At 43.1% G+C, this 144,179-nt stretch overlaps 1 protein-coding gene and 1 long non-coding RNA gene across 2 annotated transcripts; one reads left to right on the forward strand and one right to left on the reverse strand.

Moving 5' to 3' along the window:
- The first annotated feature begins 9,417 nt into the window (after positions 1–9,417).
- Positions 9,418–70,049, forward strand: SLC6A1 (solute carrier family 6 member 1). The gene is made up of 15 exons (XM_061472924.1): positions 9,418–9,508; positions 50,172–50,596; positions 51,306–51,437; positions 52,824–52,924; positions 54,545–54,654; positions 54,764–54,896; positions 56,030–56,164; positions 56,282–56,385; positions 56,677–56,801; positions 58,996–59,108; positions 61,161–61,292; positions 61,856–61,958; positions 63,198–63,298; positions 65,285–65,452; positions 67,592–70,049. Exons 2-15 carry the CDS (start codon positions 50,362–50,364, stop codon positions 67,694–67,696), a joined length of 1,797 nt encoding a protein of 598 aa, XP_061328908.1. The 5' UTR covers positions 9,418–9,508; positions 50,172–50,361; the 3' UTR covers positions 67,697–70,049.
- On the reverse strand, positions 59,798–72,688 carry LOC133279335 (uncharacterized). Its single transcript, XR_009746846.1, has 3 exons — positions 71,818–72,688; positions 70,729–70,862; positions 59,798–60,209 (listed from the first exon to the last, which is right to left on the reverse strand). It is a non-coding gene; the product is annotated as an uncharacterized LOC133279335 (long non-coding RNA).
- Positions 72,689–144,179: the final 71,491 nt, after the last annotated feature.

Raw genomic sequence — 144,179 nt, forward strand, 5'->3', positions numbered from 1 at the left:
TGGTTTTTTTTTTCAACGTATGAAATTAGTCTTTAATAACTTTATATAGACCTGAATCAACCAGCAAAATGTGGGACACTGTGCTAATAGGAACATACAGTCACTATCAGCAGTAGAACCTAAGTCAAAACAGGAATACATAATACCCGCTTATTCTCCCAGTGAAAATCAATTCTCTTGTAGCTTCTTAATTGCTTTTCCCCTCTCCTTCCTGTTCTGCCAGCTAAAATTGATTTTAGAACTGCTTTTGCAAGGGGTCTCCCATTTATCAGGCACCCTTGGCCAATGGAAAACAACATTAGTAGAACACTCAGGCTGTTCATAAACTGTTTTTCTGGTGGGATACAAATATTAGGTTTGGGGTTAGAGTTAGGTCCCAAAATAAACTCAAATTTCATTATGGAGGACTTGAATGTCATTGCAAGGATACAGCTTTGAGAACTTCAGAAGAGGACAAAAAATACTTGAGCACATTTTTGCCAAATGATAGTGTCTCACCCTCTCCCCAGGAAGTTAATCAGAGTGTAATCAGAATACATTTCCAGCTGCTGAAGTTCACTTCCTCCCTTAGAGATTTTCCTCACATAAACTGAACCCCAGATTCAGAGCCATATTAACTGGACAGCTGTTCTCATAAGCTGCAATGAAGTCGCAGCATCTGCTTTTACCTCTGTTGTGTGTTCCGCAGTCCTGCTTGATGGGACTTCCTTATACAGAGATCACACATATTGGAGAGAGAAAAAACCAACAGAAATTCCTGTAGCTAATATTGACTACAAATCAAGCAGAAATTTCTGAAGGGACAGTGGAATACGTACAGCCCTCACTTACTCTGAATTGTTACTTGTGCTGTGGTACTGCTATCCTGGGATCAATGGAGTTTACCAATCCCAATCATGGGTTAAGATAGTTTCATAGGTAAAGCAACAGCTGTCTGCACAAGGAAAGCAAAATAAGGAATTCATTCCTTGTATCCCTTTGGTAGGCAGTTGTTGGCCATTTCCAGGAAAGCGGGGCTTCCTCATGCATAATAGTTGCTTGGGAAGACAAATGCCTTAATTCTGAATGTCTTTCACTCCTCCTCCTTCTCCCTCCCTTTTGCTTTTATTGCTGAGCATGATGCTGTATGTTCTGAAATATCCCTTGGGTCAGTTGGAGTCCTGGCTGTGTCCTCTCCCAGCTTCTTCTGCACCCGCAGTGCACTTGCTGGCAGGGTAAGAACAGCAATGTGAGAAACAGAAAAGGCTTGATGCTGTGTAAAAGCTGTTCACCAATAACAAAAATCTCCCTGTGTTATCAAAACTGGTTTGGTCACAAATCCAGAAACCAGCATCATACAAGGTACTATGAAGAACATTATCTCAGCCAAAACCAGTACCGTAGGAAATGAACAATTACAGCTGCAAGGAAAATAGAGGGCAGGCAGCATGTTATTATCCAGGATGGAACATGTCCAGAACACCGGGGCTTAATGTTCTCACTCTTGTAAAAGGAACAACAAAACCCACTTGCAGCACAGCAGCTAGGCTCTCTGGTTTTGCTTTATCTGAAGCACAGCACCTCCCATGGCACTGTTCCCAGCATTCCAGCAGCCATAGGCTGGTATTGCTCCTAGGGAATTGGTCCCCATTGCCTTTTATGTTTATTGCCTTAAGTATGAAGACTGAAGAAAGCCAAATCAATTGAGAGACAAAACCAAAACCCTGGAGGTAATTTAAAGGGCCATGCTGTCATACCACAGAGCACCACTGGAATAGCTGGCTGCTGGGAATCCAGATTCTGCAGATGACTTTCAAAGTTATTTGAACATCCTGTTGGAGGGGAAAGCACACAGAGAGAGAGTAATACAAAGAAGCATCAAAATAGTGAACATACTGCACTATTGAGCTAGAACTAATTGATTTGCCCAACTATCCTGAACAGGCATTACAAACACAGCGCTGAATGTAGTCCCAGCACCAGAAGAAAATGCCAAATATTGGTAGGCTCCTCAAATGGCACACTAAAATCACAGTGAGATTTTAATATCTGTATGTTTGAACTGATGTTAATGCCTAACAGATGGATGAGGGTATCCCAACCCCAGAAATAGCATCCTAAATTACCAGAAGAAGATGGCAGATTTTGTTCTGATAATTCAAATTTAAAGCTGGAATTAAATTACTGACAGTTTAAATTTCTTTCAAAACAGATATATTTTTATGTTTGTTTTATAACTGCAAATCTTTTTATCATTCATATGAATGTCTAGTATTGCTTTCAATGTTACTCAGTTCTTCACCTCAGCAAGTTCTCACAGCACAGCATATGTGTTCTTTGGAGAAAAAAAAATTGCCCTTTCACAGATTTGAAGACTCCTTTTTCAAAGTTCCTCTTAAACCCTTCTGACATGAGTGACTAAGTTGGTAGCCTGTTAGGACATAAGTGGGGGATGACATTACCTTGAAGCAGTCTGTCTTTGAAGAGAAAGATTGAAGTTTTGTTCTGCTGACTAACACAGATCTCAACAGAGACTCCATTTCTTGTTCTGCTTTCAGCTATCTTGCACTTTCTGGAACATTCCCTCTGAGCTGGTAACACAAAAGTTTCATCTCACTTCTCTTATTCACATGACTCCACCAAACAGTGCCACAGTCCCTTGAATGTAGTCCTTAGAAAATGTTCTTGGCTCAGAAAATCAGGTCCTATGCTTAGACATGTACTTGGTGATGCTCCCCTTCTTTCAGCAAACTAATCTGAAATGGAAACCCTTACATTTAAGATTTTGCATTACCTGCCTTACTGTATCGTAATAAAAGATTGAGAGGAGAACGTGTTTTCTTTTCTATAGTGAACTTCTTTAGGTGTGAAATCTGAAGGCAGATTTCACTACCAGCTACTAGTCATGCATTGGACAAGTAATACCTTTATCTTCAAGGTACACTGTAAACTGAGGGCTTGGGTATACACAAGTGTTACAAGAACAAGAAATTTACTTTCACAGGGAACAACATACTTCTTGACAGAGGAAAGTGTTGCTACTTGCATCCTTCAAACCTGTTCAAGAGCATGTGAAGAATGGATCCTGTGCTTAGAGAGTCACCCTTCCAGGGTTTAATTCCCATCTGTATGAGCAAGAAATCAAACCTCATCCATACCAAGCAATCTTTACACATGTGGAGCTTAAGGTCCTGCTCAGCAAGTCACACTGCCTCAACGCAGCAACATACCAGGGGCAGACACAGGAGAAACCTGCTGATGAGATTTAGTTAAGTGGTATAAAAGAACTCACTTAATGGACTTAGTGCATTTCTAAGCTCATTTCCCACAGACAAGATCCAGTTACCATCAAGAGTGCAATGATCAATGAGTTGAGTACAAAGTCCTTCAGATTTCTAAAGTTCTCACAGTCTGAAGCAATAAGTTCTGAAAGATTTTTCTTTTTAAAGAGAAGGAAAAGAACTATTTGCTAAAGACTGGAATGGTGCGTACAAGGCCAATTCCTGGCACAAGTGCCCTGCAATCAGAAAACTATGTATTTCAAGCAATGTGTATTACGTGTACTACGTGAACCATATATTTCAAGTTTTGTGTGCCTCTATGGAGAAGACAGCTGGAAGGTCTCATGAATTCCTTTGTGCTGTTCACTGATAAGAAACAGTTGAAAGGTGAAAAACCCCTCTGAGGAACTGCTCTCTTCCCCCCAGGACACAGAGAAATGAGTTCACCCTGTGCTCCATCACATCCATAGTCTGTGAACCAGCTTCTCTTCCTAGGATTTGTGCTGTTGCAGCACAGTGGTGCTGGGGCCATGTGAAATATCGCCATGTAGCAAGGCTCTGCGAGAGAACATGTTTCTGTGTGAGAAGATGTCTTCCTAGACAGCAAGGTGCTGTTCTTTCCAGAAAAGCACCCAAACACACTGCTCTAGGATGAGGTAAAAATATAGCTAGTCCAAAATCAATTTAACATGGTTTGCAGTATGAAAATAATTGCATTTAAACCCCAATCTCTCTCACTAACATCAATCAACTGCATATTTGAGTTAATGCTCCAATCCCTGTTGGTTTGAAGCACAGTGTGTTGAAGGAGAAAATTCTGAAAACTTTTTTGGAGAAGAGGAAGTGTTGGCACTGCCACCATCTTTACAGCTATTGTCCCTGTTGAAACTGGCTTTTGCTACTTCCTCAGCCATACAAGACCCTCTATAGTCTCTTTTCTCCTTTAGTTGAATGCTGTGATGAGAGGCTCAAATCTTTTGTCTCTGCTATACTTAGTATCTGTCCTTGTATGCAATAGTCTTCTTTCTCTTCCAGATGTTATCAAAATCCAATAACTGCTCTTGAGAGCCAAGACAGATGTAAGCTATTTTTTAAATGACAATTCAAGCCAACTTTCTTTGAGATGTAAAAATATAACAAAATGTTATGAATGCCTTTTAATGCTATAGAAATGTAAAAATAAGTGCTGTGATAATCATTAGATTATTTATCATCATCTGTCAAGGCCAAATCCTAGCTCTAATAGCAATCACCATGGCTAGGCTCCAATGTAATTATTATCAGGGACCTGCTCCAAAGACAATTGTGAAAGTCAATAAGAAACTTTTTCCCAGTGAGTTCAGGGTACTTTGGATCAGGCTCCAAACTGTCTAAGCTTGCAGAAGCTGCTTTTGGTCCTCCCAAAGCCAACACTCACAACACAGAGGTTGCTGTTGGTGGAGATACTTCAAGACAGCAATCTCCACAGTGGAAGTTTAGCCAACCAGCTTTAAAAAATAGCGAAGTCAATTCCTTATTACCTCTGGTTGATATATCCCTTACTGCCACCTTAACAGCTGAGGTGGTGATGGTCAGTCTCAGTACTGTTTGTGCTTGAGGATCCTTCAAATGGGCAGTGACCATTAGTTGCCTATACTGACTTGGCAGGTCAGAAATGCATTGCAGCTGAGGAAGCAACTTACTGAAAAATGTCAGAAAGACCTTTTCTTTTCCCAGCTTTATGCTTGAAGGGGTAAGGAGCTTACATTAAAATGTAACAGCTAAATACTTCCAAACTACACCAAATCTGCCAATGCAATGTAAAATTTTCATTGCTGTTTGACCCCATGAAAAGGGAGATATGGATAGTTTTAGTAGTGACACACATTCCTGCTGGTTTTAATCAACAGATAATTAATAGCAAATTATAATCATAATAGCATATTTCATCCCAAAGGCTCCAAGAGCTCTTGATAAAAAGTTGGCCAAATGCTGTGTTTAATTATACTCATGCAATCGAGTTCAAATGAGGGTGGATATCCTTTAACCTTTGCAGTGCGGCCGCTTCCAAGAAGGAACATAGCACCTGCTCATCAGAACACAGTGCTCTGTGCACTAAAAAAAGGGAGGGCAAGAAGAAAGGACTCTGAAAAAGCTAACTGAATCACTGGGGAATGCTTAGTAAGTATTACTCAGATAGAGACCCGGTGAGGGAAATGTTAGCCTGTCCTAGTCTGTACTTAGCTAGTACACAGAGAATGTTATGGGATCTTGCACTAAAAATGCTACCCAGAACCTTAAGATTCCACTGATCTATTTCCAACACTCCATACAAGCACCCTTCTGCTCAGTACTGACACACTGTACAGCATCTGTGTGGTGACATTTATTATCTGAGTCCTGGCTAGACATAACCTTGCTGAGCTTCTGAGATCTGATGACTTATAACCACAAGGGTAATGACCAAAAACCTTGACAGCTTAGGAAATTCTTGGCAGCAAAGGCTAATTGCTACTGCACGGTATGGTGCTTGAGTGTGGTACATTGCTCAGCACGTGATCTTTATTGGCTGTGAGTTAATTCCTACCTGGTATCAACCATTAAAAGCTGCAGTATCACAAGAACAAAAAGCAAAGAGAAACCCCAAACAAAACCACCAAAACCCAACCAACATCGACCACAGGGCTGTATTTTCCTTTTGACAAAAAAGCAGCTACCTTTTGGAAAGATTACACTCTGGAATAGTTTAAGAAGTTGACAAATCTAGTGATGATAGCCTTTATATCGTGTGATCTAGAATAGCATTAAAAATACAGCAGTGTAGCTTGTAAGATTTATTAGTATTAAAACTGGTGCAAACACAGTGACAGCAATAATTCTTAAACCTGCCAGAGTACTAAGAGTACTAAGAGTACAGAATACTAAGTTGCTTTGTACTTATCAGTGCAACTGTCTTCTTCCTTCAGGCCTGCAAGTAACAGCTTCCAGTTAACACTCCTTTTCAGTTTCCTCAACTGAACTATCACATTTAGGGTTTCAACACTCAAACCCCTAAGATCACCCTTCTTAGATTGCTAAGACAGTGCCTCCGTAGCATTTGTTCCCTGCACATTGTCAGACTCTCCAGATCAGTCAAGTTACACTAAATTCCTGGAAGTGACAGCTCAGTCCCATTGACAAGCTTGTCTCACATAGGAATCTCAGGTCTTTTCACAGACCCAATTAAGCAGTGGGTCTGCTCCAAACTTACACCCTATCTTTCTGCCAGAGATGCCTGCGTTAGCAATACACCCTCAGGGGAGTCAGCGCACAGTGACACCCCAAGAGAGGCAGGTCTGTGCATCCAGGAACCATACATTCAACAGATTCCCCTAAATATGTGCTTCTGAGTCATCAGCTTGCCAACACAGCAGGCAAAGCCTAGCACATTTATAAATAATCACAGGGGAAACTCGGGAAACCGTAGTTTTCCTCCCCTACAAGAGTTTTTTTGAACAGGAGCTCCCTTTTCTTAGATGTTTTTAAGGAATTCAGCAGCATACAACAGCATTACAAATCAGATACTCAGAAAGTTCAGTGAACAGGAAGGAACCTTCACATGTAGGTACCACGAGTAGTGTAAGTGTCAAGAGCACCACAAGCTTGTGCTGCTTGTGCTGAAAACCATGCTGTATTGTCCTTGCTTTCAGCCTGCAGTTAGTTTGGACATGTTCACCTGCCTTGTAAGCCAGTATAACGCAGCCCTCCCAAGCCTTTGAGTTATGATGGAAGAGCAACAGATCTTTTTCAAGTCAATGAACTGTAGTGTGACATCCAATTTTAAACAGACCTTTCCACTGTACCATGTCACAGCTCTCCTAGCAGTTAAACCTCAAATAGTTAGAGATTATGACACTGCCTCCAAAATAAATCACACACTTCCTTTCACGGGATACAGTCAGGAAAAAGCTGTAGGTGGGAAGACTGGGAAGGAAGGCAGAAGGAAGGCAATATGGGCTGGCATTTTGGTTCTGTGATACTACAGCACCAATTCACAAGAACGTATCATTTAGGTTGGAAAAGACCCTTAAGATCAATTCCAGCTGTTAACCCAGCGCTGCCAAGTCCAGCACTAAACCATGTCCCTAACTGCCACACCTGTACATCTTTTAAATACCTCCACCACTGCCCTCGACAGCCTGTTCCTGTGCTTGACAATGCTTCAGTGAAGAAGTTGCTCCTAATCTCCAGTCCTTACCCCCCTGGACACAATTTGAGGCCGTTTCCTCTTGTACCACTTGTAACTTGGGAGAAGAGACTGACCCCACCTTGCTACAACCTCCTTTCAGGTGGTTGTAGAGTGAGAAGGTGTCCCTTGAGCCTCCTTAGCGCTCCAGTTTAAGATGCATCCTCAAGTGAAGTGAACATTCAGTAATACTTTGAGAGCAGGTCTAAACAACCGAATATATCCTGTATTTTAAAAATGTCAAGCCAATCCAAACCAATACTTGGCAGAAACACAAGGACAATAGGACTATGATGAAGACAAGGGCTAATCAGGAGCTAATCAGTAGCAAAATCTATAATCCTGAAATAACAGTAGAGGTGCCAAAGCAGTAGTCATTCATTGCCACTGTATGAACAAGACAGGATATCATTAGCTATCACCTTTTCAAGCCACATGGGCAAAGAAAAATCTTGATTATTATGGTGTATTACAGGACAATCCAGTTATCTGTCTCAGCATAAATACTCCTTGTAATTAATGGGCAACAGAGTTAATCTCTGTTAACATATTTTCTACATGAAAACTCACAAGCAAGTCATTGACGATTTTGAGCAATCTGGCAATCCCTGCACAACTAGCTGGGTTTCAAAATGGTACTTAGCCAATTTCATGAGATGTATGCTATCTGCATGTCCTGGTAATAAGTTTCATGTTTGCATTTCTGTTGTTGTATGATTATCATGCATTAAACACTAGTTCACATGTCATCCTTAAGTTCACATACAGCAATGCAGACTTTGAGAAGATGATAGAGAAACATTTGGGGTGGGTTCACAATTAACTGATGGGGTGAATACCAAAAAACCTCAGCAGACCTTCGTGGGAGGAAAAGGAGGAGGCTGGTCTCCACTCAACAAATGCATGGCAGTGCAGTGGATGTTGCTGGTTTTGTTACCAATTTTGTGTATCATAAGAGATATTGGTAGAGATGTGAGTGCTTCTTCATCTAAGCAACCAAGGCTGTGTTTTAATGCAGTGAAACATACAGGTCAAGACAAGGGGTTGATTCTTCGACTGCAGTGATGGCTACTTTAATCCACAAGAGAAACCAGCTTACCTTGGAAAACCCTCAAGAAGGAGTTGCTTTGGTTCAGACCTCTGGCCAGCTGTCACTGCCATTCACTCACTCCATCGCATCACTTGGATAGTCGAAGGCACCGCTGTGTTTTCTTCTACCTGTTCGTGTTCCTTGGTGCCTGGGACGTGGCTGTAATTGTGAGGCACTGTGTGACCTGCTCTGTTGTTGCTCCAGTGTGCCACCACAGCAGTGAGCTAACCCCGGCTGGGAAGGTGTCTCCTGGAGAGCCGTGGCCAGGGGTTTCTGACTGCAAACCTTACACTGAGAAAACACCAGATCCCAAAGGATCCTGGAAATGGGGCGATTCTGGCCGTTTCTGACATGCGGACATTTTGAGGGAGTTTGGGAATGTATCTGTGTCCCAGCGCTTTCAAAACACAGATCTAACCGCCCTGCTTGAAGCCATGTCCCACTTGGAAACACACACTGCCAGAAACCCGTGATCCTCCCCAGCAGCTCTCAGGCTCGCCGTTCTTAACTTCTTTGTTCCACTTTTGACAGCTTGGGCCTCAAGGCAACCAGCGGCCACCGAACCGCGGCTCAACGAAGCGGATCTCCGGCACGGGCCCGGCCTTCCCGACCCGCGCACCTCTTCGCAGCAGGGCCCGGGACTAGAGGCAAGGGGCTAAACCGGTGAGCCCGGACCCGCGGCCAACCGAGCCGAGCCGAGGCGAGCCGGGCCCCAGCTGCCGGGGCCGGGCCGTCTCCTCAGGGGCGGGCTGTGGGCGGGGCGCGGCGGGGCGGGCCGCGGCCGCTGCTGCGTGGGGAGGGCGCGGCGGAGCGGCGGGCGCCGAGCTTTAAATGAACATTACTATCGGCCGGGGCGGGCAGCGCCGGTGCAGTGGGACGGGTCGGTGCGCGGCGGCGGTGTCTCCTCTCCTGCCTCCCGTCCTCTTGCCTCCCGTTCCTCCGCCGCGGCAGCAGGTAGGGTGCGCGCGTTTGAGCGCCAGCTTCGCTCCGTGCCCGCTCCGCGGCACCCTGAGGCGAGGCGAACCGAGCCGGCGGGGGGGATCCCGCGGAGCCCCGCGGGCGGGCTGCTGCCGGTGAGACCGCGGCACCACGGCCGCCCTCGGGGGAAGGAGGTTGAGGCGCCGTCTCCTCGGAGGGCGGTGAAGCCCTGTGGGGAGAGGAGAGGGGACGTGAGGTGAAGTGAGGCGAGGCGAGGCGGCCCCGCGGAGCCGCTGAGGTAAACGGCCCGGGAAACGGCCTGTTGCGGGCGGTGCCGGCGCCGGGCTCAGCTCCCGGAGCCCTGAGGGGTGCTGAGCTCCCCCCTGCCCGTGAGGCTCGGGTCGGCGGGCAACGGAAGGGAAGGCAGAGCCGCGGCGTGCCGGCGGAGCCCGCCTGCAGCGGCGTCCTTCAGCGCCCTGCATTGCCCTCAGCGGAGGTGTTTCGATTCATTGGAAATCTCACCCAGCCCCGTTCTAATAAAAGTTATGTCCAGGAGATGGAGTGTTTCGTTTCCTTTCGTTTGATGCTAAAATGTGTTGCTGTACTCTGAGCTGGTAGCGGAGCACGGGTTTGAAAACCCCAAGTGCCAAGCTAGTGCTGTTTGTAGGAGATTGAGAACGGATTTAAAGACTTAGTTATGATTTCGGTTCACGTTTTATCTTTGCTTTAGAACTCGTCTAAACGGTGTTTTCAGCAGAGGGGAGTGAACTTCGAAGGAAATCAGGTCAGGCATAGATTGCGGGCATCAAACCCTTTTCAGGTCCCAGAAATAGCCTCAAAAGTAGCGTGACCAATTCTCTTTCCACGCACAAAGCTCTTTATTTTGTATTTTCTTTGGAATTTCTCACAGATCCCGGAGCATCTCGGCTGGATGTTTTCAGCTTATTGAAATAAACCTGCTTTCTAAGCTCTGCTTTTCACACAATTATGTTGGAGCTCCTTAACTGTACGAGGTCTTAGTTTCTGATGGAGATTGTAGTTCTTAAAATAACCAAGTCTGTTTAGCACAAGCTTTTTCTGTTGGCATGTTTAGGGTTTAGTTCTAGGAGAAGGTGAAAAGGAAGATGGGAACGCGGGTATTGGCTGTTATGGGGTAAAAATTACACCTGAATGTTAATTAAAAAGGCAGAAAATGCTGTATTTCTAATATTCTGCCCTTGAAATGGTGGGGTTCTTAAGTTCTGGTATGTCTTACAAATTCTTGAAACAAGAATTGACAAATATTTCTCTTGCAGTAAGTGGGTCAGGTGATAACATCTTCCACTGGATCTCTTACTTATGTATTGGACAGCTTCAGTTGCTAAGTAGCTATGAATTTCTAATCCCAAAGTAAATGATGTCATAATGACATCATCGTGTCCTTTCACTTGATTGATTCTCATAAGAGAACAGTAATGAGATTTGATATACATGTCCCATCTCTTTAATATTCTTCCTCTGCTTCAGGGGATTTCCTGACCTGCCTGGCAAATTCCAGTGAATCACATTGAGCTCTAGTAAAAAGACATTCCTTTTGGAGATGAGGTGGAACATTAAAGGGGCAGTGGCTGATCCTGGCCTCTCCAAAATCTGAGGAATTTAGCACCTTATGTTTTAAATGTGGAGATCTAGATATGAAGGGCAGTGATTTAACACCTGGAGTTACTGAATTTGCCTGGAGGTGCAAAAATGACTTGAATTTCAAAGACACTTCAGCACTGTTGAGGATCAAGCCACTTAATGTGTGTGAATCTAAATACTTTAGGTGGGGCGGGGGACCAGAGAAAACATATGCTGATGCCTTCCTTCAGTTGCCAGAATAAATTTTAATCCTAATATTAGATGGATGAAATTTTATCAGGAGTTGCCACGTTAATACTGTGGTAAGCATTGATAGCTCGGTATGTCATTACTTACTTTTTTTCTAGTAGCATAATTTAACTAGTGGTAAGCTTGAAGCATTTTAATATCAACACTGGCATCATAGGGAACTCCTCTAATTTTTTAGAGTTTATAGAATGTATAAGAAAACAACGTTTTTTGTTTCTTCTGAGGTAGAAGGCACAAATGATGTCATTTGGTGATGGTCAGCATGAGCTGCTAGATTTTACAGTTTATTTTGTATTATATGTGTTCATATAGCATGGGTAAAAAAAAATGGAGGCAGTTGTTTTCATGATAAATAGCTGTTCTGTGATCATGACTCACTTCATACCCCGTGAGTTGAAATATTCTAGGGTAGGGCTGTGTGTGTTTTAGGTGCCTAAATCTTACTGTTTCATATGCATGTGAAAAAGGGAGAAATTGAGGCAATTGTCATATCTGCTTTATTGAACACATAGTTTTGTGTGGTAAAGTTGAAAGCCAAGTCTAGTAGCATTCGGAGGCTGCATACACCAATCTCACTTGAGCCATGAGTATCATGGGCTCCTAAAGCGTGTTTCAAAAGTAAAGGATTTGTTGGGGTGGAGGAGTTGGTGGGTAATGCATTTACTGAAGATACTGACTGCTGATGTGATGCTTCTATTACTGATAAAGTACTGCAGCATTGATGGCACTATTAGGTGTAACAGAATACTAATTGAACAGGGAACAAGTAGGAAGGTGGTGGGGAAAGATGTTTTTAACTGTGTATTTGAATCTGTTCATGGTGTAAGTGCATTAAGTGCAATTGAAGCCACAGATGCATAAAGGAAAATTGTAAATAATCTGCAAGAATTCTGCACTCATTATGCTACATGCAGTGACAAATTTCCACAAGCTTTAGATGCTTTCTGGGATGACTCAACTACGAACGAGTGATTTGGAAAAAAAATATTATCTCTGAAGAGAATCCTTGGTGACAATTTCTTTTCAAGTTATCTTAGGATTTGCTGCTTACCATGATTTCTTCTAACTCATGCTTGCTTTGGATGTTGGAAACGAAAAATGAATTTGGACTTGGGGTTATATCTGTGCCTTTCAACTGCACGTTAGACGGTCATCTGTGATATTTGCATGGTTGTGCTTTTAATATGGTGACACATTTGGTTACATAAAATGCTGAAAGCAGTGCACCTCAGAGCCTGTCTGAATGCTTGTGATGGAAGGTTGATGCTGCAGTCCTGACCTCTTTGAACAGGCGACTTGGCCAAGTGGAGGAAGGTTGCAAATGCTTTCACAGTCATGACAGATCTTGCTTAAAAAGCAGCAGACAAGGCAATGAAGTCTTTGTTGTACAAACAGCAATAAGAAATGTAGCCTTGAGATTTTTGTTATTTACCTCAAGACTAAGCAGCATTCATATCCTGGGTGAATTATCTGATATCTGGCTTAAAGCCCCCACAATTGACTGGCTTCATTGCTTTTAGTGACAGATATTTTGTGCCCCTGTTTCCAGAACCATGTCCTTTGATTGTAGGAGGATAAACCAGTGTTTCAGCCCCAGCTTCTGCTTTTATCACAAGCTTTGTGTGAGAATAGAATGACATACCAAGTGGATTATTAGAGCTTTTTTCTCTTTTTTTTTTTTTTTTTTTCCTTTTATAAGGGCAACACCAGCAGCTGGATATCTGCAATGTGTTCCATTCAGTCAGATTGGAAGGTAACCTGATAGGTAGATTGATCTACATCTGGATCTTCTTTGCTATTTGCAGAATGCAGAGAGGGTTTCGTCCCTGAGGTACTAGGAAGTAACATCATTAAAAAATACTATTTGTATATGTACTCTCCTTCCCATCACACAGGCATTTGAAGAAGGGAAGTCACACAGTGTAACGTGAACAACAAACTGCTACTCTCCAAAAAACCCTTTATTGGTTTCCTAATTTTTGCATTAAAGTGTTTTGCAACAATTTTAGTTGTTCAAGATCTGGGCAACATGCAAGCTTGTGCACACAGGAGGTGCTGACCATGTCCACAATAGAGTTGATGTAATCTGCAAACCAAGGACTAAATGCTGCTGCCATTCACACAAGCGTTGCTGGAACAATGTCAGCTTGAGAGGTCCTGCCTTGGCTTTCCCCCAGGGAAACAGACCCCGGACATTCACATTAACGTTCCGATGTTTCCACGTTGCTGCTCTAGTCGGACTTTAATGTGCATAAAATGCCACTCTTGATGATAATTCTGCTTTTTATTGTGTTAATGACAGTTCAGTGACGGACAAACTCCATGGGATACAGGGAAACCACATGCTGTAACAGGCACAAGTCCTTTGACTTCAGCTGTGATTGATGCAGGGCAGTAAGTTATCACATTGGTGTCTCACAAGTCCTCTGTTTGTCTGCTCTGTAGGAATTCCGGTGTGCTACTATTGTTTCTTTTTAAAATAAAAGAACAAATCACCAGCAAAAAAAACAATGAGAAGAAAGAAAACGACTAGAAGAAATAATATCAAATTCAGATGTGGGCCTTTCACACCAGTAGCTAGCACTCTGTTAGGTATTAAAAGGCTTTCTATTTCAGACTTAAATCAAGCATATTTTCGTATTGATTATTCAAAAATCACTTTTCCCTCAAAATCATTTATGAAAGACTTCATCATCCCAAAATAGAAGTTATTTAAGAATAATTGTGTGATTTTCTTTCTTTATTTTTTATTTTTTTTAACCTGGAAAAATTTAGATTTTATTCCAGTTTTGATCTTTGTTTTAAAAGCTGTGATATGTTTCTAGCAAGCTTATTGCCGATTTTAGTCTGAAGCAGTCCTGGAATGATCTCTGTGCAAATTGAACCTTTTCTGTGTAAAATAACAATTATTTCAAAGTTTAATTAGAATGATGTTATAATGAAAAGTGCACAGTGAAAAATCAGTACTTAGGAATGCAGCTGGTATCAACTGCTTATTGAACAATGCCTGCACAGCTGAGATTCATTCCATAACCTTACAAAATTGTGTAACAAAACTGAAATCTAGGTAGAAAATAAGAAAAAGTCCTGTCGGTGGTGAATGAATACATCACAACATTTTCTTGTGAAAACTATCTGCTTTCAGTTATGGATTAATGTATTCCTTTTAATACAAACCCAAAATGCCGAAGGAAATTGTCCCAGTCTGAGCTTGAATTCTGCTTGTGCAAGAAATTCTGCATTTTGTTTTTCCCTCCCTCTGAAGTAAAATGTATAAAACTAAGCCCAAGATGCAAACTGTTTTCCCAGAGAAGTTTGCTCAGTGTTTTCATCACTTCAAGCAGTGTGTGTTGGAGGGGAGTGGGACAGTGGAATGTACCTTGTGACATTCCCTTGCAGGTAGCTCCCTCAGCTCTTCACCAGGCTGAGCCCTAGAGCTAGTTAATTTGGTGTTCTGTGCTACAGCTCAGGGGAGCACAGTTGCTTGTTGGTTATTCTTTTGTTGTTTGGCTGAAATGGATTGGAGACTCAGTCTGACAACTGACACAGCGCTCAGAGATTTTTCTCCATTGAGGTGATACTGCTGTTTAACGTACCTCTTCATTTCAGACTGCATCAGCTATTTCCCCACTCTAAGACTTTTCCCTGTGAAGCTGAGATGAAATGAGGCAGCTGTTTGAAAAACAAGTGTTACAGGGATAAAACATGGCCTCCAGTTGTGGATACAACAAGGGGGGCACTGTTTAGTATTCTTCTCTTCCTCAGTTGTTTTTAAAGGCTAATGAAAGCCCAAGGAGACACTCAGACAGTCACACGAGCACAAATCCCTATTATTGCTCTGATGATGAGCCTTGATGCTGGAAATTTTGCATGCTGCATCTTTGTTGCCTTCTGTAAATAGCAGGAAGGGATAGATAAAATGACACAGATGCTTTAATTATGATTTGATTACAGAGCAACCCGAGGAGTCTATTCTGAGGAATATGCAATTACAGAAAATTCTGAGGACTATCTAACCTTCTGAAATTAAAATTAACTGGGATTATTTGCACGGGGTTTTAACATTTCTGAAAGAATATCACTCCTCAAGGATCTTGCTGCTTTTGTGTGACAAATCCTCTCTAGCATAGCAGATGGGTTTCAGGGTAACACAATGTCACCTTCTGCAGCTGCATCTACTGGTTTGCTTCACCTAGCAGTCCTGTTTTAGCGTCCTTTGCTGGTCACGTAGAGGAGCATGATACAGGACCTGCATTTGAACTGGACATAAGCAGCTATCCCTGGGTCGAAGGACAGAAAAGGGGAAGAGCAGTTTAAGCATTCCTGGATCATCCCTCTGTATCTTCTCTGCAAAACCAGAGCTTTTCAGTATCACAAGCGTGAATATTAGAGGTGCAAACTTGTTATGCAGGTTCCAAAGGGAAGATGTAGATGGAAAATTTCATTCCTCTTCCTCTCGCAAGTTGTTTAATAGCAGAAAGCTGTATGATTAAGTATGTTAAGCTTCTTTGTGGGCTTAAGTAGTAAAAATTACTTGAATTTAATTCCATTGATTTCACTAGCTGTCAAACACGAGCAGAATTCAAAATCTGTCCTAGAGCTGAATAGCAGCATGTCTTCAGCCTCAGATGTAAAGACACTTGTATCTTACAGAAGCTGTGTTCTGAGATGGTAATCATGCTTTATTCCCTGTCCTGGAGTGAGTTGACCTGTTTGGACAGGCAGTCAGCCTGGAGACTGATCCCAGGCACAGAGTCGATGCAACAGTGGGTTGCAGCAGCAAGTGAGGGCACGGGCAGGTCAGGAGGCTTCCAGGGGACAAACAGTACCACGGACCCCTGGTGATGCAGGAGCTGTGAGCATGTAATGCTCTATTTGCCTTTCCTCAATGTGTAGCACATTCATTTACCAGTAGTAGAAGGGGTGTTTTTTTTTAAATCTCTTTTCTGTAGAACCTAGTATTTGAATCTGTATCACCTAGGCTTGAAAATCATACTCCAAGTGTAATGTTGGTTACTCTTTCCTGCACCACTGCTCTCCAACTTGAAAGAACAAGACCTGCTGGGACTCTCCTGGGTGCTAGTGTGGGATGCAGTGCTTGCTCTAGGACTGGAGTGTGGTGGCAATGGAAGGGGGAAAAGGCTCCTCTGGCAGTGAGCTTTCTGAGCCCTGTGGTTTCAGCTGTTCACAGGGGCTCTGTGAAACTGGCTTTGTTGATCTGGATGCTCTGTGAATGGACAGGGGCTTGTGAGAATGGCACCAACTGCTTTCCCTCATCTCCCCAACAGATCTATTCTGAAGACTGACCTTGCTTTTGACCTTGCCTGCCTTCAACAGCAACGGGTACACCTGACCTGATGCTGAATGAGGTGACCTGATGGTGTTCAAGCCACTTGAAGAATCACTGCTCTTTCTGAACAGGTGCTTAGCACAGTGAAGCTTAGGTGTAGCTAAAGATCAACTGGATGCAGCAGCCTGTCAGTCTCCTCTGTCAGTCGTAAGGGCATTTTCTAGTGTAGGGCCTTCTTTCTTTATTCTAGCGTTTCTTTTTAAGAGCCTTCAAACCCTCCAACTTCAAAGCATTTCTGTTCCTACTGACCCATGTGTACTGCACAGGGATAAAACCTCTAGCTAGCAACTTAGGGATGATTTGTCAAGGGTCGCTTTAATAAATTAGGTTATTTATTTTCTGCCTGAAATTCCCTGGTTGGTGACCAAGAGAAACTTTGTATTAAGCCGTGCAAAGCATAATGAAGTTGCTGTAATGCTTTGATGTGGAAATGCTTAAATGCTAGGGGAAAAAAAAGTGGTGATATTGATAGAAAAAGCTTACTTAATGTATCTGGGGACAATTTATATAAACAAAGTATAGATTATTCTATGAAGATTATAGGTTTTGATAATCACCCTTTAAAGTTTAAATATCAGGCATGATAAAAAGATCACAATCAAATCATCTTCTTGAACAGTTCTGCAGATAGTTACAAACTCAGTCCTTTTAAGAGATCAAGATATATTTGGTATTAGCGATGGAGGAATCGATACTGCAATAAATGTACAGTAAGATTTTTTGTTTCCTCATAGCTAATACAAAGTCATTCTTCATCAGCAAACTGGGTGAGGTGACTGTTAACTGTGCTGGAGTGCAAATGCTGCGGTGAATGTGCACTATGTTCGTCTCCCTTAATGAAGGCAGTTATATAAGAGTCACTTCCCCTTAGCTGATTGACTTGTATTTCCCATGCCACCTTTTGCTTTCCATGATGCTTATAGAGGAGCAAAACCCAGTTTGCTGTATTTTCTCCTCTTCTTGTGTCTGTTCTTGAGGCTTATTAGCACAAAGTAGCTCTGAGCCATGGCTTGGACACCAGAGATTCTGAAAGCCTCAAATAGCTGTAATAATGGAGTTGGATGAAGGATGCTGGTTGCCATGGGAACAGTGCATGTGCCACACAAGATAATGTAACTGCTGTAGTGCAGAGATCTGTGCTGCATATTGATTGCAAGAGTTCTTGAATTCCTCATAAACTTTGTTCTTTGTGCTGTGTGTTTCACTTCACAAGCGAGAGAAGCTTATCAGCTGGGCTAAATCCAGAGGGATTTTGTTAGTGTGAGAGGAGTTGACTTTTGCATAGGAGGGGAGAAGAAGGGGTCAGAGCTGCTTGAGAGTGTTGTTAGGTTCACAGCCTTTCCCTATTGAGCTGCCAGTGTCCTAACTGTTGTGTTAATGTGAGTTAAAAAGTATTGGAACTGAGGCATTATGGGTGAGTGCCCTGAGTTAAGAGTGACAATTGAAGGAAGGCCTTAGGAAAAAGAAATTTCATCTTTATAATGTTTCGTATGGTGGCTTGTCACCTGGCTGGCTGCACAGTACCACATTTCCACAGTGTACCTCTTCATGGCTGTTGTTGGTATGTCACTGAAAAGTTCATTTTTGTACCAGCTTGGTGGGGATGAACTTAATCAATGGCATAACTGTGCAAAATATTGCAATTAAGGAATATCACAGTCACTGATAGGGAAGAGGATGGGTGCAGCATTGGCCATTTCACCAGGCTTGGACAAGATGAAACACGCAGGTCTTAATCTGGGGAGAATTCTGCCTGAGCAGGACCACGGGGTTCTGTTTTTCAGAGGGGTTGTGCTCCTTTTTCCTTTAAATATATGAAAATCACACTTTTGAGAATGGCAACATCTGCCAGGTTAGCATGGCACTAGTGGGCTCCTGCAGTTGTCTGCAATCTTGCATAAAAATTAATGGAGCAGGACTGGTTTTGCTATAATTTGCAGCCAGATTTTTCTGTGTCCTGGAATAATAGCAGAGAAATTCTAGTTATTGTCCCAGTAGCCCAGATCCTCACCAGCATAAACCAGCAAAGGTTTATCAGTGGTCTACTTGGAGAAGCACTGCTTCATTGCAGGTGAGCCCTGGCTTGTGATTTCAAGAGATGCTCATACTCTGCTTTAGGATCTCTTCACTGTGAGAAGTTTGTCAGAACACAACATTCTGGCAACTATTAAAAGTCCCACACCTCAACAGCAAAACAACCCCATGCTGTTGACACCTAAGACTTACTGCAAGGTATCTGGCTGGAAAACTTCTGCTAAAGAAGATATTGTGGAATTACTGATCTTGCAAGCTTTTTGGAGATTGTGTATGTTGTTTCATACCTACCTCATGCTGTCTGAATTTCTGGGTGTTGTCTAAATCTCCCTTTAAAGTATCAGAACTTTAGGAACTGTTAGTGAGGTTTTCTGTGTCTGCTCTAAGAAAATACTTATCTTGAGGAAGAGGTGTTATTGGTCAAAAATGCATCAGAGGACATAGAAATGCGAGGCTGTTGCGCCCTCTGGGCGTTATTTGCAGGGTTATGTGACTGTTCATTGGTGTGGGTTATCTCAAATGTGGTGCTCAGATATCCATTCCGTTTATTCTTGACTACTATTTCCTGTTTCTGGTCTTAGATCCTGCCACCGCATCCCAGCTGAGTACCTGGGTTTATTGCCAATTCAAAAACCAGGATCAGCTTCTCTGGGGTTCTGGGTTTGGGGTTTTTTTGTACAGCCAGGACAAACTGCGACATCATCTGGGGTGCCTGTTTAGAGCCAAGATGCCTGCTTTGTCATGCATAGAGTGTTTCCTTTTAGACCACCTAAACGTAATAAGGGACTAGTGGCACTACACTCTGATATGCTTAAAGCCATTAGTATGTCATTTCTTTTGTAACCCTTTAACATTTTCTGGGATTGTGTAATAATTCTTGTGGGAAACCCTTAGTCTTTTTAAATACAAAATATATGTTGAATTTAGTAAATGAACTAAACTTGGCATTAGGCATTGCCTTGAATATTAGTGAGACTCCCAGCTGAGTGAAACCTGATGCCAGTGTGCTGTCAGTTATCCACCAGTTTGGCTACGCCCTTCCCCTGAACCCAGTTTGAGCAGTGCTTCTTGTGCCCTATGGTCCTTTCGTGTATGGCTGTTGTGTCAGTGGGACCTTCTGCCGGGTGTCCATGGCCCAAGTTAGGCTCGCATGTGCCTGCCTATGTATACACATAAATACAGTACGTCACAATGTGTGCTTGTGAATGTATATTTAAAGTGTGTGTGTATACTCCTCAGTTCTTATGTTTTCCTACTGTCAGTTATGCTCCTGCTCTCTTTTGATGCTGTTCGAGATGACTGCTTGGGTTAGGAAGTGCTTCGGTTTCGGACAAAGTGAACAGTCTGGAGTTAAATGTCAATTGTAACTTTGATTTTGGTCTACGTAATGCACCCAGCCGGAAATGGCTTGTCACCATCACAAGGTGGTCATCTGGTACTCGGTGGGCATGTAGCTGTGGCGCAGTTGTGGATTGTCACTTGTCTATCTGGTACTATCACAGTTTTGAAGAAATACTTAGGTTCTAACTATGGGCACATGTATGAATGTCTCAATGCAGCAGGCTGGCTTGAAGTGCTCAGGAATGTGCTGACTCTGTAGTGCTATGATGTTGATGTTTGTAGGTGTGTTGCATGGCACCCAGGGATCGTCAATGTCAAAACGGTGCTAAATTCAATAAAGGCAGGGACTGAGTTTATAGGGTGGTGTCTTTTCAACTTAGGCTTTTTCTGGACAAGGTAGAGTTTAAGGGGCTGGATAATGGACACAGGTGAAAGCCAGGGAAGCTGGTGCTGTCATTCTGCAGAGAGTCATCCAGATTACCAAACGTATTGACTTTCACCTTATTCTTTAGGTGAACTTTCCTAGCTGAGCTCTACTGAATCCGAAAGCTGCTGCTGATTGCTAAGGTCTTGTGTAGCATCTAGTGCACAGCTACCTTGTTTACTGTACTAAAGCTGTAGGAATCAAGTGATTATGAAGTAATGATTAACACCCTGTTGCTGAATAGATTTTAGGAGTGCAGGTCTGATAGGAAATGCAGCTGCTGCCCTCTCCCCTATCCTGCTAAAACCCCCTAAGCCTACAAAAACTCTGGCACGTAAGACGGTTGCTGCATTGAATGTACTAACATTCCAATCAGCAGCATGTGTAGTTGAGAAGGGAGCAAGAATGAATATTTCTGAAGAAAACAGCAGGAAAGGGAACCAAATGCTTACCTTGGAAAGGTCGGTGACTTGAATGGATCAAAAGCAGTTTTTGCTAGTTGTGAAGCAGGCCCTGGGTCCCTTGAGGAGCAGAGGAAGGGTTTTGCTGGTTTTTCTGAACACAACCAAATAGAGATTGTCTGTGTTTTATGGTTCAGAACTCCCTTTTCAAGTGCTTGTAGCAGCCTTTTAGCCTTCGTGAGGAAGCAGCACTGTCTGACAGTGCATAGATACATGTGGTAGCATCTCATCTTTGTGGCTGGCTGCAGAAGGAGATTGATGGTTCTACTTCACAGCAACACTCGGAGGACACAGAGGAAGATTGTTTTCTCACATTTGCATTCAGCTACTCCAAGTATATCAATTTCCACCAAGCATAAGGATGATTTTGATTTTTCACAACAAGAGTTTCCAAGGAGGTGCTAGATTGACAAAAGTGGTTGCCAAGGGTCTCCAAGGGACTTGGCAGATTTACAACATACTACTAGTGGAGTCTCAATGGAAATTGGGTTTGATATAAATGATAAAGAATTGGAGGTGCTCAAGGATGATGTTCAAAAGCAATTTAGAGAGGCTATGGACCATTTTGATTTGTTTCAGTGTAATACCTCCTATGAAAGAGAGCTGAACTGTGACTGGCAGAATTTATTATAGCTTTTTACTGGTTTATATTGAAAATTGAGCTGCAGGATTATATTTCATTTCTGTCTTTATGCAAATGGCAAAAAAAATGAGTAGTTTATGGAGGTAAAATCTTCAGGGTGGGGGAAGGTTTTAACAAAGAATTTCTTTTACTTTAAAAGAGTATGTATATCTTAGCCCAAGCAGTTTAGTAATGGACAAATATGGTTTAGGAAATGCTTAGATGGACCTTTGAGAAAATTCACAGATTTCCTGGATAATTCTTTTAAAGTCTATTTAAAACCCCACACACTATTATTTGCAGATCACATCTGTGCCAGTACTGACAGTACAAGAAAGGAAACCCTGTTTAGTTTGTTCTTTTCTTCTTTATGCAAGAACTTGCTGCCTTGTCTTCTGAGTAACACAAAAGCTATTTTATTTGAGGAACGCGTGTTTTCTGGGTGAATCCTGTAAGATATTGGATTTTCTTCCAGTATGTTTTCTTTTTACCACTAATTTTGAAGTTGTAAGACATTGTAACAGAACTGCATTGCAAGGACAGAGCTGCTTACACTCGGATTTGCTTCTGGGAGTCAAAGAAAAGAGCTGCTGAGAGGTGCCTAAGATAAGGCAGCTGAATGTGTGTGTGTCCGTGTACCTGTTAAGTAAAAGCCATGGGTGCAGTGGCTGCAGATGAATTGTTTACATTTATGGATGTACTGATGTTAGAGGCGAGCTGGAGGGGCAGGGGGATAACTTCCCTTAAAGGTTATATAGATGTTGTCTTGAAATGTTGTTCAGGCTCCCTCAAAAGCTATTGCAGCTTTTCACCGCAGCATATTGTGGGGATTAATCACATCCACATATTTACAGTCCAGATAAGCTGCCTCCTTGCTCCATGCAGGCAATCTAAAAATCACACTGATGATGGCTAATGCTGATAACCATATCAGAAAGCAAACAAAGAAGTGTACAGACTTATGGGCAGGTTTCCTGGGGATAACAAAGGTGTACAGCCTGAGGACAGCTAAGCTGGCAGCAAATGCCCTCCTGTTGTTGGAGCACAGAAAGAGGAAAAATAGCTGTAATTGCACAAAGGTACATACACCACTTGTACTTCCCTTGTGGGTAGAAAGACATGGAAATAACGCTACAAAGGAATGGTGACGGTGAAAAGAGTTTAGCATTATCTTTGGGTGTCCTGTTTGGAAAGCAGCTTCCTGCCTGCTTGGCTGCGCCTAGGAGACTTTGGCACCGGTGGCAGAAGTGGTGCTGAAATGATTCCTGCTTGGTGCTGCAGGAGTGGTTGCTCCTGCATGGACCCTTTAGTATTAAGGAATGGCCAAGGAACATAACTGTGGGCATTTCTTTTATTTTGGGTTTGTTTTTTTTTCTCCTTCCTGCACCATTTTATCTACCTTGGTCTGTTACTTTTTAGCTAGATGATAACAAACAGGTCTGCCCTGAGTAATCAGCTTTGCCCAGCAGGGATGGGATTTGGAACCGGGCCCCTTGATGTGAGGTCTGGGAGAAGAGCTTGCAGCTGAAGAGCTTTGAATAGCAGCAGGTAACAACCGCAAATTGCAATACCTCAGGCTCCTCACTTGCTTCTGGATCAGGAGTGTAAGCAGGCAGAAAACTGAGGGATGCTGTATCCATTTTAAGGGGTGAGGGGCAAACAAAAAAGCCCTGAGAATTGTTTTATAACTAACATAGGGTTAGGCAGAGGAGCACAAGTGATTATTACACTTCATATCCAGCATGTGTATCAGCCTGTCTTGTGACTGAAAGCAAAATATATGTGTCTCTGAAGAGTTTTATTCATTGATGCTGTATTCATGCTCTTCAGGAGAGAATGGCTGGTGTAAAAAGGTTTAAATGGGTACTATACATTCCACTATACTTATATGATCAATGATTATGCTAAGATGGTTTCTGTGTAAAACACATTGTGAGCCTATCTGTAGATTCACTACCTTCACTTGACTTTTCTACTGGGCTGGGCTGATCACACTCCTTTGTGTGTTATTTCTTAAGAGCATTTGCTGTGTTTGTGTGTGCAGTAATTGTGTAGCTGTTTATCTTCTGCCAGTGTTTGTAACGTGATTTATTCTGTGGTCCTAGCTATGAATGTTAGCTGTACAGAAGTTTTTCCTCCGGATGTTCCTGCCTTAAAGGTGGTTCATGGCTGCTAGAAATGAGTGTTGGTGTACCAGCAGGAAGCTCTTGTAGTGGAAGTTGGGGAGCTGGAAGCGCAAATAAGAAACCCCAGGGATCTTTGCAGAAAGCTCTATCTCCACTGACCTTGGTGCACTTACAGTAGTGGACAGTGCAGTTCTGTGTGTTTAGACAAGGTTGTGAGGAGCTTAAAATGTTGACTGGATGACAGCACGGCTGCTGTGATATATTGTGGGGGAGAATCCTTACTTTCACCAGGAAAGTGGAATCCGCTATTGTTCTGTATGGCTGGTGAGTATCACCAAAGAATGCTGCTTCCATTTATTGGTTTTATCAGATTCAGTCCCAGCTACCTCATGTCACTACTGCTTCCACAGATTTACAGTGCTAAAAAAGCAAAGTGAAATAATCTTCATTCGATTTAAAACAAGGCTCTCTTTCATTTGAATAACCATGACTGCTTCCTTACAATTGGAAGTGAAATTCCATCAGTGGCTGGATGTGTAGAGGAATCTGAAAAGCATAGTATGCTATAGAATGAGTTTTGTTTGAGGGTGTCTAACTGTCTTGCAAGTAAATGTCTCCAACATCATGGTTTATTTCTAAGGAACTCTATTTAGCAGGCGCAAGAGTTATCTCTGCCATGTAGCAGTCAGGATTCACAGCTTTCTTGAAAGATCTACTACTACAGGAATAAAGACTTCCTTTGTTTACAGGAGAAGGAGGGAAAGCACCCTCCAGGCTGTTGTTTATAGCTGCTGACATGTGATAGAACACCAAGATGCCTTTGCTTGCTGAATCTCAGATTGGCATCTTTACAGGGAGGGGGAATCTTCAAGGGTGGCTTAAAGCTGACACTTTGTCATCTTGCAGTGATAAGCCCTAAAAAGAGCTGTTGTATGCACTGGAGTATGTTTTGCATAATAAAAATTGAATACTGGAAGAGTTAGAAACAGTAGTTTATATTCAGCAGCTGAATTATGCAAGGTATGGAGTGCTGTCATGTGTGGAACGCTCTCCGTTAATGGAAATTTCTTTGCTAATAAAAGGCTTCAAGATTTGGTCCAATGGATCTTAAAAATGGTAATGCTATTTGTGGATGTGATTGGCAGATGTAGATGAGAGCAGGAAGGGGGTTACATCTTTCCTTTCCTAGTCTATGCCAGCCATTAGACCAAAACATAATTAAATGTAGTATTTCAGAGCCAAAGTAGACATTAATCAGTCAGGGTGCTTTTTCCTCTTCCTTAGAAGTCTAAGACAGACAGACACCTTAATCCCACTGAAATGTACACATATGGCTTTTTGGCTCCTTTGGAAAGATTCAGCCACCTTATTTAATATAATCCAGTGGTGATCTTTTATCAATACTCTCTTAATGACATATAAAATCTTTGGCATAAATATTTGACATTCCGATTGCAATTATTGTGAATGAATTGGAAATGTCACATATTGCTTAAAATTAAGGCTACTATAGGGTTGGGTGTTTTTCCCTATCAGTTGCAAGAAGTAGACAAGTTTTACTCTCTTCTGTCTTTTAATTTTACCACTTGGTACCGAGTTGTATGAAGTGCTTCCATAGCAAAAGAGAAACCAGCTTTCCTCAGTTTCCCCTCATCTCTTGCTGAGGTAAGTGATGACTTGCTGATGGCCTTTTTCTGACCAAACCTGAAAAAACAGCCTATAAGCATATGCAAAGTAGCACTGGCCATTCTTAATTGTGACAAGCAAGGAAAAATTTTGCTACCTTAATCAATGTACCAGCCTTGCCCTGAATGTGGTTACCCCATAAGGTTATTAAGAGTTTGATACATGTGCTGGTGTCTTCTTTTTCAGAGGTAGCAGTGTAAAAGGTTGTATGGCTTGAAGATAGAAATGATGAAAGTCTAAAACTGGTGGTTTCTTCATGTAGTCCATCCTCACCTGGTTAGAGTCACTTCAGTGAATATTTACACAAGTAGGAAATGATATTTGGAGTTTATTTGCTCTATTAAAGAAAAAAGAGGCAGGAGAGTTTATTCTGCCTTCCTTGATGGAAAGCTTTATCCATAGCAGCTGATGGGCCTGAAACATCTTGTTCTTCCCCCAGGATCTCTGAGCTGTGAGATGTGGTGAGCATCAGAAAAACTCATGGTACACACACTTAGAAAAATTATAATCCCAGAATGATTTGGCCTGGAAGGGAAGCTCGTCCACTTCCCACCCCCTGCCATGGGCAGGGACACCTTCTACTAGACCAGGCTGCTCCAAGTTCTGTCCAGCCTGGCCTTGACTGGAAAGAACATCTGGAGATCGCCAGGTCCACGCATGTGCGGTGGGTGAGCTGGTTTTATTTGTCTGTGTTTGAATGGCTTGTAGAAAGGGTCTTAAGGAATGAAGCAATCCTATGCATGTCACTCAAGTTGCTCACTTTCTCTGCTGCTTCAAAGCTAATCACTGAAACCAAATTATGATAGCTATAGGGAGATGAATATTTTTCTTCTTATTGCCATAGCTTCATGGCATCATGTGCTGTTTGTTTGTTAAAATTGGCTGGATTTTGCCAAATGCCCTTTCCCTTCAAAGCAGCATGAGCTCCCTGTGGAAGCTGAGGATATTCACTGCTTAACAGAATCAGGCCCCCATCTGCATAGTCCCTCTACTCTGACAGTGTATTTGGAGCCAGTCCACTCTGACTGCTTTAGATTGGCTTGGAGCTAAATCACAGAAGGGAACACTTCTCTCTGCCTGGGCTGGGCAGATAAGAATTCCTATTTGTCTGGGAAGAAATCTGAGTTGTTTTGCCTCTTATTATTTTATTGCATTCAGAGGGGGTATACAGTTGACTTCTGTGCATCATTCTTTAAGCAGGAAATGGGGACTCTTAATACTTGGAAGAGATGGCTTCAGAGGAGCCAGGGTATGTTGCTTGTGTTCAGTGTTGTGCACTACAGAAAGATCTCTGTGGAGAGATGATGTGAGGAATCACTTATTGTCTGAATAGGCAGAAACAGATATGATCTTATTTTTTCTTTAGGAAAATGAATGCATTTTAGAAAGGAGGTGATCAGTAAAGAATAAAGAAATGGGTGAGGATATAAACTGTAGCTTTATTATTTCAATCCAGGTTTTATTGTACTGGGCCCTGTGAAAAATAGAAGCATTTGCTCTGTGTGTGTGTTGGTATGAACAGGTGCAGCAATTGCTTTTGAAATGAGTCCAAGCAAGTAACATTAAGTCCTCATTTTACACCTCACTGAATGCTGTGCAAAGAGCAGAACTTCCCAGCAGCATAAGCAGATAAATTTCCATTGATAGCTTTGGCACTGAGCCTATTCACTTAAATCAGTGATGTAGTATCTGTTCATGCCTCAGTAAACAAAACCTATTATATTATATAGGTCAGGATTTGTTTTGGGATGGTTCTCAGTCTTTTGAATGCTCTCCCTTCCAAGATTAATGCTGTATTCCCCAAAAGTGCTCGTATTTCTTCAGCCTCCCTTTTCTGAGGCTAGGCTTTTGGGACTGTCTTCCTTCAGTTGAGGCTTTTGAGGCCTATCTAAAGGGAACAGTATTTTACCTCCAAACTTCTGGAGTTTCAGTCATACTCTTGGTATAAGGGAAAAGGCTCCCAAATGGATGGATGAACCCGAGAGACAGCGTTAGCTCCTTCACAAATACTGTGACTCTGTAGGACCACAGTGTTCCCAGCTTGAAATCTAGGCACAAGGTGGCTAGGGGAACCTTCCTAAAGCCAAATGCTGCTATAGTGAAATGCAGGCAGCTTTGCTTCTGTCTCTGTAGATGAGCAAGACCTGCTGGAAATTGTCCTTTCATTGGTAAATAGGAAAGTAATTTAAAAAACCATCAACACTGAGCTGTAGTTGTTCATTGTTGATGGGGTAGACTGGTGCTTTGGTCACAAATTCATAACTTCCTATTATCAATGAAGAGCTGCCTTGGGGTTCTCTGTGACAGGTAAGGAGATCCTCTCCTGCTGTCTACTTCTTCCTGTCCTTCTCTTGCTGTGCAGGTACCAGGGACAGTGGAGCTAGTGGAAGGGATTTATCTGCTGTATTTTCTATGCCTGTAACTGTCATGTAGGAACCCTGCAACGAGGGGGGGGCTGCTGCTCAGCTCTTGTACTGGGCTCAGCATTTCCTTTCCAAAACCTTGGTACACAAGATCATCTCTTGCATCATTTCATTTTTAAAATGACTTAAAAGTTCATCTTTTAAAAATTTCTATAGTTTTCCTAGTCACAGAAACCAGAAAAATTACATGCCTACTTAAGGGTTCTCACTTAATTGCTTGCAGAGCCTTGAACCAGTTGTTAAGCTGGAACCATCTCCTCCCTTGCAGGTCTTCCCTGGAGCCATGGCTCTGCTGTCATGAATGCTTTTCTTCCTTGTGTAACCACAGCCTAGATAGAAACCTGAGAGAAGAAGCGGAGGTATATTTGACTTCCTGATGAGCAACAGAATGGTCAATTTGCACACCCAAGAAAAGAAACAATACACAACAGCCCCCAGCTGACATTATTTTCAGCTATACCGTGTAAATAATATAGCTCTGAAGAGAAAAAACTCTGGGGGTGTGCTGGGCCATACTTGTCTAAGTACACAGCACAGTCAGACAGCTAATAACAAATAGGAAATAAAATATATCACAGGTTAGAGGTGTCACAATGTCCCCATCTTAAGAGACACACAATGGAGATGGTAGACATCCAGCCTACATCTCCTGACATTCAGGCTTATTGGCCGGAGCAGCTTTGCCTTGTGTATGCCCTGACTCAGCTATGTTAAACTTCTTGGGTGTCATCTTAATTTGAAACACATGCTTAGATCTTTCTAATTTAAACCAAATATTATTGATTTTTAGTTAAAGAAAAAAATGTGCAGAACTAGATTTAGAGAGTAAATACATAATTCTTGTCATATATTGGTAGAAGTTGTGAAAAAATACCATATTTTGCCTGTGCCATCACTGCTGTATATATTTAATAAAAAGTAATACTCTACTGTAGAAAGCTGTGTTCTCTTAGAGCTTGAAAAGGCAGCAGCTATTTGCTTCCCATTTGGTAGGTGACATTCCCAGCTAGATGGCCTAGAAAATTGCTTTCAGAAGTTAGAAGCATTATTTCAGGAGGGCTATTGAACATCCAGCACTCTCCTTGCAATAAATTGCCAAGTATGTGGCAATAGGTGACACTGTGACAAGTGTTCAGCCTGGGGGGTGGTGACAAGTGATGAGCTATTAATGAGCACCTTTTCCTTTTCAGATCCCGTGTGAGCCACCACTGCAGAATTCCCTTGCTTGGGGCTTGCTTGGAAATGGATAAACTGAGCAAGGGTTCCATTGGCGTATGATAAACATGGTACCTCATAATCCTGCTGTCATTGTTTTTCTGCTTTTAAAGAAGTGCTTTTCATAGCATGTTGGACTCCTTTCCAAACTGGTTTTAGTTAATGGACCCTGAGACATAACTCAAAGATAGGAAGATGTTTCTGTCATCTGGGGGCTTTTCATAGCAGTTTCTATGTGTGTTGGTTTCTTTAGTTTTTACTTTTTCCTGGAGGAAGCTGTTTTGCAATTGGCTTTTGCAAAGAATTTTTGTTTTACTTTTGCTCTTAAATATGACAATAAAAACAGTGCAAAGGGAAATGATGCCAAAATCATTATTCCAAAATACATCGAACTTTTGCTTCCCGTTGGATCTGTTTGTTGGAAGCAGGTAGTTGGCACTACTAGCCATGTGGTTCTGAGACTTTCTTTTTAGCTGAGGGCTGGAAACTTTTCAATGGGAGGTAACTGAATGCTACCAAGTGCTGCTGTAGGCTGAAGAAAATGAGCTTTAATGTGCCATTGGTATTCTCTGGGGTTCTAACCAGCAGTTTAAAGAGAGAGTGTCTGCAGAGATTTACTCCTGGGACTTCTATTGAGTCCAGCTATTGTTGTGATGGGTTTCTGGGAGCTGAGAAAGAGCATAAAAATACCTGCAGAGCAGACAACATGAAAAATGAGGCTTATCATTAGGGTGCTCATTGTTAAGTTTGTTCTGTGATTTAATAGCTTCCTGGAACCTGGAATACGCTACCAGTCACATCTGGGTTAGAATTCATCAGCTGTTTGCTAGAAAAGAGCTACAGATAGTCAGAATGCAATTACCAAAGGTGAAATTTTGCCAAGACTCTGCATTTACTTTGCAAAAAGTGCCAAGGCATCTTTCACAGTCACAAATTGTGACACTTACCTTTTGGATGGGACACAAGGATAGGCTTACCATGAAGAATATGGTTGCAGAAATAATTTGCTTGGCATATAAATAGCATCTACATGTGATAGTATTCCTCAAGAGAGGAGAGAGGCAGACAGTTGAGCTGCCAAGAATACAGATAAATTGTATCTGAAAAGAAAAAGTATTGGTTACTGGTGGATGTAAGTAATTGGTGCCATATGTTGTTCCAAGCTTCCCTCTTCAACTGAGCAGTCATGTATTACAGTGTAGATAACTGAAACTGCTTCAGACTCATCTATGAGTTATTTTTGCATGCTCAGTGATAGCCTGGAGTTCTCTGGGACTGTGAAGACCTTTGTCCAAAAACTTGGTTGTTCCTTTTCTCAGATAGTCACTGCCACTGGTTCCAAGCTAGAGAAATAATAGACAAAGACCAGCTCCACTTGTGAGGCTGTTGAGCACCATGAAGCAAGGAATAATCCGGATGTTGATATCAAATACTATACACTATTTAGCAGGTGGTCACTGAAAAAGAAGATTTGTGACAGAAAAATTTGTTTCCTTCAAGTCTACAGGAATGTATTCTGCTCCATGAAGTGTGAAAGGGGCTAAGGGCCAGAAATAAGGAATGCTAGAAGCAGCACAGGAGTCTGTGAAGTGCATAGGGATGGACTGTCAAGCTATGCTGTAAAGAGCAGTTCTTTTCCAGAAAGTTTAGTCAAGAATAAAATGCTTTTTACCAGTAGGTAAGAAATGATCAAACCTGAATGAATATTTAGATTTTTATATGTAAATTTGACCCCTGCCTTTCTGAAGGCCAATGGAACAGGACTTTGCAAGCCCTGGAAGGCACATTAGCAGTGAACAAATCTGAATGACATTTCAAACACTACCTACAGTAATTCATTCTTCTCTTGTATCCCATCTATCATGGTTCTGTTTATCTAGCTGATTTGCTGGACTCTTGTCATATGAGAGTGTATTTATTCCCTTCAAAGACTTATTTTGCTTAGTTTAAGATTTCCGATTTGGATGAGTGAAGGAATATTGCTGCAGTGTAATTCTCTACTAAGAGATAAGCTTCCAACATCTCAACGTGCTCCGCTGGAGCAGCGAGAGTGGTACTGAGGACCTCATGTACAAACCTTGTTCTTGATCCTGTGCCTTATCATTAAAAGCCAAAAATCATCTGTCTTCAGGGTTTGAAAACTGATTTTTATCTGCTGTGTCGTGATAGATGATCTTTGCTAATTCTAGCACCTCTATACCTCCAATCCTGTTAAAATATCATTCTTCTTTGATCATTGCACATTAACTCCTCTATTACTTTTGTTCCTTTTGTTGTTGTCCTGTCACTGCTTCTAGTACATTTTCCCCACTTGGCATCCTAAAATGAGCATGTTCTCAGGCTTCACGAGGGGGTGACATGCTCCCTCCAGCCTAGGAAGAGCACAGCCAGTGTGAAAGCTGTCTGGTGATGAGTAGTTGTTTCTGTTGCATTTTCTACTAGCGTACTCAGATGCTGCTCATCTTTGTGTTGAGATCTTCCAGCAAGAACCAGACACAAGCTAGCACCTTCTGAACAAAACCAATAGGTGAATAACTGCATGCAGGCACTGGAAATTCAGAAACTAAGGGGTTTCCTACACCACAAACACTAGCTCTTATTACTACTCATAGTAGCCATCTCTGGTTGCTGCCATGGTTATCCTATCCAAACACGGAAAGGATATCTGTATGGATATATATACTCTGCATCTTTGTATTGCTTTTGCTCCCTTTTCCCCATCACTTCAGGATTCCCAAACAGCAAGGGTGGTGAAGAATTGCAATCCCAGCTGTCCCAAGGAGGAGGTCATCTCCTACTGTGATGTGTTTCGAAAGTATGAACTGGAAGAAGGGAAGAATGGGATCTGTCTTTTAGACATGCTTGTTCTTAGACTTTTTTCAGTGATGGTCAGCATGGAGAAGAGAAGGCTCAGGAGTGACCCTTATAACAGCCTTCCAATATCTAAAGGGGGCCTACAAGAAATCTGGAGAAGGACTTCTGACAAGGGCATGTAGTTGATAGGACAAGGGGGAATGGCTTTAGCCTACCAGAGCGGAGATTGAGATGAGATCTTTGGCAAAAGCTGTTCTCTGTGAGGGTGCTGAGGCGCTGGCACAGGGTGCCCAGAGAAGCTGTGGCTGCCCCATCCCTGGCAGTGTTCAAGGCCAGGTTGGACACAGGGGCTTGGAGCAAGCTGCTCTAGTGGAAGGTGTCCCTGCCCATGGAGCTGGACGAGCTTTAAGGTCCCTTCTGGCCCAAACCAACCTGTGATTCTGTGTTGGGTGTTCATGTTGTGGTGGTTTGGGGGGGATTTTTGCTGCCTCTCCCTCCCCCAGTACTGCACGCTGTTGAAACATGTCTGCCTGGGGGAGCCTTTTCATGCTGAGCATCAGTGCTATTGTCGCTGAACTGCTTTATGTTGTGGCAACTGCCATGGTTTCTGTTGGGGTTGGCGTCTGTAATCTCTGTCAGGTCAAGCTTGTAAATGGAAACTGCCTTGGTGTGTTCAAAGCATGTCTGGCAGGAGCCTTTCCATCTTAAATAATGGCCATTTGCCATGATAAAGTCTGAAGATGGTGAGTTTTGGGGGACTGAGGGAAGGAGGTGTGTGTGCACACATTTGTTTTCTCCTTCGCTGCTGCTTCAGAGCACTATGCTCCCTAGCTGGGAGATATAATGGTGTATGAATTGCTATTTAATCAGGGATGCTAATTAAGTCTTAGCTTTTTAAAGCTTTCATGGGAGAGCTCTATATGATTTGCAGTGGCTGGAATTGCGATTGCAGGCAATTAAGCTGCTTTTTGCTTGGCATGGACCTGAAAATGAGCTTTTCTGAGGGATATTTGGGACTTGGAGAGATCCTGACACCTTCAACATCTTTCTTGGTCTGAAGAAAGAAATTGTTGGTTTGAAAAGGAAATAATCTAAAGGAGTGAAACAGTGAAGAAATAAATTCTATTCAGGTTTTAAGTAGCCTTTCTGTTGTGTGTATAATTATAGTAGTGCATCCACTTTTATGACACAATTAAAACAATGTAAAGCTCATTCTTAACAGAAATCTTACCCAGTTCTCCAGCATTGCTTTTCTAGTTTTATAATGCAGTTGAGAACCTCAGGTTCTTAGTTGTGGCTAACTGCTGTCTTACCGGATGCGAGAAAGTGTTCCTACTTGCAGGTCTTCACAACACTTTTCAATCAAGTGGGTCAGATTTAATGCAATGAATTGTCTTAAATGAGAAAATTTTCCGGTGACTGGTCCAAAGAATGGTAAGAGCTATGAGCTAAAGTGGAAGAAAATGTGTAGACTACTTGTAAGGCTTATGTAATGCAGACAAAACCAAACCAGGAATGAAATACTGCAACAAATAGCATGCAAGTCTGATTAGTAATTAAGCATAAGATGTGCTTTTTAGGTTTTGGGGTTTTTAATCCCCCAAGCATATCTTGGTAGTTTATCAATGATGCTTTGTGGTGGTCACCATAATCTTTGGTTCTCTAGGAGCCATGTCAGTAGTCATGTCAGAGCCTTGCATCCAACAGTCTGCTGTTTCTGCATGGCACAAGGGACAGAAAGGAGAAGAAAAATATTTTTCCTATTTCTTTATCTGAATTCTTCTCTTAAGAATAAAGCAGTTCAGGGAGATTTCAGACACTTGACAAGGGCAAGAGCACAAGATAGACTTAAGAGGTTTTAGATAAAAAGCATGGTATATAATCATAGCCTGTGAGACAGGGGAGTTTTTACTTTGTTTTCAGCAGTCATGTTTTCCTTTCCTATCCCTCCCTCGCTCCTGTGACAGTCACTTCTCAGCAGGGCAGGAGCTGGTTGGTGTGGAAATGGGAACATGAGGAGATAAACAATCTGTGAATAAGCTCAATAATGTCGTAAGGAGCAACATCAGATCTCACTGTGTAAAAGACAAATAGTTGGTCTTACCTACTCCATAGACATGGGCTGGGAAGCTGCCTTTTCCTTTGGCTCAGTGTATTACTATAGTGCTCTGTACTATTTTTCAGCTATGTACCACTCAACTGTGTCACTAAAATATGCTGAACTAAAATATGCACTGTGGTGATAAACTGACAAATATTAATTGAGGGCAACAGAAGCCATATACTGCAGTGATGCAAATAGTGTGGAAATTACCAATGCCAACATAGTCAAGCAAATAAACCTAACTCAGCACATTAGCTTGGGTACTAGAAATGCTACAGTGGGTAAGTTGATGAGCTTATTCAACTGGGCTGCATATAGTAGCTGAGCTAGCTTTTTCAGAGCTGTTTTAACTGGTTTGGTGCTGGGCCGCATTGCTTAGCGTAGCTTGTACTGATTTATATGACACATGGAATCTTTGTCACTAGCTGATTTTTCCTTGTCTGTGCTTAAACACAGTGAAGAAGTCTGAAGTGGTACCATCCTGGCTTCAGTTTACCTGAACTACTTTCAAAGAGCTACATAAAAAATGTTAGAAATGCAGGAATTATGATTGTAAGAGTTGATAAGAAATGGAGGCTCTTTCTGCTTTGCATTTGAAACCTGGAGCTGGGATTAGCTGACTTTGTCCTTCAGGATTCTTCCAGCTTTCTTCTATGCAAAGCTTTTACTACATCCCAGTTTGAGTCTTGGCTGGCTCCTATCCCACCCTTCCTGCAGCTAAACTCCATGGGAGCAGAGGGAAGTCATTTATGGCAGAGGCAGTCAGACTGCAGATGCTAAAAGCTCCCCAAGAGTCTGAATACCCGATTGCTACTAAAATGCTAATTCAAATATATGGGAATTGGCAAGACAAATCTTTTGGATACTTTGGATACTGCAAATTACACTCTGATTTTGAGAGAGGAAAAGGACAGCATTATGTAAGCTATTCTTTTTTAGCTCATGGTCAATAAAATTAGTGACCTTTGAAAACTTGGACATTGTCTGTCACAGACTGCCATTCTGATCCATGTATGGGAAGAGGCTGCACTTTGAAATGTTTACAGCCACCCAACCATCTGGTCCTCTAGATCCTGAGAACCTGGGTTTTGAATGATGTGAAATCTTCTGTGCTATAGAGCGAGACACAGCCTTCAGGAAGAGGGCTGGGTTCCAATGCAGCTTAAGCTGTTGTTGTTAGATGGTTGTGACCACTTCACCTTGCCGAGTCTCAGTTTGTATCTACTGTAAAATAGACAAATGATGCTATATTGATTTTTTTTTTAAATGTTTAAAAGTCTATAAATTTAACCTTCTCACAGGAAGGAATTATTGCTGGTGGGAGATCTCAGAGGCATCATGCAAGACCAGTATCTCCCTGCTTTGTTCCAGTGTGAATACATGTCTTTCTAAGATCTGCTCCACATGTTTACCTGGAAGTCTGCTCCTGTTTTGAAGGGCTGTCTGGGCAGCACTAAGATCCTAATGGAAGTAGAATGCATTTATCTTGAGGAGCCCCTGCAGTACGATTAAGTGAAACCTTTGAAGGGAAAAGCATGAAGCAGAACGTGTACTATGGTGTGGCAGTGGAGGCATTGGTGCTCATCCAGCCTCAATACTATTGGGAGACTGGAAACCTGCTGATGAATAACATTGCTAATCTATTATCCATAAGCAGCTGAGAATGCAGATTTTCTTGATTGGCAAGAAAATATAACTGTCCTAATTCTCAAGCTGTTTTCTCAAAGAAGTTGGGAGTATTCTTGCATCTGTGATCGCCTGAGGACAGTCTCCTCACATCTCCAATTGAGAGGTTCTAGCACAATAATCTCACTTGGACAAAATAGCGGTCATTTGTAAACACTTGAATGCCAGAACTGTGCTCTGCAGTGTATATATGTATGGATTTCTCCAGTGAAGGTCATCTCTGCCAGCTTGGAGCAGAGCTTGGGGAGAGACATATTTTGCATGTGGTTAAGTGTAGGATTTCCAGATGTGCTTTGGGATCACATCTGAAAAGGAATTCTTGCTGATATCAATTACAGATCCAACCCAAAGCAATGTTAAAATACAGAATAGAATACTGCAGAACTGTTGCTGTCGGTTCACAATGGGTTTTTTCCTTTGTTGCCCTTACAAACACACCTCATCCACATGTGTGTTTATCTTTGGCAGAACTCAGGGGGCTTGAGTAATTTTAGAGCATTAAAAACTGGGGTTTCTTGAGTGAATCTGAAGCAGACTCAACTGATGGAGAAGTAGAAGCCCTGTTACTCTTCCTGTAGTAAGGGGGGTTGAGTGACTGCTGCCTTAAAACAAAAGTTAGGCTCCAGCTGGAGGTCTTGGAGCAGTCCAGTGATGGGAGGAGGTTTGAGCTGTCCTTTTCTTACTGTTTAATTTCATTAATAATAGAGCTATTGTCCAGGAAGAGACTCAACTCTTGAACCAGAAATATGTGCAGGCTTTAAGTGCTTCAGTTGAAAGGTGCTTTTATTTACCCTGAGAATGTATCAATCAACATAGCTTGTGTTTCAGATACTCTAATGTTGGTTTTAGACATGCTGACAGTCATTACTTTGCAAATGATGGTTGAGTTAGCAAATTAGATTCCTTCACCCTTAGCAAGTGCGACAAACCTTGCAATTGGAAGGCTGTAAAAGTCTGATGGGGGGAAAAAAGCAGTTTCCAAAAAGGGGAGAGGAAACCATAGCAAATTATTTGCTGCAGCAAATAAGGCTTTGTCTGACCTAAGTAAATGAATATAATGTTTTGGATTTTTTTTCCTAGATGGTCCAATGGAACTAAAGTGGTATCAGTACAGATGTCCAAAGCCCTGAGTGTGGATCTGCAGAATTGTTTTGTGATGTGCTATTGCTGAGGTCAGGCAGATGAAAATGAAGCTGTCAGTCTTGCAGAACAGTGCAGGCTCATCCATTGTGAGAGCAAAGCAAGCCACGTGTGCACTCCTACCTGATATGGAAACACATTTTCCCTTTTTAACTTCTTCCTGATGATCTGTGTATCTTTAGAAAAGAGCGAGCTTAACCTAATCCTCTCCAGGGAAAAATCAGCAAAATCGTATGTCCTGTGTAGAATATCCTTACTCAGGTGGCTTACTATTCAAACAAATGGAGGGAGGGTGGAGATAACCCTCTCCTTCACCTCCTTGAGAAAGGTGCTTGCCTCCTGAGACTTATGCTTGGACATTACACTGAAGAATATGTTCTTGAGATCAGGGAAAATTGTGTTTTGTAGTGGCTGATACTGAATTGCTGCCTGTGACCGAGCAGCCGTCCTCTCAGAGCATTAATGGTTGGTGGGTTCAAAGCGAAGGTATAACACTTTCTTTTTGACAAGGCCTCACAAATTACTAACAAGGTTTCACAAGCACCTTTGAGCTGTCTCTCAGAACAGCCCATTTGCCTGGCCCTTGTGAACATGAAACCTGCACTTCACTTACCCGTGTGGTGTATTTGATTTGGGGTTGCAGGTTTCTCTACTTGCTTGTCTGGACTCCTGATCAGCTTAATTATCCCAGTTTGGTACTGGGCCACTGTGGCACCAGCATCACTGGCAGAGGTATTCTGGAACTGGCAAGCACTAGTCCTGGGGCATAGGTAAAGTGGGGAAAATTGTCCTAGATCCTGTGGTTTTCAGGTTGCAGTATTAGCCTTTGGCTGTCTTGTGTTCTCCATAATGCACTGATGTTCACCAGATAGTGTCTTATTCTACCGTTTAATAACGGTGGTGGGCTTTGATTCATGACAGAAGCCAACATTTGGTGTTATCTGGCTTCATGACCCTATCAGCTGGCTTTCAGTGATGAGTGATGTTGCTGTTGGTACATAGATACCTGCTGGTAAGTTTACTGTAAATAAAATAATATTTAAAAAACAAGCTCAAACCAAACACCACAAATCAATTCCTTCATGGGGTAGAAAACTCTTAGCCTGTGTTTATAATGTAGTAAGTAAAGAGCATATTTTGTCTTATATTTAAAATCACAGAACCATAGAATGGTTTGGGTTGGAAGGGACCTTAAAGCTCATCCAGTTCCAACCCCTGCCACGGGCAGGGACACCTTCCACTAGAGCAGCTTGCTTCAAGTTCCATCCAACCTGGCCTTGAACACTGCCAGGGATGGGGCAGCCACAGCTTCTCTGGGCACCCTGTGCCAGCGCCTCAGCACCCTCACAGGGAAGAGCTTCTGCCTAAGAGCTCATCTCAATCTGCCCTCTTTCAGTTTAAAGCTACCTATTCTTAACAGCAAGAACAGCTATTAGTGGGTGTGCAGGGGATGTCTAAGGAGATTGTCCAATCTGTGTCTTTTTTAATCAAAGCAGCAGAGCTCTGAAGCGTTTTAGTAGCTCAAAAGCTAAAGCCATTAAAATGAAAATGATAGCGATTGTTTTACAATGCACATCTGCCATACCAGAAACCTTTGTACTACATTTCAATGTATTTGGAATAATCATAGAATCATGGAATCAGTTAAGTTGGAAAAGAACTTTAAGATCAGCAAATCCAACCTTTACTCCAGGACTGCCAATCCTATGCTAAAAGCTGTTTAGAATCATTACTATAGTTAGAAGGTAAAAAAACCTATAGTCTTATAAATAAACTGCCCCACCATACAGATGGGACTGCCCTAGACAGAGGGCTCACTCAAGCAAGTGATCCCAAGTTCTCTCAGCCTGATGTGCCAGCAAGATGTTCCAGAGCCATATGTGAATAGGAGCTGCATCCAGACCTCAAGCTTGGTACCTTGGCATGTCCAAATACAAGCCTCATTGTCATGTGTAGACTTGCTACCATGAGTGTAGGGAGAATATAAGAGAAGGTTTGCATCTCCTAAAGGATATTTAGTTATAGAAAGTTGAGGCTCAGGCACTGCTGACTTGCTGTGAAAAGAACTATGTCTTAGATCCATAGCTGCAAAATCCACAAAATGTGTTTGTGTGGCATTCAGAGTGATGCCAGTGTTTTAGAGCAGGATCTGACCCCACTGCTTGTCTTGAGACAGGCTTTCAATGGAGGCTTAAAATCATTTGGGACAGGAGTGAAACCTCACTGCATTGATATTGTAATGCAGTTGAGCTGTCAGTTAAACCCAGAAAGACTGGATTTATGTATTGTACACTTGCAAAATTCTCCCATTTATCACAAGCTTTTTTCTCCTTTTCCTTTTTAAGTGAAATGAAAGCAAATTGTTCCATTTATCTCCTACCTTCAGACTGAGTTTCCTGACTATTTGTCCTTATCACTTCAAGCCAGAAAGTTTTACAGATTTGCTTGGCACCTCAATATTGCAGCTTCAAAATCATGATTTGGCAGGAGGGGGGGAGATCGTTTCCATTTAAACAGCTTTTAGTTCAAAATTAAATCCCATTTAAACTTACAGGTTTGGATTGAAGTTTAAGGATCAAAGAAAATAGAACAGAAAGAAAACGTGGCTTCAGCCTGGAGCTGTATCTGAAAAGGGTAACCTTAGATTCAGGGTTTTCTTTCTCCCTTCTGCACCCTCTTCCAAAAGAGTATGTTTCTTCTAGTTTCTCCTGCAGGAATCTTAACTGCATTAACATGTGCATGTGCCGGCAGTCTTTTCTTCTTTGGTTTGGTTTGCAGAGTATGATAACTGCATGTAAGAATCCCGAATGTAAAGTCTTTTCTTATTCAGAAAATAGGGCTATTTAAGCCATGATCTAAACTACAGAGGCAGCACCCAAATCAGATCATTTGGAATTAGCAGTGTTGGAAGCTGCTATTGTCAGTCAACAGGCTTGTAAACTAGGAAAGAGAGCATCTGCCATAGCTGCCCCCTCTCTGCTGGGCTTGCGAGAGTTGAGGCCAGTCTTACGTACGGCTGCTAAAATCAGTTAAGAGGCTTTGTGGGAGTTGGGGTGAGGAATGAGCTGCCATGAAGTGATACAACTGAAGGAAACTTGACTTGCATGAAGACGGCATACCCAGCTTCTAAGAATGGGGACCACCAGCTCTCCATTTGTCCACGTGTATTTCTAGCCCTGAATCTGATGCATGGAGCTTTGGTGGGTACTCTCTGATGGGTGGTTCTCTAAGCTTTAGGCAATGTCTCACTCTAGATGTCATCAAAAGAGACTTGCCTAGGAACAGAAAATCTGATCTCAGGTATGCTAAAATGGCATCCTGTAAAGCCTTGGCCATGGCACTTCTAGGCAGTGTTTTCAGATTTAAGATGAATCCATATATCCCCAAGTTTAGGAGCTGGACATGACAAAAGGAGTACATTAAACTAAGGGAAACATCCAGCACAAAAATACTGTATTTTTGTTGCCCAAACTGTTGATGTTTTTAAGCCCCATCTTGTGAAACTTTGTCTTTTAAGTTTTTTTCATTTTCATTTCACAGAAACAGTTCTTTTTCCAGTCCTTTTGCCTTCATAATGAAGCATGAAATTGAAGCCTTCTTATTTTGAAGGCTAATAAAAAGAACTGTAACCACTGTGTGAGTTTTATTTCTCCACCTTCCTCCCCCCAGCCTGGTGAAGATACACCTTTTCCACCTCTGAGAGTTAACAATGGCCTTTTCACATTAGAAATCCATTGTAAGAAGGTTATCTGATCTAAATTTGTCTGGATTGCATACTGGGAATTACTTGGGAAACTATAGATTGAGAAACACTGTTCAGTTAGTGATGTTCTGCGTGTTTGGATTGGATGCTGTAAATGTTGGCTTTGAAAGCTTGGTTGGGGCACGCATCTTGCACCACCGTAGCACTTCCTTTGCTGCAGTGCACCAGGAGTCACCCACAGTCTGTTCTTCCATTAACTGTAGGAAACTTCAGGCTGGAATGATGATCTTTCTGATGTGTTCTGGCATGTGGAGCAACATGTTTCTAGCTGCTCTTGCCCAAAACGGTAACACTTAACCCAACAACAGAATAAATAAAATTACACAATGACAGATGGGAGATGCTTGCACATCTCAACCAAACAAACTCCCAGGGGCCTCCATCAGCCCATGCAGAGGGAAGGCAAAGTGTTTTGTCATGTTTTCACATCGTGTTTTCACCAAAGGAACTATGTAGGTCTTCAGGGACACTGAATTAGGCAGTGTGGCTGTTTTCATGGGCTCCTGACAGCATTAGCATTTGTAACCCCAAATGTGATGCCTGCCCCAGGTCTCAGTGAGATGAGTGCTGCTGTGCTTTAGTCCAGTTCACACTGAGACACCCTCCCAGCAGTACTGCAGGAACACATCCTCCATCTCTTTTCCCTAGTAGAAGGCTACCTGCAAGCTAATGTGGCTATAGCATGTCAGGGTATGCTCTTCTTTGAGAAGAGATCCAACATGGAATTTGCCAGATTGGTGAAAATTAAATAACAAACACTACTTCCAGTTACTTACACTGAGATTTTCTTGTCATTTCTCTTGCATAGAGGGAGACTGATCTTTGCTGGTGCTTTAATGTGCCTTTATTTGCCTTTACCAGGCAAACAGTCTTTCATACCTAATCGTTTGTACATCCTGGAAATAAAAATATTAGATCAGTGTAACAGTATTATTGTTGAAGGTTAGGGGATGTCACTGGCACTCAGAAACTCTGCTCTGAGTTCTGTGCCAGCCTACTGTTTGGGCAAATTGCTTTGCCTTTCTGTTGTACTTGCTGCTCCCTTTTTTTCTGTGCTGGCTTCCTGCGTTGGTGTGTCTCCAAGCTCTCCTCTTTGTGCGACTCCCTGAGCCAGCAGAAGCTCAATGCCTCTAGGGCAGGAAGTCAGAACTGCCCAACTCCTGCCCACATCAGCTCAGCGGAACTGCTCTGGCCAAGGCAGAAACTATTGGGGCAGCTGTATCACAAAGACTGAATAAGGGAGCAAAATGGGGGCCAGTGGGGAAGCAATGGATGAGCAGGCTGCTTACTGTGCTAATCTGCTCCCAGGGAAAGGAGAGAGGAATGGCTGGGGGAAAGGGACATGTAAGGCAAGCAAATCATGCGATTGGGAGTACCTGTAAGTCAGAACCATGACTGACTTTTGCAGTTCAGAACAGGGCAGTAAATCCGTGCTCCACTAAACTTGTATTTGGCTTGTTTCTGTGGCCAAGAGGGAGCTGGTATGTTGGGCTATTTCCTGGGTGTTAGCAAGGGGATACTGGAACCTGCCTGAGCATCAACCAGGATGCTGATTGTCACCAGTCTTGACCTTTTTTGAACCTCTCCGTATTCCCTCGCAGTGACATTTTCCACATTGAAAACCAGTGTGGGCACTGAGGGAAGGCCTTTGGGTTTGCACAACTCAGATACTTATTAATATCAATTCAGGCTAAAGAATGATACCAACTAATGTGAAGAACAATGGGCAAACCCATTTTATACAGCAGTAACTTTTAGATTATTACCCTGCTCTATAAAACTCCAGATGGATGGCAATACAACCAGTAGACAAGAGTCCAAACAGGTATGAGAATGCTGTCCTTAGTTAGACAGCTTCTCTAGAGCAAGTCCTTCTGAATATCTAAGGGTGGTGAAGCTAGAAGCAACTGTGTGGTTGCAGTAGTTAGTAATTATTGTATCTTGCGGTAGCCGGTGTAGAATCTAATATCAGAAACTGTGACAAAGACCTTATTGCAAAGAACAACTATGGAAACAACAAAGAAAACCCCACTCAGTAAGGTAGGAATAATCAAAGCATCTAAGCAAACAGGTACCCCACACTGTAAGAGCTACTTGGTTCTGTTGTAAATTGCTAGAAATCCATTCGAAGATTGGTCCAGATTTATCTTGATGTGTAAATATGGAGTAGTAGGGGAAGGTCGTGCTGAGCAATAGCATACTCAGTGGATAACTACCCACACCCTTGTTAAAGGGGTTGATAGGGAAGTAATGATGTTAATCACTATAAAAGCCTTGTAAGAGACAGTTGTTCAGGCTTGATGTAATACCATGATGAGTGGAAAAAGCTTCCTTCTCCTTGATCTCCATGCTCAATTGTCTCTTTTAAATCAAAATGCTACAGGCTCCAGATGGGAGAAATCATTACAGACCTATAAGAAAACGTTGCAATATTTGAAAGAGGCTTCAGCAGACTCCCAGGACTGTCAGGATAATTTTGCACTTGTGATGCAAGCGTGTTTTGCTGTATCTTCACCCTGATGTTGACAAGGAGAACAGAATTCAGTGTCTTTCAAAGTAACCTTGCTACAGGCTATATGGCCAGCACTTCCATGCTTTTGCGACTCCTGTCTCTTGTTTGTTTCTCTTTTTTATATTGTAGGCTGTATTTTTTCTGGGGAACTACAGGATCTCCTGTAATTGCAAAGCATTATAAATGCAAAGTAAAAACCTTTGCTAGTAAGTTCTTGAAAAAGAAATATGAAACATCTGTGGAACGTTAAGTGCTAAATATTTCTTTTAGGATCTGACTATAACGTCCTGATAGTAACACTAAGAGAAAAGCTCTTTCTGTAGGTTAGACCTTTGTGTCTTTTACATGAAGAGTGAATTTCACAGCAGGAGAGCTCTGCGCACTACAGAAGATGAATGTGAGTCTCATTGATGGACTTAGGGAGTAAACACTTGTGGTTTGGGCTCAAAATGATGCATGTATTTCAGCAGGGATCTTGGTACACCACAGAGACCTGAGCAGTCCTGGTGGCGGTTTTGGCTTTTGGTTTTCATCTTTGTTTCTGATGTGCTGAATTATTCTTGCAAATGGCAACTGGAAAATGGAAAAGTTGCTAGTTTGCTTTATTGGTGGTGGTCTGAATATGACCACAGTTATACACACCATCCTTAGCACTGCTTTGGATTCTTGCTACATTTCTGCATCCCATGAGAGACAGGTGAGTGCTGTAGAAATGCCAGAAGCATACAGAGCAAACATTATTTAGGAAACTATTTCTTTCCTTCATATGCAGGCTCTACTGCACAGCTAGGGAGAGAATCTGCTCCTTTAGGGAAGCTAGAACTGGGAGCGAGCAGATGAGTTCTCATGTCATGTCTTAGAGCCTGAAGGAAAGCTGTTGGATTGAAAGGGGCCTGGGGGTGTTAGTAAACAGCCAGCTCAATATAAGCCACCAGTGTGCCCGGGTGGCCAGCAGCATCCTAGCCTGTGTCAGCACCAGTGTGGCAGCAGGGCCAGGGCAGTGACTGTCCTCCTGCACCGGGCACTGGTGAGGCTGCACCTTGAATCCTATGTTCAGTTCTGGGCCCCTCAATGCAAAAGAGACATTGAGGTGCTGGAGAAGGGCCAGAAAAGAGCAATGGAGCTGGTGCAGGGCCTTGAGCACAAGTGTGATGGGGAACGGCTGAGGGACCTGGGGGGGGGTTAGTCCAGAGAAATGGGGGCTCAGTGGTTTCTTTCTTGGAGAAGCTGATGCTCAAAATGCACCAGTTCCCTCCTGCCTGACGCACACTCACTTGGCCCAGGGCTCACCTCGTGCACACTTCTCCTCTCCTCCCCACAGAATTAATTGCATCAGGACTCAGCTCCTCAGTAGCACCACACAGTTCAGCCATGTATCAGCCCTCTGCTATGGTAGGCTGAGTCTCCAGCTGCTGCCAAGGTGCAATTGGATTTGTTTCATCTCATTTTCTAGCATGCCCTTGGCCCTGGCCCCTGAGGCCCAGGAATCGTCTTGGTTTCTCCAGCTGCCTGGCAAAAATGCTTTCAGAGTGTTTGGAGACCAAGCTAGGAGGAAAATGTCCCCCTGAGCCCAGGAAGGATGTGGTTTCCTCTGTGGTTTGAGACCTTCTCAATGGGAGAAGTTAGTTACCAAGGTCAGAAGAGCTGGCAATAGATGAACGTGAGGTCACCTCTTCCAGTCTCGCATACTGAGCCAGATACTCCTTTGTGTCCTAATTCTGTTGTTCTTTGGGCCACCAGTTTACACCAGGGGTCTGGGCTTGGGTGGGAGTATGTTCTCCATACCAATGCAGCGTGTGTTTCAAATATGGAATATTTGCTGGACAGAGCATGGTTCTGCCACCCTGCTGTGCAGAGGATGTTTAAACATGATCAGGTGTGAAACTGGCAGAGAGATGGGGCATGTCTGTTCAGATATGCTAAATAAAGCAATGAATGTCTTAAACATGAGCATGCAGAAGAAGTGGGCAGAGGTACAGGCTATAATTCTTATTGGACTGGCAAAACATAGAATCATAGAATCATGTAATGGTTTGGGTTGGAAAAGACCTTAAGATCATCCAGTTCCAAGCTCCTGACATGGACAGAGGTACCTCACACTAGACCATGTCACCCAATGCTCTGTCCAACCTGAACACTGCCAGGGATGGAGCATTTACCACATTTTGGGCAAACATGTCCAAGGTGGTCTGATGCCTCCTGTCTGGTATGTGCCTTCTATCACGGATTTGAGCTCTTCATATTTATAGTGTGCCCTGTGTGGAGAGAGGCAAAGATGACTTAGAACTGGTTTTGTGTGTCCTTGTTGGGTTTCTGACCTGTAAAGAGTTAAGAGTGGGCTTCCTCTACTACTCAAAACATGATGACTGCTTTCCCCTGATAAATATTGGCTTGGCCAATATTGTTATTGGCAGTTTTTCCTGCAGCATGGAACCATCCTTCAAGTCTACCCTTGACTTCCCTGTTGGGTCCCTTTGGGCAGGACTTTGGGAAAAGCTGTGTCCAGGGATCTTCCTTTGAGGTTCTGATGTCTTTTATGTCAGAGCAGCTGGATTAAAAGAGCTGTGCCAGAAGAGACAATGTTTTCTCAGGTGTTAATTCTGCAGTTCCCAGGACTCGTTTCATACATGCTGACAGCTGGGAACTTTGTGGGATACTGTCTTAAAGGGGCCTTTGAACCCAGCCCACTGGGATTCTCAGAGGTGGGAACCAGATGCAGACGTTTCAGGCATCCACAAATTCCATAACCAAGGGGAGTGTTCTGCTTTTCTCAATACCAGCAGGTCACTTATGCAGACCTGTTAGAAATCCATTTACACAGCCCGCTGCAGGCACCCCAGGCTGGAGACTTCAGCTGCTGCTTTTCCTTCTGCTGCCTGTTACTTAGGTGATCATGAACAGAGATGTTTCTAAAGCTATAGTACATTGACAGATTTACCTGCTGTGTCCTGCCACAAGCAAGAGCACTTGTGAAAGATGATAGTAATATTGCTGTTCACTTTCATTTTATGCAGCCCTTTCTAAACTCTTCAAATCCACTTTTATGCAGACCAGGAGAGAGAAAACTGCTTTTATTAATGAAGTGGCACTCTCTTTGTTCCAGTTTCCCTGGTTGTGCGTATTACCTTGGCTGCTATGTGTGCTTGGCTCTCTGTTGCCATTCTTCTCTAATGTGGTGGTGATGCGGGACAACCAGATGGTATCCAAACCCCTGTTTTAGAGGGCTTTCTCCTCTTGGTTGAGCAACCCTAGTAACTGAAGTCAAGGAAGCTCTATTGTGCACTGAGGAATGTGGTGGGAAGCTGCTGTGCCCTTCCTAGCACACTCTGTGTTGGCATGAGGGAACCGAGGGAGCAAAGACCGACTTATTTAAAAGATCTCTCCATCTTCCTCCCACAAAGCAATAACATTGCATAGCGAGTGTCATACCTGCTCTGCCGGCCGACAGCTCCTATGGGTATTTCATTGTGCCCAAACCAATCCACAGAGCTTACATAAGTGTCTTTCTGTCCTATTCCATGTCAGAGGAATTTCAAATTGAAATCCCAGTGCTGTGGGATATTGCCTGATCCGATTAGAGAGGCAAGTATCGTTACTGCTGTAGCACCAGTGCTTCTAGACTGTTGTACCTAAGTCATAGTTTCTGACATATTATTGTGTGTGAAGGGTATGGATATGAGGTTAGAGGCTATATTTATTGCTGTAATTTTGTATTATTATTAGTTACTAGGTTTGGGGAAAACGCTGTTTCATAGCATGGAAAAAACCTGACTTTCAAGCCTATGGAAGGAAAGCATGTTTTCATTTTGCAACGTTGATTTGCTGTATCACCATGTATGCACAAATGTCCATGCATTGACATCACTGCCAGTAAAATCTCCAGCGTGGTCTCCAAATGGAATAATGGCATCAGCTGTGGTAGGGCAAAGCCAGTCCCCTCCTCCATCCACTCAAAACCAGCCTTTGGGCTTGCTACAGCCCGAGGTTGTTCAGAGCAGAGTGTGTGCAGGGGGGTGTTTGCCAAGGGCTGTGCTGGACGACAGTTAAGCACGTCTCCACATGGGATTGTTTAAACTACTGTATTCAATCTCTTTTTAACATTAAAAGCACCAGACTGCCTGCCAGCCCCCAGACATAGCCATGTGTGCGCTTGCTGGGGTGTCTGGTGAAGCATCAGCCTTACATTTGGCTTTGCAATAGCCTTTAAACAGGTCTGGGAGTCTTTTCCCAGGAGGACTCACAAAATCCCAGGTTCTTTGCTTTATTCATGAAGGTTTCCTAACTTCCTCTGGTTTGTCTTTGTTGTGGACTCTTAACACTGCTCTAAAAGACCCGCTTTGTTCCATAGAGGCTTTAGCGCTCACTGGAAGCTCCCTGAGCCCGCAGGGCTGGAACAAAGAGGGCAGGCTTCATGCCCAGAGCCTGTGTGGAGGTGGGAGGGGGTGAATCCATGTGCCCATTGGCTTGGTTGTTCCATTCTGAGATTCAGCATAGACCGTCTTCTGGAGCGGAGAGGATGCATTTCTCCCTCATTATGACCCAGACAAGACATAGACATACATATATACATCTCTATGTAGTTTTAGTTTATTTGGGGGTTTTTAATGTTGTTTTTGAGTTTCTTTTTCCGCTCATCCTCATCACAGCCTCTTCCAGTACTTGGAAGCTCCTGCTGATGCTAAAGCACAGCCCAAATGTAAACTGCAACAACAACAAACTAACCTAGTACAGGACCTGTTTGTAAAAGTCCTAGAACAGGGATGATTCTTTCCGCACACGGCCGGTGTTGGCCAAAGGAGCCATTTCAGTTCTGTCTCTTCATCAGGAGGTGGTGCTGGCCAGCTGCACATCCCTCAGCGCTCCCTGCCAGCTCTGCACCAGCCGCTCACAAACGTCTCCATGGGAGGGCAGCGTTTCCACGGGGTCTCAGCCCAGCCTCAAACAGGAGCCCTGTTTTGCTAGCACGGTCACCAGTACCTCCTCAGCCATAGGGAAATGCCTTACCCGAGCTGCTCCAGCTTCTGATTGCAGACAGAAATGAGGTTTATGGGCAAAAACAAATTGGACAGGTTTGCATCGAAATATGGAAAACTCAGTGCACGGCTTTAAAAGGGGAGGTACCTGGAACAGAAGGACTTGTGAGGATGTGAAAGTACATAGAGGGAGTCCCCTTCTCTGAGTCCTGGAAGTGGAACAGAGAGGAAGGTTACAGGCATGATCCTTGTTCCTCTCCTCACCCCAGCATACCTACTGCTGGCTCTTGTTCAGCTTCCAACTGAAAACTTTTCATGCTGGATGTGGCCTTATAATGAGCATTCTAGTCATGAAGCGATCTGAAATGAGAAGTTAAAGAAAAGCACTGTTTATAACGGAGTCTTTACGTGGTTATGGGTGCCGGCTTTTTGTTTCTTTTATCATAATTTACAACTAGAAGGGACTGGTTTATAACCTCAATGTCCCTTTACACAAATCTGTAACTGAAATTGTCCTTTACATAACCTCATGGCCAGCGTTGCCCCATTGCTGTAAGGTGGCAGGCACTTCATTTGTTGTAGTCTCTGGCGACTGGCTTGTGGTAAAAGGAGTTATGAAGTGGAACTAGACAATAAATGGATCATGAATGGGCATACAGTAGACATGCAATAGACACCAGCTCGTTGTGGGGCTCCAGCTGAAGCAGAACTGTGGGAGTTTGCAGGAGTCACATGCACTTCAGAGTTGACTGAAACATAGAACCATAGAATCATAGAACAGTTTGGGTTGGAAAGGACCTTAAGATCATCCAGTTCCAAACCCCTGCCATGGGCAGGGACACCTCACACTAAACCATGGCACCCAAGGCTCTGCCCAACCCTTGAACACTGCCAGGGATGGAGCATTCACAACCTCCCTGGGCAACACATTCCAGTGCCTCACCACCCTTACAGTAAAGAACTTCTTCCTTATATCCAATCTAAACTTCCCCTGTTTAAGTTTTAACCCGTTACCCCTTGTCCTGTCACTACAGTCCTTAATGAAGAGTCCCTCCCCAGCATCCCTATAGGCCCCCTTCAGATACTGGAAGGCAGCTATGAGGTCTATCCCAGGTTATTTTTCATAATGCATATTTGCTTCCTGGAATTTTCCTTCCTTTCTTTAGATTTTGAATATTTATATAGTACCAACAATGGTTTTTAAAAGGTGCAAGAATGCAACCCACAGTAGGATACAGAAATGAGGAGGGAACTTTGCAGCCTGTCATCTTACAGTGTTATAATATAAGCTTAATGAAATATTTGTCTTATATTTAATATATAATTATAACCTCGTAAAACTTAACATCATCACCCAGGATTAAATCCTGTTGCTTGATCTGCTTTATTAATTCCTTTAGAAGTCTCTAGAGTGAGGTGTTTTAGATAAATGCACGCTGTTTGTAACATTTTAAATTCACTGTAAGAGGTAGCAAGTGCTATTTCTTGGTAGCCACAACTTCTTGTCAATAAAGGAACTTTACAATCACGGGAATTCACTTTTATGTTTCTAAATGCAGAATGATTAAATGGAATAGTTACATTGCCCAAGTTCTGGGCTGTTATATTTAAACTGTATACTGGGCTATTAGATAGAAACCTCTATACTGACTTATCTCACACTTACATATATTTATATATATAAAAAATCTGGGCTCTATGTAGAGAGATGCATTTTAGAATTATTTTTTTCTGTAGACACATAAGAGATCTGTCAGGGAAAAGACACAGCTTCCCAGAATGGTTTGGGTTAGTAGGGAGGTTAAAGTTCATTCAGTTCCAACCCCCTGCCATAGGCAGGGCCACCTTCCACTAGAGCAGCTTGCTCCAAGCCCCATTCAACCTGGCCTTGAACACTGCCAGGGATGGGGCAGCCACAGCTTCCCTGGGCACCAGTGAATAACTGTGGGTTGGAGATTGTTTTGGGCGGCTGTGTTAGTTCTACTCTGCTTTCCTATGGAACCAGTAAGAAAAATTCAAAGGGCAGAGCCAAGCTCTTTGATGATGCCCCAGCAATGCAGAGCTCTGTGGGCAGCGAGGTCCCCGGTCACTGTCAGTTTTTAAATTGGCTCAGGTCCTGCTGAAGGGTTCTGAATTCTGTGGCTTGTGTTTTCCAGGTGGGGCCGGCAGCGGGTGCAGGACTGCAGAGTAGCTCTCAAGCCATCCAGACCGCTGTGGGGCTCGAGGGCACCGTGCTGTCCCTGCCCTCTGGGGTGACTGCCAGCCGCAAAGCTGCTGTCCACGTGGACTGGGGCCGAAGTCTCTCGCCCGGCTGCTGCCAGAGCCTCGCCAGCCAAACCCAGAGACATGGCGACAAACGGGACCAAAGTGGCAGATGGACAGATCTCCACGGAAGTCGATGCTTCCATCACCAATGACAAGCCTAAAACCTTGGTAGTAAAAGTGCAGAAGAAGAAGACGGATCTTCCAGACCGAGACACTTGGAAAGGAAAATTTGACTTTCTTATGTCCTGTGTAGGTTATGCCATTGGCTTAGGGAACGTGTGGCGGTTTCCATACCTTTGTGGCAAGAATGGTGGAGGTATGTTTGCTGATTTGTTCTTACAACCTCTGATATATTTGTGCATTAGAATTCACCGTAAGATTTACCAGCAAAACAGAATTTGGGTTTAATAGCTTTTTCAGCTCTATAGGTGGGGTTTGGGTTGGGTTTCTTTGTTTTACACTTGCCCGGGAAGGTTGGAGCCATTTTGGAGTGTGATGCTCTGCTTTGAGGTCTGCTCTAGAGTGTACTCTAAATTGTAGTTGGCAGGTGCTCTTCAAAGACCATAAAGGATTAAAGCAGAACTAAAGCACATTGCCCTCTAACCCTTCAGAGCCCTCTCTTTTGGATTAAGTTCTTGAGAGGATTGCATACGGCTTGTCATACTGACTCTGAGCTCACTATGAAAAGCTAACTCCAGCTGGAAAGCAGCCAGTTCTTCTTAAAGCCTTTATGCTATCTGCATGCTCCTGAGATAGATGAAGGCAACAAAATACTCAGCCTTTGGGATTTTAACTTCTTACTTAAACAGAAAATATTTACATGATAGGAGATGCATTTTTCCCCTTATTTTCACCTTTTGGGATACTGGTTCAGAAATGTACACATGCTTTCCACTAACTCTTGGAAAGTTACACTTAAGAGTAAAGAAAAAGTGGGTTTCTTTTCACATATGATAGGGATAGAAACAGTGGAAACAGTTGTGTTTTTCTCCACTGGAACAGACCTTTTCTTTGTTTCTTTTTAGGTGCATTCCTGATTCCCTATTTCCTTACTTTAATTTTTGCTGGAGTGCCACTGTTTCTTTTGGAGTGTTCCCTTGGTCAGTATACATCCATAGGAGGCCTTGGAGTGTGGAAGCTTGCTCCCATGTTCAAAGGTACAGTGGGATCTGGGTAACTTCCTGTTTTCAAGTTGCAGAAGTTGCACAAAGCGACAGGGCAAGGATGTTACTTTAGCCTGTCGCAGCTCTACTTACACCATAATTTCCTACAGAAAACCCTAATTTTCTGAGGTGTAACTGACCGTTTGGAACCGTGTTAGGGTATTGTTCATTCCCCATTACAAATAGCAAAAATTAGGTGCTAGAAACTCAACAAACTTATTTTTGACCTTCAAAAACTTGTATTCCTGTATTTTTTTGTTAGAAGCATATAAAGACTGTTCAAAGTAGCATTTAAATCTAGTAATCATTGTCTGAGCAGGTAGAGAACTCTGTTCACAGCAATTGGGTAAACACTGGCTTTGTTTGAGGTCACCAAGGTTTGTATCTCCTATTCTTTATTGAAATTCAAAAGGCAGACACTTCAAAGATGGCAATTTCATGCTGAATTGCTTAAGACTTTATACTTAGAATTTTAGCTAGACTAAGGTTTCTCATTGCTGGAACTTCAAGGTTTTAATCTAGGTTCTGCACAGTCTTGCAAACCTCCCAGACTCTGCTTTTCACCCTCTAATCCCAAATCCTTTGACACCGAAGAGTTCCTGAGCTGACTCCTGGACCAGTGGAGGAGCAAGTTACACACTGAGTTACAAATGACTCCACATTCTGTGACTGGTAGTTAGCATAGCATGAGCTAAGTCTGTTTAGGGTGGATTTTGTTCTAGAAAACTTATTATTGGGAAAACCCAGAGAAATAAAAGGGTTTCTGTAGATAACTGCTCGAGTGACTGCTGTTGGCAGGTGGCACAATGCAAAGTATAGCCTTTGCTTTGCATTATGCTGATTGATTTGAGCACTTCCTCCTGCAAAGTGTCATGTGGCACCTGTCACCAGCTTGAATATTTACAATGCCCCTGAAGTCTCCACATGGAGTAGAAGACCAGGCATTCTCATTGTGGAACCCTGATGTTTCTTTAGTCTGAGATGGCATAATAGCATTAGAGTAAGCATCAAGCCCCTTGATCAGTGTAGTAAATGGCTGCTGGTCTTATCACACACACTCAGTTTGCCTGCATCTGCCAGAAGTTTCTGGGCACTGCTCTTTGAGGGGATAAGGTTGTTAACTTGGGTGGTGGTTCAGTCATCCATAAGTTTAATCTTAGTGTCCAGTGTGTTGCAGTGAACAGTCACAGCTGCTGCTGTTGCTGAGGTTTTACAGGCACTTTTTACTTCCACAGTTTTAACTCAGCCTCTACAGAATGTGATAAATAGTATCTGCCCCATGTGTTGTATTTGTCCTTCTGAACTGCAGCTCTTCGGTTGACCCTTGGACAGACATTACTAAAAGCTGCCTTTTCTTGTTCCTTTTTGTTTTCTTTACAGGTGTGGGACTAGCTGCTGCAGTCCTTTCCTTTTGGCTAAATATTTACTACATTGTGATTATTTCGTGGGCCATATACTACCTGTATAATTCCTTCACCACTGTAAGTGTGTGTGGTGGACGGGGTTGGAATTGCTTGTTGAATGTAAAGCAAGGTCATGTATAGATAGCTGATCAGTCTGTCTCACTGTGAAGGTGTGACATTAATACAACACCCATAGAAACCAGTAGGATAAGGCATTTTTTTGCTAAAATAAATAGAAAATTATGAGAAAAACATTATTTTCCAAGAAGGTCAGTGGAGAAATGTAATAAAAGGTTGTTTTGGAGCCACAGGCTTCTCTTTCTTACCCATTTATTTGAAATTTCTCGTCTTGGTCTTCAGAGCCACAGATCTTTCTTTTAGTTTCCCTTTTAGTTTCATTTCTGCCCTGCAATGACAAGCAGGCCTGCTTGCTTCTCTGCTTTCCTGCCAGGCTGCAACTCCCTGTGCTGGCAGCACTGACAATGGTGCTAGTACCCCTTTGCCTTTGAGGCTACAGGCCAGTCATTCCCCTGAGAGATATTCTAGTGCATAACTGGTTTAGTTTTGTCTTCAATAGCAGCCATACAAATGTCAGCTCTTTAGGAATTAGTATCACTGTGATCTGTGTTAATAGTGGAGGGCTTTATTTAAAAAGCCACGTGGAAGAGCTAATTTCATTAGCTCTGAACTTCCATTCATTGCTGTTATTTTTGCCTTTTTTTTAACCTTATTTTTAGCTGCCTTTTCTTTTCCCTTCAAGGATGATTCATCAGCTGAGTTGGACTCATATGATTTGGGGGTTTGGCCATCTGAGGAAGCATTCTTGGTTAAACCTCAATAATTAATGCATTATTGTTCAATTGTTGTCTTTTCTACCAGTTTTGTGCATGCTTGCGTGCTCCTGGCTTTAAAGAATTGTCTCTTGACCAGATTTGCATTAATTACTGCCTGGGAGTGACACAGCCATTTCTTTTTTGTTCAGCATCAGATTTGTTATCCATATGAAAGGTCAGGCCTAGTCTGGCAGGGGTGTGCTGGCTCATGTCAGATGAATATTGACTTCTAATTCCCTTAAAGCCTCTTATCCTTGTATTTAAAATATGCAGTACCCTGATACAACATCTTCTGTGAGAGGAGTTTCCAAGATTAGCCATCAGAAGAATACCTATGTTGTATCTAAATGAAATGAGATTCATTCTAATGGCTATCATGTGGAAGCAGGTTCTACTTCTCAGAGCTGCTGAAAGATATTGTAATGGACACATGTAGAAAATAAGCTTACATTTTTCTGATTGTCACCTAGCCTAGCAGGGAAATGGAAATCTCTGATCAAGAGCTATCACCCTTTATCACTTCTAGTGCAAGAAGAGGTAACAGGACCTCCAGGAGGTCCTTTCTGTTGCCCTTGTTTCTTGCCATGCACTCAATGTACTCCCATGTGCTCAGAGGTGTATCGAACATGTGGGCTGATATATTAAAGAGAGGAAGAGAAATTTCCACATCTGATTCACCCAGCTGATACCATGTTCAGTAACTTCAGTGACAGACATGCCCCCCAGGGAGATCAGTGCACTGCAGACCTCAAAGTGTGTTAGCTCCCCACTCAAACTCTCATTTCTAGGAAAGAGAAACCTGAGGTAATGCTTACTTAAGAAGTGTTTGAATCTTCAGGCTTTTCTCTCTCCCTTTCTTGAACAGACTCTTCCTTGGAAACACTGTGAGAACCCCTGGAACACTGACCGCTGCTTCTCCAACTACACCTTAGCAAATACCACCAATATGACAAGTGCCGTGGTGGAGTTCTGGGAGTAAGCTGACAGTTTTTCCCTCTATCATTCCCGCACACATGTGAGGACGAGCGTGCTGTCTATCTTTTGAATTAGTTGTCAAATACACCATTCTGTTGGCTTGTTCTAGACGCAACATGCACCAAATGACGGATGGATTGGAAAAGCCAGGACAAATCCGATGGCCACTAGCAATTACTCTAGCAATTGCCTGGATTCTAGTGTATTTTTGTATCTGGAAGGGGGTAGGCTGGACTGGAAAGGTAAGCTTAAGAACTACTGTAAATGCCTTTCAATTAAGAATGCCCATTTTACTCATAGTCTGAATATTCTTGAGGTAAGAGGCACTGGGACAGTTTTGCTGGAACAACTTTGAAGTGTTTAATTTCTGTTTTGAACTGATACAGCACCATGGTTTTGGAAAGCTGGCTCCTCTGTAGCTAGGTCTGGCCACAGTCTTAGATCTTGCTCACTTACAGACTGCCGGGCTGTGCCAGGTATAGAATTGCTTGAACATATGCCTCCTTGTTCCCGGGATGGATATTCCAGCTAGTCTGGATAGCAGTGGAGTATTTTGGCTTTAGTGAGAAGCATGCATTTACTGCACAGCTCTTGCTGGACTCAGATACATAAGTGCTGAAGCTGCATTGCATATAAGAGCTACTCCCTTCCTTTTCTTATGCTGATGGAGAGCTGTAGATGGTCCTTGCCACAGGCGTACTTGCATGCTGTGCTTCTTGGAGTTTGGCTGGCTTCTGAGTGCAAAATAGATTCTACTAATGAATTAAAGGAAATTATGTTGCTGACAAATCCTTCCCTAGGAATGAAAGGGCAACAACATCTGCCGTTGGCACATGCTCTTCCCTCTCCCCAAAGTGGCAAGGAAATGACAAGCTGCAGCCATGTTTCAGTGGAGTCTGACCTCGGAGTGTCTTTTTTGTAGGGCTTTGGAAAAGGGAAGAGAGTAGGACCCTGTTTGTCATAACACAGATGAGGAGTGCATGTGAAAAACACAAAAGCAGCTGCCTGAGAGGTGGAGAAATACATTAACGGACGTTGTTCTACAAGCAGGGTACTGGTGGCTTTTGGGAGCTCCCCTTGCTGACTCCAAAGCATGAAAAGCAAGAGCCCCTTATGCAAAAATCCCTTTGTCCCCTCTGTTCCACCTTCAGGGAAGTCAGCAACAGCCACTTGCTTTATAGCCATGGTGTTAGGGAACGCTGCAGTAGGCACTCCCCTTTCCACACCAAGCCTTCCCACTGAGAAATGCTTCATTTGAGAAGTCAGCCTCAGTTGCTGCTATGATACTTTTAGGGAGCAAATATTTCCTGAAGTGTGGACGAGCACAGATCATTCTTCCTTCCACACTTACAATGCCTTTGTTTCTTCCCATCAGGTGGTATATTTCTCTGCTACTTATCCCTATGTTATGCTGCTTATCTTGTTCTTCCGTGGTGTAACACTGCCTGGAGCAAAGGAAGGCATTTTATTCTACATAACTCCTAACTTCAGTAAGCTTTCAGACTCTGAGGTAAATATTGCACCTGTGGTTACAGAAGTTTCACTGCTCCCTGTCCCCCTTGCAGACATCTGACCTGCTCCTCAGGTGCAGGAACAGACTTTTAACACCACTGTTTCCTGCAATCAGGTTTGGCTGGATGCTGCCACACAGATTTTCTTCTCCTACGGTTTGGGTCTTGGCTCACTGATTGCCCTTGGAAGCTACAACCCTTTCCACAACAACGTTTACAGGTAAGCAGATGACTGCACTTATTACCATGGCACCTTCCTGTGTCAGCTGGAGCTGGATCCTGTCTTTCTGTGACCTGTATCATTGAAATAAAGTGTAGGCTCAGATCTGAATATTAAATATTACCTCTAACTAGGAATGGGATGTATAACCACTGTTGCACTAAAGGGAGAGACAGTATGAAATGGAACCCAAACAGAAATCCTAAAAGCATGAAATCTTTTCACAGGAATATACTGATGAATGGTAGCACTGCTTTACCTGCTGCTTAAAGCACCTTACCTTTGTTGCAGGGACTCCATCATAGTGTGCTGCATAAACTCATGCACAAGCATGTTTGCTGGCTTTGTCATCTTCTCCATTGTTGGATTCATGGCTAATGTCACAAAGAGGCCTATTGCAGATGTTGCAGCATCAGGTATCCAATGTATTCTTCTACAAGTTGTTTGGTGGCATCAGTTGGTTTTGGTTTGTCTGTTGTATCCAACTGCTTCATGTGATGGTTCAAAACCCCTCCCTAGAAACACTCCTCAGCTCCCTGTCGGTTCAGTCACCCTGACTGCAGTAAGAGAGAGCATCGTTTCCAGGCACCACCAGCAGTCACTTCACACTGAGCAGAGCTCTGCCTGCCTGCCTCCTGCTCTCAAAGCTTTGGTGTGGAGGGTGTTTCAGCCAGAAACTCATCCGGGCTGCACAATGAACACTAATGACTGCTACTTACAGGCATGCATTCACAAGAGGTGGCAGCACTGTTTGTGACTTCCGTACCCAGCTCAACATCAGGGTGACCCTCATGCTACTGGAATTCTTAAAAGCAAACTGAAAGGAGGAATGATGGTCAGGAGGGTTTTGGAGCCTGTATTTTGAAATTCATTTAGGGTTTTAAATTCCTTTTACTGTTTCTTGTGGTTGAGCCCTTGGAGGTGGATCCATTTCTCACCTCCTCACACTTACAGCTATCATCAGATTTAATGGGACTTTTACTGTGAAGTCATTTTGCTCAGGGCAGTAAGATGTCCATGCAGGAATTCTGCTATTCTTTGCAGTTCCTTGTCTTTCTTGCAGATGAAAAAGCTTAAAGGAGGAGAGCAGATGGCTGCCCTAACCCAGCTGGTGTACCAGATACTCACTTAGCAATTTTGGCCACAGGGAGGGATCTGATAACTGGAAGCTTGGTTGGAAGTCACTGGTGGACAAAACATGCCTTACTATACCAGCAAACACTTCCCCTTGGTGAGGTATTTCCTTTGTTAGAAAAGGAGAGAATCAGAGACCTAAAAATAATCTTCAGTAAAGGACAAATAAAAGACAGCAGAAGAAACAATTTGGATGGCACACACTGTTGTCAAAAACTGCTCTGGCAAGTTAGTGGTGTGTGAAATAAGCCTCCTGGATATCTGACACAGATAGAACTATAACGACTACACCTGCAAACACAACAATATTTTTATATCCTATGAAGCTCCTAAATACTTTGGAAGGTACCAGAGGTAACAGAGATGCACATAACCTCCTGTGGCCATGAATTGCAAAGGATGTTTGGAAACCTGAAACTTTTCATTAAGGCTTCTATTTCTCCGTGTAAGCTCAGAAACTGATGCTTCATTTTTGCACCACGAGAAGTTGCATTGTGATCTTTTACACAGCTTTGTAAGACAACAGTATTATTAAAAGCTGCAGCTGCATTTTGGTGGAATGTGTAACAGAGTCAGGTTAAGAACACATTTATCTCATGTTGATTTTGCTCTCACCACTGCCACTGGAAGGCATTCCAATCATAGGTGCGAGTGCTTCAAAATCTGCATTGCATTTGCTTTGACAGTTGAGGTGTGTAAGGCCAACCCTTCACTGGTCTGAGAGCTCTGTATGTCCAACCAGTACTCACAGGCAAACCAGCCTCTAATGAAAGGAATGGGATGCCCCTTCGGTGAGGCATGCTGATTCTCCTTCTGTGATAAGTTTGCTACAGGTTTCCCTCTTAACCTGAAATCAGATGGCTTCCAGCTATGCTGTGACAGCAAAAACAGCTCCTTCTTTCTCAATAAGGATTTCTGTTCTTCCAACACCACGCCCCCAACAGCGCCTAGTAAAAACACAAATGACAAGGTTTGCCTGGTCACAGCTGGGTAGTTGATTCAAATGTGTATTTTAAGGTAATTAATGGAACAGCAAATGGGAATGCTATAAATGCTGGTAGTCTTCTCCATTTCTGAGCTATCTTTGTTTCTCTTCTGAGCTACTTGGTGCCAAGCAGTAGTTTACAGCTCTCAGTTACTGCTTGAGGCAGAAGGCTGATCAGTACCTGAAGATGTATTCCTACAGGATAACATTCCTTGCCTTTGCTATACAAAAGTTGTCTCTCAGAAGCAGTTTCTGAACGCATCAAGTCTTTTGGTTGGTGGGTTTGGGTTTTTTGTTTGTTTTGGATGGTTCATTTTAAAAGCAAGATGCATGCACTGACTTCTTGGTCAGTGAACACTGATGAAGCTGAAATCCTTGATCAGATGATGCATTCATGGCTGAGTCATTCAAATACGCCAAAACATTGACAGAGCACATCATCACACTGCTGGTCAGTCACACTGACATCTCCTCTCCTGTTTCTCCCCCAGGCCCTGGACTGGCATTTCTGGCTTATCCAGAAGCAGTGACGCAGTTACCCATTTCTCCTCTGTGGGCAATACTGTTCTTCTCCATGTTGCTCATGCTCGGGATTGACAGTCAGGTAAAACTGGTGTAATAACTGTTAACAGAGACACATTTTCTGCAGCTGCATGGTACAAGGTTGGTGCCTGTCTGCATTCTGCACTGCCAGCTCTAAGTGGTGCACGATGGTTTCAGGAATCATCACATAAATGATAGGAGGTATTAAGGAGAGGAGAGACTAAGTGGTTCCAGGAGCCTGGCATAGTGAAAGCCTGATACTGAGACACTTCTGCTCTTTCATGAACTGTTGGAAGCCTATACAAAATGTGCAACAGATTTCTTCTTTGAACTCTTCCCTGTTCAGTCACAGTATTAAGAATACCTTTGCAATGTTCATCAGTGTAGGAGACACTGGGAGAAGCTTGACAAGATTTAGATGCCACAAAGGCGACTTCAGAACTTACCACATGGAGCAAAAGGATGCAGCACACGTTTCATTTTAAGCGTACGAACATCAGGAGCAAATTCAGGGGGCATTAGGCTCATTACTGAGGACATTGTGCATCTTAGTGTGCTCTGAAATCACTTTCTGGGGTAAGGATCAAGAGTTCCTTGGCCCAGGCCTTACCTGAGTTCTAGATGGTATCTGACAACTGAAGATGAGTGGGAGGGCACAACCTAGATGTTTTGCAAATCCAGATAAGCCATTGTTCAGAGTCACTGTTTAGATTAACTGGAACAAAGAAATAATTCAGTCATGCAATCATATAAAAAAGAAACACTGCAAAATGAACAAAAACATCACACAGCGCAAGAAAAAGCACTTTACACACTCAAATGGACTATGTCCAACAAAACCTTCGTTAATCAGCAATACTTTCAACCCAGAGAGCAGCTGTATTGTGAGCACCAGGAAAGCACTCTGTCTTATCTTGCACAGTGTTCTTGGAGGGCTCTGTCAGGGAAGTCCCTTCTGCTGCTGCAGGGTTTGGTGATCTGTGTATGACCCATCACAGGCAGAAGTGTTCAAGTCATCTAGAGCTACCGCTATCAAACCACAGCACCTCACAGTTGTTGGCACAACCCTCACAGCACAGGAAGGAACAGGGGCCTGGCTGGAATTCCTTAGCTTTCAGTAGAGAAAATCCATAATTTTCTATAAATCCACACTGACTTCAGCCTGTGAACCGAAATACACAAAGACCAAGAGGGCATTTCATCCTGCACCATGAAAGGGAGCTGAACATTTGTTTTCTGTTCCTTTGTTTTTCAATAAGCTTTGGGCTTGACATTCAAACCTATTGCTTGAGCTGGGGGGGAAACTACTGTGAAATTAATTGGGTCAAAAATATTCTTGAAAGACCTTGTCTCTAGGCAACTAACAGCTGAGCAAGTCTGATACTATTAAAGAGAATCTCTATCTCCAGGCTGTCATGCTTGCTTCATTTCTGTCTGTCAGTGAAACATTTCATACACTGTCATTTACAGCAACTGTAACTATTGGTTAAGTTCTGATTGCACTGCTGGAAATGAATAGAACTTCACCTACATCTGGTTTTCATCATTTCAGCCATCATAATGGTAACATTCATTTTGAATAGATACATGCAGAAAAGACCTGCAGCGTGGCCACGCTCTGTGTGTGCAGGTGCCCGTCCTCAGCAAAAATCCTCTCTGGGGAATACAAAAATATCTGATTTATTACATATGAGGATCAATCTTGTGTCTTCAGGCTTCACTCACTAATCTGATTACACTGTTCCTGTCTATTGCCTTTCATGTATGTGAGTAAATCACAGGAAGGAGAAGAGCAAGTCTGCAAAGGACCTAGGGGTCAAATCTCCAACTGTAGGTCTATCGTCTTCTACCCCAACAACAAGCACTTTATGTTCATAAAGATCGTGCTGTAGTTCACAGTTAGGAATTCTGAGTATTTTTCTGTCTGGAAATCTAACTGGAGATCTCTGTAGACAGAAACAAAGATACTCAAAATCACCGCTCCCACTGCAGTGAATTTTCATTTATCATTTCATGGCTGCAGCCTGATGCCAGTGATGGAAGCTCCTCCCCTAAATGTAACCCTGCTGCTGCAGTGCATTGCATTGTATTTTATTTGTGACTTTTCTTGCAGTTCTGCACTGTGGAAGGATTCATAACAGCTTTGGTGGATGAGTTCCCAAAGTTACTGCGGAATCGGAGAGAAATCTTCATTGCTCTTGTGTGCATTGTTTCCTATCTGATAGGGCTGTCCAACATCACTCAGGTATGTTCTGTAGTAGAAGGTTATCTTACCTCCAATGGACAGCATCCGTTTTATTTCTCCCATCCCCTGCTCCAACCAGGAATCATGTAAATAGTTAAAGTGGCAGAGATCTATCAATCATCAACACTATCTAAAGTCTTCAGGCAGTAACTTTGAAGTGTGAAACGCCCGAAGTCCATGGTTGCAGTTTGTCCTACTTCATGGTTCAGGTGCCAAGAAAATACACATCTCTCCAGTGTGCCTTCCAGCGCACGAAAGGGTTGCCAGGGATATTCTCCAATGCTGCCTCCCATCTACTGGACTGCAAACTATTTTGAGAGAAATAATTGAATTATTGAACAAAAATGAGTAAAGTGAAATTAAAGCAGTTAACTGAATCCTAGCAGTACTCTAATGTTTGTCAGTATTGAACTCAAGTGTCACAAGCTTTCAACATGTTCACTTTCATATACACTAATATGTCCCTAACCTATTTGCCACTGGTAGTCTGTAGCTTGCATTTTAATCTGTCTTGAAACTGGAGCTCTTGCTACTTATTTTAACACTTCCTTCTTATGCTTTAGGGTGGAATCTACGTGTTTAAGCTTTTTGACTACTACTCTGCCAGTGGAATGAGTCTCTTGTTCCTTGTATTCTTTGAGTGCATCTCAATATCCTGGTGCTATGGTAAACAATGTTTTTACTTTTTCCCATAATTTTTGCACCTCATAAGGATAATTCATCTATTGATTTGTTCCTGTGTGTGTGTTGCCACGCTGAGGGGGGAACTGAGGGTGCCCTTGTTTCATATGCATGTAATTCCACTCAAAGTTGCCTTGTGGAAGGTCCTTCTGCCTCTTTAAAACACCCCATGTATAAGCCTAGAAGTCATCAGATACTAAGTTTTCCAGGAATACTAAAGAGGTGACATCTCTCTCTTTTTTTCCTGTCCCCCTTCCCTGGAAAGCCTGGACATCCTGAGGTGTTAGCTACTGCTGTTCTTGACATAGTGACTTGGGTCTTTTGAGCTCTGTAATGTTCAGCTACCAGAAATGACTCAGTCACTCTAGGACCTTGTAGTGAGAACCAAGCTCCTTCATCACTTGTGTCTTCATAATTGCCCTAAAATATCCAGAAGTCTGGACTGGCAAGCTCTGGGTGAAAAGAGTGATGAATAATGTATCACATTCTTGCCAGAGTATTTGTGCATTTGACCTTAGTTCTGTGTTAGCTCATCCAAGGACCCACTCCATGATTACTAAGGCACTTCAGTTTATACAACAAAACTGATTCAGAGCTAGATAAGTGAAGTCCTTCTGCTTAAGAGGCTAGAACAGCATTTTTTAGCTCAGAGATACCACATGTGAATCCAGCAAATACGAATGGAAAAATACACCAGCTAAATAATGAAGAAATCAAAGCTAAAAATAAACCCATTATTTATTTTTAGAAGATGCTGGAGTGCTGGTAGGTAACAGCAGCAGCAGAAGGGCCACTCCGATTTCATACACAGCTCTGGTGTGTGTACAGCCACACAGGGGAAAGCTGCTTAACACAAGGATGGGTTTGGTTTATTTTTAGCTGAATTGGTACAATATCATTCTAAATCTCTTGTTCTAAGAAGACTTAGAGTTGAAAAGAAACAAGTGTGTTTGCTACATCTGACCTTCAGACGTACAGACTTCCTCATGGGAAGAAGTTTCCTGGTCACTGATTACAGTGTGCTGGAATGAGAGTAAATGATTCTCAGTGCTTTTGAGCTGCACTTTTCTTTCCCATTCAGACTGGTGAAAAATAAGGTTGGGGTCTGTACAGAGCTTCCAGATACACCTCATCATTTATGAGAGGGTCTCTCAAAACCACTGAGACGTCAACTGCCCCAGTTACCTGACATGTTTCTTTACTGTTTCTTATCTCTCTATTTAGGTGTTAACAGATTTTATGACAACATTCAAGAGATGGTGGGATACAGACCCTGCATCTGGTGGAAACTCTGCTGGTCATTTTTCACTCCTATCATTGTGGCAGTAAGGAAACAACTTTTATTATATGATTCAAAGGATGTGAATAAGGTGGCCTGAGTACTACAGTGCGGTCATTTCCATCCCCACAGGTTCAGATTAGCTCTGACCTCATTCCCTTTTGAAGGATTTGAGCAATTCCACTGAAGGCAATAGGCAAAACCCAGTGTCACTAAAGGAAACCTGTGCCTTAAGGCAAGAAGCCTGTGCAATTGCAAGGCTTGTATTAGTCCCCTGGAAATGGTAACGAGTCAAGAGTTTGATTGGTAGAGATAGAAGAATGTAAGAAACAAACATGGCCCATTTCTTGTATTCTTAGACAAAATTTAGCAATCTCTCTGAAGTCTGAATTTTCCATCTGTACAAAAATGCCCACACTTTGTAAACTGGATTCCTCCACAGGCACCATTGTGGTAACAGACTGGGGTTATGCACTGATGTTCTTCTCTCATGGGATTCAGCTCAAACAACGTTGCTACCGGGTTTTCTGGCAAACCTTGCAAGGATTTTGTGCACTGGAAACCACAGTACAGGCTCTTCCCGGCTCCAGCCTTTGTCCAGTGAAGCCCGTACAGTACATTTTGAAATAATCAGTTTACTACATATAATTTTAATGCCATACTGAAAACCTGTAATCAAGTAGACACTATTGCCCATGACACACTGACATTTCTCTGGTAGCCCCATGTAATAGCCATAGAAAAGCAAACAAAGATCACTGAAGAGCGGCACAGAAATGAGTTTATACAGAGGGCTCCTTGATTCATCTCTACCCAGGTGAAGGCAGCTTTCATGTTTCTGAAAACTAGCATTCAGGAAGGCAAAACCCTGCGTTCTGTTGATTTTAGATGATTTTTTATTTTATTTTATCAAAGGTGGCTGGGCAGAACAGTAGGCAGATGACCAACACTGTGTGTAAAAACTTACCACATCTCTTCTGCCTTTTAAAGTCTTCAGCAGAATTTGTTGTCCACAGTAGTGATATGCCAGTAAAATCTGCCTCTCTGCATTCTCCTCTATGGGAATGGGTTCTGCACAGTGCCTGAACCTGGGATCTCCTCTTTCTCTGGTTCAGCTCAGCAGGTTTCCCTGACAGAACGGGCCAGGACAGGAGCCTTGCTTGGGAACTTACAGTTACAAATACCGTGTTTGCAGGTGAAACCAACACAAACACAACCCACGGGTGCTGCTCAGTGGTGCAGTGTACATGGGTGTGCAGTGTTATTCCCCGGGACCCCATCTTTCCCAATAGCCCCCTTCCCTCTGATTTTGTGCAGGTGATCTGAAGACTCTACTAGTACCAGTGGATTCCCCCTACCAGCGTACCTGGATAATCTGAGATGCAGGTTATGTATGTGAAAATAGAGTTGTTAACTTAAAACATGAAGATTAATTCTGTTAAGAAGCTTCTTGGGAAACTGTCTCCTTGTTGCTGAACAATTCACAGTGGTTTTTGAGTTTCACAGGCTAGGATCTGTTACACAGACAAACCTGCAACCACTTACTGAACCGCAGGTTCCATTCTGACTGCCCTTGTTTTCCAGCATGAGTTTGTTCAGAGGATCTGAGCATTATCAAAGCCTCTGGGCCAAGCCCTTCTAGGTGTTGATATTAGAGATGTTAATGCAGAGCCAGGCTTGAAAGAGCCTCCAGGAGTGCATTGCTGGCCAGTACAGTAGAGCTGTACTGATACCATTATTCCAATAAGAAAGTTATTTGAAATGGACAAACAGTTCCATTCCGTGTACACATTCCCAGACCCAAGGTTAACTGAGCAGGGAAGTGGTCAGTGCAGAGGACTGACGTTTGCCTATTTTCTGCAACCTCCACTTGGAAGAGTGACCTGCAGGCCCCATCTACAAGGCAATGCCCAGCGACCATCACCAGGGATCAGAGGATCCTTGCCTCGATGGAAAAGTCAATCCAGACAAACTCTTGAACAGAACACTCTGGAAATCTCATGCAAATCTTCTTTTCCACTGTATTTTGCAGGGAGTCTTCCTCTTCAGTGCTGTCCAAATGACTCCACTCACAATGGGAAGTTACGTTTTCCCAAAATGGGGCCAAGGGGTTGGCTGGTTCATGGCTTTGTCTTCCATGGTGCTGATCCCTGGCTATATGGCATACATGTTTCTAACCCTGAAAGGCTCCTTAAAACAGGTAAGTCTCTCTTTTTCCTGACTGCATGATTTCACCTGTGAGACCTGTGCACACTGATCAGAGGTTGCTGGGCAGGTCTTTTCTACTGTCTGTTTGCTGTGGCCTCATTTGCTTAACCCAGTTAATTTACATTGAGCTGAAAAACATAAAACCAAGGACCAAACAGACCAAAGGCAAGGCAGTGTCTGTACCATCTGTTGTTAAGCACAACTCGTAGCATCAAGTGTCCTTACCTCTGGGATTTGAGAGTTCCAGATGCTTTACAACCCATCTCCTTACACTCAGAAACCAAAGCAGCATTTTACCAAGTACGTAAATTTGTCCTTACTAATACAAGCCACGTTGTCATGTGTCAAGGCAGGTGATGCTCTAAGGAACTGGAATCAAGCTGAAAACTGGACTAAACCCACATAACTCACAGTTCCATGAGTCTGCTCACAGTGATCCTATTTAGCATCCCTCTGCAATGTGTTGCAAGTTACACCTGGTTTAAATTACACTCCCTGCCTTGCTCTGCTGCAACTCAGAGGAAGTACATGTAAAATCTCGGGAGCGTATTTTATGACTATCTGACCTTCCCTTTAGTCTTTATTTGAGGGATTTCTGTGAACAGTTTCTTCTGAAGAGCATTAGAGACCTTCTTCCCATGGCACTGTGCTTTAAGCCTCTCCCAGGTTCCTTATCCCATCTGTTAAAAGGAGATGATACTTCCCACGTAAGAGATGCTTAAATCTGTTTTAGAGTCCTTGGAGAAATGCTGCTCAAGGAATGGGAGCTGGTCACGAAGTTATTGACCCCGCACACTGCCCAGTAACCGCTTGGTTTTCTTTAAGCTGGGTGCATCCTCAGTTTTCCCTCTCAGCCAATAATCTCTCTGTAAGGGGCCCTTTTCCAGCACAAGGGTTGAAACACGCATCCCTGTCTTCTGTGGTTGGGGGAACCAAAGATTGTCAGAATGAATCTGTCACAGTCTCTGGAACATTCTAAAGTCAGCTGACAGAGCCCTCTTTGCAAGGGGGCAGGTGATCCTAAGCAGAACTGACGAGCAATGCTCAGACCTTGAGCCAAATATTTGTCTTCAGCAGATTTTAAAAGACTCGGTGTCTTTTTCTTTCCCCTGCTTGTCCCTAGCCCCTGCACTTTGAGCAGCTTTCCTTTAGTTCGATGGAAACGTTTACCTGCAAACAGAGAATTGTTGCTCTAATATACAGCAGCTTCTGGGGTAGAGTTGTGCAAGACCACAGTAAAAATTCCTCATCTCAGTCTTGCTGTGGGTTAAGGTCTCACTTGTGAAGCATTGACAAATGATCATTAGATAATAGAAGGAACCTACAACATGATGATTAAAACTGGGCTCTAGATACAAGTGTAAGCTGGGCAGGTACTCTTCCTGAGTGGAGAACACAAAAGGACTAGGAAAGACGGAACCGAAGTACAGCAATCTGAACTGCAAGTCTACTTCACTTGTATCCTTGGAGGCAGTAACTCCCAGAACCTGCTGCCAACATTCTCCAGTCCCCTCTGCTCCCTGGGGCAGTCACCATCACGTCTGCAATCCGGCTTTGAGTCCCTGCTGCAGCCTCTGTGCTGTGCCTGCGGCTTGCTGCGGTCCCTCCTCTGCCCCACATGGCCTCTCCTTGATTCTGTTCCCCAGGCATGCTCAGCTGGGAATGCCAGGGGCATAGACTGCTTTGCAGGTGGTCTCCAAACTCACTGTCATGTCCAGAACATAGCTAACACTGGCTCTAGTACCTGTGGCTCACTGCATTTTTGGTCCCTTGGGAGAGACAGGTGTTTCATTTTCATAGAATCACAGAATCACAGAATGGTTTGGGTTGGAAAGGACCTTAAGATCATCCAGTTCCAAACCCCTGCCATGGGCAGGGACACCTCACACTAAACCATGTCACCCAAGGCTCTGTCCAACCTGGCCTTGAACACCGCCAGGGATGGAGCATTTACCACTTCTCTGGGCAGCCTGTTCTAGCATCTCACCACCCTCACAGTAATGAACTTCTTCCTTATATCTAACCTGAAATTAGTTCTAATTCCTGGGCAGAAGTGGTTCGGGTTGCCTTTAAAAATCGGCCACCCAAACCCCTTGGATTTTTGCCTGCCTCACATTTATTGTTCTTTCAGCGCATCCAAGTGATGATTCAGCCAAGTGAAGACATCACTCACCCTGAAAATGGGCCAGACCAGGCCCAGCAGGGCAACTCTGCAAACAAAGAAGCCTACATCTAAACGTCTCTATCATCGAAGCACCAAGACAACTCCAGAAAAACAAAAAATATGGTTGAATATGACCACAAATTCATGTCCGAGAATATAATTACCTACCTCTAGTGGCAAAAAAAAAAAAAAAAAGAAAAAAAAAGGAAAAAAAAAGACAAAAGGTCATCTCCACCACAAGGGAATAGCCATGGGCATGATCCACCACTGCGCGAGCTCACACGTCGAGTGTTCTGTGTTCTCTGGCAACCCATAGACTGTTAATGTTTTTATCCTTTCACAATAATAGTTGCATATCTTGGAATTTGTAAATTGATGTGCCAAGACCTTTTTAATCTACCTTTTAGCAGGACTATTTGAAGTTTCGTGCTGCTGATTTTTAGTAGTTTATCACTATTTCTTACCACTCAATCCCAAGACTGTTATTTCTGACTTTACAGGAGTAAAAATTCAGTTTGGAGTTGTTTCGTACAAAAGAATGAAGTATTTTGTAAACAAGTGATTTCCAGTGAAAGTCTGCCCTTAAACTTGGTTCCAGTCAAGGCCATTTGAAGGGGAAGAGTCTTCCTTCAGTTAACAGCAGACACATTCCTCTATACACATTCCTTTAAGCACTTTCCTAGTGCAGTTGAGTCCCGTGGCTGTTTGGCCGCCCAGCACAACACTGCTCTAAGTGCTACCTGCACTTGTTCTTTCAGGACACCTTTTGAATAAGATTATAAATGTCTTTTAAAATCCATACACTGTTTCTGATGAAAAAGAGCATGTCTTTGTGAATCAATGTGACACAAGCCGCAGATGCTAGAGGCAAAAATATGTCTTTTTTAGCAATATAAGAAATAATATCCAAGAGCTCTTAAAGATTCCCAGGAGTAAAAGAAATACCAAGTACTTGCAACTCGAGCTCAGAGTACTTGAGTTTCTATCATGCTGTTACGATTCTACTATTATCGCATTGCCACCAAAACAGAAACCAAACCAATGGCCTCAAGAGTGAAGCTCGTCCTTGCAGCTCTAACTTAGGGCTCGCTCCACAACTGGTCTTTTGAATCTGTTCGAGGACTTTAACAGTTTCTAATAAGCAAATTATGAAATATGGCTCGATAGCACTTTGAAAACAGTTCTATTTTTATTTACCTATTATTTGTGGTGATGAAGGTGTGAGGGAAGTTGGTTCCATGCTACAAGAGTCTGCAGCGTGGGCTCGGTCGGCATTTGCCACACAGGGAGAAGGGCCGAGGGGTGCTCCCAGTGAATCCCTGTGTGTTAAACGCCACAGCCAGCCCCGTGTGGTGTTTCTCGTTTGGCAGCTACATGACAGACACAACGGATCCTGGAAACTGCAGTAGTTGGTGTTTGATTGTAAATGACTGTGACAGAACTGTGCAATGAAACATGCTTTTCAGCAGATTTTTGTGCAACGTACAATGTTAGATAGCACAATTTATGTAGAACTACTACGTGAAAAACATGTTAACTGTGAATGTTGGGTTTTTCGTTGTTTTTGTCTGAAGGTGACAACCATATTCTTGCAATAAGGTATTATTCTCAGAATGTCAAGCACATCATTGTAGAAATACTATATATATATAATACACATGCATTTCAAAAGGCATCATAAAATCTCCGAGTATGTTTGGTAGATTCTAAACCCTTTCATACATAGGTCAACTGTAAAATACGATGAGACCTAAGCTACATCCTAAACAGCTATAGCTGAAATGCAAAAGTCCTGTAAGTCATTGGGATTTAGAGGAAACCTGTCCATCCCACACCAACATCCCAGATGATCCATACACATCCTAATTGTGACTTTCATTAGACTAAGGATAAAAACTCCAACTTCCTCTTTCTTGTTTAATGTAACCAAGTCCCATGTTGTTCTAAGACAAATGCAGTATTTAATGTTTGATTGTAAACAATTATGACCGATGTTTGACAGACCTGCTCTTTAGCAAAAAGCTGTACAAACGTATCATATAGCACAAACTAGTGTTGTAGAACTACTGTGTGTAAACTGTGAATAGCTGTATCTTTTTTGTAGTACTTGCCCTGAAAGAAAAGATTATTGTATGATCATGTAAGCTTTTTGCAATAAGGAAATATCTGAACACCAAGCAAATCTATCTCTATATAAAAATATATATGTAATATATACATATTCAAAAAATATATACAGAGCCTGTTTAAAAGAGTACAGTATTATTTAGTAAATTGCAACCTGTTCTATGGACCAAATGTAAAATATTTATAAATTAAGATGCATTTTAAATGTCTATAAACGGTGTCATAATTAAAGCACGATTGTTATGTAAGTTTCCAAGAGTTTAGAGGACAAAGAATAAAGGTTATATTATACATTAAATGCTGAATTTTGCAGTGTTTCATTGGCTAAAACCAACGTGTGGCATTCTCTGTTTCATGTATTTATATAAGAACACTTCTATTTATATAACTCTATACATTTAGACATATGCATACATGAATCCTTACTATTTCTGTAGTTAGTACCTGCATTCCTTGCACAGCAGCTGCAGAGGCTGCAGTTACAGCTCTACCTGGCATCCTGCTGCGTGAGCACTCCTGCAGGGAAATGCAGAGCAGGGCCTCGAGCAGCCCTAGGGAACAACCCGGATTTGGAATGCTCTTGGGATAGGTTTCTGGGGCTCCTTTGTGGGACGGCAGCATCCAAAGCCACTGGTTTTGAAGCTGCTACTGAGGAGCTGCAGCCGGTGGACTCGTGAAACAGAGGCCTGATAGTAAACGGACAGATTACACACTTATAAAAGTCATTGCTCTCTGTATCAGCTGCCACTACAGCGTGAGAAGATGTCAAGCAAGTCGCACAGCAGTCAGCCTTACATCTGCGCTGCGCAGTGCCGCTGAGGAGCCGGGTGCTCCTGTGCTCTGATTTTTGTTATCTAACGACAGAACTGGAGCAGGACATCATGCTGGGGAAGAACTGATGCCATCCAGGGAACTTGATTAGAACTGAAAATGCTCCTGATAGAAGAGTCTAAAATCATAGACTTCAAAATGCTGACCTTAGAACAGAGCACTCCAGTGTACAGGAGAGGTCAGATCCTGCTGCTGCTTATCCAATAGGCTGGGGAGGAAGGGCAGCAGCATGTAGGGATCCCAGACTGTCCTGGAAATGGAGGAAGAAGCAACTTTGATGCTGTTGAAATATAGAGGACCATTTAAACCATCTTTAATGTTTAGTTCATGGACATTGTGGTTTGTATTCACGTCCTGCTGCTTTCACACTATACTGGAAGACAGCGGAAGAGAGCCCAGTGTCTAAAGGGGACAAGAAGAAACCTGAAGAGGGGCTCTTGATGAGGGGCTTTGGACAAGGGCCTGTAGGGACAGGCCAAGGGAATGGCTTTAACCTGCCAGAGGGGAGACTGAGATGAGCTCTTAGGCAGAAGCTCTTCCCTGTGAGGGTGCTGAGGCGCTGGCACAGGGTGCCCAGAGAAGCTGTGGCTGCCCCATCCCTGGCAGTGTTCAAGGCCAGGTTGGACACAGGGGCTTGGAGCAAGCTGCTCTAGTGGAAGGGGTCCCTGCCCATGGCAGGGGTTGGAGCTGGATGAGCTTTAAGGGCCCTTCCAACCCAAAGCTGTGTTGGATTCCATGAGCACTGCAGCAGCACGAGGCAGCCCCAGTTGGGTGCTGGTGCCGGGCAGTCGGTGCAGCACAACGGGTCCGGCTCGGCTGAGGAGAAGGGCCCCTGTTGAAGGATATTGCGTTAGTGCTGTGATATTTCCGTGTGCTCCTGGAGGAATTTTCCCTTGCTGTGCTGCAGAAATCCCAGCAGCGATTCAACAAGGAAAATGCAAATAAGGTCACTTCTGCCCTGCAGGGCTGCAGGATGCCCTGGGAGAAAGCCACGTCCTTGCTCCTCAGCAGTATTAGTTCAGCTACATGTGCTTTTATTCTAAAATAACCCTGTGTTGCTTTTGGGGTTTTTTGTTTGTTTTAATCCTGGTTATTATTTCTGGTTCGCTCTGCTCAGGCCACGGAGGCATTACAATTAACTATTAGAACGACTCCCACTGTGGCTGGTTCCCGGGATGCTGGGTGAACCCCAGAGGCATGCCTATGCATTCCAGTGCAGACGGGCTCATGCTTACCACAGGCTGGAAGTAAGCATGGAGTAGCCTCTCCTGCCTGCCAACACCCCTCCTTGGCCACAACCTCATCTGGCAGCTGCCGTTGAGCGCAGCGGGGAGCAGCAGCAATGGGTTGCTCTGAAACATTTGGACATTCACATCTGGGTCCTTTCCAATTCCGGCCAGATTCCCAACGAAGAGGAGTCTCCAATCCACTGTGTAGCTGCCTGCAAACAAACGCACGCGGGCAGCCGTGGGGAGGAAAGCAATGCTACAGAAGCCTCATTTCCCAGGAATCCAAACTGATCAACTCCAAGTAAGCATGAGCTGCAGCAGCTGCCAGCCCACTGTAGCTGCTGCTCTTACCTCAGTGTGGGTGGGTGGCACACTACCATGAATTAACCAGTTTCAACCCTTACTCATCAGAGTGAGAAGGAAGGCACCAGGTTTTACATTCTAAAGGCTGCCTAGGAAGAGTTTAACTAAAACTGATGAGACCGAGGCAGGAGGGAGGGGGGTACCCATATTACCATTTTTCTTTCATGTTTTTCCAGGCTAAAGCTTCCATAGTTCCTCTCTTCTTCCTATGAAGTTAAACAAAAGAAAAGGGTCAGAGCATGAAGGGGAATTAAATGGGGTAAAGTGAGACATGATATTAGTCCTGACACACAGCTCAGTCTTCTTACGAAGCTGATGTGAGTACCGCCACTTGTCAGCCCTGCCTCTACAAGTTGAGGCCAGTCAATAATTCTGCCACTCTTTTTTTCCTGCTGACAGTGCTGGGCAATGAGCAATTATTCCCCTCTGTTAGCACAGAAATCCAATTGATTTTTAGGGCTACAGAGCTGCGTCGGTGCCTTGCAATATCCTTCAGAGCAAACACGTGGCATTCAGTCAACAGCTCAAGCTGACCCCTGTGCACATGAAGAGGCACAGTTGTGCACTCATTCAAGATACCCTACTTTAAAGTTCATGAGTTGTCAGGGGCACCTTAACAGTATTTTGCAACCGAAGACCTGATTATTGTTTTCCCCAGGTTTGCAAATGGTCTCACATTAAAATCAATGGCAAACATTCCGCTATTATTTCTGAACATCAAACAGGCTGAAGTAATCCTGTGAGTCATAAGTACACGATGGTGCTAAACGTGCCCAACGCCGCCTAGAAGAGCAGGACAGGATGGCTCAGGCATTATCATGAGGGCAAAACCTGATGCGTTTTGCCAGCAGCGGTGCTTTAGTCATGTTGGAATGGCTGCTTTACATGTCTTGGGATATAAATGGCTGAAAAGTGTTTATAAACACTTTAAAGTAACAGTGGGTACAAAAATAGCCAGAATGTACATGTCACATTTTTGTCTGGACTCTCTTCTACACTTTACCAACCTGGACGCCCACTTAGTGATGGGAGGGGAGTGAAGATGATGGGAACAAATCACTGTCTCAGTACCTTCAGTCAGTGCAATTTCTGCTCATTATTCTAAAGCAACCTGGGAACATCTAAACGAGTTTAACATAAAGAAAAGCATAAGAAAGAGGCTAGTTTTCATCTACTAAATGGTGTTCCGGACGTCCCTGGCAATACCATATGCAAACACACTTTAACAGCCCGGCCCTCCCTGCAGATGAGCACCCATTGCTCTCCCCACACACGCAGCCAGTTAACATTAACTACAGCTGGTAGGTGACCCCAGTAACCCCAGTTGAGGCAATGGCTTGGAACCAGCCGGTCCCACAGCACGGTGAGGCATGGCTCTGCCCCAGGGCTCAGTCCTGAGAAACAGCTAAGATTCCTGCTGCCAGGATGCACCTCTGGGCATCTCTGGAGCTCCACCAGCAAAACGCCTGTCCCAGCACACTCAGTTATTGAAATAGGAAGTTGGTAACTATTACTTGTGTACGTAAAGCTATTTGGTGCTGCAGGAGGGGCATCAGCTACCCTGGAATGACTGAGGAGTGCTTTGATGAAGATCTTCTCTGAGTAAAACAATAAATCTCTCTGGGAATATAAGCCAGAGCGTCAGGTTGTGTTAGGGAATTATTTCTAGGTCACTTGAGTTCACCGCGCCGCACTGCAACTCCTTCACTGAATGATGACCAGAGCAATTAATCACAACACTGGAGAGAAGCACCAACCTGCACTGGAGGCGACTCACTTTGCCCTACAAGTGGAAGAGCGCGGTGGCTTTTAACCTGCTCTTTACCAGCTGCCAACACATTACCTTTCCTGCTGAGCTTCCCCCAGACTTAGGCTCAGGCTGGGGGGGATAAGGGTGACCTTTCCCAGCCTGGTTGCTCCTGCTGGGATCCTGTCAGGATCTGCTTCAAAATCAGACTTGGATTTGGGTTAAAACCCACCCCACCTCCATCCTCCTGCACTGCTTGGGGTAAATGAGCCCCTTGTTCTGTTCCTCTTGCTCCTGAAGACTCTGAGCTTCCAGCAGCTGACCCCAGTGACTGATCAGGTCCAAGCTGGGAACAAGCTAGAGAAGAAAGACTGTTCAGCCTGGAGAGGAGAAGGTGTCATGGAGACCTCATAGCAGCCTTCCAGTATCTGAAGGGGGCCTATAGGGATGCTGGGGAGGGACTCTTCATTAGGGACTGCAGTGACAGGACAAAGGGTAACGGCTTAAAACTAAAACAGGGTAGTTTATATTGGATATAAGAAAGAAGTTCGTTACTGTGAGGGTGCTGAGGCACTGGAATGGGTTGCCCAGGGAGGTTGTGAATGCTCCATCCCTGGCAGTGTTCAAGGCCAGGTTGGACAGAGCCTTGGGTGAGATGGTTTAGTGTGAAGTGTCCCTGCCCATGGCAGGGGGGTTGGAACTGGATGCTCTTAAGGTCCTTTCCAACCATTCTATGAGTCAATGATTCTTGCACAACTGAATCCCCACTGGTACAGCTTACCTGTGAGTGAGGTCTGCAGGGGATCACTGGGGAGACTTCACAACACAGGGAAACAGCCGGACTTGTGCTCATGGGGAATTGCTCTATGTTGAGCTCTTTCTCTTCCATCATTAACTTACAACATAACTACCTGAGGTGTGGCTTGAGCAGTCACTGCTGCACCACACACTGGGTACCCTAGGTAAGAAAGGCTGCAGTAATTCAGACATGCCAACAACATGCACAAGCTTTTCTTCCTTCCAGTGCCCCATGTTGGCCCAGCCCACACAGACCAGGGCAGCAATGAGCTCCCCACCTTCTGAGCAGCTGGTCTGGCTGAGATTGCCCCTGCTCATTGCCAGCGGTTGGAACTGGATGAGCTTTAAGGTCCCTTCCAACCCAAGCCAGTCTGTGACTATGAAATAGACCTGCACAACACCCCCAGCCTGAAACACCCGAAGGCTCTAACACAGTGAACACCTCCATGCTCTGCCTGATTGAATCAACTCTATTCAGCCCTGTCCAATCTTTCATTTCAAGAAGGATGTATTAGAAAAGCCAGTTCAAGCTTCCCAGCTCTGATCAAATGTGAGTGAGGGAGATAGTGGTAATCTCCAGCAGCAGGTGAAACGCTGGGAGATACTCCTTTTAAAATGAGGAAATAAAGGGGGAAGGTCTCACCCAGCTACCAAACGCATTAACAGAGGTTTATCACAGATCTGCGGCATCCGTATCGATCTATGATAGTGGCCTTTCTTTTTCTTCTCTTTTTTACTTTCTTTGGACTAACCAAGGTAAGACAAAGAAAACCAGAGTGACTGTGACAGGGATTAAGCCCCCAAAGCACTGCTTTATAGCACCACTGGTTGGGGTTTGGAGGGGCGAAAAGCCATACACTGGAATGCCTGCAATTGAACAATAAAACACAAGCTTATGAGCAAATGGTGCAACAAAACAAGTCTGGAGACATGAGGGTTTTGCTGTTGGAGCAGGGTGATCGTACTCGGTTCCATCATTCAACTGTCAGCATGAAACATTGTGTGTGTGCTGCTTTTAAGCTTCTCATGTTCACAAAATGCTCCCACAAATATGCTAAGGGTTTTTTCTTAGTGCTTTACATACTATGCCTTACTCCACATTCAATATTTAATGATCTGGTTTCAGCTCATCCTTTCCTTTCGTAAGTGACAGGCTTCCCCAGGGGTTTCTGGCATGCTGGGTTTGTATTTCCACACTCTGCTTTGGTTTTCTTTGTGTTCTGAAGGTAAACTCTCCAGGATTACGAAATCAGGACTAGGGGTGGGGGCTGGTTTTATTTACTGCTGGCTTTTCAGGAAACCCTGAGTTTAAAATGTTCCAGGATTACTGCTATAGGAAAAGCCTCATGAGTAGCTTACATTAACATAAAAATGCAAATCCAAGGAATGCTATTGCACCATCACACTGCTGTCAAAGTGCAGGCCCTTTGAAAAAGCCCTTTCTGCATCAGGAGTACACACTGGTGTGCCCTGCCCCATCCCTGCCTCTTTTTTAGCACCGATTGACAGCATGGTTTCTGCAAGAGCCACTTGCCCTGTTCTGAGCCCTTGCGCTGCCACATGCAGAGCTCCCCTCTTGAAGCAGGGCCAGCAATGAGCAGAGCCCCTTGTGCACCGGGTGCTGGGTGCTGAGGAGGGTCCTGGAGCCAGCAGTGAGCAGAGCCCCTTGTGCACCGGGTGCTGGGTGCTGCGGAGGGTCCTTGAGCACAGCGCCGGCAGCGAGCAGCTCAGGGGCTGTGACATCAGTGCAGGGAGGGAGCAGAGTGCAGCCCATGGTACATTAACCAGGGAAGTTGGGAACTGCACAACTCAATGGGCTGTCAGAACAATGTTCCTCCGATGCTCTGCACAGACCAGCATTTTGTCAGTGTAAGTACACATGCCAACACTGGCTAAGCCTTCAAACAAGCCGTGTACATTTTATTAGTGACTGATGTAAGTAAGGGCAGGAAGGAAGAGGAGGAAAATTCATTTTCCTTCAAACCACTAATAAACAGATCCGCCGGAGAGCTGGGTGGCCTGCAGCCTGCAGCTCCCATCCCAGGGCCAGCTTGTCTCTTTGGCGCAGTGAGATGAACAGTTTCAGCTCAGGTCTCATGGACAATGTTCACCGTTTAAACTGACCTCATTTGGGTCTTCTGGGGCAGATGCTGCTCTCACAGGCCCTGGCACCATCCTCATGAGTTTTAAAGTGAAAAACTGTAGCTTCCGTGGTTGTATGAGACCTCAATTAGTTGCACACAGCTTAACTCTGAAAGCAATTCTTGTCACCAAGGCAGTTGTCTGTATCTGCTCAATGCAGTTTATCATTATTGCTGTTCCTGAAGCAACCCTGAGCTGCTTGGCTGGGCCAAAATCTCCCTAGCTTGAACACTGCACAGACACAAACCCAAGAGCAGCACTTGCATTACCGTAGCTTTCAAGATAGGGCAAAAGGTTCATTCACTAATCTCCACTTACCTGCTTGCTGCTGCTGTGAATAACACATCCAAGTCCGAAGTACAGCAATGACCAGTGGACCCATGGCAGTGCAACATGGCCATGTGGGGAAGGAGAGGTTCAGGTCGCATTTTTAAATTCCATGAGCCTGTGTTGCAAGTTAATCACAGAATCCCAGACTGGTTTGGGTTGGAAAGGACATTAAAGCCCATCCAGTTCCACCCCCCTGCCACGGGCAGGGATACCTCCCAGCCTGAGGTTGCTCAGAGCCCTGTCCAACCTGCCCTTGAAGTTGCTCCTCAAAAGCTTCCAGTAATTCTGCACGTGCCTCGACAAGGTGTATTAACCCACAGGACCCCAGAGCAGGCTCAGTGCCGGAAGATCCCCCTGGTACATTGGTGCAGCTCAGTAGAACCACCCTAAAGATCTAATGGGAACCAGATGAGAACCCGCCTCGCCACCTACAGCTCTTCTACAGTGCCCTAGAGCATTCAGGGGTTTGCTCCTAACAGCCAAGACAACCACCTGGGACTGGGTGCAGCCGCCCTTTCCCAGCCTGAGATGTGCCCAGGCAGTGGGGGGGCACCCAGAGGAGCAGCTCGGCTGGCAAAGAGCAGGGACTGAAAAGCTCCAGCTGTGCAGCATGCAGCTGCAGACAAGACCCTGGGTGGTAACGCTTCCCCCTGCTCGTCTGCCTGCACCCTTAGATGCTGATGCGGTTTCCAGCCCATCAGACAGTGCAATACTGAGCACCAGGAATGCACCGGCTTCCTTCACGTGAAACAGACTTTCAGTGTACTGAAAGTACTTAAACCTTCAGTGTACTGGCCAGCGCTTAAACCCACCACCCACCATCACCTGCTGCTTTAGATGTGCCTCCAGGACAATGTTCCCCCTGCTGCAGACACAGTGAGGAAAGCAGAGGTAGGAATCAGCCCACTGGCTACACCTCCTGCAAGGCTGCATCCTAACCGAGAAGGAAAAGAGTATCCTTAGCATGGGAGATGCTCAGCGCCTATTGACGATGGGCCCCTCCGGTCCTGTTTTTCATGGGAATCTTCCCCAGAAGGTTCAATCCTGCAAATTTGCAGAAAAAAAAAAAAAAAAAATCAACTTCATGCCCCCTCCGCCAACGAATGTTGTAAAATCCATCGGGATTACCAACCCTGGGTAGGGAATAACCCAGTAGTACTGCACCTCTCACATTCAAAGTAACGTGCCCTTTCTGGGAACGTCTCTTGAAGTACATCCACCTGTGGGAAATCAACTCAAATTAGTTCCCTTTTCCTTTCTATGATCATGCTGAAAGGAACATCTATTTTTCTCTGCTAAAGCAGCTATTTACCCACTCATGCTGCCTGGCAGACTTCATTAGAAAGGTGCCAACATCTGGCTCCTAAATCCAGCAATTAATTGTGATGCTACAGCCTGATTAATACACACACAACACGAAAAAAGAACAACATTGCTTTAGGAGCTGCTCTAGGCGTTCTGCTAAAGGAAATACAGGTGTAGCATGTCTGTTTGGAGAATGTCAGACTCCTCCAGCAGAGATGATTTGTAAGTGGTCTTATTGAATAGATAACAACTAAAACACTTCTCTGAACGCCAAAGACTTGTGTAATCAATCTACCCATTCCTTCTCTGAAAAATACATCGTGAAGAGGTGTGGTAGCACCCAAACATGCCTTCATTTTTAAGACAGATAATGCTTTGTTTATGGGGAAGCTGAGAAACTGAAGCAAAGAAAGAATGCACACCAGAACTTGTCAACCCATGATAAACAAATTAGGAGTGTGATGTTCTCCCATCAAACAAGCCACGAAAACTCACTAAATATTAACACTTACTGAAAACACTACTATGGCTTTTAGCACTCCTACGCTCTCTCCCACCCATCACACACCGGGTATATCTGATTAGGCCATGATTTTACCGCGTTAAATTTACTTGGGCTGCTGAACATTAAGCACAGTTGCCTTGAGACACAAGAGAGATTATGTTCAAAGAAACATTAGGTGGTAATTATAAAAACTAACAGGCTAAAGAAAGCCTTTCTAGAGTTGAAAGGCATCAACTCCCTTCTTAGAGTCCAAGATTATCTGGGTTTGGAGCAGAACTCTGCTTAACAGCAAGAGTATGTTAGAAACCATTTATTCAGGTTACAAATGGGTTTTATCCAGAAGCAAAGCCAGTGCCAGATTTGTTGCTACCCTTTTATTATTAGTAGTATTAGTATTGGTATATTAATAATAAGAATTACTATTAATATATATTAATAACAACAATGATAATACTTTTTTTTTAAATAAGTGCTTGGCCAAGCTTTCAATAAACGTGTGGGGGACAAAATTCAGCTGGTATAAACTGCCATAGGAAGTGGCTAACGTAAAGCCACGTGAAACATGGGACTTTAGATTTGTATTAGCTAAGACATATACATACCAGCAATTCTTGAAAGGACAGGCATCAAAGAAAGGCAGATACCGCATCCTGTATCTCCAAACATCAGTTATACTTCCTAACATTTGGAACCTCTAGAGCGGTGTAAGACTGAAATGCAAAACGCCTACATGGAGAGAAAATGGCTCAACTCAGAAAGGTTATAATTTAATATAGTACATGTCTGTCATTTTACTGTCTGAGGCTTCCACTTGTCTCTTACCATCTCTACACCAGTACCTCTATCGCCATAACTGGATGGACAATTTCCAAAGGGCACAAAACACTGATGCAAAGGACTCAACAGCCTTTAAAAAGAATACGGCACTGAAAAACAGGACACAATTTTGACCAGCAGCCACCTAAAGATAAAGTTTGGAGCACGTCTGGAAGGGAGATTTTTGTGGAAATATTCTCTGTGTGCAGTTCAGAACTTGAGCAGGTTAAAAATTGTAAGGTAAAGGTTTCTTATTTACCCACAACTTAGAGGCACCAAGCTCACTTCTGTAAGTGATTTGGTCCTAAACACAGTAAAACCAGAAAACATGAAACTTCCCAAAAGGACTAGTCCCGCCTGCCAAATAGTAGGTAGTAGTAGATATTCCTGATGTGCAGAACTATCACCTCTGGCGGGATGTTAATAGCACATTAAAAGTCAAAGAAAGAAGAATCTGTATTAAAATACCAGCTGCCCTTTCTAGAAGAAGAGCAATGTTAACATGAGAGTTTGCATCTAAAGGTAGAAAAAATTAACCTAAACTTTGAACACATCTTTCCTTCACATCCTCCTTTTTGCCTCAATATCTTCAGTAAGTGCTTACAAGAAAACCAGGGTGGAATGGTCTGGGGGGGTCACGGGTAAGAAACTCAGCTATTGAACATCATGAGCAGGCACATTTATTCTGGTGGACACATATTCTCTAGCGTGTTGTCATCAGCAGGTGAATGTTGTTAGCAATAGCTGTAAATCCACTGTGGTGGTTTCTAACCTGTGGGCAGCTCCTGAAGTTATGATGATGGAATGAGCTCATGCCTCTTCAAGAGTAATAAGAATTTACTACTCTTGTAGCTAATGATGCAGACGTACTGCATGTGTTCCTATTTCCTAAAGATGAATGTTCATCTGAAGAACTGAACACACCAGGGACTTCTTTAGGACTTCAAAGTACGTAGTTTTTCATATACAGTGCTGGAGGGGAAAAAAAGAGAATAAAAGGGGTTTTTCCATATTGTTAGCCATACCTATCTCTTAGTTCTAAAACCTAGTTACTGATAACAAGTTGACGACGAAGATCAACTTCCAAGTAAACCCTGGCTCTACTTCCTCAGTATCCTGAACTGAATAGCCGTGTTCAACTATACTGCTGGCTCATGTGCCTTGAAAAGTTTACAATGTGAATACTGACAAAGTAATTGCATTTCTAGCTCTTGCATCAAAAGCTGCTGTCCATCTCGTTTGAATTCTTCATTTGTCTGCATGTCAGAGGTCTGGCAAGGAGGTTGAAAAGCCCCCTTCGCTTCTTTGGTGAATGAGTGCCCCATAATAGCTGTCAATAGCCTGAAAAGGATGCAAAATTGAGATGCCAAAGACATAGGGTGAAGTGCTGCTGCGTTCATGTGATGAGGATCTCAGACCTTTCCTGCTACAGGTGCAAAAGTCTTGGTCTGGCCTTTGAAAAGAGAACAAAGAAGAGATTTGTTTTCCTTCTCCCAAGGCTGAGTACATCCCCTAGGCAGCTTGATGTAAACTGTGACTATTCAAAAGCTCAAACTGGCAGCATTTATGATTAAAAATGAAAGCCAGTTTGATACAGAAGAATGGGCATTAGATCACTTTGTACTTCTTACTCATTATTACATCATGAATGGGTGATTTTATTTTTAAAGAACTTAAAACTACAAAGATTTTTTCATGCAAATATTTCCTAACACTTTAGAAATTAATTAGGATGACAGTATTGTGAATACATTATTGCAGATGACATACTTTGGTTTTTAGATGTATTAATTGTTAAACCCCCCATATTTTCTTTTCTTTTGAAGAACCAGAGTAAAATATGATTTTGCTCCACGTGAAGTCATTGCAGAGTTACTTTAGGTGCAAAGAAACCTTCTGATTGCTAAACCCACTAGTGCAAGATCCCTTGGGACAAAGCTTCTCTTTGCCACTTGTGTGTGGGGAGAATAGATGGTGCTCTGAGGTGACTGTAGGTGCTAATGTGAAGCCCCTTTTCCTTCAACAGGATCAAGCTGTTAAGGCCTTTGTTGTGAAGAACCTGCTAATGCTTTGCGGCGATCTCTGCTATGCACAGCACAACCCCTCAGATCACAGGACCGCAGCCTGGTTTGGGTTGGAAGGGACCTTAAAGCTCATCCAGCTCCAGCCCCTGCCACAGGCAGGGACCCCTTCCACTAGAGCAGCTTGCTTCAAGCCCTGTCCAAGCCTTGAACACTGCCAGGGATGGGGCAGCCACAGCTTCTCTGGGCACCCTGTGCCAGCGCCTCAGCACCCTCACAGGGAAGAGCTTCTGCCTAAGAGCTCATCTCAGTCTCCCCTCTGGCAGGTTAAAGCCATTCCCCTTGGCCTGTCCCTACAGGCCCTTGTCCCAAGCCCCTCTCCAGGTTTCCTACAGCCCCTTCAGGCACTGGAGCTGCTCTCAGGTCTCCCCTTCAGGAGCCTTCTCTTCCCCAGGCTGGCCCAGCCCAGCTCTCTGTTTCTATTCACAGCTTTTCAAGAAATCAAAACCCACCTTTGACAAAACACGGTCTGGTTTTGTGGCCTCAACCGGCACAGGAATTCCCAGTCAGGGAAGCACAGCCCCAGCCGGTGGGACCCAGGAGGGGCTCCCACCACGCCTGCATCCAAGGCAGTGACCAAGCAGAGCCTCACAATGCTCCAGTCCTGAACTCTGCCAAAGCCCTTGGCTCTTTGCTGCCAGCCCACTGCTCTCAGCGGTGTCCAGAGAGTGCTCAGGACACACACGGGGAGCTTGACAAGGCTGACTCAAAGAGTGGTTTTATCTCTATTGGACCGTGAATGCGTGCTGGGGACAAAACCAGTCTGCGAGTGATGGAGTGGTGGGATTTCCCTCTCCTCTCCGCTTAGAAATGAGGTGCATTATGAAACTGTTAATTAAAAAGCATTCTTAATTTCAAGCACTATCTAATAGAGCGTTGTCTCTCTCTGGGGATACAAAATACCTTAGCAGTGCTTAAAGAAAAGAGGCTAAAGGAAAAATGCAATTACAGAGTGTAAAGAAAGGGATAAGGCTTAGTGCAGAAGTTTGACTCAATCTTTCCCTTGACAAAGCTGAAAACTGGCAACATTCACCTGTGCTATACAGAGCTGAGGATACCACAAGGAGCAGCAATTCAAAAGGACCTTCATCCAAAAATTACCCCATTCAGGGAAAGAGCTTTTTCTCTGCTAAACGAAAAAGATCCATTGTGTGGGCAGGTGATGACAGTTAAATACAAACACAGGGAAGCATCATCTCTTCAAAAGCCACTTGAAAAACAAGAAAGCAATGGAGTAGGAGGGAAATCTGTTCAAGGATTCTCCTGTCTAGCAATAACACTGTGGAAATGTTACTCATTCATACAAACAATCCTGTACCTAGCGACCATAAGCAAGCAGTACTGGGTTATGGGTTTCTTTAGGTTGGATTATGCCTAAATAAAAAAAAGATTGGTTTGATTTTTTTTTTTTCTTGATCCATTTTTTCCTCTAAATTTTGAAAGAAACAGGTTTGTTTCTGTTTGGTCCCACTTCACACCAGAAGTCGTATTGGTTGACCACATCCTCGAAGTCCCTTCTCCTCTGGGCATAGGACAGGATAGTGCTTGCTCAAATACACAGGCAGTAGCCAAGATATGCTTGAGCTCTCTGGGCCATGCATGTTCCAATTTTGACCATAACGGTGATATGCTATCACATGCATGTGATAGCACTCAGCCTGGTGGCACATCTCTGCTTGAATTGCATCCTAAAAGGGTACTGCTGGCAAGGACTCGTTTGGTCAAGACTTTTCCTACCTGAAAAGTGGCACATAGTGCTGCAAGGCACCACTGTGCAGTGCCTGTCATCTCGGGGCTTTTTTACGGGGCTTGACTAAGATGTTTCTGATCATTCCAAGTCAGGCATCTTCAGGAGTTAGGAGTTTCTTGTTAGAAAATCTATACTGATTGATGCTCCTTGCTCAGGTGCTGACAGCCCTAAACCACACGCACAAATGCAATGTGCAGGTGAGGGATATGGGGAATGTGTGCATGAAAACACCATACGCACAGAAAGCCTCTTCCAGACCTGATTCAAAAGGAACTTGTGAAAATGCACTGCAGTTTTGCCTGTGTAAATCACAGAACCATTAGGGTTGGAAGGGGCCTCTGGAGACCATCTAGTCCAACCTCCAAATGGTGGTCATCTTCACCAGCAGGAAGAGGAGCAGGTTTTTGGGTAGTTAGCTGTGCTAGTACTAGGCTGTAAGTTTTGCAGAGGGTCTGCAGACCTCAGAGCTGCAGCCTGGCAGGGCTGCTCTGTCTGAACTTCTCCTGACCTGCCCCAGCCCTATTTTACTTGGTTTAGCTATGGCAGCAATTTCTCTAAATGGACAGTTATCTATGGATAACCCATTTTACTTCTGTTATCTCTGTATGCTGTAACCATAGTTTGATAGTGCAGCAGTAACAAGCAGTAATTCTATGTGAAATGGGCAATGATATAATGCAGAGAAACACAGGCCTGGTACTACAGCAGAGACCTTGAGTACTGGAGACACAGCATGGGGCACCTGGGAATATAGACATGGGATGGAAATATCTGGGATACAAGAGACCCCCAAGGCTATAAATAAATCAATGGTGAGTTAAAGAAACGCAGACCTAGAGGTGGACAAAGCTGGGATTAAGAAAAACAGAGAACATAGAAATGCTATTTAAAGTATGTGAAAGGCATCATGTATAGTAAATCCACATGTAATGTGAAGGGGAGGGAGGGAGGGAGGGAGGGAGGGAGACAGGGAAGGAGAGAAGAAGGAATGAAAGGAATGAAGGAGGGAAGGAAGGAAACGAGCAAGGAATAGAAGAAGGGAAATATAAAAACATGCCAGCAAACATATAAAACCACAAATGAATCCTAGCGTGAAAAAGGAGAAACCATCAAGGTCAATTCCATCTAGACTACTAATGAATCTTAATCTGGATCATTAAGGTTTCAATTACACTAGCAGTACATTCTTGGCTTTCTATGAAAGTTATATATGTGTCCTATTTGCCCATAAGCAAATTGCAGTGCAAGAGTTGCACCAGTCCCCTCTCACCACTGCAAAATTGCCAACCAAGGCCAGTACTTGCCAGGCACTGACTGCCCTGAGGGTCACGATACGTGACTCCCTCCTCAGTTCACACTAAGCAATAGTCACCACGTCACTGCCTGAAGGACATGGATGGAAAATTCATCATGGATGGACAAAGGACCTAGATACTCCTTTCCATGCTTACGCTTCCTAATGAAAAGTGAAGGGTGCCTGGATTTTATCATTTCCAAATGTATTGCGGTTCCAAATAGGGTTGAAGTGCAGAATGAATTCTGGGGGTTGAGGGGTAGCAATTTTAGGGAAGCACAGATCTTTTCAGATCACAGTCCTCTCCAGATTCTGAGTGAACCCACTTCTCACAAAACATGTTAAACTAGCCTCTGCAACATCATCCTTTACTTCATTAATCTATCTTGGAGTCATTTTGTTTTGCCTCGCAATCAAGCGAATAGCCATGTCATATGAGCTTTGCAGCTGGGACAGATTTGAGGTCTTGGAAAGCAGCTGGAGTTGAAAACCCGACGCTATAAAAGGTTTCTTAGAGTATATGCCTCCAGCAGTTTTGTCCTGGAGTTTAAAATAAAGTCCAAAGGGTGAAGAATTTTCATTTCCTTCTAATTTCTCCCAGCCTGCTACAGATGGTTACTATTTGCAGTTGCATTCATCCCACGTCTTGAGAGGAACAGAGAATTGTGCTTGGACCATCAGATATGTTCAATCCCAGTCAGTCACGTAATTGTTCCCCCCAGTCCTTCTGCCTTGGATCAAAGGAAAGAGGCAGGAGTTAAGATACCTTCTGAGCAAGGTATTGTAATCAGTTCCAGCAGAACATCTGAACTTCAACATTCGAAAGATATGAGGGTATTTTCCATGACAACATTTTGCTCCAAGATGTCTCAGACACACAAGATGAAAGTCACAATCCGTGTAGAGAGCAGAGTGGCAGTCCTGCTGTAGACAGCACTACCCATTTCTTTCTATGCATCTACTCACTGGAACTTCTGTAGTAGCAACTGGTTCACACAAACCACTGACACTGCTTTACCCATTACTACAAGAGAAGCTTGCCCAGTGTTCAAACTAGATGCTGTAGTAGCTCTAATAGATCAATGAGCAGCCACTCATTGATTATCTTGGCTTTATCTTCCTCTCTGTCAAAAGCTGTCACATGCTTTTCATCTAAATTAGGTAGTCCTTTCTCCTGGTGCAGCTGCAGTTATTCAGCTAGATGACAGTGCTTTGCTGTGTTGCATTGCATGTTGTATTTATAAAGCTGAGCAATGTGCAATACAAATATGAAACACAAAAAGTTTTCTGAGGGAGGTCAAAACTACTGAGGTGCTTAAGGACCAACCTTTAAACCTAGATACATAAGAAAGGTTTCTGTCCATATGAATAGGTGTTTTCTATGTGTTTCTGAGAGCAAATATCAAATGAGGTCATCACTAAAGCTAAGCAGTGGCAATTAGTTTTGCTTACATGAATATTTTCCTTACCTTTAAAGCACCTTCCTCTTCTCATTAAAGCATGATCATGAGCACTTGGAATCTCACCTTTCTTCAGAGCCTCACCACCCTCACAGGTAAGAACTTCTGCCTAACACCTAATTCAAATCTGCCCTCATATCATATCAAGTAGCAATTTTTTAATGTAAAATACTCATTTTTAATGTAAAATACTCAGTCCTGCAAGGGTACATAAAGGAAGCCACTGCAGCTACAGGACTCTTCAGGCATTTTCCAAATCCCACATTCATTAACATTCATTTATGTCAACAATATTTCCCTATGGTTTTTAAAACATCAACTCAGTACTTTCAGAGCACAAGGTCATGGTGTTACCCTATAGAGAAACGGTTGCAGCGCACCAGTAGAGGACTAAAGCGAATGGACACATAATTCAGAGTACAGAATCACAGGATCATAGAATGGTTAGGGTTGGAAAGGACCTTAAGAACATCTAGTTCCAACCCCCTTTTCCAAGATCCACTGTGGATAATGGCACCATGCTGCATACTCACAAATCTATCACAGCAACACAGGAACGTCAGGCTGGACAGGGCCCCTGAAGGACAGATTGCCCAACCTTCTCAAGGCATTCTGACTTCAAAGCTACATCATTGCTGGAGTCTTATCCAGGTTTTTAAATCTCCAGGGATGGAGATGCCAGAGCACTGAATGAGTGGCTCCAGTGTTACCCACTCTCATTGTGAACACTAACGGGTTCTCAAGCATATACCAGGACAGGTTTTGCCTTACATCTCACCATTTATTTAAAGGTTTTTGACATTGGGCTGGTGTTCCTAATTACACAGTCCTCACCAAGCTGCTTCGGAGCAAGTGGGTAGGTCTAGCTGCCCAGCTACACAGACTGAGGCACTATCCTACCAGAATATGGTCCATTTAAATGATACATTTCAAACCAATGTCTCAAATTAGGAAGTGAATTACCATGGCGGTCAGTGGAAACTAGACTGTAGGATGAATTTTGTGGAAGATAACCTTACAAAGCATCATCTGGCATCACAGCTCGGGTCCCAGGGCCCCGGTCTGAAAGAAACCTTCTTGTCCTCTCCCCAGTAGATAGGTTTCTGCTTCAGCTGCACACGTCACCCCAGACCCACTGAGCTGTCTATGTGCATCACAGCACTGCTGACATGCGAGCAGCGTGTCCAAGCAATGACTTTAAACCACATGTGCCCTGAGTTTCCCTGTAAATATGCACACTGTGCCCTCAGTATTCCTTCTTTTTGCAGTAGCCCTGGAATCACACCAATGAAACACCGTGTTTGCTTCTGCTAGTATCCAGGGCAGCAAAAGTGCATGTTAGAAAAGAACTTGTTTTCTGTTCAGTTTGATGCTCTTGCCAGCTCTGCAGAATCCAGACATGTGAACTCTTTCTCACTGTCATCTCTGGTCTTGCTCATGAGGAGGTAACTTCACACAGTTCATCACCAATTAAGGTTTTCACATGATCAGAATTTGTCTGATGTTGAAAGGAGAATATCAAATTCAGTAGAAGCTCAGCAGAACTGAGACCATGGAGCCAAGCATTAATACACACACCCTCCACCTGAACTGAACTGAAACTTCCTAAAGCTTTCCTAGAAAGCTTAAGGACAAGGAGGATGCTGCCCATCAAAGTGATCTCTGAGGGATGAGAAATTCCACCTGATCACAGACCACAGGCAGCCTTCATATGGAATTTATAAAATCTACTGGCTTATGGCTCATGTTCATGCCTTTGATTTTAAGCCAAATCATTCTGTTTTTCCTGACGAGCCTTTTTGTTTTAGGTAGAAACCTTAATACGACAATGTGACATATATTTAAATAAAGGACAGATTTAATTAATCCAAGATAGGTTTAGGAGCAGAGCAGATCACACTCTGTAGCTCTCATTATTTGATCAGTCAGCTTAATCTCAAATAACAACACTGGCAGCTTCTTACTGCATCTGTTTTCGTCTCTCTATTTATTTATTTTTAATCACAAGCATTTGTGGTTTATACCCTCTTCTGCCAAGCAAATCATAAATACACTGGAGAATCATTTCAAATCCTTCCTTACCAATCTTTCCTCTCACTGTTCCCATTTTGCCACTGACTTCCTCCTTCCTCTCCAAAAAAACTCCAGCAAAACCCAAACCCCAGCAACAGAACTGAACATTTTCCAGAGAGTCTTGCAGAGCAAGAGGCAGTGAGTCTTCTTCACCTCATGAGCCTGCTGGCATGGAGCTGACATCACACATGCACAGGGTTCTCTCTTGAGACTGGCCTCCAAGCAATGCAGCATCATCGCTGGCAACGCTGAAGGACACGCCAAGGTCAAAAGAAAAGAAAAAGGACCCAAACCTGTTCAGAGACTTCCCTGTAGACAAACAATTCCGAAAGCTGGACAAAAATACAACGCATTGGATGTTATCAATGCAATTATGCCCTCTGAGATGAATTTGTGATGCTTAATTGTTTAAAATGAAAGAAGCCATTTAGATAAAACAGAAAATGACATCACTCAACTAAATCTCTTAATAACATCAGCTTCAACTATAAAATCCATCCTTTTAAGCAGAGCATACTGAGGATTAAGCTGATACACTGAAATTATTCCTGAGAATGCACTGGTTGAACGGAAATCTAAATTGCTTATATGTAAATCCAGCAAAAATACCTCAACAACAAAGATTTGCAACATTAGACACTAATGGAATTTGATATCATGTCACAGCTTTTTGATAGCCCAGAGCTAATGACTCAGTGCCCTTCTGCATGTGCTGCTTTATGATCTTACGTTGAGATAACAGGATTTAAAGGAAAAACATCTCACTAATGATGAAGCAAACTATTCAGGTAAAGCTGCCTAGAAATGGCAGTCAGGTACAAATAGCTTTCCTCCACTCCTCACAGCTTTTCAATGCTCTACCATGACCTCAGCTCAGCAAACCAAATGGCTGGTAATGACAGGCCCCTCTCCAGCCTCGCACCTCTGCTGTTCCTCACACCAAACATACAGGCACTAGAGACTCCTTTTAACTGCTTAGATTGTACAGAAACGCCAATTGAGAACTGAACACCACTGTCTTACTGTTTTCACTGTAGCAATTCCCAAATCAAATGGTCCCCATCAGTGAGAACTTCCTGGTGCCAGCTGGGTTTCACAGATCAATCTGTAGGGGAAACGGAGAGGGAAGGGAAAGCTGCCTTGGTGCTGACATCTGGTTGGCATGCTGCTTGGTGCTCTGCCACAGCTCTCCCACTGTCTTAAAAGGGAAGTCTTAAAAGTGGAAAGAGTTTCTTTTATCCCCATTTTCCTGCCCAGTCTTCCAGCATCAAAGCAGAAGTAGGGGCTGCCTCAATAAAGTCTAGATTTCGCATTTAGCACACCACCATCCTAACCTTCCATTCCCTGTAGTTTTTAGACACTATTTACAATGTCAGAATTCTACTCCCCTCCCTTCCTCCCTCCCAACAAAGTACAACACAAACGATTCCAGCAGTTGTCTTCTCAGGATGTGGAGCTTTGTACAAAATCCTTTGAAATAATTTGGTGTGGATTTTACCTCATTTTGGGATCATCCGCCCATAGGCACTAGCCTCCCTGTTTAGAAGCCATTCTAAGCTGCTCACAAAAGCTAGCACAGAGCTTTGCACACATGAAGACTAAAATAACACGCAGCCCGTCTTCATAATTGCAGGAGTATTCCTGTGAAACAAACAAACAGAATTCAGTATTTCTGCTCCATTACACCTGGTATCATACAGCAGCATGAGCTTTTGGGACATGCAGGCCCTGCAAGTGTTCACACATCATGTAGACGAGGCCCTCAGTGACATGGGTTAGTGGTGGCCTTAGCAATGCTGGGGAACAGTTGGACTTGGTGATCTTAAAGGTCTTTTCCAACCTGGTTGATTGTACGATTCTATTCGACGAAAGTTGCTCTCAACTCCTCCTGAATGGCCGAGTCCAGCACTGGCAGCCATGCAATGCACAAAATCAATACATGGTTTAGAAGGAAGGAGTTGTAAGAATATCTACTGAGCATTTAAATTAACAAAAGTCACAAAATTCCCCCAGGGACCAATCACAAGCAAAGGTTTCCACATGTCCTTTGCAGAGCTCCTAGCAGAAGGTTCTTTGTCTCAGATCACCTGAATTACGTAGATGCCCAAGCTCTACTGGAATCAGGGAGAATTAGGAAACTACCTACTTTTGTGGATCTAAATCTCAGGAATCCCATGGAAGAAAAATTCATCTGGCTGCTTACATGGCAGTGATCCCTGTATAGAACGACTGACACTAGCAAGTCACAGCTTTGCCCTGTATTTGATATAGTGTTTTGGTGTCAGTTCATTTCAGATTTGATTTACAAAGCCACCATGAGATTCTACTTTAGGAACCATTCTCTCCCATATTCCCACCTGAAGAGTGAGGACTTTGGGGAGCCAAGGCTGGAGTGTCTCATCTCAGGAGCATGCACCCCTGACATCTCATATTACTCATGCTTGTTGCATTTTCTAGGCTCACTAGAAAAAGACAAGTATTTATTCTGACATTTTCTAGCAGGCAATAAAGTAACAGGGCCAATGCCATGGGCTGGGTAAGTGTTTCGATCTAGCATGAGGTCATCCTGCTTTATATCCACTATACGCACAGCCAGAGCTAATTGCTGATGTGCTCAGTGCTCCATCACAAGCTCCGCCAGCACTGTTTGGCATGTGGATACTATTCGCAGCCTCTTCTTCCATCTCTCATGCCTGTGTATTGAGGCAAAGCACCTGTATTTCAGCAGATGCATTTAAAAACGGGCATGAATTTCCACAGCACTGTTAAGGTTACCTGGCAATAAAGTTAGCCTGAACAGATACATTCTCTGGCTCTTTTGCAAGGGAGACTCTGGCAGAGTGAAACCATCCTTCTACTCGGTTCTTAACTCAGCCAGATCTTGAGACCAGACTTTGTTAACGAGCTCTGTGTCCTCTAGTATTTGCAGCCATTAAAAGGGCTTGTTCCAAAGTACATCACCCCACCTTCGGATGGGAGGGAGCTCTTCTCTCATTACACCAGCTCATTCCAGACTTGCAGAGCTCAGCCCAAGCAACACAACCTTTTGTATTCCAGCAATCAGAATTTTCCCCGGTGCATTTTTGCAGTGTATTCACTCTGGGGATCCATGGTTTGTATGATTTCCAGATGACCGTGGTCCTTTACCCCACTAATACCTCAGCTGGGTGCATCCTGTGCGGTGAGAAAGGCACTTGTTTGGGAAAAGAAATGCAGAAGAAAATTGCTTTGGCACAAGATTCTCCATCTCATTTCTAAAAGGAGCAGCTGAAATCAGGGCTGTAAGTATCCCTGCTCCCTCCCCTCGCCCGGCTGTTCTTTCCCTGCACAGGTTGCTCACCTCGTGTTGCTAAGCAACATGCTTGTCTCACACACTTCGCATCCCAGTGCAGAAGAAAAGAGGGCAAAAAAAGATGCTGCAGGGACAAAATGATGCTGACAAGTAGGGAGCATAAACTTTTTCCTCTCCTACATCCCTTTTCTCTCATGCTCAATGTCTTTCACGCTACGTTAAACCTCATCTTGCCATTCTCCACCAAAGCAAGCAGCACAATCCCTGGTAACCAGAGCATATTCCCAGGGTGACTATTAAAAAGAAAGCAGAAGGAAGGAGATCAGCTCATGAACCATATTCTTTTCTGCTGAAAACTATTGAAATTTCCTCTGAACAAATAGCAGGACTCCCAAAGCACTGTTACAAATGCTTAAATCCTGCACAGGAATCTAGGAGAGGTTGTAGACACAGATCATTACATATTGTGCAGCAATGTAAAATCCATTTTCCTTACATCTCTTATTATCAATGGCTTTAAAATTTGACCATAAAACATAACTCCCCCAGGCAGCAATTTATTTCTAATGCAAGGTCTCCATGGCTCCTGACCTTTTTTTTCTCCCATTCACCTACACACACTATGAATGTTTGGAAGAAATAATGAAAAGAACACTGACTTCAGCTATTGTATGAATCTGAAGGTACCATTTCCATACGCTACACTACTCCCGTGCAGCCCAGTGAGTAGAGACCAATCTCACAGGACTATGGTTAGAAAATAACCAGAAGTTTACCCCCTTATACGTAGACACATTTGTTCGAGGCAAACCCCCTTCCTCTGGCAGATCAAGTGCAGTGTTCTGCTTTCCTTTAGCAATACTGATTCCTACTCTTTTTGGTGTACAGCTTACAGCACTTCCAGTGAACCACCATAGCATCAAGCTTCCATTAAACAGACCATAAATGCAATACAGACGTGTGCTTCAGCTCATGCCTTCGTTTGCAGTACTAATCCATTGGCAGAACACGATTCCTGGACTCAGACCAACAGTGGTAAACTGATCCCATCTTGGAACTAGATTGGAACATGGGTCTGGTTCTGAGCCTCAGTTTACCATCAGTAAAATAGATGAAAATAGTCCTTGGCTTCTGTACTTTATCTATTTAAATATACAGTGCTCAGCACAGAGGATGACTTTTGCTGCCACAACAGCTACACTCCAAACAGATAATACATATTTGCCATCCAAACTACCTATAAAACGGTCAAACTCGGTGACACGATTTTGGCAAATCAAAAACAAGATTCAAAGGACCCAAAGATTTTATTACAGCATGAAACCAACTGAGCATACTCTTGAAACAAAGCATCAAAGACAAATTTATCTAATTCAAGCGGTAATTTTCTAATTCAACTGGAAGATTTTTACATCTTCTGAAAATTCCAGGCTGAGGCACTCGTGATGGAACGAAACATTTTGCTCGGCTCTACTTTACTTTCTGAAGAAAGAGCAGAAGAGGGCACGGCACAGCAATGGCAGTTGATACATCAAAACCCCAACAGTTTCACAACCTGGATGTGTGTGATACTACAATGGTCAGGCACAATTAGTAATGCAGCATTCAAAACAAAAGACGTGTCCCTCACTCTGTGCCCTTCCCTATGGCCTAGCATGACCATGGTACACTTTCTATCAATCAATCAGCCTTGCCTCCTCCTATAACTTAATTGTAAAAGCTCTCTTTCCTGAGTAAGGAAAGACCCTAAAAAGATTATGAAGGGGTGGGAAGTCTCTCCCATGGTCATCAGTACATACCTTCTCCAGCCAGATCCTGTGAGTCTGGATCCTGAGTAAGGATCCTACTGGCTGAAGTTGTCAGGAGTTCACCTCTCCCAACTTCACTTTGCCTCATAGGTTTCTTCAGTCCAAAGTTTCTCTAAAGCAAGGCCCAAGACCAGATACCCAGTTCCACTCTGTCCATGCACTGTCTGTCGTACAAGCCATAAGTGGATTTACAGTTCATGAGACCTACAGCTACTGCTGTGTTCCAAGAGACTTCAGTTAGTTTATTCATAAACATTCCTCTATGGCAAGACAGGTTTCTATCTTGTAACATGGTGGCATCTTCACATCAAAACAGAGTAAATATAACCTGTACTGACTCACAGTATTGAAAATAAAAATACATACATAAGTAAGAGGAAATAAGGTTGTGCAGAAAATACACAACTGTGACTGAATCATAGCAGACACTTGATTTGCTGAGTAACACGAACAATGGGGAAAACAGAAACACGATAACATTTAGGGTGTTTTGCCCACAGTTGTAAAAGTAATATATTTTGTTTCCAGTTCTAGCTCCTGGTCTCAGCCTGCATGCCCAGAAATCATTTAGCTATATAGTAGTCATTGTTCTTCAGTACCACACTATTCTGTTTCACCTGCACATTCACTGAGAGAGTAACATAAATCTCACCTAAGAGGACAGCCATAGGCGTTCAGTTCTGACACACTAGTGGTTAAAATTGATGTTTGCAGGAAAAATGTGTTTTCACAGCCAGTCTTTCAAAATAGCAGCGCAATCCATCGCGCGATCCTGTTAGAATGCTCTTCAAAGGCATCAAAAGAGCTCAGTGGAGAGCCAAGACCTTTAGAGCTAATTTAAGGTGATTAGAGGATTAGTGGGTTTGACAGAACTGTGAAATACAAAAAGCAGATTTTGAGGAGGCGAAAATATATCTTAAAAACTATCGCCCATATGAGTGTAACAGAAAATGGAAATCTCTCTGAACTGCTCTGGAAATTCTTGGAGAGGGCTGTTCCTCGCACACACCTCTCGCTAGCAAGGAAAGAAACACAGACGGCAGCACAACTGCTCACTGCTGAATCCCTGCGGAAAGGCACTCCCATAGCATCTAACCCCTAACAGATTTTTCTGTAAGGGTGTACCTTCAGTAAGAGCCATATAGAAAATTAATGATCCCAAAGGATGCAAGCGGGCCTGCTGACGCCATCCGCATCACAAGACAGTCATTGGACATACCAAAGAGGTCAAGTCAGAAGGTGGCTTCCACATTGTATCCTATACAAAAAAAAAGACCATTGAAAGAAGGCACCTTTACTTATATCTGAAATTCCCTTCTCTCTGCTCAGTTCTGTGGCACAGTCCATTTTAGCCATATCTTGCCTAGCAAAGCATCTATTGTGCTCAAAATCTGCAACCTTAGATTGAAGCCAAGAGTTCTTGTAGCCAGCCATCAACAGCTGCTGGTTAAAAGCCAGGAAGCCAAAAAAAGAAACAGAAGAAAACTAGTACCAGCCAAGCCTTCCAAGCCCAGACCTTCGTTTTCACTTCTGGAAACAGCAGCGGAGAACAGAGCAGGATGTCTTCAGGGGTGCAGCAGGAACCCCCAAAGGCAGGGGTGTGAGGAGGTGTGCTAGCAACAGCACATCACCCTCTCATCAGCAAGTGCCTCAGCACTTGTGGGCAGCACCAGAAGACTGAAGACAAGAGTGGAAAAGGTATCTACAAGCCTCCATTTTTTATAAGGAAAAAAAAGCAGTAGCAGGTCAAAGTCTACTGTGTAGTACAAGCAGGTCTGGGTACTGCATAATGCTATAAACATGCTACTTGGATGTCAACCTTACAGCCCATTTTAGCTGTAACCAGTTCTGCTTCCAAAGACGAACTCCTGAGAAGCTCCCCATGACCTGGCTTCAGTGTGTGCTTGAGCACAGAACATTCCTGTGTGCTGGATGCACCCCCAGAGCGTGAGCAGCAGCTCAGGGAGGGGGTCCTGCCCCTCTGCTGCGCTCTGGGGAGATGCCCCCCCTGCAGTCCTGATCCAGCTCTGGGGCAGCAGCACAAGAGGGATGTGGAGCTCTTGGAGTGAATCCAGAGGCCACGGAGATGCTGCGAGGGCTGGAGCAGCTCTGCTCTGGAGCCAGGCTGAGAGAGCTGGGCTGGGGCAGCCTGGAGAAGAGAAGGCTCCTGAAGGGGAGACCTGAGAGCAGCTCCAGTGCCTGAAGGGGACTTATTAGAAAGATGGATTCAGTTTTTAGTTGGGCCTGTTTTGATGGGACAAGGGGAAATTGTTTTAAACTGACAGAGCAGATTTAGCCTAGATATAAGGAAGACATTTTTTACACTGTGGGTGATCAAACACTGGCCCAGGGTGCCCAGAGAAGCTGTGGCTGCCCCATCCCTGGCAGTGTTCAAGGCCAGGTTGGACACAGGGGCTTGGAGCAAGCTGCTCTAGTGGAAGGTGTCCCTGCCCGTGGCAGGGGTTGGAACTGGATGAGCTTTAAGGTCCCTTCCAACCACAACCATTCTGTAACGATTCTATTTTACTGTTGTATCTATTAGTGGATTTACTCCATTACACAGAGACACAGAGAGAGTGTGTGTGTGTAAAAAAGACATGTATAGTTTCCTAAGGACTGTCAAGCAATGAACGTAGACAAAGCAGAAGTGTGACAAGAAGTGGTGTTAACAAATGAATGCCCAGATATAAAACAGGGAAGGTAAAAATGCCCTAAAAGTAATTAAGGTTTGGAAGGCCGGCCAAGACAATTAACAGTCAGAATACTCACAGGCCTTTGCTGTACCTGCCTGCAGGGTTTAAGACTCTCTTTCAGCTCTCACCTTCTTACCTTCCCTGTACTCACGTTCCAGTGAGTTCCAGCAGTGTGGGAGACTGCTATGCAGCTTTTCAGTCCCTTAGCCTACAACCAGGCAGTACGGAGCGAGGCAAGGAAAACCTTCGGAACAAAATCTGGTAACAATCAGCACAAGCTCCAAGCATGAATGTTTTCCTCCCAAGAGAACATGTTAAATTGGAGCTTTCATTGTCCCAGTGAGGGATGTCACAGCCCAGTCAAGGCTGGGCAATGGTGGTGAAGCATCTAATGGGCAAGGATTGCCCTTTCGTTCACTGGTGACACTTTATTTAACACCAGCTATTAATACACGATGGCATTTTCTATCAAGGGTGTCATAAAAAGGTCAGAGTCTATTACTGCAACTTGTACATATGAAGACAGGCTCATCCCTTAAGCAACACTAATATCCTACTACTTCCAGCCAGCTTACCCCAAGTACAGCCTTATTCTGCCAAGGTGGAGGCATCAGAAGCACCAGCCACCAGGAGTCAGTCACAGAGAAGATGATTTCAGCAGCATTTTCTTCTTCCTTTCATCACCTCTTCTGTAAATAACCATTCACAACTACAGCACATCTCCTGCTTCCAGAACAGGTCCTGTCAAGGCCTATCAAGGCCAGGCAAACTGGTTTTTAGGACTGCTGGTTATAATACAATCTCTTCTTAGGTAAAGCATTATTGAATAGCTCCTGATTTTGCTTGTTATACTGATCTGAAAAGTCTTTAGCTGACTAATTCCCAGCCTAAAGGTTGTGTACTCTGTGTTCTTTTCATCTCCTCATTTACTATGAGTCGTTCAGATGATCATTTGAAATCCCACTGGATTAGTCTTGTTCTCTCGGTGCAACGCTGCTTTTCAAACAGCAACTTGGAATACCCAAAGATGGTTGAAATTAGTGGTGGTTTAGGACTATTAATTGTACTAAGGTTAACAAAACATAACTGGGATTGAATGCCAAGTATGTTTTAATATGCAAATCAGAACACTGTAGAACAGAAATTGAGCTCAACCCTTCCATGCTCACAAATATCCACCAAGCTTTTCACTTTCAATTAAATCATTTCATTTGTCAATAAACTTTGTGAAAACTTCATCTGACACTTCCCATATTCTTCTGTGAACTCCAAAGCAGTTTTTTCTCAGCTCATTCCCATCCATCCATTTCAGTTTCTCACTTTGATGAGGTCCCACTGAGAAAAGATGACTTTGTACACAAAACGGATTCAGTAATAGAGCCAAGACATTGTGGGCTTTCTAATAATTAGAGAGCAACTGGAAAATGAAGAGCTTGCTAAAGCAAAATAAAGCACTTCAATGTTGATATGGACTAATCTGCAATTGACTTCGTATATACTGTACGTAAATGTATTGTACTGCAGGGGTGATGACCCTCAATTTATGGCACAGCTAGTTATATCTATTTCCCAACAGCATCACTACAAAGCTCGTTTTCCTCCTTTAACCCAGCCCTCAAAGCAGGCATACATAAAACGGCACAGGTGAAGCATCTGTGAGTGCAGATGTGGCAGCTTTCCCAGTGATGAATTGGGGTAGGCTCGCACAACCTCTGGCACTGCAGTGCAAAAACCAGGATCTGGACACCACGGGTCCTACTGGGCTTGACAGTGCCACGCAGGAATGTTACCCTCTCCATCTTGCAGGAGAAAAAGGGCCAGTGCTTGCTCAACCCTGCCTGAAGCAGCTTCATTTTTATCACTGCAGAAATAGGTGAGGACCATACAGGAAACTAAACTAAACACATAACAAACAAGCATTAAGCATACTTGTTAATTAGAAAGACTGCTGCACAAGACTATTGTATACACTGTCAAGTTCATCAAGTAGCTGACAAACTTAGAGTTGAAAAAGCAACCCGCTATAAAGGATTGGATGGGCGTGGAGCAACCTACTCTAGTAGAAGGTGTCCCTGTCCATGGTAGCAGTTGGAACTGGATAAGCTTTAAGGTCCCTTCCAACTCAACCCAGTCTGGGCTTCTATGGTAAGATTCTATGATCATTTCTCATGACGCAGTGGCACCAGAGCAGTGTGCTGAGGGGAGGCATGCTCTAGGAAACTAAAATTCAGAGGCAGATGTTTAGGTTTTGTCCAAATACACCTTGGTTTGAACCCTTCCGGGCAGCACAGGAAGGGCTCTGCAGCTCCACACCAGCTCAACCCCACGTCAAGAAAGTGGCATGTGCCACTTTGAAGGGAGACTCTGGGAGAAGGGCTGGGACTTGAGCAAGCAGCAGCAGGGAAGCCTCAGGAAAGGCAGGCTTGACAGCACTTCACTTCTTCTGATCTGTTTGTTCTGCCCTCCCCTGTCAATGACACTTACCCAGGCACTGAAAGGAACAAAACCCACCGGGGAACAAACTGCCTACTCTACTCTGAAAAGACATTACATCGGTAAAATGGCAGCTGCACCAACAGGTGAAAATCAGCCCTGTTTGCTACATTAAAGCTCTAATTTAATTTAGAGGACAATCACTTGCCAATCAAGCAAACATATCATGAGCATTTTCCCTTGGGTCTGGCCATGTCCAGGAACCACAGCTACTTTGTTTGCCATGCACTACTTTAACACAGTACCAGTGAAAAACAAAACACATTTTCCACTGCTACACTAGCAGCCCCTTAAGACTTATTTTGCATTTCCTATTCAGGCTTGACCTTCCCTGGTCGTAATAATAATCCCGATAAGCACCTTCACTACAAACTTGCTGCATGTCTTCTTGTACGACACAAACTTTGCTCTTTACAACCTCAGGTATCTCATTTCAAGCAGTGCTCATCTGAAAAGACCTCAATTTGCACGACCCAGGAGCACAGCACGCTGTGAAAGGCTTCCACTCCCACTGTCCTCAGCTCATGATTAAGAAATGCTTTTTGAAGTGAGGGCTCACAAAGGCCTCCTGCAGCTTCCCAGGTGTCAGGCAAACCTTTGACACCATACAAAGTCTGATGCCCATACGCATACACAACATTCAAACCACTGATATCCCCAAAATGACTTGACAGATGCAAGCTGTAGCGAGACGATTGGGCAGATTTACTAGTGAGTAATGATTTTATATGTATTTATGTTTTAAATAAGTGTATTTTAAATATCAGCCTTCATCTGGATTCTTCTGTTTTGCGTGTTACCTTGCCTTTGAACTCTCTTCTGTACTGCTTTTGTTTAGCTCGGTGCTGGAAGTTGACCTTTTATTGCAATGAGAAACAAGGTCTTGGGCAAGGGAAGTACAAGACAAATGGACCAAAGTAAAATATGATGGATTGCTTGAGTTATAACATCAAACTGCTATTGCAGGCTTTATTCCTCATAAAGCACTCTCCTAAACTGTCTCCATGTAAAAGCAGCCTTTACATGTCATAGCATTATATTCCCTGACAATTTACACATTCTAAAACACAATTCCAACCTGACTCTTATAAAGGATGGTTTAATTGCTCCAGAGAAACCGTGAAAGTATTAAACTCTACTTCAAACACGTGCTATGCCTTCCCTCCATGGCCCCAGAAGAACAACCCAGAGCTACCTGTCCCTGACGTGCGTGTGTGAGGTTTAGCTACAAAGCGGCCACTGCAGAGTGGGTACTGCTGAATGCTGCTGACTCTCCAAAGAGAATCAAATCAAGTGATTTGATCAGCGGATTTGTTTCCAAACCAGTGAATAAAACCATCCTGGCTGTAACTGTCCCTCCACACTGCCTCCCAGGGTTTACAGAAGCACTGTGCCAGACAGCACTGTTCAGAAGGTTTAGGCATGACTTCGTTCCCTTGAGAGGTCATTTCACAAAACTAGCAGGACAGGTCCAAGCTGGCAGGAGCACCCATAGAGAAGATTGTATGGCAGGACCCCAACGGGACATCCAGTTCCTTCATACACTGATGCAAACACTACGGGGGAGCAGGGGCAAGTCCTGCTGCTGCGAGTTCCATCAGCCAACTCATTCTCCACATCAGCAAGTGCATCAGTATGTGCTGAACGAAGCAGTAACAGTCTTCACTAACTATGCAGAAACAGTAAGTTAGGCACCATCTTTTATGCTTTGCTAAACTGTGATCAGGGAGTGATACAGAAAGTACATCACTATTATGCATAGCATACTAGGAAATTCCCTGCAGGCAATTCAGCAATATCTAAGGAGTCTTCAAGGGCAGCGTCCCCCCAAGTCAGACCCTGAAAAAGCCATTCTAATCATGCTAAAAAACGTACTATGCTCATAGAGGAGCTCTATGAACAGGATTCTCCAGAAGACTCTGTCCATTCCCTTTGAAGGACTTAACAGGAATGAATCTGGAGTCTTCTTGTAGGATCACAACAGCTCCCTTTACAGCCAGCAGAATTTGTCACCTGTGAGCCTTTGAGTTCAAGAAGCAGGCCTCTAGCAGATCCAGCCTTGCAAGAATGAATTTTCTTGATCTCAGGAGAGACAGCTTAATAATTGCATCCATTTGTGTGTGTACAAGAATCCAATCATTACTACCACCAATTACTAAGTGCTATGCCCACTGATCAGAATCCTGCCTCAAAGACTGCCATCCAGATGTGAAACTACAGCTTTCCTCTTAATGCCACATGGAATTTTGCACTCAGAGGCCAGCCTGTTGTTCTGAACAACTCTGGCTGCTTTGTCTTGCTCCCATGATGGAAACATTTCTGGGAGCTGGTGTATGCAGGTAATAGGGTTTTTTCCAGGGACTCTTCTTGTAGGGACACTGGAGTAAGTTGCAGTTTGTAGAGTGCCAATCCACCACACAGCCATTGCTCCCTCACCCTTCTGAGGGGCCATTTCAGCCATCTCTGGGTGACATCTATGCCTGCACTGGGGTGATACCAGCTTTCTAACAATTCTCAGCCTTTTTATACAACAGTCTTCTACAACCCCATAGCTGTGACAGTTATCATTTACACTCAGGAGCAGAGCAATAATTTATGAACTGTGGAAGGTAATTGCAGCATCATAATTGTTCTTCCTCTAAATTTACTCAGAACAATGAAGACACTAATGGTCTCATTAACCTAATATTTCCTTAATGCCTATATTATGTTTTTGGCAGACCCTGCTTCATTACTTACTCAATTGACCTCTCTTTCTATCACAAACAAATAGCTTCTTGCTTGCCATCATGTTACCAGTGCTTGGGGTGAATACTGAGAAGAGATGAGAAGAAGGAAAACCACTGTTGAACCACAGGGAAAAGAAGTTCTAGTGAAGTGGTCAAACCCCCCCCAAAAGTTGGAGACTCAGAGTAAGACAAAAATTGGACCCATTTTTTTTCTGGGTTGCTGTTCAAACAACATTCCCTAATTATATTTTAATTAGTGTGTGAGTCTCCCTCCCTTTCTATGTACAAAGGGGCATATACGTAAAACTAAAGTGTGCTCACAGGTAGGTATAAATGAGACTATCCATTCGGAAGTTTTAAGGGATTCAACTAACACCATAAACAAACAAAAGACATAAAATGGCCTGGAAATCACTTTTGGGAAATAACAAGCTAGCTGACTGCTCACTACAGGTACAGCTCCATAGAGTGTAAAATAAGTGACTTACAGACACTGAATTATCAGCTGATGCCAGAACTGGTAGTTTAGGTAAAATCTTTCAAAACTCTAATTCATTCTCAGATGATGCTCGGTCAGGAAGTTTTCCCTGATACTGGAAAACCAAAGTGCAAAGCTCACCAGCAGCTAAATAAATAGCAGTTTATACTCCACATCAGACTGATAACATGTGAACCGCTGCAGGAAGCCCAAGCGCTGACATAATAAAAGTTGTTCCATCCATCATGATTTAAGTATTTAATGAAAGTAAGGACTTTTAGGGAGAGGTACAGTTTTGGTTGGGTTTAGACCAATAACATGGGGATGAAGAAAAATGCTCATTTTGTTCATATAAAAGCTTTCTTTAAGAGTGAAGAAGTCTTCAAAGTTAAATGCAAGTTGAGAATGCTTGCTGAACTTCCTAACAGCCAGAACAATCAACTCTCTTCTTGTAAAACAAACCTCTTCTTTTCCTACTAAAGAGAAGAGGTGCATGCAATGCACCAGTGCCACCAGGAGCCACCAAAAGAAGTTTCTCCTCTACTCTGCTTATAAAGCCAGGAAAACAACAAAAACATCTCATTTATGTTAGTTCCTTTGGGACTACTGAAGGAAACCCAATGGGCTGAGGTGTTCTGCAACACCTCATGCTCCTCTTCACTCCTAGGCACACTGTACCTAGTTCAGTGATTTTTTTCTTCTTTTAGTGCTATTCAATGGATAGATTCTTTCAATCAATTACTTTTACACGGTCTTCCAAATTCCACATCATTCTAAACATGTCTCAGGCTATTTCCATCTGTTTTCTGGATAACTTTGGACTCTGACAAGTCCTGGCATAGAGAAGAAATTTATTTCCTCTAATCTTCAAAATTTTCCTGAAGCAATTGCTCCCAAAGGTATTCAGATGTCTGCCTCTATCTTTGGTGAATTCTTAGCTTATTAAGGTAGAAATGCACATGAGCTGCTGTCAGGGAACAGTAAAGTTGAGCCGGCCCTTAAATAGCAGATTTTCAATGACCAAAGTCTATTGTAGCTGCTGAATTGTTCTCTCAATTGTATACATTACTTCCATTGGCCTCCTGTGGGGCTTTACCTTGTAAAGTAATGCTACAGTCGAGGCTTTAGAGCTCTGATTAATTTATTATTTTCAAGTGCTAAATAATTTGGCTGCTCACTGTATATTGTTTAAGCTGTGGCATTAGCAGTCATCTTATACTATAAATCTGGCTTCCAGTAATCCTCAGCAGAGTCATGCAAAGTACAGACTGGATGTGCCTACTTTTTTCCTCATTTGAAGTCAATGGCAATGCCAAAACAGAAGTGAGATAATGCATATAATGTAAATACAGATTGAACATGTGTTAACTGTGAAAGATGTCCCTTGATACACAGCCCTGGTGAAAACCATTCCCTGACTTATCACAGTGTCACAGCATTAATAGCAGCAGATACTGTCAAAACTCCTTAATGTCTACAAAGTTCACGACAAGACTCCTTTTGCCATTCAAAAGGTCTTGATTATGCTTCTCAAAGGAAAACAAAACTGCTCTACAAGCATTCTGGACTAAACCACAGCCTGTTTTGTTCCCTAAGCTTCCCCTGACTCTTGCCTTCCCCCCTTCTCCTGCTCCCCCAAGATCCCCCCTTTGACCTTTCAGGTATTTGTGCAAACTAATTTGTGCAAATTAAACTCCAGAGAGTTTAATTCTACCTACATCCTCTTTTATATTATTAGCTGTAAAGACTGAACTTAACACTGCAAAGCAACACAATCAAAGCTGTGTGCAGTAGTCACTCCTAGAATGACATGAATGTATGCTTGTCAACAGACAAAGTAGGGAGGCATTTGGGGAGAAAAAAGACCAAGAATTAAACTCCAACTAAGAAAGCAGGATATGTGAAAAGAGCAAGACATCCGCTTGCAGCCAAGACGGAACAATCATGAGCAATCTTCTATGAGAGAGGGATAAGCAGAAGGCAAGAAAAGAGGATTATATTGCCCCACTAGATCTTAACATCACCTTGGAATAAGTCATTGTAACCTAAGAAGCAAATACTATATTCCAGCTGACTGATAAATCCTGGTTTGCTTTGACAAGGAGGACGTGTCACCGCAGCATCTGTTTCTTGAAGAAAACTGCTAAATTAATAAAGTTACAAAAAGCCACAGCATGATCTTTCACTAGCTAAGCGAGCTATGGAGTGATGCAGTAGTACTGCTGCATTGCTCACTTTCGGGTAACAGAGAAGGAAACCACTATGAGTATACTAGTGCTGCATATAAATGAACACCGCTTGTCTCTGAATGGGAGCAAAAAGCAAATTCATATCTATAAGGAATGTTTTTTGTGTGCTATATTGCTACCAAAAACGCATTCAGAGTACCTTTTTGCAAAATAAGGTTCATGTTTCTTACTGGTGAACCAGCACAGCAGGTCTACAGTGTGAGAAAAAATCCACACCAGTAATATCTCGAGATGGATAGTTCTCACAGACTGCATTCTGCAGTCCTCATCCATGAAAAATTCAACTGATAGTGCTTCTGTGGGGTGTAACAAGAGAAAGCCGGAGGCTTGAATGGTTTAGCTGAAGAAGCAAGGTGAGATCTGGTTAGTGATGACTTCACACCAATCCGGAGGCATTGTGGACGCGTAACAAATAGCCTGGCTAACATCTCACAACACTGATGTATCCTGTTGCAGTACACCCCCTACAGAGCTAACAGCATGCTATTGCCATATCAGACTGGGTATCTGTGGAGAAGAGTTGTTGCCTGTCATGTTTATCAGTGATAGACAAGCACACCTGTACATGCTTGGAATTAACATAGCAGCGCAAGGCAGATTAATCAGGGATTTGGGGCTTCAGCTGGGAGAAGGAGGTTGCCCTCACTGGAGTGGGTTAGACTTTGCTGTTCTGCACAGACATTAATGTTATATGGCTCTAATCAAGCAGGCCCCTGGCACTAAGGGGAGCAGATTCCAATGTGCTCCTGGGCTTGCCAGTGGTAATTCAAAACCCCAAAAATGCAGGACAACTGTATTCTGCTTTCTGGTCTCTCACCTGCACAGGTTCTCCTAATCCATTTCCACCTTGTGTTCCCTATTAAGCAAGAGTAATTCTTACCCACTGGTGAACTGTAAAGTTTAATTAACATTTATAAACTGCTGCCTAATACTCATGTGGAATTAAACAGAGAAAGAATGAATACTGAAGAAAACACAACTCAGAACAAAGCTGAATGGAAAATGTAGGGCATACAGACATGGATCTCATTTTCCGCTTATGTGCGGAACAGTTTGAGGTACATTTTTAACCTTCCATTTGTGTAGAGGAGGAAAAATAGCACAAAACTTTAAATAAACGCTGGTTTTTAAAATAGGTATGTGTGAGACCAGCTGGCACGTTATCCAATGGAGGATACAGCGGCCCTCTTTACTTTGTGGTGTCACTTCTCCATCTCCTGCTTCCATACCATGGCATTTTCTGTTTCTTGTCCCTACAGTCTGTACCGGCATATCTGCTTGACCAGCTCCCAAAGCTTTGCCAAAGACCACCACATTCCAGAGGGTAGGGCCAAATGGGTTTGACTGCTTCTGGTGACCTCGTATGAGGAACGTGCACAATGACTAACCAGCGTTCCCAGGTTTGGAGCATGAGCCTGTCAGGATTGATACAAACCACAAAAATCAAAGGAACTAAATGTGGGATGCAAGTTGCTAACTGTTGCTTAGCAACACTACACTGATGTCACACAAATCATGACCTTAGCAACAGAGTCAACACCGTTCACACTGCTATCTGCAAACACATCATCTGGTGTGGCAGAGTACAAAATAACCCAATCCACAGCCAGTTTATGCTGGCTTGAACATGCACTGCAGATGCTTGAACACCACTTGTGGGCAAAGAGCACGTTTGCTTCCTGATAAGCTCTAGGAATGCACATGGTAATTAAAGGAATAATCTTCTTTAATAAATTCTGACCTTAAAGAAACAAACAGTGGCAGAAGTGAAATAATTAGGCCATGACTCAATCAGATTTGCATGGCAGATATTTGAATTCTATTGAGAAGGAAATTTGGACTAGGGAGACAATAAATTGTTTTATCTCCTCATGCATCAAGCCTACTTTTTTTTCTATTTCTCATGCAACATTTATGTTCCATCATTTTCTCCTTTAATTACATTTATGAACATACCAAGTTAGAGCGCAAACATTTTTTCTGTCCTTTCAAGAGAATTCCATAGTCCTTCACTAAATAGCAAAACTCAAAAAGCTTTGAGATACAAAATCCAAACTAAGTTTCTCAGTATGATGAAATAGCTTAAATATTTCCTATCAAATGTCCTACATATATATATTCAACTTTTTTCAACAAACATTAAATCACATTAAGTTTTGCCTTTTTTCCCTTTAAAACTGAAAAGAATTATTTCACTTAATGCCAGCTTCTTATTTGGTGCGAAAAAGAGAACAGAAAGCCAGATTTCATCTCTTATTTCAGACGTCTGAGCATGGAAAGCACTTGAGAAAGCTGCTTGCTCAAGACACCCCTCAACAAGAGTGTTCTTGCCATTAGGCTAAAGCAATTCAAGGATGCTGCTGAGTAGACATTAACACCACAAGCTACAGAAGATTCCTGAATACAAAATCCTCTCCACCTCTGGGTTTGCTAAATCAAACCCTCAACTTTCTCCTCCACATCCTTCAGAGATCCAGACCAAAACCTGGAAATCTGGTCTCTTCCCATCTGCTTGCTCCCACTCCTAATAATAATAATAATAAAGAATTCCTGGTTTCCTCAACACTAAAAAACTAAGCCCAAGCCATTGGCCTACACTAAGACTAAGCTTCAGTCTAGCCATTTGCAGCCATAAAACTTACATCAATAATAACTGGTCTTCCATCCTTCTTCTGCAAGTCCTACTGATCACATAGATAGTAGCATACCTGATTGCAGTTTAGTCATGGAACCTAAACGATCCCTTCTAATCTTGGAATTTTTCCTAGTTTTGCAGCCTATGTAGAATCCAATAATAAAGTCCTCTGATAAACACTTCCTTAGAGATTTACTTCCTGAACTTTAACACTGACCCAGCATGACTCTTCCCTTGTACCTACTTCAGCCAAGTAAAAGCAGTCAAATAAGAATGTCTCACATTAAGCACGTAGCAGAAGTCAACTATTTAGTTGACATAATGTATAAAAGGAAAAATTGGAGTAGCTGGTCCCTAGCTGGAACACGAGCTTCAGCAGATATTAATGACAAAATGGGCACGCTGGAGTAGTGGTAGCTTGAGTCTGCCAAATGGAAAAGGCTATCCTTAGGATGGCAGCTCAGAAAAAAAAAGGAGCTATCCGTGACAACCCCGCAAGAGGAAAAATACTGTAAGCTTGAATGGCTATTTCAAGTAACATTATTATTTCAGCGTAATAGTTGAAGGGAATTTTCATGGAGCCTACTGCTAAAAAGACACATTAACATTTGCCAGCAGATCCTCAAAGTATCACAGGAGACTAAGTTGCACCAAGATAACTCATGTTAAATGCCATAACTGTGGTTAGATCAAAGCATGTCAGTCCTCAAGAAAACCAGCACTTATGTTCCACAGCACTGTGACAGCAACCAAAACTCCACCAGTGCCCAAGACAAGAAACCACTGTGTCTCCTTTACTGGAGAAGCAGCCCATTCCCAAGGGTCTGCCAAACTGATCAGAGAAAAAAAACCACATCAGTAAAATAAAACTACCTCTTGCCCTATCTTCCAGTCCAGAAGTTATTAGTTATCTGAGGGCATGGTGCAAGGACCTCCAGCCAGAGAGATAATCCACACCAGTGACTCACCTATTCCTTTTCTTCCTCTGTACATGAAATGAAAGCAAAATCTTACCCATTTCTGCAGGGTACACCTTCCCAAGATAAATGGGGGAAAAAGAGCGTTGCCAGTACCAACAGTTCTACAGTGGCTAACACAGTACCTGGTGGTCTGCAGAAAGTTCAGGCTTCTGAAGTCAGGATTCTAATAAAAAAAAAACAAACCTAACATGAAACAAGGTTTAGCTTCAAGTTACTGATGTGGAGAGTGCTTGAAAATCTGTTTTGAGCATATCGTCATGGCTTAAACACAGAAATAAGTAAAACAATATTATAATTTCAATAAGAATCTCGGTATTGATTCTCAAGTCATGACACTTGGAATCTGTTAGGTTATTTTTACTGTTCATATAGAAAGGAAACCCGAATGTGCCCGAAAAACACCTTTCAAAGACCTAAGTACTTTTATGGGTAACTCCTGTACCCTCAGGCAACCAGCTCATACTAACAGTTCTGGCTCTTCATAAATCTCAGGGAAGTGAGGCCTGCTGACAGCATTATTCTGGGGCCTGGCTTCCTACTGATGACATCTCTTTTCTGACTCCAGTGCCTAGCTGAGCTGCCTGCTTAACTGGTGATTTACTGCTCTCTAGTCTGTGGCTCGATCATATTAAATCATCACTGTCACCTTCTATGTCACCCTGTGCTTATTGTCATGAGAGCTGATATTACCACTGAAGGTCTGGCCCAACTTCTTATGACTTCAAGAGTTCTTCAATGCTCTGGTTTTCCTTCCCTACCTTTTCATTACTTCTTCTTGCAGCTTAGATTCTGCACGTAGTCTTATCAGCCTTACCACATTTCCTATCACATCACTGGAAGGTATTCTGCTCTCACAAGTATATTGAAACAGGTAGAAGCCAGTATGGTGAGGAATTTACCCAAAAGTACTACTGGTATTACACAGAGTGCTGCCACAAGACTGAAAGTATGGGCAGCCTCTTGCCTTGTCACTCAACTTCTAAATGACATAAGAACAAACTCTGGAGGACTGCAGTCTCTGATCAAATTTAAACAGATTGCTGTGATAAATACTAGAGGCAGTGATAGGACTTTAAATCATCAAACCATCAAAGCTATCTAAAAATAACCAACTGCAGCTTGCAGCCACTTGATTCCAATTTAAACAATTGAGGGTTCAATTATTTCCAGGTTGCATGTTTGATTTCCTGCTTTTTGTGCAATTGTAGCTCTTGGGACATTTTATGCCATAAGAAAGGAACACTGCCCGTCTCTCACTTCTTTGAAGGACCAGTCAAAGGAGTGCTTCAGATGTTTAAAACTACCAAAGCGATGGCTTGTTCTGCTGCAGCAGGCAGTGGTTTTGGGAAAGGGGGCAGGAAAGAAGGATTCTTACATTCTCTGCCACCTGCCATTTTTTGATACAACAGTACGATGGCTCAGCTCTGCAGTGGGAAGTACTGGGCTGTGAAAACATGTCATTACAGATGTCTAGTTCTGCTTAAACAGCTCCAGCAGTTTAAAGCAAAGATAGGCAGTAGTCGAAATGCCTGCCTGTGACTCAGAACACAGACTACTGTCCCATGCAGCTCTTTTGAGCCCTAAGACACATCTACAGTAACAAGACATAAAAGCAACTGGGTTAGCAATGAATAATACGTAAGCATGCACATGAATAAAAGTGATATTATCAGTTATAGGCTATGTCCCAAGTGCCCTAAACCCCCATCAACTAATCCTATTGAGGAAAAAAAAAACAGTCGTACCTCATATACAGAAGTTCCACAACTTCTTCATATGCAGTTTGTCCACTACTTGCTTTTCAAGAGAGAAAGAAACTCTTAAGCCAGCCTGTCTCTGCAGATCCAGCAAGGTGCTCTTTGCATCTCCCCCACAGCTACAGTGGTTGTTATCAGCAAGCAGGTGCCACACAGACATCGCAGCATGCCAGCAGAGAACAGGGATGCAACAGGTGGAACGCGAGGCATTCCAAAGGCTTTCCAGGCTCTATATTGCAAACGATGCAGCCTATAGGTACTGCTTTACATTCTTTTTAGCAACAGGGTCTGGTTTTCTGATCACACTGCTGATTCCCAACAGTGATGTTTTCCATGCTAGTATATCTCTCACCTGTCATTATCAGAGAGGAGAACTTGCTCTTCTCGGTTGCCTGCCCTTGAACAGGGATGGCAGCCACAGCCTCATCAGGAATTCAGCTGAAGAAATGAACATCTCTCTTATCAGGGCTCCTGACAGCTACTGATAAGCTGTCTTGTTCCTCTTGTCTACAGCACGGCTCTTTATTTTGCATTATTTTTTCCCTGCACTATCAAGTACAAAACAAGAACTTTCTGAGCTTTCAGTTGCGCCTTTTGGCATCATATTAGCACACTTGCCTTTGCCTCTCCAAATATCAGGTGAGCACAGTAGAATTCAGAGTTGAAACTACATGCAAAGGAAAACGTTTTCCTCCTTCCTTGCAACTGGCTCCTCACGTCAATATTTAGATCATTAGGGACCTCCTTTTGTCGCATTCGGAAGTATCCTATTTAAACACTTCTTGGTGGGATATGAAGCCCTCCTGTCACCCTAGGGTTTTCACAAGCAAAGAAAAAGTAAGTGGCTGAAGGTCACCTAGATCTTAACAGCTTCAGAGCGATCACTGTTGTGCTGGTGACTCTCCTCCCTGCTCCTGCAGGTTTTTAAAGCTGCCGGACTGAGGTAGGCACTTACTCATATTCAGTAAAGAAGCTGATTTAAGTCCCACTAAAATGCTGCAACCCTTTTCTACAGACCTTTAAGTCAAACTTTCTGTATAGATGCTTTTCTACACTTCAGCAGTTCTGCAACAGATTCTACCTCTTCCAATTAAGGCAGTACCAAAGCCATCAATTCTCTTTTTCCTGAAATATAGTACAGTGTGTCTGTTGCAACATTAAAGTCAGAACACTTCCCTAGAGTGGTATACCCATCATCACCCTATACCTTCCCAATTTATTATCATCATTTCACCAACTCTGCTCTTCCCGTCGCATGCATGACTCACACTAATGTAATATGTCACATCGCACAGCCAAGGTTTTGTACACTTAGTATCTGCACAAACAAGAAATGCACCAAAAAGGCACTGAATCAGGACACAGCTGCAGGGCCAGCATAGATGTGTTTCAAAACCACTGTTCTGTCAGAGACTGAAGGAACAGCAAAGAGATGGCTCATATAAACAGCAATGGACAAGCCATTTCCTAGCAGCTCCTTAAGTCATCCATCATGGGCTGTCATGTCATAACTAAATCAGAACTGATCCTATGAAGATTTTGAGCCCTCTGAACTATAATCTCTAACATGTGCAAACTGCGCATAGGATAGCAAGTGTTGGGGTTGGGATTCTTTGTTAAAGGTGCAGGTGAATGAATACAACCCGAGAGCACGTTTGTAATAGAAGACCTCTAAGTACAGGCAAACGTGACTTTGCCTTCAGCTGCACCTGCCTTTATATATTCAAAATATACCTTGGTCTGATGAGTCATTCCCAAAAGCCTTGCCCCGAGGAAAAACAGTCTTCCAAGAACTCTGAATTCTGACATGAACTCCTAGAATTACATCTTCAGGAACTCTCCTTCTGGGAGCTCTGGTGAGGGGATGACATTTGCAGTAACTCTGGCCCATAAGCAACAGCAAGAACAGAACATCGAGGAACTGATTTGTGTCTCTAGGCTAGCAGGACGCTGCAAGCAAGCAGAAAGACTAAAATATTTGTCAGATCCTTCACTCCATCTTTAAGTCTTTAAAAATTCAAGTTATCAATTGTGCAATGCTTACATCTGTGTAAACCTGTGTTAATGACTTAGGATATTAGTACCGACACAGAGCTCATTAGCTCCGCAAAGGGTAGCAGTCTGTCAGCACTGTGTCACACTGAAGTGTAATCATGCACTTCAGAAGAGGCTGATTAACAGAGGAGATACAGCTGGGTTTGGAGACTGGTTGTTTAGTTTATTGCCTCATTCAAGACATTCAAACAATTAGAATATATGACACAGATGTGATGAATGGTCACTACTTTTGTAGTGTCTGACAATTATAATACTCCACTAAAGAATGCAACAGTGATTTCTGTGTGATACTGCTGGAACAGACTCACCTCAGAATGAAATGTTCACTGCCCAGATCGACTGAAACAGGTATGTGCTGCCCAAAGGAAATTTCAGACTCTACTGCAAATATATATATAAAATGAACATCTACAGTAGAGCAAGATTCTTCCAAGCAGCTGAAGTATGGAACTCTATCAGAAAAAAAAAACAGAAGAAGGAGAAGCAAGCAAAAAATGTAATGCATTGTATAATAATATAATGGTGTGAAACAGCATGCAAGAAGAGAACTCTGTCTTTATTCATAACTATGAATTGAAGATGCAAATGAAGAAAAAGGTACCTGAAGGACAGAACTGGTTGCAAGACTAATCCTTCCTGAAAGCCTTTTTCCTGGTCATTTTCTGGGGTCTATTTCCCCTCCTCTAGAGCAACTCTTCCCCAAAAACACAATTTTGGGGGAGAATATGAGATTTGAAACAGCTATATTTGACTTACAGAGGACCAAAAGTATTTATGCATCCTTGAAAGTGTGACACTTATTTGGATACAGGGGGTTTGTTTTCAGGTCCATGTTCCCAAAAGCAGCATAAGTGCCCTGTGATCAAAAGCAGTCATAGAGAGGGGCTCAAATGCTTGCCTGGAAAAAGGCCAAGCAGTGATTGTTTTGCCTGCCTTTGTGCAAAAGACTATGGTTCAACCCCTTTAAAAAATTGTTTTCAACCCTGTTAAAAGTCTCCAGAAACAATATGTACAGTTGTTCCCATTGGAAAGTTAGAGATGTGTCAGAGAAAATTACTCGGGGCGGGGGGACGGGACGACGACGGACACACGACACAACAACCATTTCCCACTCAAGAAAGTCACCTTGACACATACAGACTAAACCACGCTGGCAGAGCTGCTTAATAACAGTTGTACATTTACTTGCAATGAGGGCTGCAACCCACTGCGGTGCAGTTAAAGAGAAACGAAGGGGCTGGAGAAATAGCACACCCAGGTTTTATGGATGGAAGCTGTGCAGTCATTTCCTATCAAGTCTTCACAAATGAAAAGAGCAAAGTAAAAGCCATGTAAGAACTCCCCCAGTACTTGCTGGGTGTTGATTTTCAAAGGTGTTTGGCTGTTCTTCTGGTTTTGAGGCAAGATTCACCCTAGCAAGGGCAGGGAGAAAAAGCACAGGGGCATTGAGGAAGCTGCTCAAGCCCAGGCTCTGCGGCTGTCCCTTAGGACACATTCCAGATCTGCAGCTGGAAACAGCAGTGAATGACAACGAAGGTGGAGATGGTAGAGACTGGAGAAAAGGCCAGAGCAGCAGCTCCAAGACAGGATAAAACCAAATGGGCAAGACACTGGTAGGTACCAAGCACTTCAGGAATCTCACCTCCTTCAGCAGGTATCCGAGTAGGAGCTGAGGCCTCTGGAACGTAAGGCCATTTTTAGTTTGGAGTTCAACTTCGTGGAGCAGGGACAAGATGTTCTTCTGTTGCACACCAGCTGGTGGCTACTTCAGAACAAACACAAAACAGCCATGAATTGCAGGTACTACTGAGACATCAGTCCCTGAACACTTACACACTGTCCTAGAGGGACTTGGAGCACTTCAAAATTACTATTGGACTAACAGTCACCTGTCTTTATGTTTGCATGCCCCCTTTTTGCAGTAGTTGTCTCCAAAGGATCACACTGTACTCAGGGAATGCATCTACAGGAGCTGTGTTTTCCTGGAAGCAAGCCAGGCAGATATGAGCCAAAAAGGTATTATTTAGTTGGTCCTTCCAGTTCTAGTTCCCTCCATACCGTAAAAGCAATGCTTATCTAACCAGGCACCAGGCAACTGCTCCTCTTCCCCAACAGACTTGATTATCAAGTAGAGATCATCAGATGCTCTTTGTACGGCATTCATCCCCATAGAAAAAAATCAAGCCCATCACAGCTGAAACAGGCAAAGTTCAATCAAGTTCTTTGTTACTGATGGGTCCCACCATAATGTGGTTAAATCCAGTACCTACCTTTGCCTTTGAAGGATTCCAGTATCACTGACACAGAGTCATGAAGTCAGGCACGAGGGTAGTGAAATGCCAGTACCTGCAAAGGCACTTTCCAGCACCAAAGTGGTCAAATTCAAACCCATAATGAAGCTACAGTCTGCCAAGAGAGCATCCTAGTCCTAGGGCTCCCTGTGGTTTATAGAAAGTGGAACAGCATTAACAAGAGAGAACAGTCTGTCAGCTAAGCTGCTTCCTTGATGGCTGGGAGATACACATCGGTTGACATGCCCTCAGACAGAAGCAGGAACTCAATCCAGGTCTCCCACATTACAGAAAACATGAGCCAAGAGTTAGATTAGGCCAAAAATAAGGAAAAATAAAGATATAAAAAATAGAGTAGGAGAGCTACAAAGTTTTGTACGTGATACTGCAACCTGGCTTGTTCATTTCTTTCCTAGATTCCTCCTCAGATTTAAATGGAAATGTCCATTTCAGGATTCCATTTTTTTCTCATTTCCCCCCTGCCTAATATTTTAAATGCAGCCTTCCCCCAAAAAAGTTAAAAATCAACAATCACACACTATGCTTACAACTGAAGGCCAATGCTGCTGGCGAGTGGGAACTGCACTGAACCCAGAGGATGCAACACCAAAGCATTCCTGGATTACACATTACCTCTTAAAAGCATTAATTTTATAGGCAGGAATATTCCATGGGGATGGAATATACCAACAACAGATCTGTATTCCATTGGTTTTTAGAAAGCTATATAAAGTGACTGTCAGACCCCACAAAACACAGAACAAACCCAAACTCCCCAGATAAAAACCCTAGTCAGATAACTCAGTTACTTGCTTCTTAATGGCAACAATATCCCCCTGACATAGGCTTTGCACCCAGTGCTGCATTGCATGGGACAATGGCTTGGAGCAGGCAGACACAACAGTCAAGTAAGGAGCACTGACACCTCTCTCCCACCAAAATGGACAGCCCACAAGTTCATTTGTGTGACACACTTCAGCACACACTCTTTTGCAGCATCTCAGCGTTCATACTCTTAGCCAGCCATCAGAGATTTTAATCAAGGGTGGCAGAGCTCCCAAGATATTACCCACATCCTTTCCAAGTGGCCCTACAAACACGACTATGCTGCCAGCTGAAAGATCAGGAAGTCTCCATTCAGCATGGACAAAGGAAGGAAATGAGCTCACAACTACTCCTGGCATAGATGGGTTCATGTTTGAAGTCCAGAGCCGTGATTAACAACACCACTCTGCCCAGTAAGAACTAGCAGCCCGAGTTTTCCTCCCACAGGAGGTGGAATTTCACTGTTTTCCCTGCATGTGACAAGAAAAGCAGAGGGAAGCAAGCTTTCCTTATGATGGGCAAGAGCCTTGCTGTTCAAACAGACTTAAACAGCACTACCATATTTAAATAGAAAGGTGCAGATTCTGAGATCATGTATTCTATCAGAGCTTCACTAGGTCCATAAAGTTGTGTCCCTTTATCCAAAATAACTACATTCCCCAAACACTTTCAAGATCCTGAAAAAGATCAGGAGGAGGCAGGAACTGCTGGTGGAACCGGCGTTTGACGCACCATTACTCTAATGTACAACAAAACAGAGCAGTTTCAGAGAGAGGATCAGTTCAATAAGGTTTAATGCACATTTGTTGAAAGGCAGTTACTGGAACATAACTCCCTGCTGCTTTATTCGTCTAGTAAAGTTCAATAATTGGAAATGTTGTAGATCTAATTTGTCTTAATAACATTCTTGTACTATTGGCACAAAATACTCTTTTTATAAAGAAAGTCATCAACCAAGTGAAATTAAAATCCTTCCCCTCAAACAGGAAGATACACCAGATATTTTAACATATTGGTTTGCAACACAGAGCACGATTGCCAAGAGAAACATTCCCAAACATCTTCTGTTAAAGAGACATTATTTAGTTAGTTATTCCATGAAGGGCAGCACAGCTTTGGACCTGCCTGACCTCCAGCATAGCAGAGAGCATATACATCAACCAGTTACAGCCACGTAGAATCCCGTAGTTTTCATACCTGACACCTAATTCATGTTTATCTGGATTCAGCTTCTATTCACTTCACCTATAAGTTTCTTCAGTAGTCTTCATATCGTCTGCTTAACATCACTGTAAATTCTTCTGTAAAATCATCACTGTAAAATCAGAGTAAATTACACATTAGCAATGAAATCCAGAGGTTTGGAGGTTTTAATGCACGTGCATGATTCAAGTTAATGCACTCCAGGTGATCCTCGCTACTTTACCAGGCAAAGCTGAGCCTGTGAAATAAGCTATGCAGATTTTGGCAGGGTCAGAGCCATGGAATTCTCTAGTGGTAGAAGCAGAACACATTTTCCATTCTCTTGTATGAAATGTAAATCTTTTTAAGTTTTGTGCCTTGCTGAATAATTGCTCCATTTGGTATTTTTTATAAGGTAGTAGGAGAGCATGTGCAGAAGAAAAGACATGGACATTTGTGGATATTTGCATCCTATAATCAAGCTACCATAGAATCAGAATCACAGAATGGTTTGGGTTGGAAAGGACCTTAACATCATCCTGTTCCAGCTCCCTGCCACGTGCAGGAACACCTCACACTAGACCATGTTGCCCAAGGTTATGTCCAACCTGGCCTTGAACCCTGCCAGGGATGGGGCAGCCACAGCTTCTTTGGGCAATCTGCTCCAGTGCCTCACCACCCTCATAGGGAAGAGCTTCTTCATTATATCCAAACTGAACTTCCTCTGTTTCAGTTTAAACCCATACCGTGGGGAAGAAAATTAAAAGTCTGAAGGAGCAGAGCTCCTAAAGGCACTTTTGGAAGCTGAAAGACTACTTGGAATGTCAGTTCTTGGGCAGCCAAAGCCTTTCGGTCCAGCATTAATCAGGTTATATTTTAATCAAGAAGAAATAAGTGACTAAAAAATCTGAAAATTAAGCAATAGCAGTGGATTTAGAAGTAAAATTGTTTCACTAAAGTAAATTTTTAAGTGTGTTGGATGTGTTCAGGCATGAACTAGTTTTAGAGGGGTTTTGGTGAATAAACCAAAGGCTTTATCCTAGGTAAAGCAGCTTGGCAAATAGAGACTGTCTTGTTTTACAATTCCACTTATGATCACTTGATGAAAATTAACAATGTGAATTATTTTTAATTAATGTGCATAATTAATCTGTAAAATCTTTATTATTCTCAAGTTCAGGGTGGAATTAAACTGAAAGGTGGCTGACGGAATGAACTCGAGTATGCACCATTTCTGGACTACACTGCAGACACACCATGATTGTGAGGGGGCTGGTTCAGCACCCTTGGGTAGGAGTAGTCTGTTTCATCGACAGAAAACAAGCATTTGACATTGTACTTTTGCTTCTGTAAGAGTTCTCTACTGTGCACCCAACCCTGGAGCAGAAATCAGAGCAGAAATGATGTAAAACGTGAACACATCACAATAATTACAGCCCTAGGGACTGAAGAGCTATTGCAATGGGTGAAATTAGAGCTTGCAATGGATTAGTGCAACAAGACCAAGTGCGAGGTCCTGCATCAGAGTCAGAGCAATCGTAAGCACAAATACAGGCTGGGGGAGACTGAATTGACAGCAGCACAGAGGAGAAGGTCTTGAGGGGTGTTGGTCAATGAGAAGCTCACCAAGACCCAGCAGTGTGCACTTGCAGCCCAGAAACCAACTGTCTCCTGGGCTGCATCCCCAGCAGCCTGAGCAGCAGGTCAAGGGAGAGGATTCTCTTACAGTTCTGTTACTTCAGACCTAAAATATGATGAAATTAGATCTTCTTTATGTGTTTTTGAATTCCTTAACAGATTTGGAGAGTTGCTGGGACTCAGATGACTCCACATTAACTCTTCCAGTCCTGAAACACCTTTATAGCCTTTTATGTACTGCCTTATGAATGCTCTTCCAGCAACTCACAGTAACTCAGATAGGTGGAAGCACCTTACATCACATTACACACTAATCCGCTTACACTCATGTTCAAATACTATTCAGTGACTGCAATGTATGTATCAACTGCTCCACATTGTTAATTTTATTCCATTCCATTCCATTCCATTTCTATTAACATTCCACACCCCAGAGGACTAACCATCCTTGCAAGTACTAAAGCAGCTACCTTTGTGTCATCTTTAGTTACTTTTGCCTAGACCAGCAGCTCAGCTAACCTGTATCACGGAGAGGGACTCTTCACCATGGACTGTAAATGATAGGTGATGGGTTTAAACTGAAACAGGGGAAGTTCAGCTTCGATTTAAGGAAGAAGTTCTTTACTGTGAGGTTGATGAGGCACCAGCACAGATTGCCCAAAGAAGCTGTGGCTGCCCCATCCCTGGCAGGGTTCAAGGCCAGGTTGGACAGAACCTTGGGCAATATGGGTCTAGTATGAGGTGCTCCTGCATATGGCAGGGAGCTGGAACAGGATGATCTTCAGGTCCTTTCCAACCCTAACTATTCTACGATGCGATGTATATGCTACTTTTCTCTATTAGATATAGTATACATATGTATTTATTTTCAGGAGTTATTAGATCTTTACTAGAGTTACTTGGTTACTGTCATTTGAAGTTAAATATCTCAGTTTTTGAAAACTACCCCCTTAAAATTTGTATGTCTGCTCAAAATGAAATTCTAAATTTAGAAGCCTGAGTAGTAACCCAGAACCCTGAATCCTACTCAGAATTATTTCATAGGCCAGAATCACTACAGAAGACCAAATATTTATGCTGCATTTTAATATCCACAACACCAGAGGACACATGACAATTGTTGGTTTGATATAAGAGTAAAATAAACCACAAACATTACACAGTAGAAGTAATCTTGTTAGTGGGAAGCGTGCAATCATCTGCACAGCACAGTCGCATGGGCGAGCTGAGCTGAATGACTGGCTTACTGGTATCTTCCTGCAGATGCAGGTACTAAATAACAGTCCTTCTCTCACTTTGACTGGATACATCAGTCAGACACACCATTCATCTGGCTGAGTTTGCAGAAAGATTCTATCACAGAAATGGTGCAGCAGGAGGCATCAACAGGTTAATGACAGAGAATCCCAAAGCACTGCTACCTTCTTTACCAAACACCTCCTTGTTGAACTCCTTCAATGCTTATAACGTCCGCAGAGTTCTGCTCTCAGCCCAGACTGAACGGTATTGTGTAACAGAGCAGTTTGGTATCACAGAGGATAGTGTGGTGGAAGAGATAAACATGCAAGGAGCTACGAGCTAGGAAAGAGCCTTTGATATCCAGCAGGTTCTCAAATTTTTCTGAGCCAGAAATACTTAATAAGAGGAAATACATTTGCAAAAAGCACTGTTACCCAGTGCTCTCCACTCTGCATGATTACCTGAAGCAAATCATTGTCATTGATGAATTCAGACAGCAAAGATTGAATGCACTTAAATACACAGTGTGAGAGCCATAGAAAGAGTTGAAGCAATGTTTGACTGGAGGAAATAGTCTCTAACATATCTTTAAATCTAGCTCTCCATCACAACTGTCATTTATCTTTGAGGTTCAGTGGCGTATGTGAAACTAGTTTGAGGATTCCCTCCAAGTCCCTAGTAGAAATAGAAGCTGTGTTAGGATTTTTTTAAAACATCACTATAAGTCTTGAGCTTGTCTCAGCTTTCAGCAGAGCTCCATATGGCTCAATACTCCCACAGCTGCCAAGCAAAATACATTCAGCAAATCCACTCGAACTTTGCATCAAAATGACTAGAACTTGGAAGCCTGAGTAGTGCCTATGAAGGCTCATGTTCAAAAGGCAGCACAAAATACCCTACAGAAGCCTTAGCAGTTGCTTATACATGAGAGAAGCTAAAAGTACACTAAATATCTCCAATTCACTTAACCAACAGCAAAGAGGCAAACCAGGGCTAAGCCACCTGAGACTATGAAGCTTACGTTGGAATAGAGCTAGTAACGCAGGAGCTGAAATTCATCATTTTTTCTCCAGGGGTCTTCCTTTTCAGAAGTCTCCAACACTTATTTTTCTGATTAAAGATGCACAGTACCATTAGTCTTGTGCTCACGTGCCTTGGAAACGTCCAACTCTTCTTCTGAAGACTTCAAAATCTACAGGGAACAAGACTGTCAAAACATTCATAAACAGATAAAATTCAAGCAGGAAGAAGGTGGATCCTAAACACAGAAACTGTGGGAGCACAAGACTAAGACATACAACAGACATCACAGACATCTTGCTCATTACATATCGTTGTTAGTAAAAGCAAGGAAGTAGACAGACAACTATACACCTTCCTTTTCTTGCTGTGGAATACACCTATCCATCTGGATCCATAAAGGCCCTGATGCCAGGCGAGATGCTGTTTGCCTCACCCTCACAGAAAGGCGAAGTCTTCCCTCAGGCATTTGGAAGGAATAAAGTACACTGAGCAGAAGGAGCAATTAGATACATCTGTTGAGTGTTTGCCTCTCGCTTTGTGCTAAATAGGAAAACGCTGCTCGCATTTGTAAAGCTGTAACACTTGTCCCATTTCAAATGTCTTTTCTTTTGCCAAGTGAACTCTCAAAAATTAGATATTATTGTAGAAAGCACTGCCTAATGAGCCAGTGTCATTTAGAATATTCAGATTTATATTACTACCATCCAGTTTCAAGCCCTAAAAATGCCATTAATAGGCTTCAGAAATACATGGGATGGTCACAAGGACAATAGACCTGGGTTACAGCTGTTCTTGCAGCTGCCATAAGCTTCACATGCTCCAGAGATGACAGTGATTGATAGTCAAATTATATTGCCAGTACTTTTCTGTGTCAGGCTCATTATTAGACACAATGCCTTGGTTGCTCTTGGGAATTTGCTTCATTTAGCTGTTCCCAAGATGAATCCTCCCATCCCCATCAAAGAAGTTCACGCAGTAGAATAAGATCACAAATACATATCAGAAATAAACACTTGACGCAGTATGAACAATACAACCAATAATATTTGATAACAGATGAAGAAAATATAAGATGCAACCACTTACTTAAAGAATCTATTTTGAGGGCTGCCAAGCTTTTCATGAGTCGCCTTTTTGCATTGCTGTGATTGCACCTTTTAAAGAAGACTTCTATTCTATTCATAATATAATTAACAGTGGACTTTTTGGTAATAGATTCTTCTTACATTCACACCAATATTCCAAATATCCATAGTCAATGTTTCTTGTTCTACATTGAAATGAACCAAAATTCTGTTCCCACAGCACCAGTCAAGATGAGGAACAGATACAGACTCCAGCCGAACTGAGCCGCAACACGCAGCAGCACACCTCAGAACGTGGTCAAAGAAACACAACATTTCCACAGACTCCTCCCTGCAGATTTTTCCATGTGTACAGTCCTAGAGACCGTGGTTGGTATTTACAGATCACTAGGTTCTGATCGTTTGTAACATTAGTAAAGCATCACTATGCAGCTGTGAACAATGGGAATAGCAAGCAGCGACACCTACAGAGACTTCCCGATTCAATCTTTCCATCCTCAAGGATTCAGTCAACTGTTTAGTGATTCCTTCATTCTGTTTTTCTTGACTGGAATTAAGAAAACTGAGCTTTTGCTTAGAAGACTTCTTTAGAAAAGTCTCAATTTTGTTGCTTGTTTCTTTTCCTCTTTGAGAACAGAGTTCAGAACAAGTTAATCCTGAAGAAGCGGCAATCTTCCCCTAATCACCAAGTCTTTACAAGTATTCAGAGTTAGAAAGCAAACGTTTGACAGAACCCATGGCATGTTTTTAGTTGCTTTAATGATAAATGGCCATAGGAAAGTTACTCAGGTCTGGAGAAGCGCCCTACAGTTGTTGCACTGCTCTGGAGCAGAAAGCCCAGCACTGCCGTGCACACCACGAACTGTTCAAGCTTTCCTTTGTGGTGATCAGGAAGTCTGGAACCTTTATCTCCCATACCAACAACATTGTCCAGGTCAGAAGCCTGTGTTAGAAGCTCAGACTGGGAAGGCAGATGCTCCTAATCTCTCTGGGCAAACAGGTAGTGGGCAGAAGGACACAGCACTACCACAAGCACTAGTTCAGTGAGGAAAATTACCTGATCCTGTCTCTTCCTTTGCTCCATCTCATCTAGTATTACGAACACGTTTGCCAGTGCTCTGCTTCCTCTACCTCAGGCTTTTCATGCCTGTAGCCAAAATGCAATTATAGCTGAGATACATGGCCAAGAAGAAAAAAAGGGGAAAAAATAAGGAAGAGTGTCTGTTATATCACTGCCCCAAGGAGGGGACCCACACAGGCTGCACTAACCTGACCTTAACAGTGACACTCCATACCACAGCAAGCAACATTTAAACAGAGTCATCATCTAGGAATACCACAGCACTTTGATCTGGACATGCACAAAAAGAAACAGATTAAAACAAAGCCAAAGGAATAACATTCCTCTGCTCTCCATTAGCAAAACTATAATTAGAGCTTTAGAAGTAGTCTGCTCTTCCTCACTTGGTAATTGCTGTTATCTTTGAACATCCTATTGAAATGTCTTCAAAAGTTTCCCTTTGCAGTGTGAATTCAAGCAAACTTTAAATGGAAACATAAAAGGATCGAACTGCCCACCAAGTAAACAACCTATGAGATTTTACCAAATACATTTGAGCTGCGCAGGATGCAGACGTAGATGTATGTGGATTAATATCAGAAATTTCCAGATACAGCATCTGCAATCACTTAAAACACTTCTTAAACAGGAGACAGAACTCGAATTCAGTGTTATCATCCATGATGCTGTATTATCATCCATCTTTTCTTCCTTGCATTTTCTCCTGTTCCAAACACTCTCATTTCAAACACAGATGTTGCATTAGTATTATAGGAGGTAGCAAATAGAACTTGGAACACTTGCCCTTGCTGCTGTCAGTGCCCTGCTCACTGCCTCAGTAACTGTGCCACAGTTGGGAGAGGCAAAGGAAAGCAGCCCCTGGCACATGTGTGTTGGATCATGCTCAGCACAGATGGAGGTTTAAGCTAATTTAGCTGTCCAAACCTCCCTATCTCTCCCAAGACTCATAATTCAGACATATTTGAGCATCTTACTGCAAGGATGTGACAAGACCCTGGCATTAAGTCAGCATTTTAAAGGAACTTCCAAGTTCACCAACCATCAAGGTGCTGGAACTTCTCTGTGAGAAGAGTGGTACAATTATTCTATGTAGACAAAATAGTGTATTTCCCTCCATGGAAGTCAGGCTTCCAAACAAGTTCATTTTTTACTTGTTTACCCTATTTTACTTGAATCCACATTCAACAGGAGTTTGTAGCATCAAAGGACTTTTTCCCTGACAAGTTCTAGGCAACTAGCTTGCTATGGACAGCAATGAATCACCTAAAGCGTACAGAGCATGTTCTCCTACAGATTACTCCTAGCAGCCAGATAACATGGGTCTGTTTTATCTAGTACCTGTTTCATTCCTCTGTATTTCTGCCACCAACCTGAATCAATGCTACGTGGCACTACCTCCACTGCTGTCTCTGTGTGTGTACTAGCACTTCTGTGGAAGTCCACTGCAGACACCAGCTTCAGATCTCATCGACTCTTGGCAGCTTTCTCTCTTTCCACGTTTAGATTTAGGGACAAAAAAGATGTTTTCCTCTACTAAATCATTCTTCAAGACTCTATTACACTTAGGGAGGGGGGGGGCAGAAAATCTGCTGTTTGTTTGAATGAAAGAGAAAAGATACTTCCACTTTAGAGGGAGAAACTATGGCTAAATGGGAACCAAAAACCCCACATACTGAATACGTTTCTATCAAACTGGTTGATGTCTCTGTCAGGTTACACATTACTAAACATTTATGTTACCATCAGGACTGAGGAAAGCAGAATGCCAGAAAAGCAATTTACAGAAAGGAAAGAAAACCAATCAACCAAAGAGAAACTCTAACATGCTGCTGGTGGTTTGTGTCTCCCAAAGCAGCCCTGGATACATCTTGTCAAGCAAAGTACAGCACAGAGGAATGCAAAGATGTACTGAAGGGACAGAGAGCTTGGGGAAGAAGAGGCTGCACAGAGTGGCTCCAGTGCCCTGTTCCATCAGTTCTTGCTGGGAGCCAGTAGCTGTTCTGGGTTCTACTCTACTGTAGACAGCACTAGAAGGCAGGAACACCCAAGTGAGCTTTAAAGGAGGACATTAGTATCAATGCCCTCCTGCACCACAGAACAACGACCACTGTTGGAATGCAACCTCAGAAGTCAGTCTGTAAGCTGTTACAAACACCTTACAGATCTGGCCCTTCTCAAAAAGTATGAGCTAAGTGAGAATTTATTCCATGAAACACTTTTATAGCACATAAACATCAGGCAGAAGTGTTTGGATGTTGGCCAATCGAAGCAGAGCAAGCTTGGCTTCTGAGAAACAGGATAGGAAGCACAGCACTATCAACTATCAAATGCACCCACGACACTCAAGCACTAGGCAGAAGATGTGCATGCCGCCAACTCAAGACTTGAGAGCTTTCAATGATAAAAACATCTGAAAATGAATGTGAAGTTTGCAGGTAAAGGTCAGGAATAAAATGCCATAAGATTCAAAGCATCAAGTAAGGAAGAAAGGGCCCAGTGTTTCTTTCCCAAGTGTTTTTTTTGGCCTCCCAGAGCGCTAGACTGGATTTTTAATGTCTGTAAGTGGCAATTTTGTGCATACAAAGGCTTAGACAGTCATTCCAGAGAGCTCTGGAAAACCTGCCAAGTTTGATGTCTGGAGATATCTGAAACCTCAGTGGCTGTAGAGTGATCTTCACAGATGTTCTGCATCTCTTTTTCTCCACGACAATCAAGTACATTACTCTTTGAAGATTCACAGATTCTAGATGCTCTATCCCTGGCAGTGTTCAAGGCCAGGCTGGACAGAGCCTTGGGTGGCATAGTTTAGTGTGAGGTGTCCCTGCCCATGGCAGGGGGGTTGGAACTGGATGATCTTAAGGTCCTTTCCAACCCAAACCATTCTATGATTCTGTGATTCTATGATTCCTCACAAGTACCCATTGTGCCCACTGCCCCAGTTTATAATCTCTATGTCCTTTCCTTTTTGATTTTTAAATTATCTCCATTCTCACTGAGATAATTTTCATTCTTCAATGACTACAATCACAATCTGAAGCGACCTCTTATAGGACAGCAGGAAAACCAAGTGGGGGGAAAGGAAAGCAAAGGCACATTTTTCTCCCCATTACATTCTAAGTTATTTGATAGAAGTCCATTCAGTCAGCAGAAACAGAGGGGAAGCAACATTCCTTATTGCAACCATCTTTGCAGTACATCAGCATAACTCAGAACCACAACTCAATCTCCGAACCACCATTTCCAAGCTCTCTGTTGCAGCATATCTTCCAGCTCAAAGTTTATAACTATACAGTTAGAGTTTAGACATGGTGAAAAGAAGAGAAAGGAGTCTTGAAAAAGTAAAGATGCATTTACACTGCTGCATTACGCTGCATTTACACTGCAGTGTAAACCCTAAACCCCTTTGAGCATTTACTTCAAGGGAGAATGAAATTCCATCCTTGATTAAGACAAGATTAGCCTTAAATTAATTAGACAATAATGACTTCAAGGCAGAACAAGGCTCTCAGTGCTTTATGTGGCAGCTAAGCAACACCAGCTCCATGGTTCGCACGCTGCTGCACATAGAGCAGCACACTGTGACTGATGGGACCAGGACTTCCTCAGTAGATCTCTATACAACTGCAGCAGTGTTTCCTGGGGCAGGATACCTGTCCAGTATTCCACCTTTGTGAGCCACACGGGATGGCTTCCATGTCAGCTTTGGAAATAAACCAAATATGTCTCGTTCCTGGCTTTAAGTAGTAGGCACTTGCTTAGGGCACTGGTAGAAAGGTCTCTCTTTAGAAAAATGGCCTATGAAGTAACCATGAATTAACCCCTCCATCTAGTGAGCCAGTGAGCTACATGTCCTCTTCCCCCTCACCTCTTCCTTCATGTCCAATGTCCTCAAGTTTATCATGCAAAGGAGCACTGCTCCCAATAGAGTAACAGACCTTTGCATTCTATCTCCACTGCAATCAGTTTTTTCATTCCACACTGACCCCTTTCCAATGAATCAAACAAAATGGTTCCCCAAGCAACTACTGACTTGGCACAAAGCCTAATAAAAATCCACATATATTCTGGGTGATGGCAGAGTAGGACTACAAAGAATAAGATTTTCTAAGGTTCTGACATGCTTTTTCTACACCACAGTATGACCAACACCCAAATGAAATGAGGTGTTTACACAAAATGTGATAGAGCTATAACTCCTCTCTGCAAGAGTTTCAATTAAAAACCAACCAAACAAAAACCCCCAAGCAAACCAAATCAAACCAAACCCTCCAGCTCCCCGAAAAATCCACACAAGTTCATGGAAGAAGTCTTTCAAATGAGGAGACCTCTGTATCTTGTTTACTTCATTCTTACATTCTTCTCTAGTCATTTGCCACTGGCCTCTGTTGAAAACACAGTATTAAGTTAAATAGCCCCTTTGTCTCATGCAGTGAAATATGCTCTAAGTTCTAGCCATAAATTACACATTAAAAACTTAAGCAGGTATAGTTCTATTAACCAATATTTGTTTCGCTCAATAAATCAATCTTTTCTGACAAGCAGCACTGGTAACCTTGCATGACACAAAGAGTGGTTTAGGATATAACACACTCGTGTGATTTGAGGAGTAAACATTGTAGAAAAACTCCTATACACTGATGACCAAATTTCTTGCTATAGCAAGAGTCAGGTATGGTCAAGTGGACACTGAGATTTGAGCTTTCCACACTGTTAAGCTCAGAGAACTGTCTGCAACCAACACTGAGGTAAAACAACTGAGTCAAAATGAAACAAGTACATTATTTGCACACACAGAGGGCATAATATATACTATATACTATATAATATATGCATTCAAGAAGACATTACTACTGTTCCTCAGCTTATTACTTGACCAAAAAGCTGTTACATATTCTCTGATCTACTTATAATATTATTTGATTTCAAATTCCCATAGTTGGCCAAATCCCTACCTGGATTACAAAGTGCAATGTACAGCACTGCTCGCAGCTGACCAGAGCAGCCAGAGACGTTTCCAGTGTCTCAGTTTTCATTTTAACACTAAGAAACCACCTCACCAATGTCATCTTCCCAATTACAATTTATGTGCTGGTATATAGTTATATCACAGTTGACATCATTTACAACCTTTTGCTTCTTTTTCACAGTTTGGTGTGTTTTAAAATACATACCAAGTCTTACATTCCTAATCTTAGAAGGTGCTTCTTAAAAGAGCTGGGGTACAGTGGAAGCTATTGAATTCTCATAGACATGAAATGATTTACATGCACTCCCTACAGCATCTATCACACTGAAGTTCAGAGCCCAAGAGGTTTCTAAGCTCTATTGGAATAATAATAATAAACAGAGCAAAGAAATTTGGTTCACAGTTTAATACAACGTAATATTTTCCTCCTCTTCAGATTCCAGAAAGCCATATACCCAAAGGAAGATGTGTACCTCCTCTGCCAACAGAGCAGGGTATCGGCTTCCTGTTTCACTATTTCCTCTGATATGGTTAGGTTTTCTGGTCAAACATTGCCATCCAGTGGCAGGAAGAACGGTGGTGTCAATGCCAGCTACAAATCCTGCCCATTTTCTCAGTACCATCTGGTCTCACAACGACATGGGCAAATGAACAACTTGATTTCGTTTCCTGCTACCACATACACTCCTACTTTTACATGAGACAGCAGAAGGATGATGCAGTATAAAACCTCCTAGCTAGAAGCTAGGAGCAAACACTGAGTTGAAAGGCTTAAGTTACCCCTTGCTTTTTAACCTCAGGTAGTACTTTCCTGCTACTAGACTGGCACTTAAAGTAGCTTAGAGCCTGTCCAGGCTTACACTCAAGGCTGGAATCGGAAATGAACACTTGACCACTGGAAGCAGACTGAGAAACCCTCCTCAGCTCTTCACAAGTTTTCCCTGGAGAGATCAGCCTCAACCTGATGGCTTGGGAAGAACAATCCTTGAACTTCAGCTGCTCTGAAACATTTACAACCCCATTCCCTCCCGAACTCCCTGCCATGCACATTAGCCCTATTCTTCCCCTTGGGACCTGCCTTTTCCTACTGTTTACACCCTGAGAAAACAAGGGACTACAGGAAACAGCTTGCTGAGCTCTTGACAATGCACTGTGAGCAGCTCTGGTCAGAGTCCTTACGTAGGTGCTTTTAGCACTTCACCCATTTTCCCCTCTGTACTCTGTAGCACTAGACTGGAGGATAGATTTAGATTAGACCTTAGGCAGAAGCTCTTCCCTGTGCGGGTGCTGAGGCGCTGGCACAGGGTGCCCAGAGAAGCTGTGGCTGCCCCATCCCTGGCAGTGTTCAAGGCCAGGTTGGACACAGGGGCTTGGAGCAAGCTGCTCTAGTGGAAGGTGTCCCTGCCCGTGGCAGGGGTTGGAATGGGATGAGCTTTAAGGTCCCTTCAATCCAAACCAGTCTGTGATTCTATGATTGCTTTCGTCTGGGTGAGGTTCTACAGTTCAACCACCTCTCAGCTCATCTCGCAGCTCACCCATTCCCCACCTGCCACTGGAATAACAAGTCTAGTTCAGGCTTTTTTCCCCTACAGGAAATCTTCACTTGAAATATCTGATTCGAGAGACTCAAAACAGTTTGTTAAAAAAGCCCCACACAAACAACCCCAAAACCACAGGGAAAGCTTTGCAGGAGGATACAGTCACATCTTGCTGCTACATTGCCAGGAAAAAGATGCAGGACTGTTAATTAGAAACTCTGTGTGCGTGTGTGTGTGAATAAAGCTGTAGAACTCCCCGAAGCTCTGCAAGATTTACTGACCTTTCACTGAAATCCTCTAATGATTCTCATCATCATTCTTAAGAAAATATCACAGAAGAATTTGCATCTAATCTCTCCCAACAGGGCTCCCGATCACAGGGATGCACTCAAAACCATTCTGAGGCATGGCCAAGCTGGAACATTTGTTCCAAACGTGAAGTCTCTCACTCTGGTTTGGTTTTTCCCTTCTGGAGTAGCGAGATCCACCATTTCAATCCAAGGAGTGAAGCTTCATGGCTAGTTTGTCTTTCCAAGCGTACAGCTCTTGTTTAACAAGCTGAATGCAGTTTGAAATCTTTAGACACATGAAAATTATTTATTATTGTCATTATATCAAAAATGTGCTTATCAGCTGCAGATGGAGGGCTTATTGCTTCAGATAAGATTAAATTCCTTCTATATCACAATAAATTTAGTGGGGCATTTTAGGTCTAAAATAAACAGTGGCTGGTTTTCCTTAGAAGGAAACTCCTTTAGAAATAGCTGAAAGAATGAGAAGTGTCCAGTTTAAGCAGTAAGGTTTGGGTATGTATGAAACCTCTATATACATTGCACATCCTAGCCCCATGTGATTTTTACTTGGTTGTTACTTTAGTTCACAAAGAAAAAAGAGTCATTATAAATTGAACTGGAATTCATAACTAAATTCATAATTTAAACTGCAAGTCAAAGGAGCTGATCCTGTCCCAGCTCTGCTCTCTTAAGACCCCACCTGGAGCATTGTGTACAGCTCTGGTGTCTTCAGCATTAGAAGGACATGGAGCTGTTGGAACAAGTCCAGAGGAGGCCATGAGAATGATCAGGAGCTGGAACACCTCTGCATGAAAACAGGCTGACAAGTTGGGGCTGTTCAGCCTGGAGAAGAGAAGGCTGCGTGGAGACCTCATAGCAGCCTTCCAGTATCTGAAGGGGGGCCTGTAAGGATGACAGAGAGGGACTCGGGGACTGTAGTGATAGGACAAGAGGTGATGGGTTCAAACTAAAATGGAAAGTCCAGGTTACATATAAGGAGGAAGTTCTTTACTGTGAGGGTGCCGAGGCACTAGAATGGGTTGCCCAAAGAAGTGAATGCTCCATCCCTGGCAGTGTTCAAGGCCAGGTTGGACAGAGCCTTGGGTGACATGGTCTAGTGTGAGGCATCCTTGCCCATGGCAGGGGATTGGAATTGGGTGAGCTTAATGTCCTTTCCAACCCAAACCATTCTGTGATTCTAATTCCACACACAGCACATATTCTCCTGTATTATTAGTAGTCTTTAGCCATAGCATGGAACCCTTGTTTCACAGTCATTTATCAAAAGGTATGTAGAAGGATGCCATTCAAATACCAATCTAAATGTACATGTTCAAGGACCAAACACAGTGAGAAGGGGGTTTGTGCATTAAAATGAAATCTAATTTCTTAGAACAATGTCGGCAGAGGTAGGTGCTGTCCTGGCAAAGCTCCCACATGTTGCAGAGCCCTGAGTGAGATAACTGATTTCACACACACACAGAAAAATAGAACTTGCATTTAGGGGAAGGCAGAGGGAGGGGAGAAAGAGAATGAAACAGATGAACATGAATTATTGCTTCCCCAAAACTGCCTTTCTTTCACAGCTACTTATATATAGAGTACAGCAGCTTCATACATCTGGAGCCCACAACAGCAACTACACTCCTCAAAATTCCTGGATCTCCATGAGTTTCACCAAATCAGGCAGTTCCTCTAATGCAGAAAAATGTGCAGGATGCAGGGCCAGCAGATGGGTCAAGCTTTGGAACAAGTTCCACATAGACTTGAAGGATAGAAGAGTAGGTTAAATCAAGTTGATGAGATGACTTAAAGGATGACGTAAAATCATACAGTCAGTGAGACATTTCATTTGGTTTTCCACAGTTTCAGACCCACAAAACACATGCTGGTATGGATAGCCTAAAAATACTCTGTCTAGAAGGTTGATGAGTCTATTTGTTGGTTGGTTGGGTTGGGTTTGGTATAGGTTTTTTGCCAGCAGAGGCTGCTATCTCCTTCTAATCCATAAAACTCATGCAACAGTTGCATGAACACCAACAGCATCAAGTATTGTAGAAATTGCTAGGTTTAATGCCATCAGTAACACTTGGAAGATAAGCAAAGAACGAGTTTACTCTAAATTCTACACTCCTCATTTATCCTGAAATGTTTTTGAGCAAAATCTCATCATTTCTGCTTGTTTATTCAAGTCTAAGAGCTTGAAAGTTACAATAAGCCCTCAGCTGAACCTCTTTCATTTCTGAACTTCATGCATCTCTGTAATATTTACAGGCTTCCCTACCGTACTTGTTACTGAGATATTTATGCACCTCAGGAGAATGAGAGATTTGTTTTCTCACCTCCACAGCATGGCAAGAATGCTGATACATCTTTGCAGATGGGGAAGGTCACAAACCCTGATTTGGATGGGAAGGATGTCCAGACCTCCAGTCTCTCCTCACTGAGTACTAAGAACAAGGTTGCTACTTGCCTTCCATTTTAGTTTTCAGGATCCAAAGTATTTATCAGCGATATTCTAGGATTCTATGTTTCAAGATTGGGTATATTTTACTTCCTATTGCAGCAGCTTTCACTCTAAGGTGTAAGTCATTGAGCAGTCTGACCAATCCAGCTTTAAGACCTGTGTAAATTTTATTGCCATTTGAAGGCCCCAGGCAAAGGTAATAGATTGCACTGAACCGAGTGCTGCACAAACACGAGCATTATCCAGGAAAATTACCATCTTGGAGTATGCCAAGGTGAGCAATAAATAGAACAAAGCTGAGGCACAGGAAGGGAATGAACAAATAAAGGCAGTGTTTTATACTGCCATTCTACTTTGCACAATAGCCAAACCTACTTGATAGCATTGTAGCTTAGGATGCCCTCATGCAACTTAAGACTCCAGCTTGCAGGATTCTCCTAGCCCAATGGTTTGGCTGAGCCAGAGTCCACTGGTGCCAAAAGGAAGCGCTTCCCTTCATTGTGATCAGGTGTGATCAGGGCTAAAAGCTGGCAACCTACAACTTGATCAGCTGTGGTTCAGATTTCAACACTACAGACTGTACTAGGCAAACCAGCAGCCCCCCAGTCTAATATTAGTAACCACATTGATCTTTGGTGGATTTTTAAGACATGAAGACTTCTACAGCATCTAAAGGTATAGCAGCTTGTTCTAAGTACCAGATCAAGATGGAATAAAAATACGAGGATTGTTTACGAGAAAAGAACAACTTCCCACATTTCACTTCTTTCCTTTATTAAAGGAAGACAGAATCAGACAGCCTTCCGAGAGAGGAATTCCTAACAGGTTTTTAGTGCTCTTTAACATAGCTTTTAGGCAAAAGACATGAATGCTAACAAGAGAAAGGACCCTTCAGCTTCCCTACACAGGCACATCCAATGAAATACACTTCAGAAAATTGTCAATGCTTAGAAAAAAAAAACCTTAAGAAAAGCCAAATATCAAGAGCATTTCTTATGCTCCAGAACTTAGAAAGAGAAAAAATGGAGTAGTAATTACTGTACTGAGCACACAGAAAAGGCAGAATGTGCTTGCAGAACTTGAAGAGGAAGGAAGTTAAAAATAGGGAAAACATGGGGGAAGAGCTCCCCAGGACTTAGATCATCAACTATGGCCATTAAGATACAACTGTCTTTTACAGGCGTCAGATGAGCAGTTCAAAATACTCAGGGCACCTGCAAATGATCAACTCTGTATTTATTATGCATGGCCTGTGATCAGATTATCATCTCAATTAAGCATAATTGAGATTTTCAGCATTAGAACAATGTAATTGTTACTTTGCAATTCAAGAAGGGCACTGCTGCCTGCATAACAACCAACCAGCAGCTACTTGGTGTGACTGCTACTTGAGCTGCTCAACCTTCATGACTACAAGACAAAAACAATCCCACCGCACTGGGGGAAGCAGTCAGTGCACTGGAGCATAGGGCTACCTGCTCAGAAAGAACTCAACACCCTGGAGAATGGGCTGATGAAAACCTTATGAAGTCAAGAAACATCAATGCAGAGTCCTGTGCCTGGAATGAAAGAGCATCACACGATGGTACGTGCTGGAGGCCAGCTGCCTCAATGGCAACTTAGCAGAAAAGGACCTGGGGCTCATCAGATGATAAGTCAAATATAAGGCAGCACCATGTCTTTGAGGCAAAAAAAGGTTCACCACATGCTGTTCAGTATTAGCAAGAGTGTAGCTAGCAGAACAAGTGAAGAGATTCTTCACTTCTTGATACACAAAGAACACCACAATGAGTCTAGTGGAGCACCACTACACAGAAGATGCTCAGATGAATAAGGGCTTAAGATGACTGAGGAACTGCAGAACATGCTAAAGAGAAGCTAGAGGCAGACCTGCCTCAGAATTGCTCTACAAAAGGGTAAGAGGCAACAAAACCAAGGTGCAGCAAAGGAAACTTCAATCACACATAAGGAAAAATATTCTTCATAATGGGAGTGTTCAAACACTGGAATAAGCTGCCAGAGCTATAGGAGGATTTTGTTGTTGAAGATACTCAAACTTGACTGGACAAGAACCTGAGCTAATTTCAAAATCAGATCCAAATTTTACATTGGCCCCGTTTTGAGTAAGGGATGGGACCAAATGACCAGTCGAGATCCCTTCCAACCTGAACTATTATATCAGCCTACAGTATTTCTCTCTCACATTCCCTGTTAGAACTCAAGGCCTTAACTGCTCAATGGCAGCACTCTTCAGCACAGCTCTTAGAAGCTCATTAGCGGCAAAGCTTGAACAGCTTAGAGAGAAATAAAAAGAAGCTTTTCACAGCTTCTCAGAATGAGAAGGAAATGGCCTACCTTACCAGTGTGATTTATTTCCATTTTGCACTTAGATCAATTAGATTGTGGTTGATGAGTGCACTACATCATCTTGGTGTAAAACACAGAAGCACATCTGAAGCCGTCAGGAAGAAACCAGAGGATTTCTCAGGCACTGGTCAAACTTCTGGCATGCCAGGAGTAGGCTGAAACAGTATGGAATAAACCTTCAGCTAGGTATTTATGGTAAAATTATTGGAAGTAGCACAGGAAGGGAGGTGGCAGAATAAGTATCAAAGTAAGTTTCAAACTTGAGAGTTCATGCTTTTAGACAGGTGATCTTTGTGACTGGAAAATAGGATTATAGAGTCCTCTAATGGGTTGGGTTGGAGGGGACCTTAAAGGTCATCTGGTTCCAATCCCCTGCCATGCGCAGGGACACATTATTCTGTGATTAATAACTTAATGGATTAATTCCTTAAGCATTTTTGCTGCACACTAAAAGCAACTAAAGAAGGTGTCTTGGTAAAACCCTCACAGGGACAAAGATCTAGGCGGGGGGGTTCACATGGGTAGTACTACCCACTACGTAACTAAGAACCATCAACCTGTTTGTTGATGTTATCAAGGGAAAAGGGAACTTTGTGCCTCTCCATCAGGATTTTGCACAAATACAACCATGCTGGTGTCCTCACAATGAGAACAGAGCCTTGCTGTTCTTGGCCCAATTCAGAAAAGACAACTGTTGCTCTAATCTCAGGAAATGTGTGGTGGAAACCTTTAGGAGACCTTTAAGAGGGCCCTTCCACCCTCAACCATTCCATGATTTTGTGATCTAAAGGAACATCAACTGCTGTTCTAAACTAGCTAGAGAAGTCGTATCTTCTGCTTGTTTTTCTTTCACATGAGGGATTATTACATGATAGGGCAGAGCATTTCCAGGAAAATAAACCAACAAAATCCTCAAAACCAGTTCCTAGTATTCTTAGAATTACATGTGGCACTCATACAAACAATAGGTGTCTTTTGCTCTCCAACAAACCAGATTCCTGGAAGAAGCTAAAGGGAAAACTCAAGGCCAGCAGAGGATAATTCAAAAGGCCCTTATTTTCTGGAATTAGAAGAAGTCTCTAAGTCACAAGTTAAGCCCAAGATGTAGCTGGAAATTCAAGTGAACTATCTGCAAATAATTCCTAAAGACAGAGCAACCCTGCTCTATTTTTTAATAGAAGAGCATAGCTAATAGAACTAGTGCTGATGTTTTCCAAATAATCCAATTCTGAGTGACCATGAAGACCAGAAAACACAGACAGAAAAGAAACAGAGGGTATGTAGCTATATTAAACGTTCTGTTTTTTCCCAAAAATATTTCCTAGGACAAACAGAAGGAAAATAAAGTTCTTCATTTTTATCAACCAGCATTTATCTGCTCTTCATGGTTTTCCACACCATAAGCCAGATTATTCCATCATTATTCATGCTGAGTATTGTCCCGTGTCACGAAAATACTGTTTTTAACTGTAAGCACTCCCAGCTGAAGGCCCTATTCAGAATTCATAGCAGCAGAACCTGCATTAGTGGTTTCACACTGTGGAAGGAGTTTCAAAGGGGATGAACCTCCTTTGCTCTTGATCCTGTGGTGGCTGCAGGGGCAGTCCAGATTTCCACATGTACCCCACTATAAGGGATGTCTGTCACCCAGGGAGGTCTCCATTCTGCAGCACTTCAGGTTAGGAGGTAAAGCAGATGGGGGACGAAGCAGCAGCAAGGTGAGAACGTGCTATATCCATACATATGTTTCCACCTTAACTTCCCAACAGTAAGAAACAAACATGTAATTCCTCACCTAAGTCCTGAACTGCCTGCCTTATCTAAAGAGGATTTTATTTTTAAATCCTTTTTCTCACACACTTCATACACATTTTCAAGTTAGAGCCATGTTTTAAGTACTCCTGTAAGTATGTATGCATATACACATTTAAAGCATGACTTACTTTGAAGAAGTCAGTACATGGGTGAAAACAAGAACCTCCTTCCCACCTTCGTACTGCTTATGCTGGATTTAGACAGTAACAGTTTCTCTAATAAATTGATTATGAAGCTCCAGTTTCCAAAGAAACAAATTAAACCCCACCTTTGCAACTTCCCAATGTATTTTGTGTTCTGTTCTCAAGTAGTGCATGCATTAAACATTTATCTTCTTGTCTACAAAACTTATGCCTGGCTAATGTAATTCTGTCAACACGACAACCATGTATTATGTCCTAGTTACAGCGAGAGCATCTCTGCCATTGGTTCTGCAGCATCATTCTTATTTAATGCACTCCTGAGAACCTAACCCATCTTCATCTTGATATGTCCTTTGCAACTAGGAGCTCCCTATTAGCCTTTTTCAGATACTTTCCATGGGATCAATAGGCATTTGCTGAGATTAGAAATAATAAGTCACTAAATGAGAAATAATAAATAGAAGAGAGAATGCTTTGCATCACACTTAGGGAACAGATAGACAGTCAGAGTTGATGGCATTTGCAAGCAAAACCATTTTCCTTATTGGAGGGATCAAAGTGCAGTCCCAAGCCACTAAAGCCTGCAGAACAATGGGACAGGCAGGAGAAGTTCCCATGCTAAACAAACTCTCATTTTCAGCACATCACCATACAGAAGTGTGTGAAGCTACAAATGCCTGTGGATGTGTGATCACGGAACAAGGGTGTCTCCCCAGGCACTTACTGCAGCCTCAGACAGAAGCAAGATGTGTTCCCACACTCAACAAGCCCTGACAGCAGTTTAGGGTTCTGGTGAAAGCATTTATCCAGTGGGTAAGCAAAGTGTCATCTTCAAGAGGCTCTGTCCCTGCTTGAGGAAAACCAGTAGCTGAGCAGTTGGCTCCCATTTGCGTTCCATCTAGCTCCAGACTGAGAGAGAGGTCCAAGGCAGTGGAAGTTTTCAGAAGGGAGACAGGCTGCTCTTACATAGTGTTTATCCCACACTGCTACCCCACTGAAGGTCTGAAGTCTGAACAAGACTAACAAACAACCATCCCTCCCATTCTACCATGTTAGACAGTGGCAGTCTTTTCGGCATCCTTCCAACTTGTTTCTATGCTATTTACTTGAGGCTCAGGATCTCTTCTCCTTCATGACCATCACAATCACAATCCAAACCAAGAGGCCCAGTGAATTAAGCTTAGTCCCTGGCTTCTCTTGTAAGGTATTCTAGTCTAATTAGATTTTAACTTTCATTTAGAGTGTTCATTTCCCACACTCTGTGACTCACCTACTAACATCCACAAGTATCTGTTTACTGGAAACTACTACTTTTCTAGAACTGCTTTACTGGAAAACAGTTTTACTCTTGCCTTTTCTTCTAAAGCTACTCCTTGTTAGACAATGCTTCCACATCCCCAGCCCCCCCCGTCTGCAAAAGCCAACACATTAGTTTTATTCGGCATTACAACAGAGTTCCATTTCCCATCCAGACAGCAGGAATCATCCTGAAAATAAGGCAATGGGGCACAAAGCCAAATGCACTGACTTTATTTCCTCACCAAAGTCAACAGCGTTGCAGAGACTACAGCCACCTCCTGTTGATGCCATTAGTAAGGAGATCAACACCTATCAGGACAAAGAAACCATTCCTTGCTCTCATGAATCAGAAACCGAGTTTTCCCTAGCTTTAATCCTTACGTAATTCATTTACATTCCACTTACATTAACCAAAAATATTTGTAAAATGACAACTCAAACAAGTACCTCCTTCGGGTGATGTTGTAATTTATGTCTAAATGTTAAATCGGGTTAATGTCTCCTTTTTTTCAGAATATTCTCAGTATTACAAAAGGTCAGCCCCCAAGGCAACTGAGATAGCCTGACTGGAGCAGTGTAATTGTTTCGATACATATCTCACTCCAAGTAACTCTAAATACAAGATGCAATCCACCTGTAAAGCTGCACACTTCCACACTGGTAGGCTGCACCCCCAGAGCCTGAGCAGCAGGTCAAGGGAAGGGGTCCTGCCCCTCTGCTGCGCTCTGGGGAGACCCCCCTGCAGTCCTGATCCAGCTCTGGGGCAGCAGCACAAGAGGGATGTGGAGCTCTTGGAGTGAATCCAAAGGAGGCCACAGAGATGCTGCGAGGGCTGGAGCAGCTCTGCTCTGGAGCCAGCCTGAGAGAGCTGGGCTGGGTCAGCCTGGAGAAGAGAAGGCTCCTGAAGGGGAGACCTGAGAGCAGCTCCAGTGCCTGAAGGGGCTACAGGAAACCTGGAGAGGGGCTTGGGACAAGGGATGTAGGGATAGGCCAAGGGGAATGGCTTTAACCTGCCAGAGGGGAGACTGAGATGAGCTCTGAGGCAGAAGCTCTTCCCTGTGAGGGTGCTGAGGCGCTGGCACAGGGTGCCCAGAGAAGCTGTGGCTGCCCCATCCCTGACAGTGTTCGAGGTCAGGTTGGACACAGGGGCTTGGAGCAAGCTGCTCTAGTGGAAGGGGTCCCTGCCCGTGGCAGGGTACTGGGACTGGATGAGCTTTAAGGGCCCTTCCAACCCAAACCATCTGGTGATTCTTTTCACTTGTTCATGCAAACAGCCTGCCAGCTAGGGCACTAGCTCACCCTTGGAGCACAGCTCCAAGTCCTTGCTCTGCCTGTTCCACACATACTAGCAATCCTATACGTATTAAGTGTTTAAATCAAATTATCTCAGACCACAACTACCACAGTAATCATAGGCAACCACCCACAGCGTATGCTTTATATCACATCAACACTGACCTAAAAGAATACTAAAAATGGTGGGAGAGACATCACTGCTCCAAGTCTGACACTGGTAAATAGCTATTCATTCAGGAAGCCAAGTGACTTCTGTGACACCCTGGTAAAGATTCACCACTGCTCAGTACCTGCCTCCTGGAGAACACAGAACCTTTACCTTCCTTTTCCTGCTCTTCCTGGCAAACATCGTTGCATGTTTACCCTCACTAAAAACAATGAAGTAAAGCATATTAGAGCATATACAACTGTTAATATGATTAATACAGATAAGTAGAAGGGCAGAAAGAAAGCAAACAACAAACTAACTGGAGCCATGCCAGGCAGCACTTCCTACACATATTAAGGCGATTTGCTACATACTTAACACTGACAGAGATGGAGCAGTGCCTGAGGCCAACTCCTGCAGCACAATTACCTTTAATACAGAAAAATCAATCACTCAAGATACCCAAGTGGACAGCACTGTAATGCTTGCTAGACTAATAGGAACTTTCAGTGGCATCCAAATAAAGGGCACTTTAGAATCCCTGATACTGTAACTCCTAGGATGAGGAACTGTTAGCTCCTTTCTGTCACAGCTTTGTGATGATCCCCAGTGTAAAAGAATTAGTAGGAAACAATGTAGCTTTATAGGCAATTACTCAACCAGCTCCTGAAGTTACAACAGTTTGGTTTCTAGCATTCTTCAAATGAACAGATATTATGTACACGCTTCCCCTCATTGAACAACAGCATCTCTCTCTCAACACTCCGGAGAGATAAAGAGCGAGCCTACTTCCCTTGTCAAAATCTAACAGAGATAGATGAATCTTTGGCTTCCCAACCAAACCAGACAAGGACCCAAGAGAAGAGGTTCTGCAAATGCAATTTGGTCTTTCATTAACTGAACTTGCTTTTTCATTGTAAAGCTTCTGGATCCCACCCCCACCCACGTGTAAACTTAGAGAAAAAGGGATAAGCCATGTGGATCTCTGCATGTTTGTCTCTGGGTAGCATGCCAACCTTTTCTTTCATTAGCTTTCCCATTCCCACTTGCTGCTTTAGCCCATGATACTTCATATGCTCAGCTTTTCATTAGCAACATTGTGTAGGAACAGAATTGAGTGCAGCAGCCTCCGTGTACACATTGGCTGCCCTCTCACATGGTGCCAATGTAACAGACCTCCAACAAACAACAGAGAGGTGGATTCATGCACTGGTTTCTAGCTCTAAGCCTTCACCAAGGCCCAGGATATGTGGAGCTTACAGCAGTAGATGCGTAACAGTCCTGCAGGTTCTGCAGGTTCCCTTTGTTTGACTCAAACTAGCAGTGGCACACAGAATATATTGCTGACAGCCTGTTATCTCCTTTTGCTACCACGTTTTGGTTGTTTGCTTTAGGAAACAAACAGCCCTGGGCTGTTTCTCCTTAACTTGAAATAAAGTCTTCAGCCACTCTTCCTTGTGGATTTGTTTCTGCATTAAAGCTGTTCATTACAGAGATTAAAATGACCAGATTAATATTTAAAACTATATCTTCAGCTGTACAAATTCTAGCTAAAGCAATCCAAGCCAAGCTACTCTGCTTTCTGAATCAGCGTGCTGCAGCTAATTCACATCAGAAAAGCTCTAAATTGTGAGCAATGAGGAGTTAAAATGCCCCTTCTCCCAGTAGTGGACATCGGGCTTTGAGCAGAAGAGGCAGAGCTTGCAGTATCAAAGCCATGACACTTACTAATACCTGTTAAAGCAGCTCTACCTGGAGCAAGTACCTGCCACCCCGAAGACACAGGCAAGGGACACGGGGCTAATCTAGAGGAAGTAACTGGGGAATAGCGTCACATTCAAATACAATACCAAGGCCATATTAATCCTCCAGATGGAAACATACACTGCAGGCAACTGTGTGCCTGCAGCACTATGTCACACAAGGACAGGGAATTCCCACAGACCACTAAAGTAGGAGAGCAATTTAGTTCTATTTATGCATTCATACAATTTCTTCATGTTAGCCTTGCTGTGTGCAACGCAATTATACCCCACACACTGCTTAAAACCAAAAGATTTCCCCCATTTGATTTGGAATCCAACCCAAGAGCATGCCAACACCTTTGGCATTTGCTCCTCTGCCTGGACAGCCTCTATGGGGAAGAGATGGCAACACTGAATCACTCCCCACAACTGCACAGGCCAGAATCGAACCTCGTCAGCATATCAGAAGGGTGGAAACATGCGGCATGCAGTCAGTAGAACATTAGAGAGATGCTGTTCAATGTTTGTCTTCTACCCACAGTGAGAATAGGAGTTCCTATCTGCAGGCTCACGTTATGAGAGAGCTGTAATTTTTCTTTGTTCTTTCATCCCTTTTTCAATAGGGCACATCTGTCACATCCTGATGAACTAGTTACAAGTCGTAAAGTAACCCTGAAAGTTTAATGACTCATCAAACATTAGTCAACACAGACACATTCTTTCTATTCCTTGATCTTTTCTGTAGTTTTCATTTTCTCTGCTTCTAAAACCACATTTTCTTTCTTTCAGTTGCCTCTGTGTTTTGGATTGTGGAAAATAAATTACTAAGAAAATAAAGACAAAAATCCCAGCTCTAGCAGAGCAGTCACACCAACTCACCACAAACAGAAAGCTGCTTTCAGGCTTTGAATGATATTCTCTCCACTTTGCAGATAAAACAGCTAAGGTTTCAGTTCTTGCAAGTGAAGCAATTTCAGTTCATTTTCTGCATTGAAACTGATCCACCATTCAAACCACAAATGTAGATCTTAATAGCAGTTAGTTACTCTGAAGCTCATTAGGATACCAGCTACGCATCCCCTGTTCCCACAGGAGTTTCTTTCCACAATATCTGCTAATTTTAATGAAGATTTGTTTTGCAGGACACAACTGTAGATGAAGCAATTCCCTACGTCAGGTCAGAAAATTTCTACCTTTGGTTTTCGTATCATTAGAGAGAGACAACAATCAAACTAGTGACCCATTATCAAAGTACACTCATCATCTACTGGAGGTTGCTCTGTTTAGTGGCTGCTTGCACTGGGTTTAGTTTTACCCTCTGACTTCTGAGTTTCAGCTTGCATGCATTACTTTCTAACCCAAAGGCCTACCTCGGGAAGCTAGATACTGAATGCTGTGGAGAAACACGGTATGCAAGAGCCAGAAAAGCACACTGGAAACAGCAAACATAATTACTGAAGGAAAGATGTGTAATCACAGAGCAATTAGGTGGCAATCAGCTTGGAACTGGGAAAGCAAACACCTCCTCCGGGGGAGGAGTCTTGCAGGTGTTAGAGACTAGGAAATGCCCAAAGGAAAAAGCCAGAGGATGCTGACCACTTACCTGCCTGGACAGCAGGCAGAGATCCAAAACATCTATCAGTCACTGTGAGACAGATTTTAGCAGGCCTTTCAGAAGGTGTTTTGCAGAACTCTGCTCTAATGCAGCTGGTAGCAGCAGTCTTCCAAAGAGGCATGGTGAAGACCAGCCCATAGTAACACTTCCTCCCACTGACCAGTGCTGATGGCTTTAGGAAGGAGAGGCATTTACGATCACACTGCAGCTCTTAGTCTTCAGCTGTTGTGGGCACACTCCATATCGCTCTTTCACTTCAGTAAATACAAAAGACCCCTACATTCAGCCCCCAGTCTGGTCAACAAGAAAGACAAGAGTGAAATAAAACAGCCTGGTTGAGAAGATGCCTGAGTACATACCTCAGATCAGAATAAGAAGAAATGCAGCAAGAAGCAGAAGAAACTCCAGAGATTCACCAAACTGGGGACTGGAATTCCATGTCTGAACCTAGATAAAAGCAGTCCAAATAACCTGAAAATCCTGAGAGAGGTCTGAAATCCAAGACTTTGCTGGTATTTACGGCTCAGAAGTGTGTCTTGGGATGATAGATGAGGGCTAAACCTGAAAATTTATCTTTTTAGTTACAGATCATGTTTTCATGCATTCTTCCCATGATTTTACTACAGTTCTGTTGGTTTTAAAAGCCCTATTACCTCATTTTAAAGGTTTTTAACTCTATAAACTATATCCCTGCAAGTTATTTCATCGTACAGTGTTTAATATAAGGGGAAGGCACACTTGTGGAAAACGTGGTTCTCTCAGAAAAATCTAAATAAGCTATTTTCCATTAATAATGACAGAGAAAATCACTGACACACCTGACTTGTCAAGGTGACCACAGTGGATCACAGTGCCCTTCCTCAGTACCTAACCACTGGAAACAGGGGCTCTGAGAAATTGTGGAATCACCATTCCTGGAGTTATTCAGCACATAACTCCTCAAGACACTGAGCAACCTGATCCAGGGTGGTCCTGCAGCGAGTGGGACTGTTCTTTAGTAAGGTGATCGCCAAAGGTTTCCTCCAGCCAAAGTTATCCTATGGTTCAAATCTGTAAGTGCTCGTGGGCAGGCATAAGAAGGCAACAAAAAGTATTGTACACATTCTACAAAGCCCAAACATGAAAAATGCAAACAAAAGTTCCCTTGCAAATTGGTAACTGATAACTTGCTGAAAGGATAAAAAGGTTACTTTGGTCTCAAGCTATGCTAAGGACTGGGTTTGCCTCTAAATTTTACTCAGAATTGCACAGAAATAGCCTGCAAAAAAAGAATTAGTAAAAAACCCCAACCCAAGCCAAAACCAATCAATAGCTCACAATCTAGTAAAAGCTCTGATCTTCTGCTCTCACTGTGTGATTCTGCCACCAGGAACCACTTCCAACTTTAAGACTTGTTCCCCAGCCTACTACTACCTAAAACCACTCCATAAATGATGTGGAACTCGTACATCTGCAAAAGCACATGTTAAAACCACTATTCATTTTCACAGGTTTTCTGTATCTGTGTGAGAATGGGATAAAAGTGAAAATACAATTAGGAGTCAATAATCAAGAGCATGAAGAATAAGTGAGACAAGTCACTATAGGCAAATAATTAAATACATTGAGCAGAAATGTGAACCATGTTTACTATTTGCAATCACAATTTCATATACATAAGAGTTGCTTATTATTCTGCATACTGAACTTAGGAAGAAATTGAAGCAAGATAAATAGGATACCATGGAGGGAAAAAACAGTGGAAGAATGACTACACCATTGATTAAAATGCATGCAGAAATAAAAGCATGATTACATTCCTCTGACATGCAGCACTGTGTGCAGTTCTGGTGTCCTCAACATAAGAAGGACATAGAGCTTTTGGAGCAAGTCCACAGGAGGCCATGAGGATGATCGGGGGTGGAACATCTCCTGTATGGAGACAGGCTGAGAACATTGGGGCTGTTCAGCCTGGAGAAGAGAAGGCTGAGTGGAGACCTCATAGCAGCCTTCCAGTATCTGAAGGGGGCCGCAAGGATGCTGGGGAGGGACTCTTCATTAGGGACTGTAGTGATAGGACAAGGGGTGACGGGTTCAGACTGAAACAGGGGAAGTTCAGGTTAGATATAAGGAAGAAGTTCTTTCCTGTGAGGGTGGTGAGGTGCTAGCACAGGTTGCCCAAAGAAGGTAAATGCTCCATCCCTGGCAGTGTTCAAGGCCAGGGTGGACAGAGCCTTGGGTGACATGGTCTAGTGTGAGGTGTCCCTGTTCTAGATGGGGTTTCATGTTCATGCACATGAAACCAGAAGCAGCATCCTTTTTGTATGCACCACATCATTGCCCTCAAGTTAGCAATATTGTACCTGTTAGGTGGCAATTTAAACATAGGACCTCCTTGAATCCATAGGTAAGGAATGGATTCACACTCTCCAGCACAGACAGTGTAGGAAGTTAGCAAGCAAAGTCTACCTAATTTGTTGCCCAGTGAGCTTTTTGC

The sequence above is a fragment of the Pezoporus flaviventris genome, unplaced genomic scaffold (genome assembly GCF_033815535.1).
Source record: "Pezoporus flaviventris isolate CSIRO_AGI_PZ_B2104156 unplaced genomic scaffold, CSIRO_AGI_Pfla_v1 ptg000073l, whole genome shotgun sequence".
In the NCBI taxonomy this organism is placed as follows: Eukaryota; Metazoa; Chordata; class Aves; order Psittaciformes; family Psittacidae; genus Pezoporus; species Pezoporus flaviventris.

Bases quoted from the DNA above. Each gene is read 5' to 3' on its own strand.
- SLC6A1 (XM_061472924.1), top strand. From the start codon at position 50,362: ATGGCGACAAACGGGACCAAAGTGGCAGATGGACAGATCTCCACGGAA. The intron at 61,959-63,197 runs GTAAACAATGTT...CTCTCTATTTAG, and splicing joins CTCAATATCCTGGTGCTATG to GTGTTAACAGATTTTATGAC. The intron at 63,299-65,284 runs GTAAGGAAACAA...TGTATTTTGCAG, and splicing joins TCACTCCTATCATTGTGGCA to GGAGTCTTCCTCTTCAGTGC.